Source organism: Molossus molossus, unplaced genomic scaffold (genome assembly GCF_014108415.1).
Source record: "Molossus molossus isolate mMolMol1 unplaced genomic scaffold, mMolMol1.p scaffold_m16_p_10, whole genome shotgun sequence".
NCBI lineage: Eukaryota > Metazoa > Chordata > Mammalia > Chiroptera > Molossidae > Molossus > Molossus molossus.
In genome coordinates this window covers 50711419-50841094 of record NW_023425345.1, presented here as the reverse complement: position 1 = coordinate 50841094, position 129676 = coordinate 50711419, and the positions used below count along the sequence as shown (strand labels likewise).

General features: G+C 46.3%; 4 protein-coding genes and 1 pseudogene across 9 annotated transcripts; 2 read left to right on the top strand and 3 right to left on the bottom strand.

Moving 5' to 3' along the window:
- Positions 1 to 9477: 9477 nt before the first annotated feature.
- Positions 9478 to 31623, bottom strand: TMBIM6 (transmembrane BAX inhibitor motif containing 6). Of its 3 annotated transcripts, XM_036250925.1 has the most exons (11): positions 31530 to 31607; positions 22540 to 22737; positions 20275 to 20362; positions 19768 to 19876; positions 16033 to 16153; positions 14774 to 14822; positions 14571 to 14668; positions 14278 to 14357; positions 13714 to 13814; positions 12975 to 13050; positions 9478 to 11487 (listed from the first exon to the last, which is right to left on the bottom strand). In XM_036250925.1, exons 3-11 carry the CDS (start codon positions 20328 to 20330, stop codon positions 11464 to 11466), a joined length of 714 nt encoding a protein of 237 aa, XP_036106818.1. In that variant the 5' UTR covers positions 20331 to 20362; positions 22540 to 22737; positions 31530 to 31607; the 3' UTR covers positions 9478 to 11463. The 3 variants fall into 3 exon arrangements, with proteins under 3 accessions (XP_036106818.1, XP_036106817.1, XP_036106819.1); XM_036250924.1 differs by lacking the exon at positions 22540 to 22737 and having other exon boundaries at positions 31530 to 31623; XM_036250926.1 differs by lacking the exons at positions 22540 to 22737; positions 31530 to 31607 and adding an exon at positions 30809 to 30831.
- LOC118623407 (ferritin heavy chain-like) lies at positions 25741 to 26447 on the top strand. Its single transcript, XM_036250927.1, has one exon. It carries the CDS (start codon positions 25741 to 25743, stop codon positions 26290 to 26292), a length of 552 nt encoding a protein of 183 aa, XP_036106820.1. The 3' UTR covers positions 26293 to 26447.
- A 17079-nt stretch (positions 31624 to 48702) lies between the features above and the next one.
- On the top strand, positions 48703 to 104296 carry FMNL3 (formin like 3). 3 transcript variants are annotated; one of them, XM_036252889.1, is made up of 27 exons: positions 48703 to 48930; positions 81949 to 82032; positions 83996 to 84076; positions 84333 to 84409; positions 87479 to 87562; positions 91045 to 91197; positions 92414 to 92522; positions 92944 to 93020; positions 93373 to 93466; positions 94540 to 94614; positions 95203 to 95313; positions 95625 to 95774; positions 96177 to 96278; positions 97185 to 97464; positions 98116 to 98184; positions 98274 to 98398; positions 98599 to 98801; positions 99550 to 99784; positions 99938 to 100006; positions 100127 to 100207; positions 100310 to 100439; positions 101093 to 101253; positions 101565 to 101666; positions 102006 to 102098; positions 102386 to 102509; positions 102639 to 102755; positions 103430 to 104296. In XM_036252889.1, the coding sequence occupies exons 1-26, from the start codon at positions 48805 to 48807 to the stop codon at positions 102728 to 102730; spliced, it is 3087 nt and encodes a 1028-aa protein (XP_036108782.1). In that variant the 5' UTR covers positions 48703 to 48804; the 3' UTR covers positions 102731 to 102755; positions 103430 to 104296. The 3 variants fall into 3 exon arrangements, with proteins under 3 accessions (XP_036108782.1, XP_036108783.1, XP_036108784.1); XM_036252890.1 differs by lacking the exon at positions 102639 to 102755; XM_036252891.1 differs by lacking the exons at positions 91045 to 91197; positions 102639 to 102755.
- A 280-nt stretch (positions 104297 to 104576) lies between these two features.
- PRPF40B (pre-mRNA processing factor 40 homolog B) lies at positions 104577 to 119589 on the bottom strand. 2 transcript variants are annotated; one of them, XM_036252410.1, is made up of 25 exons: positions 119514 to 119589; positions 118635 to 118778; positions 118254 to 118319; positions 117570 to 117597; positions 117315 to 117340; positions 117072 to 117182; positions 116661 to 116781; positions 116553 to 116577; positions 116112 to 116318; positions 115748 to 115877; positions 115600 to 115664; positions 114919 to 115083; positions 114709 to 114817; positions 114204 to 114354; positions 113244 to 113377; positions 112475 to 112589; positions 112237 to 112328; positions 107203 to 107319; positions 106842 to 106979; positions 106541 to 106636; positions 106207 to 106293; positions 105820 to 105997; positions 105500 to 105561; positions 105245 to 105388; positions 104577 to 105144 (listed from the first exon to the last, which is right to left on the bottom strand). In XM_036252410.1, the coding sequence occupies exons 1-25, from the start codon at positions 119529 to 119531 to the stop codon at positions 105052 to 105054; spliced, it is 2622 nt and encodes an 873-aa protein (XP_036108303.1). In that variant the 5' UTR covers positions 119532 to 119589; the 3' UTR covers positions 104577 to 105051. The 2 variants fall into 2 exon arrangements, with proteins under 2 accessions (XP_036108303.1, XP_036108302.1); XM_036252409.1 differs by having other exon boundaries at positions 105081 to 105388.
- Positions 107608 to 107726, bottom strand: LOC118624755 (annotated as a pseudogene).
- Positions 119590 to 129676: the final 10087 nt, after the last annotated feature.

Here is a 129676-nt window from a genome sequence, read left to right as displayed (position 1 = left end):
TGAGTGGCACCAATCCCCAGGAAAGTGGGATTTTTGAGGTTGCTGCTTCTTCTCTTAGGTGGGTGTCGAGGTCTGGTCTAGGATGAGAGGAGGAAGATTGTGAGATTAGTGCTAGGATGGGTTTTGCTGAGGAGGAAGTTGAGAGGCTGGTGAAGTTATCCACCATAGGCTACAGCTTGAATAATAATAATAATAATAATAATAATAATAATATAAGAGCAAACACATGTACAGCTTGAATAATAATAATAATAATAATAATAATAATATAAGAGCAAACACATGTACAGCATTTACAATGTGCCAAGCACTGTTCTAAGTGCTTATGTATATTAACTCAAGTTAATCCTCACCACAATCTTTTTAGGTAAGTATTGTTATCTTCATTTTAATATAAGAGAGAGAGGCTCAGAGAGCTAAAGTAAGTTGCCGAATATTAAAGCTTGTCTGAGGAAGAGCTGTAATGCAAACCCAGGCAGTTCAGCTCCAGGTTCTGTGGGGGTGACGCTAGGAGGGTACTGAAAGGAGCAGGATAAAGTGCATATGTGTGGGGTGGGGGTGGGGGATGTTAAAGGGCAGGGCTGGGGTTTCAATGAGACCAAAGTGCAGGTGAGAAGGGGAGAGAGGATTATGAGAGCTGAAAGGATGTGGGTTGCAATCTGAGAGTAGAAATCTAGGCTTTCATATCGGATACAGCTGGCTGAAATGAGGCAGAGATGAAAGTCACTGGAGGGGTGAAGATCAAGGAAGCTGGAAGCTGGGTGGTGGAGGGTCATCCACAGGGCCACTGAAATATCCGATGTGGACATGGAGGGAGAGTACAGCTGGACACAGGTCTCTGATAAATGCAGAGAATGATTCCTGCAGGAAAGTGAGAAGGCAGGATCCAGTCTGGGCAGAGGACAGCTGGGGCCCAAAATAGCAGAAGTCATCAAGAAATCGGGTGCCCAGCTAGTGTGGCTCAGTAGTTGAGCGTAGACCCATGCACGATTCCCAGTCACGGAATGCCCAGGTTGTGAGCCCAATCCCCAGTGGGGGGCATGCAGGAGACAGCTAATTGATTTTCTCTCATTGATGTTTCTCTCTCTCTCCCTCTCCCTCTCTCTCTAAAAAATAAATAAATAAATCGGGTTTCTGTCATTGACCCCTCTAGTAGCCAACAGAGTAACACTGGGAACCTTCTCTAAGGCAGGAGCACTCCAAGGAGTTATTTAAAAATTGCAAATTTAAGTTTGCCACATATGTTTTTTGTTTAGGATTCTTTGTAACAAAAAAATTCCTACAGAACACTTGGAAAATATATTGCCACCTGGTGGTGCAATAGCGGCAGCGCCCAGCCAGAAGTTTGCAGGCTTGAACTGCCACCCTGTGGCGAGAAGAGGAACTACAGGGTGCCCTCCCTCCCCTATTTCAGACCAAGATACAGAATTCTGGCTAAGATCTCTCCACACCCTCGTGTGTTGCACAAAGTACAGAAAATATGAATATGTGGATTTGGAAGGACATACACTCTTCCCTCTCCATATCTGTTTCCCCTGAAACCAACCCTGCCAGTCCGGCCTCCCAGCTCGGCATCACGATGAGCACTATCCTACTATAGCCAGTTCCAAGGTAGGCAGCACTTGCAAGGGAGCAGGGGACTCAGTCTAATTTGCCTCTCTCCACCTGACCCAAGTCAAGACATTCTGCTGAGAATCTTCCTCCCCACACTGAGCCTCTCCTTCATGTCCTCATCCACCCACGTTGTTGCTTATACCTAGTAGATGTGAAACACTGAGCTAGATAAACACCCAGTAGTGCAAATACTGGGTTTGTGGTTAATACATGTTTAATTTTTTTTTTTATCCTCATTCGAGGACATTTTTCCATTTTTTGTACAGACAGAGTGGGAGGGAGAGAGAGGAAGAGAGAGAGAGGGAAACATCGATGTGAAAGGGACACATCGAGTGGCTGCCACCCGCACGACCAACCAGGGCCGGGGACAAACTGCAACCGAGGTACGTGCCCTTAGCGGGAACTGAACCCGGGTCTCTCCGGACCGCAGGCGGACGCTCTAACCGCTGAGCCAAACCGGCCAGGGCAATACATGTTTAATTTTAAAAGAAACCACCAACTGGTTTTTTCAGGTTGTACCATTTTATTTTACCACTGGCAATGTATGAGGGATCCAGTTGTTCCACATTCTCATCAGTACTTGGTGTTCTTACTATTTAAAACAAGTTTTATGCATGTGTGCATGAACAATGGACATGGACAACAAAGCTGGAGACAGGGTGGGGAGGGAGTAGGAGGGGGAATCAGTGGGGGGGGGGAACATCTGTAACAAAAATAAATTAATTAATTAAAAAAATAAAATAAAATTGAGATTTAAAAACACAAATTTTAGCCATTTTAATGGGTATATAGTGATAATTCATCGTTGCTTTAATTTGCAGTTGCTTAATATCTAATGATGTTTAACATCTTTTCATGTGCTTATTTGCCATTTGTATATCCTCTTTGCTGAAATGTCTGTTTAAGGAGCTGACTCACTTTTATGGTCATCTACCTGGACATGCAAAACACACACACACGCACACACGCACACACACACCCAGCTTCAGATTTATATGCAAACACCTCCTGGCATCTACATGAAGTCCCCCACTACTGTATTCTCCACATGCCCAAAGCCAAAACTACCACCCCACTCCCAGTCCTGAGCCTCCCCAGTGGAAGAACTAACACAGGTTTTACTAAACCCTATTCTAAATGATTTATATATTTTTATTAACTTAATCATCACAATAATACTATGAGATAAGTACTGTTTTTACCTCCACTTTACACATGGGAAAATGAGGCAGAGAGGTTGAATAACCTGTTAAGGTAGCACACAGTTGGCAAGTGGCTGGTAGAAACCACCCAGACTCCTGAGCATCACCCACTCTTGAGTCTTTTGTCTTTCTCACTTCCCCACATCTGTTCTATCACTAAGGCCTGGACAATTTACCTCCTGAATATATTACTCCATTGTCTTTCCTCCTATCCTCATAACTACTGCTCTGTTTCAGATCATCTTTTCTCTTGCCTGGACCATTCTAAGTATCTTTTCTTTCTTTTAACTAAATTTCTTTCTTTTTTTAATTTTCTTTCTTTTTTTTTTTTTTTTTACAGCATTACATTAGTTTCAGGTGTACACCCCAGTGATTAGACATTATATAACTTACTAAGTAATCATCCCAATCATTCTCATACCCATTTGACACCATACCTAGTTATTATAATATTATTGACTGTATATCCCTTATGCTGTGCTTTACATTCTCAGGACTATTTTGTTAGTACCAATTTGCACTTCTTTTTTTGATTGATTTTTATTTTTTTTAGGGAGAGGACAGGAGAGGGACAGAGAGAGAGACAGAGAGAGAGAGAGAGAGAGAGAGAGAGAGAGATTCATCATTCCACTTATTTACGCATTTGTTAGTTTATTCTTGTATGTGCCCTGACCAAGGATCATACCCACAACCTTGGAGTATCAGTATGACGCTCTGACCAGTCCAGGGCCTAATTTGTACATATATAACATATATATATATATGTTTTTATTGATTTTTTTAGAGAGAGAGATAGAAACATTGATGTGAGAAACATCGATCAGCTGCCTCCTGCACACTCCCTACTGAGGATCAAGCCCGCGACCTGAGCATTTGCCCTGACCGGGAATCAAACCTCCTGCTGCATGGGATGACGCTCAACCAACTGAGCCACACCAGCCAGGCACTTTGTATATTTCTTTTGATGAATTATAACAGAAATATTTGGGTTAAATATCTCAAGTAAATGTCCCCCTTTAAACAATATTAGGCAAAGCTAAACTAGAAAATATACTGTGAGATGTCTCCTCCATGCTCCTGGCATGACATGCTTATCTGATCTTCCACATCACTTTGCATTAGAACTGTTTACCAGTCTGATAGCTTCTTTAGGGCAGTGACCTCCTTGTTTCAATGTTGCATCTCTAGCAACAAACATTATGTCTGGCCCAATAAATATTTGCTGAATGGCATAGATTTGGAAGGTCAGAGAAGAAAGAATGATAGGGAAAGGGATGGTAAAGAGACAGGAGAGTCAGCACAGGGTGAAATTTTGGAGGATAGCATCAACAGAGAAGATGGGAAATTTGGGGGGGCAGTACCTATTGTGACAAAAGGGCCTTTGGGGAGACAGATGAGGAAAGGGGATCTTAGAATGATGTACTTTGTGTTACACTATCCTATTCCCTTTTGAATACTTTTTAAATCAATGTATTTTAAATAAAGATTTTCAATATTTTTCAATGCTTATTATGAAGGAAGGGGATTATAATTTTTACATATATTTTTTTAATGATCCTCTATGCTGAGACTGGTGGTTTTAATCTTGTAATCAACATTGTCAATGTTGCTTAACTTTTTCCTCTAACCAAAAAATACTTTAAAACTATACTGATTTCATAGGTAAGTACATGGGATGAAAAGTTCAGTCTTCAGAGTTAGATAGATGTGCCCACTTTGTATATGTCTTGCCAACCCCTTCTGGTCTGTAAAGTTTCTAGAAATCATCTGACAGTCTTTTGGGAGCTCCCTTGTAGGTGACTAACTGCCTTTCTCTTGCTGCTTTTAAGATTCTCTCTTTGGCCCTGGCCTGTTTGTCTCAGTGGTTAGAGCGTTGGCCCATGGACCAAAGGGTTGCAGTTCGATTCCTGGTCACAGGCATGTACCTAGTTGCAGGTTCAATCCCTGGCCCTGGTAAGGGCACATGTGGAAGCAACCAATCAATTTGTCTCTCTCACATCAATGTCTCTCTCTCTCTCTCTCTCCCCCCCCCTCCCTTCCACTCTATCTAAAAATCAATGGGGGAAAAAAAAGATTTTTTCTTTGTCTTTAACCTTTTGCATTTTAATTATGATGTGTCTTAGTGTCAGCCTCTTTGGGTTCATCTTGTTTGGGACTCTGCACTTCCTGGACTTGAATGTCTATTCCTTCACCTGGTTAGTAAATTTTTCTGTCATTATTTTTTATAATATGTTCTTATTAGTTTTTAGAGAGGAAGGGAGAGGGAAAGAGAGAGAAAGAGAAACTTCGATGTGAGAGAGAAACATCAGTTGGTTGCCTCCTGCATGCACCCTGACTGAGGATCAACAGGCAACCTGTGTGCCCTGACTGGGAATGGGACTGGAGACCCTTCGGTGCACAGGATGAGGCTCAACCCACTGAGCCAAGGCTCTGTGATTTTTTTAAAAATAGGTTTTCAGTTCCTTGCTCTTTCTTCTCTTTCTGGTACCCCCATGATGTGAATGTTGATATGCTTGATGTCCCATAGGCTCCCATTGTGTAGCCCCAGCTCACCACAAAGGTTGGAAATTTTCTCTGTCCAATACATGGCCCAGGCCTTTTTCTGGTCCTCCCCTTTTCCAGCGTTTATTGTAGGTGGTTTGTAGTAACAACATGTGTAGTTGGTTCCAGTGTACAGTTAAGCTTTGGAATTTGGGGGTGTATAATGGAAAAAAGACATAAGCCCCTCATTCTGCGAGTACATCTGGTCACCATTGTGGCCAGATTCTAGTCTAGGTTAACATACTGAGCCAGTCTTATGTATGAAGCACTATTTTAAGCACTTTATTTGTATTATCTCACTTAATCCTACCCTATGAAGTAGGTAACTTATATATTACTCTCTTACAGGTGAGGAAACTGAAGCACAATGAGGTTAAGTGCCTGGAATTTGTTGCATGTCATACAGCTAAGGAAATAACAGCCAGGATTCAACTGTAGCTTTTAGCCACTATGCTAAAGACAAGGTTATACAGATTCTGAAAACTAGTCAATATGAAGAACCACTGAAATATTACAAACAGTCTCACCTCCTTTTTAAAAAATTTAACCACATGGGATATTTTTTTTTCTTTTAAGTACCAATTTGGTTTCTTCTAGATGTGTGGTAACAAAATTCAAGATGATCAAATTACTACAACAGTAATAGAGAACCATTATTTCACAAACTAAATGTTTAATTAAATGTGTGAACAGTGTTTCTTTGACTTGCTGGTTTCATGTTGTTAAATTGTATACACTGAGGCAGCTGCTGTTCTGGCTCCAGCAGTGAGCAGGCTTTTATTTTTCAAATGCAAGGACTATCTATCTATCTATCTATCTATCTATCTATCTATCTATCTATCTATCTATCTATCTATTATTTTTTAATCCTCACCCGAGGACATTTTTCTATTTATCTTCAGATAGAGTGGGAGGGAGAGAAAGGGAGAGAGAAACATCGATGTAAGAGGGTCACATCAACTGGTTGAAAGGCAAGGACTTTTTAAAAATGTGAGGCCCAGCCGGTATGACTCAGTGGTTGAGCATCAACAGATGCACTAAGAGGTCGCCAGTTCAATTCCCGGTCAGGGCACATGCCTGGGTTCTGGGCCCGATCCCCAGTGGGGGGCATGCAGAAGGCAGCCAATCTATGTTCTCTCTCATAGATATTTCTCTCTCCCCTTCTCCCTTCCTCTGTCTCTATGAATAAAGAAAAAAAAAAGTGCATGATTGTGCCCTGGCCGGCTTGGCTCAGCGGTTAGAGCATCGGCCTGCGGTCCTGAGAGACCCGAGTTTGGTTCCCACTAAGGGCATGTACTTCAGTTGTGTTTGCCCCTGGCCCTGGTTGGGTCGTGTGGGTGGCAACCACTCAATGTGCCCTTTCACGTCGATGTTTCTCTCTCTTCCTCTCTCTCCCTCCCACTCTATCTGAACAAAAATTGGAAAAAATAAATAAAAATGCGTAATTGTTTTGCATAGCTTTTCGCCATGTTTTTTTCATACGCACTGCATTTAATAGGTGTTGGAATCAGCCTTGGCGTATTGGGAACAATATTCTAACCAACTGAGCTATTCGTCCAGGGCTTTTCCTAGGTTATTATTCTCCAGTCATCTGAAACATGAAAATGCGAATCTGATCACTCACTTGCTCAGAGCCCTTCAATGCTTTCTGTTACCCTCAGGACAAACCAGCTCCTCCGCACGGAATTCAGGCTCACCTTGTTTTATTGAGCTTCACCAAAGTTGCCTTTTTATTTATTTTTTACAATTTGAAGGCAAGACCATTTGGCTAAAAGATTACAACTCACTTTTTTGTGATACTTTGTTGCAGTGGTCTGGAAAAAAACCCACAATATCTCCAAGGTATGCCTCTACCAGGTCCTCGGCAGACCCTTCCCTCCCATTTCCTATGTCTTCTCAAACTTTACAACCCAGCAAAACCTAACACTTTGCCACTCCCAGCACTCCCCATGCTTGATCATGCTCCTGCACCTTGACTTGGAAATAGCTATTCCCACCATTGCATTTTTTAAGATATCTTTGAGTTTTTTTAGGGAGAGGAATAGAAACATGTGAGAGAGAAACATCAATCAGCTGCCTACTGCATGCCCTTACTGGGGCTCAAGCCTAAAACTGTCCCCCTCCCCACGCCCCTGCTTGCCCTGGCATATGCCTTGACCCAGAATTGAACTGGTAACCTCTTGGTGCATGGGACAATGCTCAATCCACTGAGACAGCTGCTGGGCCCACCACAGTGTTTCTTAACCTGTTTCACTTCGACTCAGTTTCCAAGATTTAGCTTTACTTAGCTCAGGTATCAGCTCCAAAACACTTTACCCTGAGCAACCAGGTCAGGTTAAATGTCGTCCAGTGTCATCTCAGGGCCCACTGCGCTTCCCCATGGAGCACATAATGCCTGCCTATAGTTCTCCTGAGCTGTCTTCATCCCCAGCATAGAGATGCCCCCACCTGATAGCCTGTGCAGGCAGGACAGACAGGTCCTTCCACTTCTGCACTAGTGACTTCCTCACTCTAGTTCTGCCTGCAGGTTGGCTAGGCACGGAATGAACTGTGTTAACTTCTGTTTAATTTGTAATTGGTGGGATCACTGGGGAAAAGACCAAAAGGCTACAAAGATTGGGAATAGGGTGATTTTGCTCAAACCATCTCATATTTTCCTTTCCGCCCCCGCTGGAGCGGTAGCCAGAATGAAAGTCAGGATGGAAAGGATGACACCAGTCCAGGAAGTGCTAACCTCATTGTTGCCTACACAGGGCAACAGTGAAGAGCTGGGGCTCGAGACAGCTCGCTTGGGTTCTCTCTAGACATTGATGTGCTGCTGCCTGCTGGCATGACTTTGGAAGCTACTGAGCATACATAGTAAACAGACCACCTTCTTAGGTTCTTGTGAATATTAAAACCCGTAAAGCATTTTACACAGTGCCTGATATATTGTCAGCACTATGCTGTGCTTTGTGTTTACCTGCACCCCCCCCCCCCAAACACACCTAAAATAGAAGGCAGTGCAAGGATAAAATTGGGTTTTAAACATCTGAGACAGCACTGGCTGTTTTTGCTCAGCGGTTAGAGCATCGGCCCGTCGACCAGAGAGACCTGGGTTCGGTTCCCACTAAGAGAAGTACCTCAGTTGCAGTTTGTCCCCGGCCTCAGTTGGGGCCGTGTGGGTGGCAACCAGTCGATGTGAAAGAGACACATTGATGTTTCTCTCTTCCTCCCTCTCTCCCTCCTGCTCTATCTGAAAATAAATAAATAAATGAATGAATGAATGAATGAATGAATGAATATTTTTTAAAAAAGAATCTGAGATAGGCCCTGGCAGGGTTGCTCAGTTGGTTAGAGCATTGTCCGGATACACCAAGGTTACAGGTTCAATCCCTAGTCAGGGTACATACAAGAAACAATCAACAAATGCATAAATAAATGGAACAACCAATGTTCTCTCTCTAAAAAAAACTCAATTTAAAGAGACAGACAAACAGACATTTTTCAGTCAGCAAAAGAGAAAAGGTGCTTTAGGTACACTTTCTAAGCTGGGGAAAGAGGTGGCTATCCTCAGCTGGGATAGGGGTATGCAGAACCCCAAGAGGTCAACTGGAAGTAACCTGGATGAACCAGTAAGTTAGTTAACAATCAAATCCTAACCAGCTCTGTGGCTACAATGCACATGACAACCAGAGAGCAAACATGCCAAATGGAATAACTGGAGGGTAATGCAAACTTTGGTTTATAATCTTGTATATAAACTATGAGGACAAGAATGTTTTTCACCAATGATTCCTTGCACCCAGACTAGAGCCTGGCCACAATGGTGACCAGAAGTACTCGCAGAATGAGTGGCTTATGCCCTTTTTCCACAGTACATTCCCAAACTCCAAAGCTTGGCTGTACACTGGAACCAACTACACATGCTGTTACCACAAACCACCCACAATAAATGTTGGGAAGGGGGGAGGACCAGGAAAAGGCCTGGGTTATGTATTGGACAAAGAAAATTCCCAACCTCTGTGGTGAGCTGAGGCTACAGAATGGGTGCTCAAGTGGGGACCTTGTTTTCTACTCCCACTCGTAAGCCCTCCAAGCCCCATGTTTAGCTGTAGTCTTTAATTTAAAACACATTAACACCAGGAAAGGCTAAGGAATTTTATTATTATTTTTATTTTACAAATTAAGACTGTAGATTTCATATATTTCTGATCAAAAACACCTCTGTCTTCACAGTATGAGTTAGAGAATGCAGCCTGAGCTGAAAACCAAGGAACTAGAAAAGAAAGTGATAATTACAGTGATTACTGTTTTAAAAACCTGTTAGACATTTTCTTTAAAAGTAGTTTTTTTGTTTTTGTTTTTTTATATCTTGTCATTCTTGGCACTGTTTCTAAAGAAAAACTCCTTTATCCCAAGCAAAAAAGCACAAGAGGTGGAGTTTGGCTTCAAGAGATGTAACTCAGATTCTCAGACCTAGCAGAGAATCAACAATTTTATGGAGTTGCTATTGGAGTTTAATGGGAAGGAAGTCCCTTTAGTAAGTTCTCAAGCCAGAGGCTGGATGCAGCAGTTAAATCAGAGGGCAGCCTCCTCCATGGAAGTGAGTCATTCTGGGCAGCATGCCACCCTAGGAATACACACAGCCTGGGAACAAATCTTTTAATGGGATGGCACAAGGATACAGTGCACTGCAAATTAGTAGCCCCTGGGCCATACTGTGTACTGGCTGTGAACAGGCAGAGCCAAAAATGGTATCCTACTGGCAGGGAGCTTCCAAGGGCTCAGTCCCCTTACACTGAAAGCCTTGTGAGTAGCCAGAGCCACAATGCTCCCAGGTCCGCCCATCTGTGCCAGCTGACTGTGCAGCCCACAGGGAAGGAGATAGTGATGCCCATTAGCACTGCCCTCCCTCTACTTGCAACCACAAACCTGCAGATTTATGGAAATAGGTGCACAGCCAAAAACTAAATGCATGTGTAAAATAAACATTTATCTCCTGCCCCAAATTTCTGGCTTGACTCTACCTATTATCAGATGGGACGTTACCAGACAGGAGATAACAAACATGCACCAGAGGACTGCTATGAATGCTGCCTCCCAAGTCATCACAGCCCCATTCTGTTGATCTGAACAAAGAACCACTTGGTAGAGGGGATTTTGTTCCAAACAAGTCCTTATCTAGGTTTGTTGGGCGGGATTAGTTACAATTACCGCCCAGAGGCTCAACTATTATGCTTCCCTATTGTTCCCCTCCTGGGATCTTTAATCACAGCTATCTGGTAGAGGCCACTCAGTAAAAAAGGTGATAACCAATAAAAAAATAAAGACCAGAGGAAATTTGGGAATTCTAGGCTCTACCTTGCCATACATAATCAGCCATTTAATAAGTGCCTGACAAGAATTAGTCTCCCCTTTACTGAAGTCCTCCCACCCCAAGGATGGAAAGCAGGCGGATTTCCTGAGGGTCAGACAAGGGACAGGAAAGAAAACACACATAAATCCACATTCCTTTTATGATGGCAAGGCCGAAAGGTGTGTTTGCCAGACCAGCAGCGACTTGGGCAGCTCAGAAGAGGCAAAGCATCCACAAGAGGAGGCTCTTCATTTTCCTTGTACGGGTAGACAGAAGCTCAGGTATTATGAACCTGAGCAACAACGGAACCAGCAAACTTCCTTCCAAAGGAAAACACACTGCCCAGTCCCATAGGAACCGCGCACCAACCAAACAGTGCTGAGGAAGGAAGGGCTGAGTGGCTCTGTCCAACAGTTCAGATCCACTGGGTACAGCTCAGTCGGAAAGTAGACCCCTGGAGTTGTCTCCCTCTGCAGACCCCACTCCTCATCACAGTAAACCAGCTGCCTAAGCAGAGGAAGAAGCTAGGGATGGGGATGGCAGAAATGGAAGTGGGGAAGAACTCCAGGAATATGAAGCCAAACTCTAAACTATTATTCTGCTAATCAGTTTTTTGATCAAAAATTTCAAAATAGAGAAAACCATGAAGTACAAAAGCTTTTCTGATGCTTTTCATTATCACAGAACACGCCACCTGTAATGTGTGCAAAGAGAAAATGAGAGGGTGGAGGAAGAAGAAGCCAAAGTGGGAAAGGCTGGATGGTCACTTCACTTTTTCTCTTTCTTCTTGTCCTGGAAATGGAGAAAAATTATCCAATTAATTTTTGATATCAGACATTCAAACTAAAACTCCTGAGTGAGCTGCCTTTGGTTAGGGATCGAAAGGGAGTAGGACAATAAAAAGAAACAAGGAATGCTCCTTTAGTACACAGCAGGTGGTCCACTGGTGGTCTCCCAAGTTGCTGATAGACTTGACGAGAATAAACCTCAAGCAACTATTCCACTCCCACCCCGAGTACCTAGGTGGGCTGCCAGACCACTCTTGGCTACTTACAACCACCGCAGCTCAGTGAAGGCTGAGGTCTGGCAGGCTACCCTAAAAGAACTAACTAAACAAGAAGAGGTCAAGACCAAGGCCTAGGCTGCAGATTCAATCCCTGGTCGGGGCTCATACAGGAGGCAACTGATTGATGTTTCTCAAAATTAATAAAAAAAGCATATCCTTGGGTGAGGAAATAAAAATATATATATAGATTAAAAAAAAACAAAAAAACCCTAGCCAGTCTGACTTAGCGGTTAGAGTGTTGACCAGAGAGTCCTGGGTTCAGTTCCCACTAAGGGCATGTACTTCGGTTACAGTTTGTCCCTGGCCCTGGTTGGGGTCGTGTGGGTGGCAACCACTTGATGTCTCTCCCCCACATCAATATTTCTCTCTCTGGCTTCCTCCCTCTCTCCCTCCCGCTCTATCTGAAGATAAATGCAAAAATGTCCTCGGGTGAGGATGAAAAAAAAAAAGACTAAGGCCAAGGCCAGCAACTTTCCATTAGGCCTGAGAAGGAAGCACAAATCCTAGGCATACACCAACACTCAGAAATATTCTAGTCTACAGAACTCTTGTGTCAATCTTAGGTGGAAGCCCAGTGTGGTAAACAAATAAAAGAGGAGTTGCTTTGACTGAAACTAGGACACCTGTGTGGTACTCAGTCCAAAGGTGGCACAGACCAGAGAACCACCAAACCCATCAAGTCACCTGCGTCCACCACTACACTACTGTCTTGTTCCACAGTAAGGACTGTGAGAAAAAGCTTATGGTTTCACTGTTCCCCTGCTGCTGTAGTAGACTCTGTTTGACATTCACTAACCACACACAGAATGCTTCTCTGGAAAAAAATTAAGACCAATAAATGGATAAATTCGTCTACTTCTGAAATATATTTTCAAAAGCTGGTTGCCAGTATTATATAAATCCTCTTGAATATCCTTTTCTAGTCATAACTATCTTTATGGCCTTTAAATTCTTCGTATAGTGGACTGCTGCCATTGAAGCTCTTTTCCCTTTGATACTAATCTTAGGAATTCATTTTTTTTTTAAAAAGGACTGTTTTTACTTGTTCTTTTTTCTCCATTAGCTAAAGACTTCAGGTTTACTTCGTACTCAGTGGCCTGCCTTACATAACCCTGGGCCTACACAGTGTGCAAGCAAGTTTTCAAATCTGAAGTCTACAGAGATACCAAGCTCTGGAGCTCTTCCCCCATCTCCGGGTAGTGGGCTAACTAACCTTCTCATTCATAGCCAGGATCATCATGAGTTTTCTGAAGAGAGTAACGAAGTCTAAGAAGAGGTCAACGCAGTGCCTGAAAGAGAACCAAATCACAAACTGCACTTCCTACTTTCTTTTACACAAAGATGAAACACGCAAAACCCCTCACCCCATGAAACAGCTTCACCAACACTCCACCACCAACAGAGGAAGTAAAACTGTGCCTGAAATCCTTTCAACTCTATGAAACCATGTAGCATAGAGAAACTGGGCTTTTAACTCTGCAGAGGCCCAACTCTGAACCCTGAACCATCACTGCTAACTTTGAGAGGATTTCAACATGAAAATAAATATTTTAAAATTTATATGTATATCTTCTCATTGTTAAAGATTTAAAGAATATAAAAGTATAAAGAATAAAAAGTGAAAGGTCCCTTCTCCTCTGCCTAGAGGTAACCACTACTAAAATGTGGATACATAAATACATATTAGTAATTCAATTTTTAAAAATCTGATGTCCCTCAGGAATTGAGAGAAACTATGCTATTTGGTACATAATTCCAAAACCATGGGAATCCTCCCACATACATCCCAAAACTTGGCCACATAAGTTCATCCAGGTCTACTCTTATCCCTACTAATGTGGACAGAAAGGTGGCTCAGGCAAAGGACTGTCCCTAGGAATCAGAAAACAGTTGCAGAAGGGAGTAGCATGCCTAACACTTCATTCTTGTGAAAGACTAATTTTCACACTCACCAGATATAATCCTTATCTCCATTTTCAGCCTTTTCAATAATGAGTTGAGTATCAAAAAGGACAAAGCCACACATGACCATCAGCCCCAAATACAGGTTTGCCTAACAAAAGAATGAGATGAGGTTACCATCTGGTAGACACTGTAGAGAAAAAAGCCACACTTCTTTCTGGCTCTTGGCCACTTGAAAGTACATCAAATGTTAATCCCACTGACATTAGCATTCATGGGAACTGAAGCCTATGACGAAGACCACATTACTTCCCTCAGAACAATTCTGTACTAAATGTTTTGGTCACTGAAAGAGATTGAATCATTTTAACAAGGAGCTGCTGCTGGACTGGCCTTAGAAAAATTATCTCTGAGTGAACCATCGTCTCCTTAGCAATGTGCAACCCCTGTTTAATCTGAACCTTTACCCAGGAGGGTTAGTGGGGAGGTTTCAAGAGCACTACCCAACACAGGTGAGCATTCTGGAGGATTCTTGGTCTATCTTGCTTTAGGATTAAGTGAGAAAAAGAAGTGTGAGGCAAATGGCTACTGAAAAGTTATATGCATAGTCTCACCTGGAAAAGCCAAACGGAGCCAAAGAAAAGATTTCCCAGGGAAGACAAGAGCATCAGGCTCATAGCTGACATCAGGATACCTATAAGAAATGATAAAAAGCAGTCTTGAGAGAAGCCAAAGTAAAGTAAAGCAACCTTGCTAAAGCCATTCCTTACATTCCTCTCCATTGGGTTGGCTTTCTCCGTCAACCCAAAAGTCACAAGAAGTTGGGGGTGGGGATGGAAGTAGGGAAATAGATCTAGCAAGAATCCTAACTAACGCAGAGACCCTCTGTTTTCCATTCCATACTTACCTCCCAAAAAGAGGTAACTCCGGCGCCTGGCATAGAGTGCACTCAGGGTAAAGCAGGTGAAGATCATTGCTGTGCCCATGAAGGCAGTGGGAAGGATGCTGTTAAGAAAAAGACCATTAGATTGAGGGCTACAGGAATATAGTCTATATTTAGAGGTACATTCAAAAAGGTAGAAAGACCTAAGACACTACTAAAATAGTTACCTGGGGTTGATGGCAATGCACAACTCCAGAGTAGGGCCCAGGCCAACTCCTAGAAAACAAAAGGCCCCATAACACATTACTACCATCAATTCTTCAAGAAGACTCTCATCGAAAAGTTGATCATTACTAGCATAGGCATGCCCATGCTCCTAAAAAAGGACAAAACACATGGACTAAAGTAATTAAATCCCTCTACTTTCCTTGTTTTCAAGAAAACTTAAACTTGACTAAGTTATTTATACAGAGCTACAAAATTGTCATCTTAGCTGAAAATCATTGATGACCCCCAGGAGGAATAGAGATTAGGGAAAATGAAACAGGCACGTCAAACATTTTTTAACTAAATTGTTAAGGCTGCAAAACTCTGAAGGGGAGTGATGTGAACCTGTAATGTGGGCCAGATCAGGAATTAGATTAGTAAAAAGATTAAGAGTAAAGCAGAGCCTTGTGGCCAGCAACCTTGTAGTCATGCAGGACTGACTCCCTTTGTAGCAAAAAAGGCCAGACCAGTTCTGCGGGTGGACATGTGCCAATAGGAGGGCACAGCGGCAATCTGTTCCACTCCAACATTTCCTCTACTTTGGCCACTCTCCTTTCTTCTGATTCCACACCTCTTACTTAATACCTTCAAAAACTAACTTTCTCTGATCTAAAAATCTTAATCTCTAAATCCCGGCCTTTCTACAATTTCTTTAACATGGTATAGGTTAGACTCACTCAGAACAAGTTGTACTAATGCAAATACTGCTTTGCAAGTATTTTTATTGTGTAGCTTTAGTCTGGTTTCCCTTAATGATAATTCTAGAAATGCTGTGCTTTTCATTATTTTCTTGAGAATCAGCAAAGGGCCCTGTGTGATGGCTCTCAATGTATGGCTTTAATTAATTATCTGTAAGGTTCAGAATAGATGAGTGCTTCTGTGATAGTTGCAGTGTGAGTCCAACTAAGTCAGATTTTTGGGCCTTGTTCAGTCCTATGTCTACCATTTATAAGTTATGCTACCTAAGCTCTTAAACCTCATTCATTCAAGCACACAAATGCTTACTTTTGGATACAGAAGTAGACATCATGGTCACTAGTCACTTATCCTCTGGATGAGGATAAGAAAGCAGCACAAGGCAAAACACATTCAAATATAAGGTTGGATAGTAAATATACCAGTTGGGGTGAATCAGAATAAATACAAATCTCACACCCTAAAGAGACACTAAAAAATATAGTCTCCACCCCTCCAAAATTAGACTAATCCCTTAATATACCTGTAAGGAAAGCAAATCCAGCAAGAAGTCCCAGTCTTTTTTGCTCAGTTTCATGGCTATGAGGTGTTGTCATCAGCCAAATCATCAATCCCAGGGAGCCCAGGGCAGAGAGCAGGCCAGCCTGTGAGATCCAGAGTCACAACTGAATACTTGAAAGTATCAAATTTATTTTGCAGGAGACTTTATTAGATTCAAATATTCATCTGAACTTCCTAGTATTTGCTTCTAACCTGAAGGCAATGGAAAAGGCAGTGGGGCTGAAGGGTCTTCTGGCCTAAGTAGTCCATCAACCACAACTATCCTAGTCGAACTATGAGTCTTACCCAAGAAATAGAAAAAAATGAACCAAAGTGACAAGTGCTGGAATACATTCCAATCTGTAGAAAAAGTAGAAATGATCCCTTTTTGATCTCTTTAAAACACACATAAATACATATACACATACAGAAAAAAAAGACTGGGAGAGCCCAGCCTGTGTGGCTCAGTGGATGAGAGTCAACCCATGCACCAAGAAGTCGCCGGTTCGATTCCTGGTCAGGGCACATGCCCAGGTTGTGGGCCAAATTCCCAGTGGGGGGATATTCTGGAGGTGGCCAATTGATGTTCTTTCTCATCAATGTTCCTCTCGCTCCCTCTCCTTTCCTCTCTATAATCAATAAAAGTAAAAAAAAAAATTTTTAATTTATATATATATAAAAAAAAGACTGGGAGAGGGTGCTATAGACAGAATGTCTGTGCCCACCCCAAATTCATGTTTAAATCCTAACCCCCAATTATTATGGTATTCAGAGTCAAGGTCTAGATGATTAGGTCATAAGGGTGGAGCCTTCATGAAGGGGATTAGTGTCCTTATAAAAGGGAACCCTGCCCTAGCCAGTTGGGCTCAGCAGTTAGAGCATGGTCCCAAGGACCAAGAGTCACAGGTTCGATTCTGGTCAAGGGCACGTACCTCAGTTACAGTTGGAATCCCGGCCCTGGTCAGAGGCAGCCAATCAATGCGTCTCTCTCACATTGATGTTTCTCTCTCAATCTCTTTCTCCCTCCCTCCCACTCTATCTGAAAATCAATGGGAAAATATCCTCAGGTGAGGATAAAAAAAAAAGAAGGGAACCCTGAGAGCTCCCTTGTCCCTTCCGCCATGTGGGAACACATCAAGAAAATGGCCATTTACAAACCAGGAAGTGGGCCCTCACCACACAACAAATCTGCTAGTGCTTTGATGTTGGACTTGCCAGCTTCAAAAACTATAAGAACTGTTTGTTGTTTAAGGCACCCAGTCTATAGTATTCTTATAGCAGCCTGAAAGGACTGAGACAAAAGGTAAGTTAAGTATAAAAAAAAGTACCAGCCCTGTACCATAAACAGTACAGCATCGGCCTGAGGACCAATGAGTCGCAGGTTCAATTCCGGTCAAGGGGACGTAGCTTGGTTATGGTTTGTCCCTGGCCGGGCCATGTGGAAGGCATTCAGTTGATGTGTCTCTCTCACATAAATGTTTCTCTCTCCCTATCTCCTACTCTATCTGAAGATAAATAGAAAAATATCCACAGGTGAGGATTTAAAAAAAAAAAAAAAAAGAAGTACCAAAACTTAAAGAGCATGTATTTTTGGATGATGGGATTATAGTTATAGATTTACTTATTGTTAGTCTGTTATCTGAATTCTCTACAATGAACATGCCTCAGTTTTGCAAGAAAAAATAAATTCTTTTTTTTACAAAGCAAGTGAGAAAAAGCTATAGGCATTTAAAGAGAAAGAAATCAGCCCTGGCCGTTTTCGCTCAGTGGTTAGAGCGTCGGCTCACAGACCAAAGAGTTGCGGCAGGTTCGATTCCAGTTAAGGGCACGTACCTTGATTTCAGTTTGGTCCCTGGCCCTGGTTGGGTCATGTGGGAGGCAGCCAGTTGATGCGTCTCTCATATTGATATTGCTGCCCCGCGCCCCCCCACTCGAACTGAAGATAAATGGGGAAGTGTCCTCAGGTAAGGATTTTGAAAAAAGAGAAATCAGCCCAGCTGGTGTGGCTCATTGGTTGAGCATCGACCCATACACCAAAAGGTCGACGGTTTGATTCCTAGTCAGGGCACATGCCAAGGTTATGGGCCTGATCCCCAGTGGGGGGCATCCAGGAGGCAGCCAATCGATGTTTGCTCTCATCGATGTTTCTATCTCTCTCCCTCTCCCTTCCTTTCTCTAAAATCAATAAAGAAAAAAATAAAGAGAAATAATTAAGGACATATGTAGACATTGAAGTTCCTTCCTTCCTAAAGGTAGGTATACTCAATTGTTGTTTTCCACCGTAGCTATGTTCTATAAAGTCACTATGAACAATGAATTAGTGAATACTAACAATTGCTCCTGCAGGAAATAAAAGGTTGGGTTCTTGCAAGTCCCCAGTCACAATATTTTCATCAATCAATCTATATGAAACCTTGTTTTACATGTGTTTTCTGTTTAAAGGCACTTTGACATTCATTGTTGATTCATTAACATTGAGCTCACAGTCACAGCACTGTAACTCATGCTGGAACAAAGCTTATCTAACACATACATTTTCTCCATAAGGCACATTGCAGTCTTCTGCAATTAAGAACACAAAGAACACTTTAACACTATGCTTGGAACCATTTTAAACACCAAAATTATCAACAAAAAGCACAAAGAGGAAAAAAAAAGTCTCTCTAAACAGGCCGTAAAAAGGACTATTGCTTACAGTTTGAGAGCTTGAAATAAGGCAGTATGTTGCCTTGTTCAACCTCAGCTGGAACGTGGTGGGTGTGATGGGTAACTCAAAATTTTTGCTACTCTGGGTATGACCACAAATGTCTGTGAAAGTACTGATTTTAGGTTACAAATAAATTTTAGCAAGTAGGTATATTCACCAATAAGAAATCCACAAATAATGAGGATGGCTTTATTTTACATTACTTAAAAGCACCACTCTTGCCTAAAAGGTAGAATATGTTTTAGTCTAAACTCAAGGAAGGGATCAAAGTCCTATCCTTTGAGTATCTAGAATCATTTTTCACACCCCTGCAAGGAAATAACTGAGCATAGGGATAGTTCTCAGCAGTGCCAATGCCAACACAGGCATATCCTTGTACCTAAATTAAAAAGAACACTCTAAAAGGGAGAAATCTTGGCTAGTGAGAGCCTCAGATTTACTGATTAATCCCCAACTGTCCCCCTTCTATTCCTGCTGACCAAACCCAAACTCTCCCTCAACACAGGAAAATGAGTTATTGAAGGGTTTTTCCACTCAACCATGCAGATATAAGTGTATCAGAGAAGAATACGGGTCAAATCCTTAAAAGTCTCAACCCTGCCCCTCCTGATAATTAATCAAACAATCAGTGTTTTGTATCTAAGTACTCCATAGTCATTCAGGCAAAAAAAAAAAAGGAGGAAAAGATAAAAAGGCTACTGTGGAGAAGAATCCCAGCATGCATGTCATGCCTCTCCTCGGTGGGTCGAGATCTTATGTTTCAGCAACACATCATTCAGTGTCAGGGTTAAGACATTCAAAGCTAAACATTTCAGGATCTAGAGAGGACCGAGTTGCCAGAAAATTTAAATGGCTCTACATGCCTTGATTTACAGCCTGGCTTTGGCTGAGTTTAGATGCCAAACTACTGAAAAGGACTAAGGAGGGGCATAGACTTGTACCATCCTGCTGAGCTAGTTTCTTCCAATTACAATTTGTACAACAGCAACTAGGAGAGAAAATTGCTCCTACCTGAATGAAATGAGTGACCACATGGAAATAAGCTCCTGCAGCCGCCACAAACATACAGAGGGCAAAACTGGCATAGACCTTCTTCAGGTGCTGCTGCGTTGAAGGGGTTCTAGGAAAGAATGTTAATAACAGCCATCACTCTTGGACCAATCCAATCTCATCTCTAAGCTAACAATCATTTCTCTCTCTTCTCCTTCCCAGGAAATATTTGAAAGTTGTATTATAATTTTAAAAAGGATGTTTTGAAAATAGGTTAACTAATAGAGAATCTTAAATGATGGAGAAAAGCCAAAAGCCCAAAATTATGGTCACTACCAAAACTAGAATAACTAAATGACTTTCCAGTGACCACGCAGCAGTCCTTAGAATCTGAGTGCTTATCATATCCTCAAGATTCTAGTAAAGTATCATCTTATTTTATATATACAAAAACAATAAACTAGGAAAAAGAAAAACCTGATATGAAAGGAAAAGCAAAGAAACTGTAGTCAAGGTCAAAACACTTACATATGGGAAAATTTTAAAAGCGCATCAAAATTGATCTTCCGATCAAATATGTTCATGATGGCAGAGTCTGGGGGACACAGCCTCCACTCTGTAGAATAAACAATAGAAGGAAGAAAGGTTATTTTAAAGATACAAGTATAGACAAAATAACAACTTTCTTACAAAAAAATAGCAACATACAAATTTGGTAAAATGAAAAGTAATTTAAAAATCCTGCTGTTCTAACAACCATTTTAATTTTATGTATTTCCTTCTAGAATACATTTGTAATCATAATAAACCATTTTATTTACTTACTTTTTTTTTTAATTTCCCATCATTTAACCCTCCTCATAAGCAACCATCTAAAAGGGGACAAAGGAAACAAACTCATCTTCCTCTCCCCAAAGTATTTCATTATTAGAAACTGATTTATATTCTTTCAGAAGGCAATTTGCCCCTTTAAAAGACTGTTTCTTGCCCTGGCCAGTTTGGCTCAGCAGTTAAAGCATTGGTCCATGAGCCAAAGGGTCTCGGATTTGATCCCTGGTTGGGGTCATGGGGAAGTCAACCAATCAGTGTGTCTCTCTCACATAAATGTTTCTCTCTCCACCTCTCCCCCTCCCTTCCCTTCCCTTCTACGCTCTCTAAAAATCAATGGAAAAATATCCTCAGGTGAGGATTAACAAACAAAAAAAACATTTTAAAAATTAAAACACTGTGTCTTCGCCCTGGCCGGTTTGGCTCAGTGGTTAGAGCGTCGGCCTGTGGTCCAGAGAGACCCAGGTTTGGTTCCTGCTAAGGGCACGTACCTCGGTTGCAGTTTGTCCCCGGCGAACAAAAAATGGAAAAGTGTCCTCGGGTGAGAATAAAAAAAAAACTGTGTCTTTGAGAAATTCTCAATTAGCAATCTAGTTAAAGCAACCCAGTCACTGGAACATAAGGTAATTTTGTCACTGCTTCAAGATGCTACAGAATTCCCTCAGCAAAGGTATAGAACCTCAAAGATTAAAAACAAAACTATAAAGGTCTGTACTAAGACTTGAAATTTTTAAAATATACATGTAGAAGCTTTCTACCTAATGCATTTTAGAACCGAACTAAAAAAGGGATTCACAATTCTAAAAAGAGGAAAGTTTCTACCTCCATGAAGAGGAAATTTGTACGGGGATTAAAAAAAAAAAAAAAAAGTTTTTATTGATTTTTTTGAGAGAGAGAGAGATAGAAACATCAATTGGTTGCTTCCAGCACGCCCCCTACTGGGGATCAAGTCCACAACCCAAGTATGTGCCCTGACTGGGAATTGAACCAGGACCTCCTCTCAGTCCACCAGTTGGGCAAGTAGGACTTTTTTTTAAAAACATAATTTCAGAACCATTCCTACAAAAGAGTTGGTATAGTACAAAGAATTCCTGTATAACCATCCAAAGTAAATGTTACAATTTCACTGTATTTGCTGTATCTTCTCTCTCTATATAGCAATATACAACCTTTAAAGTATTTTTTTTTTTTTTTGCCATGCAGACACAATGCCCCTTTACCTCTAGATACTTCAGTGTGTATATCCTAAACACAATGATCAAAATCAGGAAATTTGCCCTGGCCGGTTTTGCTCAGTGGTTAGAGCATCTGCCTACAGTCCAGAGAGACCCGGGTTTGATTCCAGCTGAGGGCATGTACCTCGGTTGCAGTTTGTCCCTGGCCCTGGTTGGGTTGTGCGGATAGCAGCCACTCGATGTGTCCCTTTCACATCGATGTTTCTCTCTCTCTCCCTCCGGCTCTATCTGAATAAAAAATGGAAAAATGTCCTCGAGTGAGGATTAAAAAAAAACAAACAGGAAATTAACACTTATACAATTCTATTTTCTGATTTACAGACCTTATTCAGTCCTTACCAGTTGTCCCGAAGGGCATTTTTATTGATTGATTATAAATCTTCGAGATTCTTCTTAGACCCATAATGCCCCAACCCTTGCAAATTTACAACATAAAAGGGGAGAAGGGGACTAAAACACAAAAGGTAAGTTGTTTGAAAGACAGGCCAACTACTCACACCCATTCAATACAGCACTTAACCCCATACTCAGCAAAATTCATCTGGGCAATAAAAGTTCCAATCCAAAAACCAATTTCCTAAGGAAACCTGGGCCAGTGGAGAGATGCCATTCTTAAGAGTTCAAAAGCACCATTACCATTTGTTTCCTGAGACTCCCTCACAAATGAAACAATTAAAATGGCTAGCTTGCTTTCTGATTTCCTCTTCCCTTTCTCACCATCCCTACTCACCTCAATTCGTTAGTTCTGAGAAGCTGCAGAACCTACTAAAGCTGTTACTCTCATCTCTAAGTCTCAGGGCTCCCGGTCCTCTTGATCTAGATGGTGCAATTATTGCAGGCGGTTGCACTGCCAACCACAGCCTTCCATAACCATGATGAATAATACATCCTCCAGAGAGCACACTTACAGGATGGCAGAATCCAGCACCTGGAAAGTGTCTTTGTTTAACGTTTCCATTAACACCCCTAATGACATCCCTAGACAAAACTTGCAACAGGACTGAAGCAACCTTCAGAGCCAAGTTTCTCAGTGGTATTCTCAACAACGCTAAAGTACCTATTGTTCCCAATTTCAAGAGTTAAAAACGGAGGGGGTTGTAAATACTCAAATACCCAGGGATTGTTAGCCAGAAAGGGGCAACACTCTGTAACCAGACCCTAAGGAGTGGAAACTTAGGAGGGGAGAATGGCAGAAAGTCCTCTGTCCCAATTTACTCTCTGATATTTCCAAGGAGGTACTGACTGCCTCTTTTACAACTGCTGATGGAAAAACCAAAACCATCAAAGGTTGTGAGGGTCGGAAGGGAGGTGTCAAATAGGAATTTCGCCATGATTAAGTGGCTTGTGGTTTAAAACCATAAAAAAATAAATAAAATGAAAAAATAAAACCAGTTTTCCAGCATTACTACCTATTCTAACATTTAAGAGAAACCTGCAACTACCAAATTTCCTAGACGCAAAGATACACAGCAACTTCAATAACAACTCTATTGGGGGTGGGGGTAAGGGGAAGAAACCCAATACAGCACACAAATTTAAGATAACATGACATGCCCTGGCCAGTGTGGCTCAGTTGGTTGGAGCACTGTCCTGTACACTGAAAGGTTGTGGGTTCGATTCCCAGTCAGGGCACATGCCTAGGCTGCAGGTTCATTCCCAGTTGGGGTGTGTAAGGAGAGGCAGCTAATCGATGTTTCTCTCTCCCCTCCCCTTCCTTTCTCTGAAATCAATGAGAGGTGTATACATATTACATATTTTCTGAAATGTTGAAATAAAAGGGGAAAGAGTTGGTCTTGGAATCAAGTAAATATGATAAATTTGCTCTATGTCTGTACCAAACAGACAAGAACTAAGGTGCAGATAAGTAACGACTTAGAAAAACTGTTCTTACAAGTTTTGCCAGATAGACCAATCTTACCAGGTTTCTATCTTAGCCTCAACTAGTTGTGCTCAGAAGCTGTACAGAAAATATATCAACATTTCAATGGTCAATAAACAAACTCAGCTAAACAAGATTACATTGCATTCATAACTCAAAAATAAGCTCCCATACCAAAAGTATTCTCAGTCCCAGGAAGAGTCAGCTCTTAACAGTTTGAGTATTCAAAACTATTAACCAAGTAACAACTCAGCTAACATCCAAAGGGGCCCCCACAGTTAAATGAAAATCATTGTTTTTTTAAAAAAGTATATTAAAATGGTAAATTTTGTTACATATACTTTACCACAATAAAGAAAAAAGTACACTATATGTTGCTTAAAAATTCTTTAATACGCCCGGCCAGTGTGGCTCAGTGGTTGAGCGTTGACCCATGCACCAAGAGGTCGCAGGTTCAATTCAGGTCAGGGCACATGCCCAAGGCTGTGGGCCCAATCCCCAGTGGGGGGCATGCAGGAGGTGGCCAATCGATGTTCTCTCTCATGGATGTGTCTATCTATCTATCTCTCTCCCTCTCCCTTTCTCTCTCTCTAAAATCAATAAAGAAAAAAAAAATTATTTAATTCTGCAGTCCCAACACACATCTAAGCCCATTATAAAACGAATAGTGTTCCAGCATTGGTCTGCCTCACTCTGAATTCCAACTTATATAGAAATCTACAAATCGGATCCTCTCTTCCACTACTCAGTTTTATATTCAACTAATTATAAAATAAGGAGGTGGGATTATTTACACAGAATACAATGAAGACAGTGCCTCTTGGACTCATAAGTAATTTGCCTGTAATTGCATTTGTACATAAGTAAATGTTTAGCTGTTAATCATAACCAAACTCCTTTAATTTGATCCAGAGCCTCAGTTTAAGCCTTTATCCTTAGGAGAGCAGAAATCCCCAAACTTGTCAGAATCTGTCAAAATGTGTCATGCATATACTGCTAAAGCTGTTGGAAGTGTCACCATTCTGTGCCTCCTCTGCCAGAGGCACCCAAAAAACAAAACAAAAAACTCAGTGCATAGCTTTCCCAAGAAAGAAAAACTTAAGTAAAAACACTGTTTTAAGTTAGGTATTCTGTGATCTGGTTTTGTTGTTGTTGTTAATCCTCACCCAACGATATTTTTTCCATTGATTTTTTTTTTAAGAGAAGGGAAAGACGAAGGGGGTGGGGAGAGACTTTGATGTGAGAGAGACACTTCAATTGGTTGTTTCCCACACGAGTCCGGTGGGCATGGGTTGGAACTGCAACCCAGGTACATGCCTATAACTGAAATTCAAACCCGTGGACCAAACACTAACCACTGAGCAAAACTGGCCAGGAGTTGTGATCTGTTTTTGCTGGGGGAGGGAAGAGCAGCAGGGGCATGCAGGAGAAGACAGAGTTTTGTTTATCCCACACACAAAGAATATTCTGCTCACTAAAAAAAAGTAAGGGAAACAAAGGGCTTTTCTCCCTTCAATATCTCTCCTATTTAACACAGCTTTAATCAAGGAATGAAATACAAATGCAAGAAATATGTACAGGTAGCAAAAGTGTGTATTTACCAACCCATCTAACTTGGTCTATTAAACCCTAAAGGAAGGGTATTTTTCAGATATAAAATATAGGTCTTTAACTAATAACTACCCTATTGTGAATCTGAGCATTAACAACTATGAGGAGATATTCTTATCAGTGAACATCAATGTCCAGTATCTTGTTAAATCCATTGTTTTGTCCTACGTATCTTCCTTACCTTTGTCCTAAAACAAAAAAATTATTACGTGCCAGACCTTATATTAAAAAACTTTTCTGGACAGTCTTCACGAAGAGTCCCCGTGGTTTCCTGCTGATTCAACAGTGCTGGGACAGAACCCAGTGCTTGACCCATCCCCCCCAGCCACCTGATCCAGCCACCTGATCCAGCCTTCCGCCACCTCCTCACAGCGCCTCGGATATACCCAAAGACCCCGTTCCAGCGCAGCGCAGCGCAGCCCCTCTCTTTCACCACCCACCATGATGTCCACTGCATCCACCTCGCAGGTGCGCCAGAACTATCATCAGGACTCAGAGGCCGCCATCAACCTCCAGATCAACCTGGAGCTCTACGCTTCCTATGCCTATCTGCCCATGTCTTACTATGTTGACCGTGATGATGTGGCTTTGAAGAACTTTGCCAAATATTTTCTTCACCAATCTCATGAAGAGAGGGAACATGCTGAGAAACTGATGAAGCTGCAGAACCAACGAGGTGGCCGAATCTTCCTCCAGGATATCAAGAAACCAGACCGTGACGACTGGGAGAATGGGCTGAATGCGATGGAGTGTGCATTACACTTGGAAAAAAGTGTGAATCAGTCATTGCTGGATTTGCCCAAACTGGCCACTGACAAAAATGACCCTCACTTGTGTGACTTCCTTGAAACTCACTACCTGAATGAGCAGGTGAAATCCATCAAAGAACTGGGTGACCATGTAACCAACTTGCACAGATTGGGGGCCCCTGAAACTGGCATGGCAGAGTATCTCTTTGACAAGCACACCCTGGGAGACAATGTCGAGAGCTAAGCCTTAGGCTGGCTTCCCATAGCCACGGGGATGACTTCCCTGGTCACCAAAGCAGTACGTGCCTGTTGGAGTTACCTCTACCTTTTCTATAACTTGTACCAAATCATCTACTTACATCTTTTCATTTGTACCATTCCTTCAAATAAAGTAATTTGGTACCCCCCCCAAAAATAAAAAACTATTCTGGCCCTGGCCGGTTTAGATCAAAGGTTTGAGCATTGGCCTAAGGACTGAAGGGTCAGAGATTCAATTCCCGATCAAAGGCCCGTACACACCTGGGTTGCAGATTCAATTCCCAACCCCCATCAGGGTCATGTGGGAGGCAACCAGTCGATGTGTCTCTCTCTTTCCCCTTTTCCCCTTCCACTCTGTCTAAAAATCAAGGGGAAAACATCCTCAGGTGATTAACAACAATTTTTTTTAATGTCTTGGTTGGGTAGCTCAGTTGGTTAGAGAGCCGTCCCTATAGGCCAAGGTGTGGGGTTTGATCCCCAGTCAGGGCACATACTAGGATCAACCAACGAACGCATAAACAAGGAGAATAAGTTCTCCTTCTCGTAAATCAATAAATAAAAATAATTTTTAAAGTATCTGCAATCTATTCTGACACCTATTTAGCACAGTGCATATGAATAAAACATGGCAAAAAGCTATGCAAAACAAAAACAATTATGCATTTAGTGTGCATTTAAAAAGAAATTCTTGCCTTTGAAAATTAAAAGCCTGCTGACTGCTGGAGCCAGAACAGCAGCTGCCTCAGTGTATACTATTTAACAACATGAAACCAGAAAGTCAAAGAAACATTGTTCACACATTTAATTAAACATTTAGTTTGTGAAATTATGGTTATTCATTACTGTTGTAGTAATTTGATCATCTTGAATTCTGTCCCCACACATCTAGAAGGGACCAAATTGATATTTGAGAGAGGGGAGGGAAAAAACCCACCTGGTTAAATTTTTTAAAAAGGAGACGGGACTGTTTGTGATTTTTCAACAGTTCTTTCTATTGAATAGTCTTCAGAATCTGTATAACATTGTCCTTAGCATAGTGGTTAAAAGCATGACCTGCTGCACTTAAATCCTGGCTGTTATTTCCTTAGCTGTATGACATGCAACCAATTTCAGGCACTTAACCTCATTGTGCTTCAGTTTCCTCTTGTAAGAGAGTAATATATAATATTACCTACTTCATAGGGTTGAGGACTAAGTGAGAGAATACTAATAAAGTGCTTAGAATAGTGCTTTATACTCAGTATGTTAACCATTATTGTTACTAGTGTAAATACTCATTACTCTCAAGTAAGTCCTCAGTGTATGTTTATCCCTTTTAAAAGTCTAGTTTTAGAAGACATTTGTCACAGGTCTAATTTACATATGCCCTGTATATTACTTTTTAAAAATATTATTCAATCATTAACTCACAGCTAGCTATATCCTGAAAGCTTAATATTCACCCAAATGAGAAATTAAATGGTATTATGTGTGTGTGTGTGTGGGGGGGGGTCTAAGAAAATGATAAACTGGAATTTAAAGAAACTTGACAAATCTTATTACTGGTTAAAATGACTTTTCTTTAACTGCCATGCCCCTCTTCCGGCACATGTACACTGTACCTCTTGTCCCACTGGTCACAGGCATTATGAGACAGCTTAATAACCACTAAATGATCATCTGATGTGGTAGAAATTTTAATGAAGTAAATGGTCATTAGTTTGATGCTTTCTCGGACACCCCTAGGAGGTTGGTCTATCGGTTTAAGAAATTCCACTTCAACTAGGACTGGGCTTTGACTGTGATCTGAACCCTAAATGTTTCAGCCCCCACCCCACTTGATGTGGGCCAAAATCCCTGGATTAGCTAACACTGAATCCTGTCTCTCTAGGGGACTGCCTTAGAACCAAACCAGTACCTGGAGATGGAATGCCCATTGCCTTCAATAAAATTTTTTGTACCAAATTTTGACACGACTAAATCACTCTCTCTATAACCACAACTGTTTGACAGACACTGAATCATAAGAAGGTCCCAATGTCCTAAATATATCATCATCTTCCAGGCCTGGCTGGTGTGGCTCAGCAGTTGAGCATTGACCTATGCACCAAGAGGTCGCCGGTTCAATTCCCAGTCAGGGCACATGCCCAGGTTGTGGGCCTAGTCCCCAGTGGGGCGCATGCAGGAGGCGGCCAGTTGATGTTCTCTCTCATTGATGTTTCTGTCTTTCCCTCTCCCTTCCTCTCTCTCTAAAATAATTAAACTAAAAAAAAATTTTTTTAAATAAAAAAATAATCATCTTCCAGTATAAATCAGCAATCTCTCCCCAGTTAACACCATGTTTAGCCCAATGAAAGCAGGCAGCCCTGGCCAGTTTGGCTCAGTGGTTAGAGCATCAGCCGCAGTCCAGAGAGACCCGGGTTCGGTTCCTGCTAAGGGCACATACCCCGGTTGCAGTTTGTCCCCTGCCCTGATTGGTCGTGCGGGTGGTAGCCACTCAATGTGTCGCTTTCACATCTATGTTTCTCTCTCTCTCTCTCCTTCTCCCACTCTATCTGAACAAAAACATGGAAAAATGTCCTCGGGTGAGAATTAAAAAAAAAGAAAGCAGGCATAAATTAGGACAAACAGCACATCTACTCCATCCTCATCCTTGAAGCTCTTTTTTCAACTGTTTTGAATTCCAGTTAATTGTGCCAAGACTCTTCTCACACATTAGGTTTTAAGTACCTTCAGAGCAGAGCTTGCATATGAATCAACTTGCTAGCCCTTACATTTAAGCACAACCAGGAGTCTCCAGAGCAAACCTAGATCCTATTATCTATCTAATCAAGAACGTTATAATCTCAAATTGACATTCCCCAGCTGGCTCAGAGGGAGACCTACCTTGAATGGTCATTCAAGTGGTCTTTAGTATAAACAGTCTTTGGAAAACAAAAATGTGCAAAAAAACTACTCCATGAAATTTGATTAGAAACTCTGGGGGAACAAAACAGTTGAGTGGGAGACACTTCTACCAGCTTCTACAGCTAAGTCAAAGTAGCAAAGGATAATTTAGAAGACTGAGCACCAAGAGAATATTCTGTGTTTTCCCAGAGGAGAGCAATACTCTTGGGGTAGTTTATGAAATAAAGTGAAACTCTTCAGGTCAGCAGTAGTACGTTCTATAATACCACTGACTACATTTGTATAAAATTTACAACTTTCAAAGTGTTTTTCTATACATTATCCTTACACCAATACATGAGGGAAGGGCAAGAATGATTAATCCCACTTTAAAGATTAAAAAGAATGCCCAAAAAGGCAGTGTAATAGTGGCACAGTAATAGTGGCACAAGCTCTGGATTTGGAGTCACAAGTCCTATCATTTTCTACCACACAATTTTGGGAAAATCATTTTACCTATGGTCCTCTAGGCTTTCTCATCTGTAAAATAAGGATAATTAATACCTGCTCTAATAAAACAAGAAAACCTATGTGAAGTAATTGTAAAGTGCTAAACAGACATTAGTATTGACTTGACCAACATCAAAAAGTTAAAATACTATTTGCAGAGTCAGATCCAAGTTAGGGGTCTTCTGACCTCTAAAGTCTAGTACATACTAAAGTAGAAAAGCAAGTGTTCATTAAGGCAGTTCCAGGAATAGATCAAGAGAAATCTTTTTTTAAAAAAATTAACATATGCTGTTTCTTATGACACTTTTCTGTATTTTTAGCATTTATACAATAAGCATGAACTATATCCATAGCAAAAATATATATAAAAATGCTGATTATGTAAACCAATTTTATCCTTCCTATTCTTTAGGACAGTAAGACTTTAGTCAGATCGGTAGTAGAGAAGGGAAGAAAGTGGGTACTAAGCCATGTTTCCACAAGATGAATAATTTAAGAAGGAAACTTTGACTCTAAATTACAGATTGCATTTCTCAAGAATTCAACCATTCTGTCTCCACTGAAGGAAAATGGCAGAGAATCTAAATATCAACCTAGTACTTAGGCCAAAACAAAAAATATCCGACAAAGAGGAATAAGAAAACATCAAAGACAGTAAACCTAATAATTACAGAAATAAGTGTGTTCGCAGAAGCCATAAGAAATGTGGTTATGCAAATGGAAAAAAAATCTGTCTTGAACTGAATTCTTAAACTACACAAAAGATAAAATAGAAATAAATACTAATAAGTAACTAGAAAAGCCCGTTCTCCGTTAACGTTTAATCTTACAATCTTTGTGTCTCAGGCAGTCAGCTCTTCTACTGGGTCACAAGTTAACTATTGCTGGAACACAGTCTCAAGTTCAGAGGTTTCTGTCCTTGTTTGGGGTGGGCAGTGCAACCCGGGCTGGCACAGGATAGCAATTCCACACTTAATAAACACACAAAAATACCACAGCCTACTTATTACCACAGCTCCTGCAAGCAGGTCCCAGAAAAAAAGCAACGCCCAACGCCGACTTGCCTAACCGGACTTTGAGAAAGACGCCCACAAGGTTCTGGACTAAAGAAAGCCAAGCCAACTCACCTGTCCAAAGGTAACCAATTAGACCAGAGCGGGGTGCCCTGTGGGGCTGGAAAGCTAAGCCCCGATCTCTCCACGCCTCCCACTTCTGCTGTTGTTTTGCACGTAACTAAGAGGCCTCGAGTGTCACAGAGGAGTGTGACATCACCCGCCCCGCCGTGACAGGGCAGCCTGCCTGACCAGGCCCTTCTCGGACCAGGCCCCTGCCGCTCACGCAGCGGCGCCCGGTCAGAGAAGGTCCTCTGGCCCGTGGAAGAGCAGTGATCGGTCGGGTAGGGCAGGGGTGACCATAAACCCGTGCGGTTTCGCTTTCATTCCCCTCGGAAGGAAGGGGTGGGGGACGTGTCCTAAATTCCAGACGGGCCTGGGCCAAGGGGCCCTTGCGCCTACTCTAGGCGGAGGGAGGAACGCAAACCAGGAGGAAGGAGGCAAGGGAGGCTAAAAAACAACTTTCGCTAGTGCTCCCAAGCAGAGTGGGCGCCTGGACGCTCCCCAAAATCTGACTTGCCCCTGCCCCTCCCCCACTCCTGTAGTTGCGCACGCGCGGGACCAGTTCCTCGCTTCCCCTCCCGGCCCAGCCTTCCGGAGTCCGGTCACAGAGCAGCGGCCTTTTCCCACAATCTGTCAGAAAACGGAGACTACTCCCATTCTCGTTCAGACAATAACTGCTAATCCCGCTTGGGTTCTCCACTACCGGCTTGCGCAATTCTCGTTTCAGACGTACCTTCTTAACCGCCTCTCCGGAGCCCACCAAGCTCTTTCAACACCGGATATGCTTCTGACTCTCCCAGGCTCCGCTTGGGACTCTTTACCCTGAGTCCGCCCCTCCAAGGAAGCCCCGCCCCCAAATTCCTTTTAGGACCAGTCCTTATTGGCCGTTGGCTGCTTCTGCCATGTCTTTAGCCGTACATGCATGAACTTCGGCCGCTTATTTCAGACCCATTCGCTATCACCCTTGTCAATCAAATCCTTGACCACCAACCGGTGTCGTGGAAAAGGTCTCCGCCTTCTTCCCCTATAGTAAGAAAGGATTGCTGTCTAAAGCCGCCTCTAGTGGAGAAAGTGAAGAAGGGCAGATCTCACCGAAGACACCGACCTGGCAAATAATAGAGCCCACACGTCGCGTGATGGGATAGCGCTGTAAAGTCTCGGCTTTCTAGCTTTAGGCTTGTAATGGAACGTTAAAGAGGGAAAGGGATTCAGAAAACACATAGAAAAGCGCTCTCGCCCTGCCCAGTGCGGTTCAGTTGGTTGAGCATCATCATCTGCACTGAGAGATGGCTGGTTTGATCCCCCCTCGGCACAAGCCAGGGTTGCGGACTCCATTCCCAGTAGGGGGCGTGCAAAAAGCAGCCGATGGATGTTTCTTTCTCCCGCTTCCTCCCTCTGTCTCTAAAATCAGTAAAGACATTTTTAAAAAGAAAAAGAAAGAAAAGCGCTCTCACAGGGCGTAATTTGCCGAGAATCTAGTGGAGCTTAAGTTTCAGAGCATCCTTGACTCCATGGGCTTAATAAAATAGCTGTTCTATGCCACCAACTTTGGAGTCTCATAGATAACTGAAACAGTGTTCTTTCTACAAATCAATAAACAATAAAAGACCAAAATAAACATAAAAATCGGCAAAAGTAAGCTCTGGCCGGTTTGGTTCAGTGGTTAAAGCGTCGGCCTGCGGTCCAGAGTAACCCGGGTTCGGTTCCCGCTAAAGGCACATATCTTGGTTGCAGTTTGTCCCCGGCCCTGGTTGGCCCTGCGGGTGGCAGCCACTCGATGAGTACCTTTTCACATCGATGTTTATCTCTCTCTCTTCCTCTCTCTCCCTCCTACTATCTGAACAAAAGATGAAAAAATGTCCTTGGGTGAGGATAAAAAAAAAAATTTTTTTTTAATGGGCAAAGGGTATAAACAGGCAATTCACTAAGAGAAAAACCCAAAGGGCCAATAAACATATGAAAAAATTCTCACTAGTAATTAGAAAAATGCAAATTGAAACATTGGTATACCATTTCACACAAGATTGGCGAAAGCAAAAGGTCTGACTACTCCAGTATTGGTGAGGAAGTGGAAAAACAAGAAATAATGCACTATTGGTGTGATGGAAAATTAGCATGAACACTTTGGATAGCAATTTCAACTAGCAAAGTTGAAATGAATATACCCTCATAACTTACAGTCATATATTTTAATGCATATGTATGAAGATATATGCCTAAGGCTGTTCGTTGCAGCATTTTAAAAAATAAATAATTAGAAACATGGTATATTTATGCCATGCATTCTCAAAAGGGGCAATATTACCCCTAAAGGGGTAAAAATTTACTCTTAGAGGTGCCAAAAATCTTAGATGAGGTTTGTGATAGTGACCCTCCAAAACTCAATCCTATCCAACAAAAATCTTATTTCTTTGCACTTAATTTCTCTTGTTGGAATAAATTAAAATTGTAATTCGTTTAAGAACTTGTAATTATATTTGCTCCTTTAGGGAGATAATAAAAGAAGGGTTGAGACACAGATTTATGCAGTAAAAACGATATAGCTGCTACAACAAAATTAACGGATTTATCAACATGGACACATCTTGAACACAATGTGAATGAAAACAAATTACATATCATTACATGCAATATGGTGCAATTTATATAAATACAAAATAACACCCAGAAGAATAATATATACTATTAATAAAAATAGCAAAGATTTTTTTTATCCTTACCCGAGGACATTTTTCCATTTTTTGTTCAGATAGAGTGTGAGGGAGAGGGAGAGAGAAAAAAAAACACATCGATGTGAAAGGGATACATCGAGTGGTTGCCACCCGCACGACCCAACCAGGGCTGGGGACAAACTGCAACGGAGGTATGTGCCCTTAGTGAGAACCAAACCCGGGTCTCTCTGGACCGCAGGCCGACGCTCTAATCACTGAGCCAAACCGGCCAGGGCAACAGCAAAGGTTTTTGGTTTAATCCTCACCTGAGGACATTTTTTTATTTTTTGTTCAGATAGAGTGGGAGGGAGAGAGAGGAAAAAAGAGAGAGAGAAACATCAATGTGAAAGGGACACATCGAGTGGCTGCCACCCGCATGACCCAACCAGGGCCAGGGACAAACTGCAACCGAGGCACATGCCCTTAGTGGGAACTGAACCCGGGTCTCTCTGGACCGCAGGTGGATTCTCTAACCATTGAGCCAAACCAGCCAGGGCAACAGCAAAGGTTTTTAAAAACTAGGACTGTATAAATATTAAATTCATGACAACTGATACCTCTGAGGAGGATGGGAGGGGAAATGAGATTAGGAAGTGTCAACAAATTTATAATGTCCTATTTTTATGAGAAATTATTTAAAGCAAAAATTATGAAATCTTAAAATTTGTTAATTCTAAGCAATGGGCACTTGGGGCATTTATTATTATTCTCTGTGTTTTTATATTTTTCCCCCAAAACTTTTCAAATTGAAACAAAATAAAAATTTTAATATTACAAAACTTTCTATTTGTTTTAGGTATGTGTTAAGTGCTTCTGTTTTGAGTGGGTCTGTGTTCATTAAATCCAATTTAGAAAGATAGAATATGAATGGGTGAAGTAGGCAGGGTTTGCTTGTAAAAGAGATTAAAAACAAACAAAAAAAACAAAACCCTGCCTGCCTCCTGGTCCTAAACATAACTGAGTTTACCTGGCCCAGAAACCCTCTGTTCTCAGGACCCTACAGACCTTCTCCCTTTCTCCTCTCCTGCCCCAATACAGAAGAGGGAAATTCGTAGTGTGGTAAAGGTCCTTCTCCTTTCTTATCTAGCCAAGACACTATGCTCATGCCCTTGAATACTTTGCCAAGGAAGCAAAATGCTTGGCAGGCGTTATTTGTTCACCAACTCTAACTTACTTGCCACATTTTCAATAAGCATAAAGCCAATTAACTGCTTGATGGGGGGGGGGGGGTGGATAGAAGAAAAACAAAGGAAAATGTCTTAATTGTGACTTAAGGCAACCAATCGTAGCTGCCACATTTGGAGTGCCTGCTGTGTGACAGGCACTGTACCCTAGATCCTTTTACAATGTTGTGATATTTAAACTCACGAGATACCTAAATTGCACCTTGTCTCTCCATGCCCCTTTATTTTTCCACATCACTGCCTACCCTTAAGTTCCTATTCTACCCACTAATACCTAGCTTAATTATATATAAGCTGCCTCTCAGGAGAGCCTGGCACTTGATTTTCAGAAAGCAGAGGAATATTCTTAGGAAGTGGCTCAAAGAAATTGTTCCTATAAGGACAATAGCTATCACCCAGTCAACTCTGAAAATCTTCAGTGGGTATATGTCTAACCTAAAGTTAGGGGACCACATGTAGGGTGACCAACCATCCATTTTCCTGGACTGAGGGGTTTCTCAGGAGGTGGGACTTTCAGTGCTAAACCTGGACAGTCGCCCTGGCCAGTTTGGCTCAGCGGTTAGAGCGTCGGCCTGCAGTCTGGAGAGACCTGGGTTCGGTTCCCGCTAAGGGCACATACCTCGGTTGCAATTTGTTCCCGGCCCTGGTTGGGTCGTGTGGGTGGCAACCACTCAATGTGTCCCTTTCACATTGATGTTTCTCTCTCCCTCTCTACCCCTCCCACTCTATCTGAACAAAAAATATCGAAAAATGTCCTCCAGTAAGGATAAAAAAAATAAAAAAATAAAACCTGGACAGTCAAACCAGGATGATTGCTATCCCTAAACCTGGGACAGAGAAAAGGTTGTAGGGTGGAGACTTAGGTAGGGAAGATGGCAGGAGAAGAGAAAGCTAAGTAACTTCCATCCACAGAAATGAATTTGAAGGAAAATTCTGTTGGGTTTCCAAATTCAAAGAATGTGGATGCAGCTAATGACCAAAAAGCAAAACTAAAAGACCTTAGCAAGATCTCTTAAGCTTTGTGCTCAGTTGGTATGGCTCAGTGAATTGAGCATCCTCCCATGCACCAAGAGGTCACCAGTTCGATTCCTGTCAGGACACATGCCCCAAGTTGCAAGATTAACCCCTATTAGGGGGTGCGCAGGAGGCAGCTGTTCTCTCATGAATTTTTTTTTTTAATCCTCACCTGAGGATATTTTTACATTTATCTTCAGACAGAGTGGGAGGAAGAGAGAGAGAGAGAGAGACATCGATGTGAGAGAGACACATCGATTGCCATCCACACGACCCCTACTGGGGCCAGGGACAAACTGCAATGGAGGTACATGCCCTTGGCCAGAATCAAACACAGGCCTCTTTGATCTGCAGGCCGACACTCTAACTGCTGAGCCAAATCAGCCAGGGCTTATTTATTTTTTCTTTATTGATTTGAGAGAGAGAGGAAGGGGGAGAGAGAGAGAGATAGAAACATCAATGAGAGAGAACATCTATTAGCTACCTTTGCATGCCCCCCACTGGGGATTTGGCCCACAACCTGGGCATGTGCCCTGACCAGGAATTGAACCAGTGACCTCTTGGTGCATGGATTGACGCTCAACCACTGAGCCACTGGCCAGGCTCTCATGGATGTCTCTATCTCTCCCTTTCCGTTCCTTTTTATTTATTTATTCATTTATTCATTCATTCATTCATTTTTTATCCTCACCTGAGGACTTTTTTTTCATTTTTGTTCAGGTAGAGTGGGAGGGAGAGAGAGGATGAGAGAGAGAGAAAGAGAAACATCCATGTGAAAGAGAAACATCCATGAGAGAGAGAGAAAGAGAAACATCCATGAAAGGGACACATTGAGTGTCTGCCTCACACGACCCCAACCAGGGCCAGGGACGAATCGCAACCGAGGTACCTGCCCTTCGCTAGAATTGAATCCATGATTCATTGGTCCATGGGCCGACGCTCTAACCGCTGAGCCAAACCGGCAAGGGCTGATTTTTTTTTTTTTTAAAGAGGAAGGAAGGGCCCTGGCCGGTTTGGCTCAGTGGTTAGAGCGTCGGCCTGTGGTCCAGAGAGACCTAGGATCGGTTCCCACTAAGGGCACGTACCACAGTTGCAGTTTGTCCCCGGCCCTGGTTGGTGGTGTGGGTGACAGCCACTCGATGTGCCTCTTTTACGTTGATGTTTCTCTCTCTCTCTTCCTCCCACTCTACCTGAACAAAAAATGAAAAAATATCCTCAGGTGGGGATAAAAAAAAAAATCAATAAAAATATATTAAGAAAAAAATTCTTTTAAGCTTTGTAAGTTCTTCATATATGTAATTTGTTATCCTTTGTTTCTTATTAGTGAGAAGTAAAATCCTTGTGATTATAGGTTATTTTAAACTTATTTTTACTGCCCAGCCAGTATGTCTCAGTGGTTGAGCATCGACCCATGCACCAAGAGGTCATCGGTTCGATTCCTGGTCGGGGCACATGCCCAGGTTGTGGGCCCAATCCCCAGGGGGGGCATGCAGGAGGCGGCCAATCGATGTTTCTATCTCTCTCTCCCTCTCCCTTTCTCTCTCTCTAAAATCAATAAAGAAAAAAATAACTAATTTAATTTTTTCAGTTACTTTGGGAGTCAGGAACTAAGGCTCAAACTGTTTGCCCGATGTCACAGGGCTTGAATTTGAGCTCTGGGTACCTGAATCTGAGGCCAACACTTTTCTTTTTTTTGGTTTTTGTTGTTGATGATCCTCACCCAAAAATATTTTTTCCCATTGATTTGTAGAGAGAGTGGAAGGAGGGGGTTGAGAGAGAGAAACATCAGTGTAAGAGAGACACAGCAATCAGTTGCCTCTGGCATGCGCCCTGACCATGGCAGGCGATTGAACGTGCAACCTATGTATGTGTCCTTGATGGGAATGGAACACTCAACTCTTTGGTGCTTAGGCCAACACTCTAACCACTGAGCCAAATTAGCCAGGGTTGAAGCCCACACACTTAGTTGTTAAGCTATACCGCTTCTTGAAACAGGATTTTTATGTCTGGTTAAAATTAGCTTTAAATCCTAGTTCTAGAAATCATATCTTTCTATATATACATGCATACCCCTCAGAGATCTAGCCTTTCCCCTGGAAAATCAGCAATCCCCCAGGCAGCAGAAGATAGTAGCCCTAGTCATATGGTTGGGATCTTGGGCAGTCTTAAGATAGCATCTTGACTTAAGTCATGTTTCAGTTCCAGAGCCCAAAGGTGGAACCCCCTGGCTACTTTCCTTTAAGACTGGACAGAGGGAGCTGGAAAATACCTCAGAGCTGTCCTCAAGACCTAAAGAAATGATTCATTACCTTTATCTCCTACTAGTGAGCTCCTAGCATGACCCCAACCCCTAACCATCATGTCCTGTGATTTTGCCCTATATAATCTGTAACTACACACCATTGAGGAGTTCGGGCTTTTGAGCATCAGCTTCCTGTTCTCCTGGATGGTGCCATTCATAATAAAATAGTTAATATTCTGTCTGTAATAGGGTAAATTTGTTAAGAAAAACTTTAAAATATCTGTTCACATTTCTCCCCCACACCTCCTAAGGAAAGAGGAGGTGTGTGTTTCTAAAGACCTTAGGGGAGGGGGCTGGGATAAGGTAGAAGGTTCCTGGCTGAGGAGGGTGATGATGCATGCAGGAGTTTAAAAGTGTTTTGAAGAAGGAGGTGGAAGCAGTTGACCTAAGAGAGATTCTGGGCTTCCCTAAAGACTAAGGGTAAGGCATCCTCGAGCTGGCCTCAACTTTTCAGTCTTCTTTATTCCCTCACCTCTCATAAGAGAATCAGAATGGCAGGGAATTCCAAAGCCACAGCCAGGTTTAGTGGCAGGGTCATCACTTCCTGGCATATAGCCTTGGACATATTATTTAACTTCTTTTAGTCTGTTTATTCTCTACATAATGAGGATAATGATAGTATCGTCCTCCTACATTGTAAAGGTCAAATCTGATAATGGCTATAAAAAAGTTGTAAACTATAAAGCACTGTAAAAATATTAATCACTTCTATGTAATCATTCTTCTTGATTCTATCTCAGGGATATATTTCTGTCACAGACTGAATTATGTCCTCCCTAAATTCATATGTTGAAGCCCTAACACCCAATGCGACTATTTGGTAATAGGGCACTTAAGGAGGTAATTAAGGATAAAGGAACTCATAAAGTGGGGGCATAATCTGATAGGACTGGTGTCCTTAAAAGAAGAGGAAGAGACACTAGAGCCCTCTCTCTCTGAGTTTGCAGAAAGGAAAGGCCACATGAGGGTACAGAGACTAGGTGGCTATCTACAAGCCAGGAAGAGAGGTCTCACTAGAAACCAACTCTCATGGCACTTTGATCTTGGACTTCTAGCCTTCAGGATGGTGAGAAAATAAATTTCTGTTGTTTAGGACACCCAATCTGTGGTATTTTATTATGACAGCTCTAGCAGACTAATGTAATCATTCCCCCCAACTTTATTTCTCTTTTTCTCCCCTGCCCTGATTTGGTTCAGGCGCTTATCCTCTCTGTGTCTCTCTGCAGACTTCTCTGTAGTCTCAAATGCTGCTAAAGGAAGCTTTCCAAAGAGCTTAGTTGAAAACTTTGTAGGACACAGAGCTATTTACAACATAAAAGGCAACTTCTCAGCTGAGCATGAGACTCCTCTTGAACTTGATTTGACCTGCCTTTCTAGCATTGGCCATCTTTCCACTATACATTCTGTGCTTCTTACTGAGATTCTTACCATTGCTCAGACATTCCGTGCCCTTTCACAGTTTTCCATTTTGGTCTGTGCTGTTCCTCCTACCCAAAATGCCTTTTCCCCTTCCTGATCATCCTCCTTCCATCGCCTTTTCATCTCACTGTCTCACTTTTTCCTCTGACACATCTATTCATCTTTTAACACTGGCTCAAGTGTCACCTACCTCCTGAAGACTTTCTTTACAACTCCATCCTCGGTTCTCTCAGCAGCACTTTGTACACCCCTCTGTTACAACACTTATCACACTGTTTGGCAAATATTATTTTGAGTCTTTCCTACTAGATTGTGAGCACCTGAGAAAAAGACACCTATTCATTATTGAATCTTCCTTTATGCTTGAAACAAAGGAGGTACTGGATACATATGTCTTCCTTTTCTTTTCTTTTTTTTGGTATGTGCCCTTAGCGGGAACCAAACCTGGGACTCTGTGGTCCGCAGGCCGACGCTCCAACCACTGAGCCAAACCGGCCAGGGCTGGATACATATGTCTTAAACAAAAATCCCACAGTCTAGACATGACATGCACAAAAAAATTAAACAATAAAAGGCAATAGAGAAACCATGAGTTAGGTATCTAGGTGGCACTACAGTGTGTTGCATGTAGTAGAGTCTCAGTAAATGTTGAATTAAGTTCTAAATAAAAAGTAGAGAAAATAGCCCTGGCCGGTTTGGCTCAGCGGTTAGAGCATCTGCCTGCGGTCCAGAGAGACCCGGGTTCGGTTCCCGCTAAGGGCATTTACCTCGGTTGCAGTTTGTCCCCGGTCCTGGTTGGGTTGTGTGGTCGGCAGACACTCGATGTGTCCCTTTCACATCGATGTTTCTCTCTCTCTCGTCCTCCCACTCTATTTGAACAACAACAAAAAAATGGAAAAAATGTCCTCGGGTGAGGAGAAAAAAAAAGAAAGTCACCACAAATTTGGTGGTTTAAAACAATGCAGAGTTATCTTACAGTTCTATAGGCTAGAGGTCTGAAAATAAGTCTTACAGGGCTAAAATTAAAGTGTCGGCAGAGCTGTGCTCCTTGAGGCTATAGGGGAGACTATTTTCTTGCCTTTTCTAGTTTCTAGAAAATGCTGCATTCCTTGGCTTGTGGCCCTGCATCCCTCTAACTTCTGCATCTGTAGTCATATCTTCTCTCATTCGACCCATCTGCCTCTCTCCTATAAGAACTCTTGTGGCCCTGGCCAGTATGGCTCAGCGGTTGGAGTGTCAGCCTGCAGTCCAGAGAGACCCGGATTCAGTTCCCGCTAGGGGCATGTGCCTCGGTTGCAGTTTGTCCCCAGCCCTGGTTGGTCGTGCAGGTGGCAGCCACTCGATGGGTCCCTTTCATGTTGATGTTTCTCTCTCTCTCTCTCTTCCTCTCTCTCCCTCCCACTCTATCTGAAAAAAAAGTGAAAAAAAATGTCCTCGGGTGAGGATAAAAAAAAACAACAAAAACTCTTGTGGCCAGGCTAGTGTGGCTCAGTGGTTTGAGCATCATCCCATGGACTGAGAGGTCCCAGTTTGATTCCCAGTCCAAACACATGCCTGGGTTGTGGGCTCGATCCTCAGTAGGGGGCATGCAGGAGGCAGCCAATCGATGTTTCTCTCTCACATCTCACATCGATGTTTCTATCTCTCTCTCCCTTCCTCTCTCTCTAAAAAAAAATAAATAAAAACATATTATATATATAAAAAAAACTCTTGTGGTTACATTGAGCCCACCCAGATGACCCAGGATGATCTTCTCATCACAACTCCAAAGTTCCTTTTGCCATGTAAAATAACATATTCACAGGTTCTGGGGATTAGGACAAAGGCAATTTGGAAAGCCATTCTTCTGTCTACCCCAAGGAGCAAAGCTGAAGACATAAGAATGCATAGCTAATGTTTGGAGATGGACTTTTTCAGCTGAAGCAAAATGTTCATAAAATATTAGAGCCAGGTAAGATAGGAAAAGTAGATTAAAGAGGTACTGGGGCCCTGGCCAGTTTGGCTCAGTGGTAGAGTGTCAGCCCACAGACCAATGTGTTGCAGGTTCGATTCTGGCCAAGGGCACGTACCTTGGTTGCAGTTTGTCCCCGGCCCTGGTTGGGGTTGTGCGGGAGGCCCCAATCCATGTGTCCCTCTCACATCGATGTTTCTCTCTCTCTCCCTTTCTCCCTCTATCTCCCTCCCACTCTATCTGTAGATAAATAGAAAAATATCCTCAGGTGAGGATTAAAAAAAAAAAGTTAAAAAGTGGTACTGGGGTTTGGAGATGATACAGACCATTGAATACCAGATTGAGTTTGGGCTTTATCCTGTATAAAGCAAGAAAGCTTTGAAGCTGGGTGAGCAGAGATTTAACAATGAAAGCAGTAATCTAGCAGACTCCAGAAGACCCTAGAGTATGTAAATCTGGTGGCCAAACAAAATGAAAAACAAGAAGTTTGAGACCAGGTGACCACATAAGGGTGAATAAATACACTGCTGTTTACTGTCTTACTGAAGCTCTTCTCTCTGATAAATGTTCCTTGAACATCCATAGTAAGTGACTGATGAATCATTTCCCCTCATGAGTTTCCATTTTTTTTTTGCCTAGTTGAAGTCTTTGGTTGTGTTACAAGTCCTCTGCCCTAGAAGAATCTGCTACAGCATTTAGGAAAGTGTGTGTTTGGGTGGAGTGGTAGAAAAAGAGGGGTTAAGATGTGGGTTGGTTGGTTTGTCCAACTAATTGGAAGAGGCTGAGCTTCTTAGGAGAGAGTTTCAAAAGGTCTGGAAAGACAAGATTCCACTTTTTGTTATAAGCAATAGAAACCCAACTCAGACTGACTTATGAAAAAGTAGAATTTATCAGTTTTAAAAAGCATCAATATATTAATGATTTCCAAATTGATATCGCCAGCCAGGATTTCAAGTCTCATATATGTCCAATTACCTAGTGGCTACCTCTACTTGGATATCCAATCAGCAAATCAAACACAACATGGCCAAAACCCTGTTCCTGACTTTCTCTTTCCATCTCTCCTTCACCAAATCTACTCTTCCCACAATCTTTCTTCATTTTATTTTATTAAAACTCTACCCTCCCAGTTGCTCAGGTCAAATGCTTTGGGTTTTTTTCATTCACCTTCCACATTCAAATTGTCAAGCAATTCTATCGGCTGTACTTTCAAATCCATCAAGAATCTGACCATGTCAGGGTTTCTGGTCCAAGACAGTTTACATAGGAAGACCCTAAACACATTAAATTTATACCTACAGACAGAGCAATTCCCCTTCAAGAACCGAGGGCTGACCAAACAGCTTCTGTGCAACAAACAAGAAACCACACAGAAATGGTAGGAGAGCCAGAGAAATGGTACTGTGGGCACTCCAACCCAATGTACAGCCTTGCAGTTGGGAGGAATCACTGAAGGGCCTGCGCAGACTCATCCACCTTGGCGCAAAGGAAAAAACAGTGGTTTAAAGGACACCTGGTCTATATGGGAAGGAAATTCGTTTACTAACTGTAGAGCATCTGCCAAGAAGTAGAGCTGTGGGAACTCTGTCCCAGCTGGGAGGCACCTCCCACACTCCATGATCGCAAGGGTAGGAGCTTAATCCAGGCACTTTAACCACACGCCAAGGCCATCCCAGTGCTCCCCACACCCCAAGCCCACAACAACTCTGCTGCTTGTCCCTGGAGTCTCTGAGGCCCTCACCTGTTCCATTCATGACTCTGGCCAGTGTGGTTTGTTCCTGGGTCTCCCTGTGGCCTGCTCCAGCTCTAGTTTCCAGCCAGCATGCTAAGGCAGCATAGGCGTGACTTGCCTCTGAGACTCCCCTTGGCTGGCACCCACCCTAGTTATAGCTCCTGCCCAGGAGTGGCTTGTCCTGGGACTCCCTGCAGCCCCAAGGACTTACCCCTGGGAATCCCTGAAGCTTGGAACTGCTCCGGTTTCAGGCCCAGTGTGGCTTGCTCCTGGGGCAACCCAAGGTCTAAGCCTGCTCCAGCTACAACTCCAATTGGCCTTCCAAGGCAATCCTGGTGCAGCTTGCCCCCTGGGACTTCCCTCGGCCTGTGCTCACTCCAGCTTTAGCTCCAACCCACCTGCCAAAGACACCTAGCACATTCAGTCTACAAAGGAGAAGCTCCTACACAAGACCACCTCTTCTAGACTGGGAGGGGTTGTTTTGTCTAATTCATGGAAACAAACACAGAGAGACAGCCAAAATGAGGAGACAGAGAAAACCAGGACAAAACTCCAGAAAAAGGACTTAATGAAAAGATAAAGAGTTCAAAACACACCCTGGCCGGTTTGGCTCAGCAGTTAGAGTGTTGGCCCAGGGACCAAAGAGTCGCAGGTTCAATTCCGGTCAAGGGCACAAACCTCGATTGGGGTTCAGTACCTGGCTCTGGTTGGGGTCGTGCGGGAGGCAGCCAATTGATGTGTGTGTGTGTGTGTGTGTGTGTGTGTGTGTGTGTATCTCCCCCACTCTGTCTGAAAATAAATGGAGAAATATATACTCGGGTGAGGATTTAAAAAAAAGAGTTCAAAATACTGGTTATAAGGTTGCTCAATGAGCTTAGGGGAAGGATAAATGAGCTCAATGAGAATTCAACAGAGATAGAAAATTTAAAAAAGAACCTATTAGCCCTGGCTGATGTGGCTCAGTTGGTTACAGTGTCATCTGGGACACAGAGGGGTAGCAAGTTTGATTCCCTGTTGGAGCACATATCTAGGTTTCAGGTTTGGTCTCCTGTTGGGGATTGTATGAGGGTAAACCGATGGACATTTCTCTCACATTGATGTTTCTCTCTCTCTCTCTCTCCTTCTCCCCCTTTTCCTCTTTCTCTAACATCAGTAAACATATCCTTGGGTGAAGATAAAAAAATTAAAAGAACCTATCAGAACTGAATAATACAGTAACTGAAACAAACAAAAATACACTAGAGGGAATCAACAGCAGAATAGTTGATGCAGAAGTCAGCAAGTGGGAAGATAAGGAAGTGGAAATCACCCAATCAGAACAGCAAAAAGAGAAAAGGAATTTTAAAAAATGAGGATAGTTTAAGGGACTTCTGGAACAACATCAAGTGTACCAACATTCAAATCATAGGGGTCCCAGAGGCAAAGAGAGATAAAGGGACAGAAAACCTGCTTAAAGAAATGATGACTGAACACTTCCCCAAAGTGGCAAAGAAAACAGATTTCCAGGTGTAGAAAGCACAGAAAGTCCCAAATAAGGTGAACCCGAAGAGGCCCACACCAAGACACATCATCATTAAAATGCCAAAAGTTAAATCAACAAGGGTGTGGTTTTTTAAATATGTTTTTTTGTTAATTTTATTAGAAAGAGAGGAAGGGAGAGAGAGAGAGAGAAATATCAATGTGTCTCACATTGATCAGCTGCTCCTTGCATACCCCCTACTGTAACCCAGGCATGTGCCTTGACCGGGAATCAAACTGGGACCTCTCAGTCCATGGAATGACACTCGATCCACTGAGCCACACTGGCTGGGCTATTGTTTTAACTTCAAATTTGGAAACAAACAAACAAAACCAAATCAACTTAATTATGTATCAAGTGAATAACAACCATATTTTTTTAATGAAAAAGAAAGAACTCGAGTAACTTTTAGCTATAGTACTTTCACAATCCTCAGCCTGAAGATAAAAAGGCCAAAAGAAGTGCAAAAAAACACTTAAATTTGACTTAATAGGTTAATAGGTTTATTGTTAATAGTGGTGTGGGTGTAGTGATTTTGAAATAAATTTATGTGTATCGTAGAACTGAGCCAAGGAATAAATATATTGATCTTCTTGGAGCCAGGCTTCTCATGGTATGAGAAAGGAGTTACAAATATAAAATGGTGAAAGGCAAGAACAATATAAAATGGCTATTTTTCCTAGTCTGTGTACTGAAAGGACATGAACAATGGCACCTCAGTGGCAATGAGCACAGATAGTTTCTAGATCTTGAGTTCTATTATCACACCCCATTAAAAAGAACCAGGAGTCCTTAGCAAAATGGCTGAGTCCAGGCCTGGGCTGGGAAAATAAGCCTAGACCATGTTGCACCAGAAGTAAGAATATGCTCAAAGAATGACAAGCACAGCCCTGGCTGGTTTGGCTCAGTGGTTAGAGAGTCGGCCTGCGGTCCAGAGAGACCCGGGTTCGGTCCCCGCTAGGGGCATGTGCCTCGGTTGCGGTTTGTCCCTGGCCCTGGTTGGGTCGTGCAGGTGGCAGCCACTTGATGTGTCCCTTTCACGTCAATGTTTCTCTCTCTGTGTGTCTTCCCCTCTTTCCCTCCCACTCTATCTGAACAACAACAACAACAACAACAAAAAGAATGACAAGCACAGAAGCCAGCTTGAAGGAGCTCCCCCTGACCAAATCTGGAACAATCTGATCATCAAAATAAGTAATGATAGTAATGGATTATAGTCCATTGAGTAAAATCAGAATCATGGATCCATTTGAACAGAAGTAAATAAATATGGAAGAAGAGAATACCCTTATAGTAAAATGTTAATAAATGCAGAAGGAATTATAAAGTTTAAAAACCACTATTTGAGCCCTGGCCTTTGTGGCTTAGTTAGTTGGGGCAATGTCCCGTACACCAGAAGGTGGTGATTTGATTCCCTGTGAGGGCACATACTCAAGTTGCAGGTTCGATCCTCAGTCCGGGTATCTGCGGGAGGCAACTGATCAATGTGTCTCTCTTACATCGATGTTTCTCTCTCTCTTCCTTCCTCCCTCCCACTCTATCTGAAAATCAATGGGAAAATATCCTTAGTTGAGGATTAAAAAAAAAAAAATTAAAGTTAACATAATATGGGAACAAGTCACAATGGCCTGTCATTGATAGGATCAATTAGAAGAACATGGCATCACTTCTGGAGTGTTCCTGCCACCTATGCATAATCTGAATCTAATGAAGTATCAGATGAATTCAAATCGAGGAACATTCTACAAAATAATTGGCTTCATCTCTTCTCTTCAAAATGTCGAAGTTAAGACGAACAAAGAAAGAAGGATTAAGACTGATACAGATGAAAGAAGGCTGAAGAGACATTACCACTGAAATGCAACATGTGATCCTGGATTGGATCTTGGACCTAAAAAATTCTCACTACAGAAGACAAGTAGGATAATGGGTGAAATCTGAATAAAGTCTGTGTTTTGGGTAACAGTGTTTTATCAATGTTAATTTACTGATTTTGAAACATTTGCATTGTGGTTACATAGAGAATGTTCTTGATTTTAAGAAATACACACAGAAGTATTTAGAGGTTAAAAAAAAACTGAGCATTTTTCTCTGCCTGTACAGTTACTATCCTGCTCCAAACCATCATCATCTTTTACCTGTATTATTTTAATCGTCTCCTAACTGGTATCCCTGCCCATGCCTCTATTCAGTTTGCTTTCAATGCAAGAGCCAGAATGATTGTTTAAAACATAAGTTAGATCATGTCACTTCTCTGCTCAAAATCCTCCAATGGCTACCTACTTAGAGAAAAGCCAAAGTTCTTACAATATCCTACAATGCCCTGTACAATATGGCTTCTGGTTACCTTTCTGACCTCATCTGTTACTACTCTTTGCCTTGCTCATTACACTCCAGCCACTCTGGCCTTCTTGCTGTTCCTCAACACATCAGGCATTGTATACTTGGCCATTCCCTCTGTCTGGATGATTCTTCCCAAGGTATTCACATGGCTTAATCCTTCATTTCAGATTTTTATTCAAATGTTATCTTATTAGTGAGGCCTTCTCTGATTGTCCTATTAAAATTTCAACTCCCCTCCTACCTTTATTCTCTTTCAGTTTTATTTTTATTAACACTGGTCACTGACATCTGTACATTTTACTTATTTATTGTCCACCTCACCTCCTAACCACAATGTAAATTCCAAGAGGGCAAGATGTATTTTTTGTTCAGATGTATCTTCAATGTCTAAAACAGTATTTGACATATAATTTTCCAGTAAATATTTGTTGAATGAGTGAAAAGTCAAGGTGATAATTTTAAGCATGTGAAGTTCAATTTATATTCTCAGCATGTTACTAGAACTCTGTCTTTATCTCTTAGTTTTGCTTTTCTCTGCATTGGCTTCATTCTCAAGCAGGCTTGAGGTGTGATGGATGATGGCATGATGGCCACCAGCAGCTTCAGATTTATATTCTAACATTTCAGCAGCCCTAATGGAAAGAGAGTTCCTCTTTCCTAATTGCTCCATTGAAAGCCTCAGAAATGAGTCATATACTGGGTTTGGGTCAAATGTCAATCCCTAAAACAATCTCTGAAGGTGGAGAAAGAAAATCCTGTGACTGACCAGGCCTGGGTCATGGGGCCCCCGGAACAGAAGTTTTGCTCTACATGGACTGAGAATAGGGGAGAGGTGGTTTCCTAAAAGGAAATGGAGTGCTATCACTTGAGGAAGAGGGATGGCAGTTAGACTGGCAGAATCAACAGATGTTCACTGCATCATCAGTGATGTCCCACCAGCAGACCTAGTCCAGAACAGCATTCTTCTCTTGCTCCTCCATTTTCACATCCAGCCAGATCAGTCTCTGAACTTTGGTAAGGTTCTCTTCTCCTAAATGCCTTTTCACCTATTTCTGTTAGAGTCTTCCTCATTCCTCAAAGCCAGGTTCAAATCTGATGACTCCTGACAGATGTAGTCTCTCTTCTCTCTTCTGAGCAACCTAGTTATTTCTATTTCTCTTGTGGTTATCTTTTCACACTTTGTCTTATATTTTTCATATTTGTATACATTGTGAGCTCCCTGTGGAAAAGGGCCGGGGTCCATTTCCCAACTGTCCAAACCGACACCTCACACCCTCCGCAACTGCAGTGATTAGATGCGCACCAGGGCCGCCAGGGTGCGCTAGGCGCCAGGCGCGAGGCCGTCCGGAGGGCGGGGGCGCTGTGATTGGCAGGAGCGGGGCGGAGGAGGGGGCCTGCATGAATGAGGCGCGCGGCGAGCGGGCTCCAGTCGGCGCTCGCGGGGGAAGCCGGAGTCCCTGCAGGGAGTGGGTGGGAGGAAGCGAAGGGGCGGGGGACGGGGGGCGGGCGGGCGGGCCGGGGAGGAAGGGAAAGAGCGTGGGGGGCGGGGAGGGGCAGCGCCGGGTTGGTGCGCGGAGAGAGGCGAGGCGCGGGTGTGAGGTAGAGCCGCGGCCGCCGGGCCGGTAGCTTCTGTGCCGCTGTCCGCTGTGCGGCCTCGCCCTCGCTGCGGGCCGTCGCCTGCGGAGCCCCGAGGAGCCACCGGCGCCCCCGACCGGGCCGAGGAGTCAGGACTGGGAATCCGCGCCGAGAGAGGAGCCGGGACCAAGCAGCCCAGCCCAAGGCCCCCGGGAGTGGAGGTGGGGGGGCTGAGGCCCCCAAGGGGGCCCCGCCGCGATGGGCAACCTGGAGAGCGCCGAGGGGGGTCCGGGCGAACCACCCTCTGTCTCACTGCTGCCGCCGCCCGGCAAGATGCCGATGCCTGAGCCCTGTGAGCTGGAAGAGAGGTTCGCCCTGGTGCTGGTGAGAGCAGAGCCCGGTCCCTTCCCCCTCCTATTGCCCCCAGGTTCCAGCGCCCGGGGTGGGATTTGGCCGCAGTTCCCTCTGCGGCCCTCCCCAGTTCCTCCTCTGGCCCGGAACTCCTTCTGTCAGGGCCTCCGACAGACCCCGTTCTCCAGTGCCTTTCTGGGAACCTCGGAGCAGCCGCCGGCCGGTCCCGACAGCCCCGTCGGGTCCTCCCGATCGAGGTCTCAACCGCTGAACTCTTAGGAGGAGGGGTCCCCAGCCCGGGATCCCCCCAGGATCCAGACTTCTTCCTCCTCCCACCCTTCTCACTTCTCCCCACTTCCCCGGCAGTCTCCCCAGGTACCTAGAATTCTCATTCCTAAGCCTCTGGCTGGTGCGGGGGAATTCAGAAGCTTGGGCCGGCCCACTCTTCAGCCTAAGTCAGGGCTCTCTGACTGGGGAGACCGCCTCTCGTGTTAACATGGAGGCTTTCCAGGGAGTGGGTCCCACTCCCAGCCCGGACCAGATGTTTGGGGGAGGTTACGGGGAATGGGGAGGGGGCTGGCAGCTCTTGAAGGAGGTGGAATAAAGAGTGATGCCATTCTACTTATTTTCAGAACGGCCTGCAGGCATCCTGTAAAGTTCTAGTGGATTTGCCTAAAAGGGCTGAACATGTGGATAAGCCATTTCACTAGGGTATTTTTCCAATTGAAACAATACACAAACCATCCCGCCTCGCCTCCCCTTCAACTCCCCCCCACACACACACACAATTTTTATGTTAAGCCCTAGTGGCTGATTTGTGTTCTTTGCCTGTGTTTCTTTTTAGTCTTTCAGTAGGGTCCCAAATGATCTGTATAGATGAGTTTTTAGAGCTGACCTTGGGATTCTGTTTTGGTATGGGAATTGGACATTGATGCTGATGGCTCAGTGGATAGAGAGGATCTGAGCTGGTATCACTGAAATGGAACCAGAAGTATATTGGAGTTAAAAATGAAATTTTGGAGAAAGAAAGTGAACTAGGTGATGGAATATTTGCTAACAGAAGTAAAATAAAAGTCTTGGGGAAATAGTTCCCAGTGCCTCAAAGAACTCTTTGAGAGGCAGTGTTAATGCTGCTGTTATTGTTGGTATGGCCTAAAGGGCTGACTTTGCCTTTGCCCATGAGGAGGGATAAATTGTGGACTTAGCAGCCTTATTGGATTTCATCTGCCTTGGAATAGGGAGATTAGATCTGTTGGCATCAGTGGAGCTGTCTGGAGATTCTGGTCTCTCCGATGGTGGAGAGCCTGACATCAGCCCACTGGCACCACAGCCAGATCAGAGAGCATCTATGGGGTTCTAAGGGGAAGCAGTGTTACTGGCACTTCTCTGTACCTCTCTGTCCACCAGCTTTGCAGAGGGCCAAAGGGATCTGGGCCATACATCCTGTGGCCCTCTGCATTTCCCCTAGCCTCCTCAGGGGGATGGGGTGAGTCAGTGATTACTAATGTGCTGTAGCCATCTCAGAGGCTGAGGAGGAGAGCCTGGGACTTGGTGCCCTTGAGAACAAGAGCTCATCTGTTGGGAAAAACAGTGGGAGGGAATCTGCAGTGGGGGTGTGAAAACCCCCAGTGAGCTGGCATGAGGTAGCCTCAGAAATAGGAGAGAGAGGAAGAGAAAGAGGTGAACTGGGTGGGGGACTGCCTTAGGTAGGGGCTGCCAGGATGTTTGTTGTGAGAGCTCAGAACTAGAGTCAATTATTTCTTCATTGGAGCTTGGCTGATAAATTTGTTTAGTTGGCAAATTGATGGCTTAATATTCACAAAATGTACGTGATAACTAGCCAGAGCACCCAGAAAACCCAGGTTAAGCAGGGGACTGGACCACCCACTTACAAGCCTTCCTTTCTGTATAAAGTTTTGATTTGTTTCCTTGTGGCTTTTGTTTTGGTCTTGTTTCTGTGTGCCTGAGCTGCTGCTGATGGGGGGTTGGAACAGGGCAGGCCAGGGCTAGTTAGCTGTCTTAAGAGAGAAGGGGATTTTACCTCACTTTTCCAACACAGGGAAATCGTGCTTTCTTGCGGACTTGAGTTCTCTGGGGGCTCTTGAAGATCTCTTTTCTTCTGCTACTGAAACATGCCCTATATACTGTCCTTCAGGAACAATATTGACTGTTGGATATTTGACCCTGGAATAGTCTCAGGTGTATTTCTTGAACAGTCAGGAGAAACAGTGTGTAGTAGAAAAAGCCAGGACTCTGTCTTAGCAATGGTCTTAACCAGTCTGAGCCTCAGCTATTAATTTTATAGATTTACTTATCTGCAAATTGGAACTAATAATACCCATACTGATGGTATTGTGAGAAATAGATGAGCTGTATGTAAGGAGCTTGGTACCCAGTAGGTACTCGATATAGATTAGCTGCTTTCTTTCTTTGTTTAAACATTTAAAAAATATTTTAAAATTGATTTTAGAAAGGAAGAGAGAGGGAGGGGGGAGAGAGAGAGAGAGAGAGAGAGAGAAACATTGATTGGTTGTCTCTTGCATGCTCTCTACTGGGGATCCAGCCACAACCCCGGCATGTGCCCTGACTGGGAATCTAACTGGTGCATGGGACTGAGTTCAACCAACTGAGCCACACTCACTAGGGCAGCTGCTTTTATTGGTTGTGTCATATAATCAAGACAAGAGTGAGACAAGCTGTTCCTTTTTCACCCTTTCTTTTCCCAGATTGTCAGTTTCAATATGATTAATTTACTTTCAGAAAAAGTCAAATAGTATTTGAGGAGTTTGTTGAGGTGACATACTGGTGTCCTGGTTAAGCATCTGGATTTTCAAGTCAGAGTGGGCTCAAATACTGGCTCTCCAGTTTCTAGTTAGAAAAGTGTTTGACCTCAAGCAAGTTACTTAACCTCCTTGAGTCTAATTTTCATCTTATAAATAGGGATAATAATAGTATTTGCCCCATGAGATTGTTATGTGGATTTAATGAAACTGTAAGTCAAGTACTTAGCAGAGTCTGCATCTACTATATGCCAATAAATAGATTTATTTATTTATTTATTTAATCCTCACTCGAGGACATTTTTTGCATTTATCTTCAGATAGAGTGGGAGGGAGGGAGAATGGAAGAGAGAGAGAGAGAAACATCAATGTGAGAGAGACACATCGACTTGTTGCCACCCGCACAACCCCAACTGGGGCCAGGGACAAATTGCAACCAAGGTACATGCCCTTAGTGGGAACCGAACTCGGGACTCTCTGGTCCTTGGACCAATGCTCTAACTTCTGAGCCAAACTGGCCAGGGCAATAGTAGATTTAAATATGTAGTTCATAGCAGTGACTTAGATCTGAGACCACTTATATTCCCAATATGGGATTTTAAGTTTAGAAATCTGATGAAGCCAGTCCCGGGGTATGTCTGCTGCTGTCAAATGGAGGGCTCCCCCAGTCCCAGTGTATCTATGGAAACCCCCCTGAAAAGCACCCTGGTTGGGGAAGTTATATCATTGCTGAGTCAAGACCACAGGCTCCCAGCTTTTTGATGCAGACACATGATCTGACCCACAGCCTGTCAGCCGAGGTTGGAGAACATGAGGTCTGAGGCCATGAGGTGGTGATTTGTTCAGAACATTCATCCCAGCCCAGTGCCCTAATCCTGGGCTTCCCTACTGATGTGCTGGGATACTGATCCCCTCATCCCTGGGGGTAGCTGAGGTCCCCGATTGGTCCCATTTAGCTTCTACCATACCCCATGTACTGTATAAATAGTATTATTTTCTAGGTGTGCCCTAATATGGAAAAGGTTGCATGGCTGCTGTTATGCTGTTTCCTTGTTTGCTTATTCTCCTGAGTAGCAGCTTCCATTCTGTTGAGTATTGAGAAGTTTAGGGATAGGTAGTTACTGGGACTCCTCTTTATTAATACCAGGATAAGAGCTGATCTCTGGTCTGATACAGTCCCAGTCTGTGTTTGGTACCAACTAGATTGCAGTCCACCCTCAGTTACTCAGAAGCTAGCCTTCTGGCCAATACTAGCCTTTTCTTAGATAGGGATGGGAGGCAGAGGGCTATAAGGACATTGAAAGGATGGATAACAGTCTGCACCCTGATTTTTCTCTTTGCTGACTTACTAAAGACTTGAAATGGAGTGTAAAGGTTCTGAAGCCAGAAAAAGCCCTGAATATCCCTCAGGAGGAGGCTCTCAGGGCAAGAGGGTGGGGTTGTCTGACAGGCTGTCCGTACTGTGGCTCCTTCTCTCACATTTCCCTGGTGATGACTGATGACTTGGGGTTTTGCTGTTAAGTGTAGCATTGATGTGGGAGCTAAGCTGGTCTGGGTGCTGGTTGTCTAAGAGGCTTTGACAGGCCTTCTTTGACACAGAAGGGGGCTGGGAAAAAGTTGGACTAAATATCAAGTTCCAAATTGTCATGGTGGAAATTTTTTTCCCAGCCCTGGGGATTTTGGTGAATTAGTTCAGGCTGGAATAAGACTTAAGGGAGGGAAAGGGCCCTTGACAGCAGCTGGTCAGAGGACCCCTCTTGTACAGAGACCCCAGTGAGAAGACCCTAGGCCACAGAGAGGAGCTTCATTCCCTTGACCTTTCCATACGACCCTGCCTTAGACTGGGGAAAGTGTTTGTATGTATGCGTAGGGATGGTCTGGTGGAACGGACTCCTTGTCATTTGGGAATTTTTTCATTGCTCAGAAGGAGATTTGGGTTTTTTTTCTTTCTCCTTTTTCTTTTAAAGTAATACTCAGTCTCTTAAAAAAAAAATGTATGGGCAATTAGAAAGAAGAAAAACATTGAAGATTTAGATTGAAGAAAAACATTCATATTTTCTTTAGTTCCTTTACCAAATGGAACCAACATGTTTTATAACCTTTAATACTTTTTTCTCTGCATGGGGTTTTATACAATATAATATATCTCCAGTTTGGGGTGTTTTTGTTGTTATTTTACTAGTTTTCCCAGGCTAATCATTGTAAACATTTATTTTTTATTTTTTTAAATTAATTTATTTTTGTTACAGATGTTTCTCCCTTTTCCCCCACTGTTTCTCCCTCTCCCTCCCCGCCCTGTCCCCAGCTTAGTTGTCCATGTCCATTGTTCATGCACACATGCATATAAGTTCTGTGGTTTGTTTCCCCCCCACCCCCTCTTCTGGGGATTGTCAGTCTGTACCCCACTTCCATGTCTCTGGACTGCCCCATTCCTCAGACTGTTATGTTCATTATATTCCACAAATAAGTGAGATCATATGATACTTGTCTTTCTCTGTTTGGCTTGTTTCGCTTAGGATAACACTTTCCAGGTCCCTCCATGTCGTCTCAAAGGATAAGAGATCTTTCTTTCTTACAGCTGCATAGTACTCCATTGTGTATATGTACCACAGCTTTTTTATCCATTTGTCTATTGATGGACATTTGAGCTGTTTCCAGATCTTAGCTATTGTAAATAGTGGTACTATGAACATGGGGGTACATATATTCTTTCTGATCGGTGTTTCAGGATTCTTAGGGTATATTCCTAGATGTGGGATCACTGGGTCAAATGGCAGTTCAATTTTTAATTTTTTGAGGTAACACCATATTGTTTTCCACATTGTAAACATTTTAAAATGCTTGTACAGTGGTCCATCAAATGAATGGACCATTGTTTACTTAACTATTCCCATATTGTTGGACATTTAGGTCATTTACTTCTGTTTGCTATCATAAACAATGCTGTGATGAATATTTTGGTGTACAAAACCTTTTCTTATTTAGAGTTTTCCTTAGGATAGACACCCAAAATTGAACCCGTCAGGTTATAGGATATGTTTTTTAAGTTCCTAAATATACATTTCCACATGGTTTTCTAAAAAGTGACTAATGCATGTGAGTGTCCTCATAGAGAAGGAGAATGATTGAGAATCACTCTTTTCTCAGTCACTGTGATGAATATCCTGTACACAGGTATTTGTGTGTATCTCTGATTATTTCCTTAGGATAAATGATTACAAGTCAAGTTATTAGGTCAAAGGGTATATGCTTTTTTATGCCTTTGAGAAATGTGCCTTGTAAAAAAGTTGTACCAGTTGGCTTTTCCACTCATAGTGTTAGTATTTTCCTTTCTCTATAAGCTAACAATTACTGGATGATTTAACTTTTTAAAAACCTTTGCCAGTTTTATTAATGAGAAATGATATCTTGTTTTGCTTTATATTTCTATCAACATTTCATCATAGGGTTTTTTTTGTTTTTTTTTTATCCTCACCTGAGGACATTTTTCAATTTTTTGTTCAGACAGAGTGGGAGGGAGAGAGAGAGAGAGAGAGAGAGAGAAACACTGACATGAAAGGGACACGTTGAGTGGCTGCCATCCGCACAACCAACCAGGGCCGGGGACAAACTGCAACCGAGGTACACACCCTTTGCAGGAACTGAACCCCGGGTCTCTCTGGACCGTGGGCCGATGCTCTAACCACTGAGCAAAACCGGCTAGGGCCATCATAGGTGTTTTGGCCATCTTTTGTTTGGGTCCTTTGCTCTCTGTTGGGAATTTATATACATATTTCTATGTAATAAATGTATACATTTCCTATACTTTTTCATTATAAAATATTTCTCACATATAACTATTATGTAAGATTAAAATAATAAAATGGCCACCAGTATATCCACTGTGTGTTCTTGCAACTGCTCCTGTCCCTTAACTTTTCTTCTCCCTGCTGTCTTATCTGGGATGAAAAAGCCCTTTTAACTCAGGACTTGTTGGGTCTGTTTCTGTAGCTGGGACAGTCCAGGTGGCAGCCACACCAGTGCTTCATAGCTCTGTGGGGAAACAACTGCTACAGCTGTTGAGAACAGGAACTGGTTGTGGTGGAAATAGAGCTAATCTTCATTGAAGTGAAAAAAGAAGCCAAGGTGGAGAGGAAATGAGGCCACAGATTCTCCCCTACCCCTGAGTGTGCCTGGGAAGGCTAGCTGGAGCCAGGGCCTTGTTCTGTGGTCAAGACCGAAGTGCCCGCCCCAGAACTGACTGTAGTGGCCCAGGGGACAGCAGTGCTGCTGCCTGAAATTTGTGTGTTATCTGTCAGCCAGGCTGGTCACCTCCATTCTAGGGAAACATTTCTCCCAAGTCTGAGCTAAACCAAAGCAGTGCCAGGGAAAGGCCAGGGGTTCATTCCAGTTCGGAAGTGCACTTTAGAGAAGAGGAAGGTCCTTTGGCTTTGAAGATAAGAGAGGGAGCTGTCTCTATACAGCTGTCCCCTCCCCACTTCTCTCTGGGTACTTTAGGGGCTCCTCTTAGAAAAGCACCATATGGGAACTTAAGGGTTTTTATATTATCATCCATGATGAAGAAAAGTGGATTCCAGAAAAGAGGTGAACTGGGTGGCTAGAATTCCTGAGTTCCCATTTCCAGTTTCTCTTATGCCTCCCTCAGCAGAGCCACATATTTGTGTCTTGTTTTCCGTTCACATGGAAGACCCCCCCCCCCCCCAAGAAAGATGTGGAGCTATCAGGCTGCCTCTTTGTCCTTGAAATACTCTGGTTGTCTTTACCTCCCACCCTTCTTTCTATTTCTCTTTTCATCTTTCAGAATCCTCATTCTAGATTTTCTTACCCTTTCTGTCTTTAATCACCTCACAAACTTTACTAATATGCATACTCTTTTCAGTTTATGAAGTACTTTGAGTTCATTGAAAGGTGTTCTAAGTAATGTTCAGAACCACAAGGTGCTAACAGAATTATTTACAGGACAAATTTTGCCAGTAGAGGAATGGTTTAGGCTTTTGTATACCCATGATGGTTCAGTTCTTGTCCTCATCTCTTCTCTTTGTCCCCTCCCCATCTCCTTTACCACCTTCCCACCTTCACTCAGCATTATCACCAGGACTGGAGTTGGGTTGGTGGTCTTGCCTCTGGCTCCCTAAAAAATATTAACAGGGAAGGTATATATTTATTCTCTTTCCCTGCTTGCTCATTTCTACTCAGATCTAGACTAGAGCTTGTCATAGTCTTCCTCCAATTGCTCAGCCCCTCTCTAAGTAAGCTGGGAATGAGCCTGGTGTTTGGTTACTTTAGGGGATGGTTATCCTGTTTTAAGAATAACCTGTTGCTTAGAGCAGAGTTAGTTTCTGCTCAGTTTTTACCAGCTTCTGTGCAGGGAGCTGGGAAGCCAATCCCTAGATCTTCCCAGTGTTTCCCATGAACCTGAAAAAGAAAAATCTGTTCTGAGTGGAAGTAGTTGGTTTGAGACTTGCTAGCTCAGGATTGTTTGAAAGAAAGAATATCAGTTTAGAGTCAGAAGACTTGGGTTCTGATCCAGCTTTATAGCCTCCCCTGCCCCAGCTGAATGACCTTGGGCAAAACCTAAAACTTTTTTTTTAATCCTCACCTGAGGATTTTTTCCATTTATCTTCAGATAGAGTGGGAGGGGGAGAGACAGAGAGAGACAGAGAGAGAAACATCGGTGTGAGGGACACATTGATTGGTTGCCTCCCACACGACTGATCAGGGCTGGGACCGAACTGCAACTGAGGTACATGCCCTTGACCAGAATCGAACCTGCAACTCTTTGGTCCTTGGTCCAACGCTGTAACCACTGAGCAAAACTTGCCAGGGTAAAACCTAGAACTTTTAGGAGCCTATTTCATCCTTTATGAAATGGGTGATGGTAATACCTGTCTTACAGTGTTTGGAGGATGCTTAAAAGTAGAAAACATAATGAAAATACTTTTTAATCTATAAGGTTCTACAAATAAATGTTTGTGGCATATATAGTATCTACTATATCACCTCTGTTCCTTTAAGTTAAAGTAGTTTTCAACTGGGGGAGGTTTTTGTCCCAGCAGAAGTAACAAGTGAGGATGTTTTATTTATCATACTGACTGGGGGGTAGGGTGGGGTGGGGGTCCTGGCACTTAGTGTATGGACACCAGGATATTAACTACCCTAAGGTGTTTGGGTCATCCTCACACAATAAAGGATGATCCTTCCTGTCCATAATGCTTATAGCACCCCTGCTGAGAATCCTCTTTTACTAATCTGTACGTCCATTGTCCTGTGTCCCAGGTGGAGATGAAACTTCAAGAGCAGTAAAAGTGAAAGTAGAGCCATAGTTTTTGGTGCTTTCTTTTAGAAACACTGATGAGAGAGAACATTGATTGGCCGCCTCCTGCATGCCCCCCACTGGGAGTTCGGCTCACCACCTGGGCATGTGCCCTGACCAGGAATTGAATCTGTGACCTCTTGGTGCATGGGTTGACGCTCAACCACTGAGCCACACTGGCCAGGCTCTTGGTACTTTCTTGATTTTCATATTTCCTATTACTAGAGGTAGACCTCTTTTTATTACCTCTATCTGTAGGTTTAGTGCCTGATTCCCTGATCCCCTCTGTTCTGTGGGCTCTACCCTCAACCTTATCAAGATGCAGCTTGGACCCTGGTCAGTGTGGCTCAGTTGGGTAGAGCATCCTCCTGTTTACTGAAAGGTTATGGGTTCGATTCCCGGTCATGGCACATAACCAGGTTGCATGCTTGATCCCCAGGGTGCATGCGGGAGGCAACCAATCGATTTTCTCTCTCATATCAATGTTTCTCTCTCTCCCTCTCCCTTACTCTCTCTCTAAAGAAAGAAGCAGCCTGGGGTATATATATTTCAGTGCTGACCTTTGCCTACCCCCTGGTTAGTTTGTGAAACCAGGGTTAAAGTTCTTTTAGTTTGAGAATATATTTGAGAGATCTTTCAAACATGCCTCTGAATCTTTTGAGTAACAGACCCTTTTTAAAATCTGATTAAACCTGCAACCCCTGCCCTGGCTGGTTAGAGCATCAGCCCAGGGACTAAAGAGTAGTGGGTTCGATTCCAGTTAAGGGCACATACCTCGGTTGCAGTTTGGTCCCTGGCCCTGGCCTTGGTCGTAAGGGAGGCATCCAATCTCTCTCTCTCTCTCTCTCTCTCTCTCTCTCGCTCGCTCTCGCTCGCTCTCGCTCGCTCGCTCTCGCTCTCTCGCTCGCTCGCTCTCCCTCTCCCCTTCTCCTTCGCCTCCTCCTCCTCCCCCCTTTCCTCTCACTCTGAAGATAAATGGAAAAATATCCTTGGGTAAGAATTGAAAAACAAAAATAAAAAACTGTTGACTCCTAATTCTCTCTCCTCCATTCATGCATAGCATATGTGCACACAGACACAGTATTTGGTGGGGGAGGGTTTAAAGCTCATTCTTGGATCTGCTAGGGAATCCCTGGCCTTGAGCCTAGAGGAATGGGAAGGTAGTGCTGGGTGAGGAGAAGCCACTGTAGGAGCTCCTTGGTACAAACAGTACTCTTGATATTTTGTAAGGAGAAGGAGCCCTGGTTATCAGTTCAAATAAAATGATCATTCTGTTGATGGTTCCAAAAAGAGCTTTTTGAAACTTGGCTTACTCCCATTCAGGAAGAGAGAGTCTGGACCCTGGACATTATGATTTAAACTTGCATTTACAGACACTTTGTGGTGGGATCTGCCCCTTCAAGCTAGACCCTCAACCTCCGGGAATATCCAGGTAGGGATGACAGGATGTACTTTGACAAACCAGGGAAACCAGTGGCATTCTTGTAGTGTGGCCCAAGGTTAGGTTATATCCTCTGTTTAGAGGTACTGTTTGCCTAAAGCTACAGTTCCCTCTAGACACTTGGCTTCCCGTGGTGTGCCTGAGAGGGGACTGCGAACATTCAGTCTCCAGGTGTTACTTCTATGCGAAGTCCTCTTGCTTTCTGCCTTACAAAAGCAAAACAAAAAACAAAAACAAAAAACCCTATACTTCTTTTGACTGTTCAGAATATTTCATACTAAAATTTTTTTTCCTTTTTTTTTTTTGTTCAGATAGAGTGGGAGGGAGAGAGAGAGAGAGAGAGTGAGAGAGAAACATCGACGCGAAAGGGACATACCGAGTGGCTGCCACCCACACAACCAACCAGGGCCAGGGACAAACTGCAACTGAGGTACGCGCCCTTAGCGGGAACTGAACTCGGGTCTCTCTGGACCACAGGCCGACACTGAACCAAACCGGCCAGGGCCATACTAAAATTTTTGAGAAAAAAATTCAGATATTTCAGGGTCCTTATTTATTATGAATAAAAGTTTTTACTTATTTATTTTTTTTTGTTAATCCTCACCTGAGTATATTTTTTCCATTGATTTTTAGATAGAGTGGAAGGGAGGAAGGGAAAGAGAGAGAAACATCAATGTGAGAAAGACACATTGGTTGATTACCTCCCACACAGCCCCAACCAGGTCTGGGGATCAAACTTGCAACCCAGATACGTGCCCTTGACTGGGAATCCAATCCTCGACACTTTGGTCCTCAGGTCAAAGCTTTAACCACTGAGCCAAATCGGCCAGGGCAAAAATTTTGTTAGGACAGTGTTGAGTATTTTGTTTGTTTCCTGGGTGGAGTCTCCCATTCCCATTCTTTTAGGAATGGCTTAGTTTCTTGTCTCCACCAAATGCCTGGATTTAACTTGTATACGTTAAGGAAAGAGAATTGACATTTGTTGGTTATATGCTGCATACTTTTACATTTAATTTGACCATAACTCTGTGACGCAGTTATTTCTGTTTTATAGGTAATGAAACCAGGGCTCAGAGGGGTTAACTAACGTGGAGAAGGTCTCAGCTAAATGTCACTTACTTAGTCTTTAAGCAAAAATTTTTGGTTACATATTTCATTCATGATAAAAGGACTGCTAGAAATACAACTTCTGAAACATCCTTAATCCTTGATTATATATATATAAAAATTCTTTACCTCACTAGAAATCAAGTCAGTGAACATTTAAATGATATACTTTTTATACTAATTATCTGGGTGAAATTTTAAAGATCAACAATGTCCGTGGTTGTCATTATGGTACATTAATACTCCATTAATGTTAGGGTAATTTGGTTCAGACATTTTAGAAGGCATTTTATAGGGTCTATCAATTTCAAATGTCCATACCCTTTAACTCAGCCATCTCACTTCCAGGAAACTGCCCTATAGAACTGTTTACACATGTGCATGAAGGTGCATGGAAAGGATCCTCGGAGCTGCACTGTTTAACAGTAAAAAATTGGAAATAACTTGATTGTACATTTACTGCCCAAATTTATTTCTCTTCCATTCATCTAGTAACTCAGTGCAAATACTGGGAGTTCTCCTTATTGTTTCCTTCTCCCTTCCCCCTACCCAATCTGTCAGCAAGCCCTACCAATTCTATTTTCAAAAATATATCTCAGATTTTCCCATTGTCTCTATTTCTACTGCCACCCACCTCAATTGAAGCCAATATTGGCTTTTACTTGCATTATATCCAACCAACTGGTCAGTTTCCTCTACTGCCCCTTTCTCCATCCTCCCATTCATTCTCCACGAAACAGCCAAATTCTTAAAATTTATTGATTTGAGAGAGAGAAACATTGATTGTTGTTCCACTTATTTATGCATTCATTGGTTGCTTTTTGTATGTGCCCTGACCTGGGGGAAGGGAATCAAATGCACAACCTTGATGTATCAGGATGATGCTTCAACCAACTAAGTTACCTGGCCAGGGCAACAGCCACGTTAAAACTATAAATCAACTAGTGCTATTCCCCTGCTTTGTACTAAAAAAAAGAAAAAAAAGGCAAAGTCCTCGCCTTGGCCCGCATTAGGGACCGCATTATTTGGCTCCTGCTGACCTCTTTAACCTTACTTGCCTTCCTGTTTACCAAGCTCCATGTTATTTTCTTTCGGTTCAGGACAAACTCCTTTCTGTCTCAGGGCCTTTGCACAAGCTGTTTCTTTTCCTGGAATACCTTTTCCCTGGATCTTCAAATGGCTCAATCCAGCTTATATGTCATTTCTCAGTTTTAAAAATGGCACCTCTCAGAGAGGCCTCCCTCCCTTATTATTCTCTATCTTGGTATCCTATTTATTTCTTTTGTATTATTTTCCATTTAGAACTTATTTGTTAGATTACTTGTTTATTGTCTGTCTCTCCAGACTGTTGACTCCCTGAGGGTGGAGACTTTATGTGTGCTTATCACCATATAGCCAAATACTTGGCACTGGGTAGGCACGCAGTAAATGTCTGTGGCTGATGGGAATCTCCAAGATATATATGTATAATAATCTAAAAAGGCAATTGAAAGAAGACTATATATAATGCTTTATAAAGACACATATGTTTGTCTGATAATGTATAGAAATAAGACCCAGAGGAATCATTACCAAACTGTTAACCGTGGTGACTAAGGAGGGGGATGGATAGGGTTGGGGGCTGAACATTGACTCCTTTTTTATTTTATAAGCTTTTGAGTTGATTGATTAAAAAAATGTACTCCTGTATTTATTCCTCTTTTAAGGGAAAAGGAGGAATAAAAAGAGAGGAGGAAGACTCAGCTTTTATTGCAAAAAAAGAAAGCTCCTCTCTCTTATTCTTTGCACTGAGCCAAAAGAAGAGAAAAGGAAGACAAGCCACTAGTGGGGTCAGCAGCTGGCCACAGCCCTTTCCCTGCCCTGTGATGATCTTGGTACTAGTTCTCAGAGTAAAAAGAATCCTGAGAGATGCTCTTCTGCCCTGAGGATAGATGGATGGATGGAGATATATCTATATCTATATATCTATATCTATATATGTATTTGTTTATCCTCACCTGAGGACATTTTTGCATTTATCTTCAGATAGAACGGGAGGGAGAGAGGGACGAAGAGAGAGAGAGACATTAATGTGAGAGAGACAACACATCAAGTTGTTGCTACCCACATGACCCCACCAGGGCGGGGGACAAACTGCAACCGAGGTACGTGCCTTTAGTGGGAACCAAATCCGGACTCTGGTCCGCTGGCCAGTGCTCCAGTCGCTGAGCCAAACCGGCCAGGGCCCTGAGGCTATATTTTAAATTCTTAAATGTAGGCGTGATCTTGGTACCTCAGACACAGTCAGTCTGTATATTTTTAGCCTCTTTCATTTCTAGGCCAGTGGAAGCTGCACCTCCAACCTTAGCAGGACTGTAGCAGGTGAAGTCAGCAAAGAGAACATACATGAGCTCTGGGCTTCACTGCAGCTGAGCTTCTCCAAGTCAGGTCAGTTCAGCAACCCTGACCCCCATGGAAGCCACATTCTCTAGATTCTTGACTCCCAGGAATAGCTAAAATGGATAGCTAATCATTTTAATAGCTAATATTTATTGAGTGCTAATCTCATGCCAGGCACCATGCAAAGCTCTTTACATACATTATTTCATTTAATCATTACAATTCTATGAAGTAGTTATTATTATTATCTTCATTTCATAGGTGAGGACAGTGAGGTCCAGGGAGGTTAAATAACTCATTTAGGATCTCACAGGTGTTGAAGTCTGGATTTGAATCTAAGCAGTCTGACTCCAAACTACAGTCTCCTCCTCTTTCCAGGGTCAGCCCCCTTTGCCTTCAGTGCTGCTTTGCAGGGGATTGTGTAGATTATGGCAAACTATAGGGAAAATTCCAGAACAAGTTTTCCTTTGCTAAGAGGTATGGTAGAAAGATTTAGGCTTTAGAGTCAGCCATACTTGGATTTGAATTCCTGCTCTCCCACTAGGACATTCATTATTCAACAAGTTTTTGTTGCTATTGTTTTTTTATTTACTTTGTGCCAGTGATACCACTGGGTATATGGTGGTGAAAAAACAAATATCACCCTGGCCGGTTTTCTCAGTGGTTAGAGCGTTGGCCTGCAGACCAGAGTCTCGGGTTTGATTCTGGTCAAGGGCATGTGCCAAGGGTTGTGGTTCGTCCCCAGCCCTGGTCAGGGTCGTGCCAGTCGATGTGACTCTCTCACATCGATGTTTCTCTCTCCTTCTTCCCCTCCCTCCTACTCTCTCTGAAGAAAAATGGAAAAATATCCTCAGGTGAGGATTAAAAAACAAACAAAGAAATGTAGGCTTTAAAAAAAAGAAAAAAGCCCTGGCCGGTTTGGCTCAGTGGTTAGAGCGTCGGCCTGCGGTACAGAGAGACCCGGGTTCGGTTCCCGCTAAGGGCACGTACCTCGGTTGCAGTTTGTCCCCAGCCCTGGTTGGTCGTGCGGGTGGCAGCCACTCGATGTGTCCCTTCACGTCGATGTTTCTCTCTCTCTCCCTTCCTCTCTCTCCCTCCCACTCTATCTGTACAAAAAATGGAAAAATAGCCTCGGGTGAGGATAAAAAAAAAAAAGAAAGAAAGAAAAAAAACAAATGTCACCTCCACCCTTATGGGGAAAGACATTAAACAAATAAATATTTAATTATAAACTATGATATTTCCTTGGTAGACAAAGAACAGATTATTAAGAGAGAGCATAACCAAGGCTGTCCTTTAATTGAAGGCCAGAAACAGAGCCTTGGAAGTCTATGAGAAATTTTCTACTATCATTTCAATTTTCTTCCTTTCTTGATTTATTAAGGAAATATGTTTTAGGTGTCTACTGTATACACAGCCCTTTCCTGAGTGCTTTGGAGAATGCCAAAGAAATAGAAGACAATGTTCGCAAGTTGGAGAGACAGAGTATTTTGAACTGTACTTAGAACAACTAGAGAATTAAAACAAGTACGTGTCCTTAGGTTGTCTATGAGGCTCTCTGTGTGCCTCAGTTATTTTATCCATACTGTTTGTTTTGCCCAATCATGTGTATTTTGAAGACCAAATGAGATCATAAGGTGATGAGATCTGAAGGACTGGAGAGCTAAGGAAGAGTCAGCAATGCACAGGATCGCTAGTCAGGCATTGCTCTAAGGAGGGCATTGGCTTTAAGTCAAGTCTTCAAGGTGACAGGTGTGGATCAGGAGAGGCGGTTATTGTAGGCCAGAGCATATGGGAGGGGATTAAAGAGGAGGAATGAGCCAGCTGTATAAGGGGCAGCCCAGAACCCTGCCTGCTGGGATAGGGGAGTCCCATTACAAACAGAGAGGTGAGCTTGAATCAGAACAGATGGTCAGTTCACAGAGAGTTTTGTCTGAAGAGCCCCTGATAGTTAGAAAAGGCTATGGAGGCCTTCTTGCCCACCTTTCAGTGAGAAATAGAGATTAGATGGTAAGTGGTTTCTGGCCATTCATGGGTTGGTTTGTTATGTTAAATCATTGTAATATATGAGGAATAAATGACTAATCCTTACAGATTAGAGAATCAGAATAATTTGCTTTAAGTAAAACTGGATGGAAGATAATCCCACAGGTTACCTCTGAACTGCAGAAGTCCACAAATGTAGAAGCTTCTATTTCTAGTTACCAAGTTTTGGGCTAATTCTTTCCTTTGCCAAATCTATCTCGCCTTTCTTTAGAGTGAAATGTCTTGTACTAAATAATTTGTATAATTAATAATGCCTTGTTCATGGTAGCTGCTCAGCACATCTCATTGCATAGTAACAGTGTCCAATGTTTGTGAGCTACTTTGAACCTGCTAGTGTTTTCATGTGCACTGTATTAGGGTAGGGGGATGGCACCTGGTTAGTCATCCAGTCCAGACACCTGGAAGTCACTCTAGGCTACTTCTCTCCCTTCTCCATATGTACTGCCACTGCTTTAGTTGGCCCTCATCACTTGCCTAGTCTGTTGTAATAGACACTTTAGTGGTCTCTGTATTTAGCCTTGCAGACCCACCCACCCCGATCTATTGTCATAGCTGTATGTGAAGATCTGGGGGAAGTGTTTTCTAGGAAGAGAGAACAATCTATGCAAACCTTGGGGTGGAGAAGAACTTTGCACATTTGAGGAACTGAAGGAATGCCAGATAGGTGACAAGGATGCTGCAGAGATACTCAAGAAGGCAGAAAAGAGGTGAGCAGGGCCCAGGTCATAGGGACCTTCTTGGCCTTGGTAAGGAGTTTGGATATTAATTGTAGGGGAAGTGACCTGATCTGCTTTATGGTTTTGAGAGTTTACTGAGGCTGTGGTTGGAAAGCCCTGGAATCTGGTTCCCCTCTGGGCAGCATGTTGGCCTGAGTGAGACTGGGCTTCTCACTCAGCTCTGCCTGGCATAGCTATCATATCCTCTGCCCTTTCAGGTTTGACTGGTGCTCAGCCCTATACCCCAACTCAGGCCAGAAAGGGCAGTGCCTCTGCTAGGCTGGCCCCAGTGTTTGGCATGCCTCCCGGTGGCCTGAGCTATAATTTGGTGGATTGGCTGGTTACAAAAATAAAAAGCGCGACCTATAACTAAAGTTGAGTGGATTCAGTAAAGAGGTCCTGGGCTGTATTTAACTGGAGGAGAAATGTGTCTCCTCCCTAGGCTGTGCTCCATTTTCTTCCTTTAGTGCCTGCTCTGGGGTGGGTTAAGGTTTGTGGGCCTGGGAGTTGAGCCGGGGGTGGGGGGTGGGGCTTTAGGGAGATATTTGGATGGGACTTCCTGGGAAGTCGGGATTATTCAGTCTTTCTTCATATGTAGCCCACTAGGATGGAATTAGAGATTTTAAATGTTGGATTGTATGATCACTCTTTTATTCATTCAACAAAAATGTATTGAGTGTTTACTTGGTATTTTAGACATTAGGGGTACCATGGTGAACAAAAGAGACAAAGAGACCTGCCCCATAGAGTTCATATTGTTGGAGAGAACAATAAACAGATATACATTTATGTAATATAATGTTAAGTAGCAGTAAGTGCCATGAAGAAAAAGAAGGTAAGGAGGTAGAGAGTAATGGGGCCATATTTTAGATAAGGTGACAAGGCAAATTTTGGGATTGAGGTACAAGAGAAAGCAAAATAGTGAAGGGCTGTTATCTGTGGACTCTGGCTCCTGGCTCCCGAGTATTTCTCTGAGGAAGGGGTTCCCCATGGCAGCGTAGCCAACCTGGGCAGGGCTCAAATCATTGCTCATTTGGGGGCCAGCTGGATCCTAGCCCCAGGTGAGCCCCTGTCAGAACCTGTGGTTGCCTCTTCCCTGCTCCACTTGTCAGAACTATCTGTGGGGCTGGGCAGGGTGCTGATTAACTGTAAATAGATACTTATCTTTCCAGGGATCCTCAAGCCTGATTCTCGAGATTTCCTCAAGTCACTCTGTGTGTTCTTGGCTAGAGGAGGAATAAGAAGTCTGGCCTGGGAAACTGCAAGGAGCTCAGGGATTCCTTCTGCCTATGACCGGGTACTCAGCCAGGCTTTTTGCAATAGCGTTGAGGCTCAATGGGTTTGGATTGGAATCCTGACTTTGCCATTTATTAGCACTGTGACCTTGGGCCAGTGCCTTAACTTCCTTGAGCTTCAGTTTCTTTATCTGTGTAGTCAGGATAATACTACATAGCTTCTAGGGATTTTGTGAGGATTAAATAACATGTAAAGGATCTAGGGCAGTGTCTGGCAGAGTGGGTGCTCAATAAATTTTAAGTAGAAATATTCTAAGACCACTAACCTCTTGAAGTCAGAGATCTGGTATTAAGGGGTTCAATGAGAATATTCAAGATATGTAAGTTATTGTTGATGGGTAGAGACTGGTTTGGTGTACCTCAGAGTTGTAAAATCATGAAATTGCACACCACACATTAGTCACTACTTGATGTGTAGTCATCTCTCCACAGGCCTTAGGACCTCCAGGAACCAGCATAGCCCTTGGCCTGCCCTTTAGCACATTTCATCTCTGGTACAGACATGGAAGGATCAGACTTTGAGAGCCTTCTAGACTGGGGTATTTATCAAGGCTAGCACAGCCAGCATAGGCCTGTTGAGGCTGAAATCCTGTGTTCCTGGGACTGTATTAAACTTATGGTGGGAGCCTCTGTTATGTGGGCTCATTTGCAGATTGAGGATCACACACTCCCTTCCCCTCAATGCCAGCCTTAGAGTGAGGCCCAGATAATGTTCTTGAATGGATGAATGAGAGATAGCTAACTGGGAAAGAGCATCTTTGTATGAACCTTCTGTGTCCAGAGTATGCTTGGGCTTCTTACTTTGGACAGACTTCTTGTTTGTGGTTGTGGTATTTTGTTTTTACTTGCCACTCAGCAGAATCAGCATCACACAAGCACTCATTATCCTCGGGCCCTGGCAGTCAGGGCACTTGGTGGACCCTTGTAAAGTGCTCACGTCTGCACATTGTTTTCTGATGCATGAGTTCCAGATTGATGGCCCAATAGTAGCTATTAGTTGCTCCCTTTGGGCTGGGCTAATTACTGCTGGCATCGTGAGTGACTAAGGAATTAAGAATCTTGTGTGTTTATGGGGCAACAGATCCTGGTGAGCTCCCAAAGCATTTATCTGTCATTTCCCCAAAATTTCCTTGTTAAAAGTTATGAACATAAACTCAGGAGTTGAGGGGAAGCCAGCTACAGAGTGTCTGGTGGCATCTGGCTTCTCAGTTGATTCCCTCCAAAAACTCGTAAAGAAACCACTTAGTACTTGTTGCCTACAAATGCCCAGGAAAATGTCAGGATGGTATCATAACAGTGTAAAAGCAGTGCCAGCTGCCTCTGATTGTCTTAGAGGCAAGAGGGCAGTGAGCTTACCCCAGCCTTATTCTGTGGCAGGGCAGGTGAAGATTCACATCAGTAGTGTGGAGGGCCTCTGAGGCGGCAAACTGAGAATGGCTAAGGTGTCGTCTTCCCTGCCTGGAGACAGACAGGGACACAATACCAGCCCTCAGAGACTCACCGAGTGCAGCCTGGTTATCATTCACTCAACAAGCATTTATTGAATACTTAAAGAATTGTGTTAAATGCCAGAGAAGTAAAGATGACTAAGAGAGTGTCTGCCCCAGGGGTTAAGTCTAGAGGGGAAGACAAACACCTTAAACATATAATTGCAATATACAGCTTCGGGAGTGCAATGGTACAGATATGCAGGAGCATCCGGGGAACAGGGGAGAGGTGGAGCCACAGGGATACTGCCTGTAATGAGGAAATCTCTACTGGCTACAGGGTTAATTAGGAGTTGGAGAAGTGTGGGAGAGAAAGCATTCTAGGTAGAGGGGCCAGCATGGGCAGGGGAGACAGCATGATATATTCAGAGACTCCTGCAGCTGCTCAGGGCTGTTGGAATGTGAGGTGTAAGGAAGAGAGTGGTGGGAGTGGAGGCTGAAGTGATAAGGAGGTCTTTGAATGCCATGTGGAAGGGACTGTACTTCATGCTCTCTGTAGGAGAATGGCATGGTCAGATTTTGAGTTGTGGGCAAATTGGTCTGGCAGGCATGGGAGAGAACCAGAAATGGAGATGGGCAGCCGAGCGAGGCCTGGTAGTATGGTGACAATGATGGGAGCCTAAACCAGGGCTGGTTTGCATAGTGGAGATGATGGGACAGAGTCAATAAATACTTTCAAAGGTTAAATTTTGAGAACTTGATGATGGATTACATTTAACATTCAGAAGGTAGAGATGAGGGAAAAGGGAGGAATTATGGATGACATCTAGATATCTAGCTTGCTAGATTAGTTAGATGGAGGTGCCATTGGTTAAGAGAATACAGGAGAAAAAATAATGTAGAAGGGAAAGTGATGAGGCCAGTTGGGGACATGTGAGGATGCAGAGCCTGTGGAAGTCTGGGTGAAAGGTCTAATGGGCAGTTGGATATTTAAGGCTAAAGCTCAAAGTGGAAGTATGAGATAGAAACATATATTCGAGAGTCATCAATGTCTACTGGTCAATTAAAATTGGGGGCTGAAACATTTTCATGCCTTTCTCTATATTCCCACAGATAGTATAGTCCTTCAGTGACTGGGAGGGACAGCTCCTAGGAATTATGCAACATCACAAGGAGCAAAGCAGAGTTGTTGAGAAGAGAAATTAGTTGAGGGAGCCAAAAACAGAGATTTGTGGCAGAATCAGACCTCAGGTTTGCAGACCACAGGAAGTCAGGAGACAATGGGGAAGTGAGGGATTTGAGATAAGGCTGAACATGAATGGCAATTTAGCAAAATATCCTCCAAAAGGTCAGAGGAGTTTTCCTAGATCACTCAGCAGGGCACCTTAGTCAGTGGCTCAATTCTGTCTCCCTGAATTCTGCTCCCAGCTTTTTTGTGAATCCCCTGGGTGACTGTCCTCTCAGTCTTATCTTTCAAAGGGGCATGTGTGCAATTGCTGTAACCTAGAGAAATCCTAAATATAAATATATGTACCTATATTGTTCAGCTATATCTATGTACTCTCTTTTTTATGTATTTTAAAGAACTGTGAAATTGTATTTTGCCTATGTGTTTAGAAGCTAACTTGAGTCAGCTGCAACTCCTGGAGCAGCTCCTTCCAGTTACCATTCATAGAGCCCTTCTGTGCCAGGCACCATGCACAGTCCTTCCATTTATTAATCCCTTCACTTCGTCCTTTCAAGAAGTAGATATTATAATCCGCATTTTATAGATAAAGAAACAGTTTCAGAGTAGTTTAATAGCTTTCCCACTATCTCATAAGAAGTACTAGGATTCAAATCTTGATCATCCCTGATTCCAAAGACCATGTTTTTTTTTTGTTTTTTGTTTTTATTATGTTTTTATTGATTTTTTAGAGAGAGAGGAAGGGAGAGAGAGATAGAAACATCGATGTGAGAGAGACATCAATTGGCTGCTTCCTGCTGCCCCCAACTGGGGATCGAGCCCGCATCCTGGGCATGTGCCCTGACGAGAAATTGAACCGAGACCGCTCAGTCCATGGGCTGCTGCTCAATCCACTGAGCCACACCATCCGAGCTAATGCCCATACTTTTATCTATAGCATTCTGAGTGTTTGAAATGCCATTCAGATATTGAGGGCATTGTCACCATGTGGTGTCAAAGAGGGCAGTTCCCTTGTCCCTTTGCTCTGCATCACCCTCTTAACTCTGAGACAGAAGCCTTAAACTTCAGGTCTCCAGCCCACGTATTTCATTTAGCTGGTTCCACCCCACTTGAGCGGAACAGGAAAGCGCTGTTTAATGATCAACAAAGCCAGTCAGACAAATCCAGGTGGACCTTCCCAAGTTAGAAATGGAGATTTGTTTTCTTTGTAAGGAGATGCCAGGACCTGGTAGAAAAAGCCATATCCTGGCAAAAGTTATGTTAGAGGCCACATATCTGGGTATGAATCTGGGTTCTGCTACTTTCTGTGTGACCTCCAGCCACTTGGTCCAAGATTCTTAATTCTCTCCCCAGTTAAACAGGCATAATTCTGTTTATCTCCAGTGGTTATTGAGAGCAGAGAGATCATGTGAGAAAAGTGCCAGTAATGATTTTCTCCTCCTCTATGGCCCTGAGTGAATATGGCATTTAGGACTCCAGATGTGAGAAGCAGAGAAGATTTGGGGTGTCTTTGGGTCATGAGGGGGGGATTCTCAGAAGGCTAACTCCAAAGAGGTGGTTTTTGCTAGCTGAATAATTAGATGAAATGTAAAAAAGCTGGGGCACTCAAAGATCGAGTTGGGGTGTGGGCAGCAATAACCTCTATTGTCAAGCCCTGGCCTTAAAGGTGGGGGGGGGGGCAATGTTGGGAGGATGGCTCATGGATGAAGAGCAGAATGGGGTCATTTTGAGTCCTCCCCAAAGAGGACAGGAGAGCTGAGGCTGAGGATGGACCCCCATTTGAGAACAATTGAAAAGGCAAAGGGAGACAGGACTTGTAGTGCCTCTCCCCAGCTGATATGAATTGTGATAGATGTGTGCCCATGCTGGGCCTCAGTTTACCCTTCCATAAAGCAGGAGTCATGCCCCTCCCACATGTAGTATGGAAGTAGGAAGGGAGTCATTAAATTTTATGGTTTGATAATAAGCTCCTTGACTTATGAGACTCCTGGAACACCAGACTGGGTGTGTAGCTGGTGCACTGGGTGAGATGGAGTGCTGCCCCCAGCCGGCCTCTGCTGTCTCTGTGAATAGCCACAGTATCTATTAGCTTCTGCTGTGTGCCAGACATCCTTGTCTAGGAACAGATGTGCTCAAGGCAAAGTGCATGCCTTCACAGAGTTTACAGTCTAGTTCAGGAAATAAGACAGACCGTGAAATGTGAATAGCTATGTGAGAGAGGAGTGCATCTTCCATGCAGTCTTGTACCTAAAGGATCTAGCACGATGCCTGACCCAGAGCAGATGTGTATAAGCTGTAGTTTTCCCTTTTCTTTGTAAATATACAAGTTACAACATGCCAAAACAGGTCTTCTAGGTGGCACAGCATGTGATAAATCAAAGACGCTAGTGTTGGAGGAATGATTGAATACAATTGTTAACAGAAGGGAAGGGCAGTAAACCTCACTGAAGTTCAGAGGAAGGAGTGTGCGAGGTCTGGGTTATTTGGGAGAGGTTTCATGAGGAAAGTTGATTGTACTGGTCCGAAAGGAAGTGTACAATTTGAAAAGGTGCAGAGGGGGGCTAATATAATTTATTGTCTCACAGGAGGCATTGTGTGGGGATATAAGGTCAGGCTTGGGGGTCAGACCTGGGTTCAAATCCAGCTCCACCACATACTGGCTCTGTGACCCTTGATAAGTTCCATGGCCTTTTCTCACCTGTAAAATGGGAATAATCATAACCCAACTTCCTAGGGTTACTGTGAGAATTAAATGATATAATAATTCATATAAAGTTCTTATCACAATTCTGTCAATAAATGCCAGCTATTGTCAGTATTACTATTTTGGTTTTGATAGTAGCATCATTATTGTACTACTTACGCTCCCTACTTACCTTAGCTCCTAAGACCCTTTGTCATCTGGTTATTCCCTGCCTGCTGTAATTTCCTCATAATACTCTTTCATTCTATTGTCATGAATCACTTAGAGACTCCTGGACTTTTTGTGGTGGTCAGTGCTTTCACGTATTTGCAAGTGCTGTCTCCTTACCTAGAATATCACCATCCCCCTCTCCTTCATTGCCTTTGCCTAACTCCCTCTTGCTTGATGTTTAAGATTAAATTCTGTAGTGTTTCTTCCAGGAAGCCTTACTTGACTCTTCTGTCCAATTAGATGTTCCTCCTCGGGATCCCACAGTGCTGTGTGCACCTCTGTCACAGAAGTGCTGTCTACACTTGGTTTGCTTGTCTACCTTGCCCTCTGGATATAAACTTCCTGAATGTAGGGATTCTGCCCTATTTATTTTTATATCCCTAACTCCTAGCTTAGTGCTTGGCATATAGTTGTTTTCCAGCTAAATGTTGAATTAAAAAACAAAACAAAACACACATATGGCCCTGGCCGGGTGGCTTGGTTGGTTGGAGCGTCATCCCTTACACCAAGGGGTTGTAGGTTCAATCCCTGGTTGGGCGATGTATGGGAAAAACATCAGTGTTTCTCTCTCCCTTCCTCTGTCTCTAGAAATCAATGAAAACATATCCTTGGGTAAGGATTTAAAAAAAACATAGCTAGCATTATGTGTTACATTTACTACCTAGGTTCTGATTTAAATGCTTTACATGTTATTTAATCATCATAGCAACCCTATGAAGTAAGTACTATTTCTACCTCCATTTTATAGATGAGGAAACTGAGGCTCGTAGAGATTAAATAACTCTCCGAGGGCCACACAGCTGGTAAGTGGTAGCTCCTCATTCAGTGCTTTAACCACACTGTGAGATTTGTGATAGGAGATTTATTAAACATCCAAGTAAAGGTAAAGAAACATTAGTCATAAATCACAACTCCATGAACACATTTTAAAGGCGTTAGTCAAAGTGGGGAAACACTATTAGGAGACAAAGGGGAGGTTAGGTCTTACCGCTCTACCTTATGAAAGATTTGCTGGAGAAGGTGGGATTTCACCTGTTTTGAATTGAAGGCGGAGTATGGCTGGCAATTGGGAAGGAGATAATTTCTCTGGGGTGTAATGGAGTAGAAAATGTAGGGACAGGAGGAAAAGGAGTATATTATGGGGAAATTCAACTTGCCCAATTTCTGTTGAGCACCTACTATAGTGGTATTCAAGCTGGTGGTGATCTCTGTGCCCAGGAGCCTGTAGTCTAGTGGGCTATAGGAAAATGAATTTGGTTAAAGAGTAGGGAGGTGAGTGGCTTAGATTTATGGCATGAACTGAAGGGCAGAGTTGAAACTCAGAATGAGAACTCTAGGAGTTTGTTGAGGGAGAAGTAGCATATAAAGAGAGTGATTTGGGCTGTAGGACATAAAGTAGATTAAAGAAGAGGGAGCCCAGAACTAGCAGGACAATGATGAAAAGCTGGATAATCCCCTGTAAAAATAACCAGAGATTGAACAAAGGACTTGGTGGTGGGAGAAGTAGTAGCAGGATCAATCAGTTATTTAGTAAGCACTTGCACATGCTTCAAAGAAGAATAAGACATTACCCCTATCCTCAAGGAGTTCATGTTCTAATTGTAAACAGAGGAAACAACACACGTGAAAATACACTATATGGAACACATTTGACTTGTATCAGTGACCAGTGATTTTCTTTCTTGTTTCTTCACTCCTCTGGAATTCCATTTTTTCAATTCCAATTTTCAGGGTTATCTCTTAGTCCAGAATAGCTGCTGAAGTTTCCAGCTATTTACCTCTGCATTCCAACCAGCTGGAAGCAGAAAGGAGAAAAGAAGGGTATACCCCCTCTCTTTAATGACATTTCTGAGAAGTACACACTACTTCTGTTTGCATCCTACATGATCACATAGCCACACTGGAATGTCAGGCAAGATGGGAAATATATTCATTCCGGGCTACCAAGTACCTAAGTGAATATTGGTGGTTCATTACTAAGGAAGATGAGGAGAAGATGTTGGGGGATAACAAGCAGGTCTCTGCCATGTTCTTCACATATTATTATGCTTTGAAGCTCAGAAGAAGGGCTGATTATTTTAGGTTGGTAGTCACCGAGCTGTTGGATTTTAAGTCAGGAGAAATAGGTAGGGATTCAGAAGATTGAGGAAACATCAGTTACAAGCAAATCCTATGACAAGAGTGGTTGTTCCAGGAGAGGATAAGGCTGGTCAGAGATGGTGGGGCCAGCCTGGGGAGAATCTTACCTCTCTGAAGCTCTTTCTCATTTTAAGATGCTAAGAACAGCAGACCAAGGTTTTCTTATATAAATGATAAAGAGTCAGAGATTGTTGTGCTGAGAAGAAACAATTTATCTTATATGCTGGGAAGTTCAGAAATTTCATCCATGTGCAGATAGGGTGGGGTGGAGCTGCTAGAAACAGGGATGGCAGCTAGAAGTTTATCTCAGGGGTCAGGAGTGAATAGTATGGGTCCCTTTAGTGGTGACAGTGGGAATGGAAGGGAAAGTATGGGTGAGAGACCCTGGGAGGGAGATGTACTGGGTCTCAGTGAGAAATGGGGAGAGAGAGGAAAATGCCCTTTGTAGGATGTAACTCCAGAAATGTGTGCTCTGGGAGGTAGTGCTGCCTATTAGGGCTCCCTAGGCGGGAGGGCAGAATATCATGAAAAGGAAGGGCCTTGGTTGGCTGCAGGGAGAATGTGAGGCTCTGCCCCAAGACTCCTTGGCTTTGCAAAGCCAGCTGCCCCCAGCAGAATAGTTTCCATCCTGCGTAACTGGGGAGTGTGTGGGTCTGGCTAACCGCGAGGAGGGGCTGGGGAGCCAGCAGACAGATCAAGTTGCTGTGGCAGTGGCTTTTTAGCTGGGCCCTGGGGTCTCAGTTGGGAAGAGCTAACAAGTTCTCTTGAGATAGTGTGCTTCTTGACTAAGTAAGCCAGAAGGGGGTGTCCTCAGCCAGGGATAGGGAGGGGCTAGGTTACTTGCTGAGGTTACCTGATGTCAGGTGTGAGGCTGACAGTGTGGCAGAAGGTAGATCTAGGGCTTTGCTGGCATTGGGACATGGCCAACTTCCTTTGTCCCCTGAGAATCCAATGGATTAGTCCTTTGAAGTGAAGAAGGGGCCTCAGGGGCACAGTTGTATTTGGAAAAAGTCACCTCTGTGTTTAATTGATTCTGGCCTTCTAGGACCTCTCCTTCATCTGACTGCACTGGTGTGAGTTGCAGAGCTCAGCCTGAGACATCTGGTGAATCCATCTCTTTCTTTCAGGCTGCTCAGGGACTTGGCTCGTAACTGCTCAGCAAGTCATTTCTGGTTATAGAGTCATCAGTGACCACAGAAGCACGTTCTCCAGACAGGGCTCCAAGCCTGTGAAAGCTGGCTTTCCCTGGCAGCTTGTCCCCAAAGTGATAGCTTCAATTAAACAAAAACAGAAAGCCAGATGTAAGCCACTACAGACACTTAAGTCATGGAGCACCCACTTTTTTATGTCTTTTATCATGAGGTACCCCAGCAACTTTCCCATAAATCTAATAGGACAGCTCAGGCCTAGAGCAAAATGTGTGTGGCTAGAGTTGTGTTGCACCCGTGAGCTCCTGTGAATAGCGTGGTAAATGGAGAGAGATGAAGAGCAGAGGAGGGGGAACTTGGGGCCTAGTGTCCAGGGAGGTGACTGCTCCTGTCCACCCCTTTCATAGAACTCTCCAATGTGCGAGGGGCTGGCTGAAGTGTCCACCTCACTCCATCATGGGGTGTGGTACCTCTCCCTCCAGCCAAGTGTCATGAACTGTTCCTGTGATTTCCTTTCAGCCACAGGATATAGTTCTTCTCCCAGAATCTTTCACAGTTGTCTCAGGCTCATTCCAGGCTGTCTGCCTCTAGTTATCTTCTCCAAACCTGAGCTCTGAAAAGAAGAATGGGAGAGAGGCAGGCCGGGAGAGCAGTCTTGAGCTTCATCCTCTGGTTTGGCAGCAAAGCTAGTCTCGGCCTTGGTCCATGGAGGCTGCAGTGAGATCTGGCCACCGATCCATTCCACTTCCTCCCCTGTGCTACGCTCGCCAGTCATGGGGCTGGGGAAAAGTGTGGGTGTTTGGAGGGACTGCTGTGCTTCCCATGTCTGGACCTTTTAATTTTAGCTTTTGGACCTTTGATCAGATTTTCTGGTTTCCTTTTGAAAGGATTGTAGTTTTGGGGGGCGGAGGAGGTTAGGAGGAGTTGTGCTGAAACGAGATAAACAGTGACGCAGAGTCAGCAGCAGTGTAGGCGATGGGCTGGGCCTGCCTGCCATCTGGGCGGGCTGGGTGGAGGAGGACTCCCACCCTGCACACCGGCCAGCTGGCTTGTGTTAAAGCACTGGCTGAAAATAACTCTCATTGTCTGGGAGCTGCTACTGCGGCAGGGCTGGCTGTGGCCGCCAAGGGGGCTGAGGCAGTAGGAGTTGGTAGTTCCCACCTCCTTGGGCTCACCCTGTAGGGAGTAGTGCCCAGCTGGCCACAGTTGTGCCTACTACCCACCAGTAGAGACACGTGGAGGGCAGGCTGGGCTGCTCCTAACACTCTGTCCTTTTGGCAGCCGGGGATGGGCCTTTGTGCCCAGTGTTGCCCTGGATTCCCAAATGTTGTGCCTGCTCGCCACATAACCTCTGCCCCTCTGCACAATGGGCTGGTCTGCAGAAGCACAAGAAGACTTGGTGGCAGCTGTGGCCCAGGGCTCAGCAGCATGTGGGGCCTAGGAGAGTGCCTCACATCGTCTCTGGGGAAGTTGTAGATTTAGCTTCCCAGGGCTCCTACCCCTGTGGGTTGAGCATGGTGACTGGGGCTACCACACTTGGGGGAAGTGTCCAGCCACAGAGGATTTGGTGAAAGGTGGTTCTGAGAAGGAAAATATTAAGAAACCACCAGCTCACATTCTATATTTGCTCAAAATAAACACCCCCTGCCTGCCTCCCTTAAAGCCTCCAGAATCCCCTTTGCAGAAGTTTCAGCCATCTTGCTCCCTGCCTCTCAGAGGAGCCATGCCATTTTTGCCCTTATTCCTAAGATTTATCATGATTGACTGAGACCAACAGAAACAGCTAGGAATTTTTGGTGGTTTCTATTTCTGTGTATTGGGTTTTCCCCAGGCCCAGCCCAAGGAGACGGACAAGGCAGGGGTGAGTCCCGAAGGACCTGCAGCTGAAGGAAACCCCAACCCCACTGGCATTTCCCTCCCTGCAGTGGGAAGGAAACAAGGAGGGGCTAACTGGTGGTGGTGGTGGGGGAGCATGCAGAGAAGGAAAGTACAGGGAAACTGCCACTAGAGCTGCCTCCCTCCTCCTTGGCCTCTCTTCGGTGACAGGGTCAGGTGGGGAGTAAAGAAACCTTGCTCCCACAGAGCTCAGGAGGGGGTTGGCCACCGAGCAGGGCACTCTGCCTGGCCTCAGACTGGCAGCAAACCAGAGTAGCCTTATAGAAGAAGCATCAGAACCACCTCTTTCTGCTTCTTCCCATTATAAGTTTTTATTATTAGACTTCTTGCTGATTCCCTCTGCTTTAGGACTCAGTCCCAGAATTGCTTTCAGTTTGAGTTCGTCTTACCCTTTTCTCAACTCCCTGGGGTCTCACCATCCATCCTCAAGGATGGTGGTATTTCATTGCATCCTGGTCGTAGAGGAAAGAGGGAGGGATCAAAAGGTGGGTAAAGGATTGCTCTGTCTTCACAGTGTTGAGAAGCTGTTGCTGAAGGAGGGACAGAGAGAGAGAGAGAGAGAGAGAGAGAGAGAGAGAGAGACAATGCAGAAACAAGAGGATAGGTCCTTGGGATGTCACCACATTACACAGGAGGAAGGGGAAGGGCACTATTTTGGACACCCACAGTGTTCCAGACAAATACAGACATAAAATGTTTATCACTTAATCCTCATAAAACCTGGGAAGCAGCAAGATTATCTCCGTTTTATGGATGAGCTCACTGAGGTTCAGCAGCTCTGAAGAGCCCAAAGTTGCTTTGTGCTGACTCCATATACAGTGCCCTCCACTCCAAACAGTGAACCTCCTTCCTGTTCAGCAAGGGTCTCCATGAGGAGGTAGCAAAGATTTAGCCTGGCCTCTGACTTCCGAGAGCCTACGGTCCCTGTGGAATTGCTGAATGTCAAGGAAACAAACCTTTGACTGAGACCGGAACCTCGTCAGGCTTACTCCCTGGCTATCCCCAGAATTCAGGAAGTTGCCCTTCCTCAGGGCAGAGTAACCTCCTCAGGTCATTGGAGCCCTGCTAGAGTCACGCACACTGTCAGGTGGATGCAGAAGCCCGATGCCCTTGTCTGGCAGGGGAGAATTGCTCTGGCTGGGCCCTTGGCGAGTGGCTCCCACCCCACAGCCAGTAACCAATTTCTTGTGAGAGTGCTGGTGGCTTTCTTCCCCATCACGCTTCTGCCCAGAGAAGCAGAGAAGGCTGGCAGCAGGGTCTGGAGAGCCCACACAAAGCTCTGGAGTGCAGGGTGTGGCCTATGGTCAGAGCTGATTCATGCTTCTGCCACCTGTTTCCATACTCCAAGGGTTCATCTCTTCTGAGCATCTAAAGTTAGCCAGGTGCCTGATCTGCCTCTTCTGTGTCCTCAGGCTAGGGTTCCCAAAGGGGATGACTTTGCTCTGTATTTGAAGCTCCAGGGATACCAGTTCACCTGGTGGGGAAGTGCAAAGTCGCAGCAGCTAGCAGTGTTGGCTGAGGGGCGAAGTTGGTGTAGACAGGATATGATGTCTGGCAGAGTAGTGCCAGGCTCCCTCACTCCCTCCCCAGTGACTTTCTTCTAGGGAAGACAGTGGAAAACTATATTCATGACACACACTTGGGATAAAAGGGTAGGTGACAATGATGTGTATAGGATATATACAGAGCCAGAACCAGGCCCGAGGACAGTTTCTGCTCCGATCTCACTTGAGTTCAGCTGCAGCAGCCTGGCCCTGGTTAGGCAGGAGACTTGCTTTGGGCCCACCTTGACCTTTGGGTCCTTGTTGTGGACTTCTGTCCTTGTCCTGCTATCCACATAGACATGCCGAGATCGGCCTTTAGCAAAGTAGTTCTGGAGAGAACATTCAGGGTTGTGTTTGTACCCCCACACCAGCCATTCATACTACATCGGCAGTGGGGGGGATTCTGTTGGCCCCTCTCTCCCGGTTGGGGGGGTGGGGGGCTCAGGCAGATTCCTGGGGCAGCAGAAACCATGGGAGAGAAGTGTGATGTGGTGATGTCTTCCCATTCTTTTTTTCCCTCACCTGCCCCACTTCTATAGCCCTAAATTCTACCATTTCTAAATGCTGACCAGAGAACCCAATACTACTTCCTTTTTTGAGCCATAGTGACCCTGTTTCCAGCCAGGATCTGGGTCCATAGCTCAGGCTGGGATGTCTTAACCATATGTTTACCATCAACTCACTCTGCACCAGTTGCCTAACACAATATTAGATATTAATGGGTTTTGGAGCCATATGGACAGACAGTCCTTTGGGGGATAGATGAGCATATAGCTGGTTTAATAGTATGTGTGTAGATAAGTACATATTAGATATGTGTGGTAGAAATAAATGTTTAAGGATTTTCTTTCAGTTTCCTAGGAAATGGAGGGCCCACTTTCGGGATACTCCTGCTTCTTCTGGAGTAATGCAGGGCCTGTGTGACTCCTTGGTGCACACAATTCATGTCTCTAGGGATGAGGATGTCAAGGAGAGGGCAGAGATGAACTAGGTGGTAATGCTTGGATTACCAGAAAGTGAGAGCTGAACTTGAAGCAGTTGGTAAAGGAGAAAAAGACGAGAGGAAGGGCCTGCAGTGTGCTGGGGAAGAGGCTGGATTTGTAGGAAGTTATGCGGGTTATCAGACAGCTATGATGCTTCAGATAGGGTATTGTATTTTTGTTTTGTTTATCCTCACCCGGGGACATTTTTCCATTTTCTGTTCAGGTAGAGTGGGAGGGAGAGAGAGGAACAGAGAGAGAGAGAGAAACATCGATGTGAAAGTAACACATCGAGTGGCTGCCACCCGCACAACCGACCAGGGCCGGGGACAAACTGCAACCAAGGTACGTGCCCTTAGTGGGAACCGAACCCGGGTCTCTCGGGACCGCAGGCCGACGCTCTAACCGCTGAGCCAAACCGGCCAGGGCAGGATATTGTATTTGATTCGAGAGTAGGGGGTGGGCAGTTGCAGTGATCTGCCTTAGAGGCAAGGGCTATGACCTAGAACAAAGGCAGCCAGACTGGTTAACAGAAAGGCTTGGCTGGACAGGGATAAAGGCTGCTTGGCCTGCATGCGGCCAGGTCATGCATGGATGCCTTGGGCTTCACTCACTCACTTTTATGTGTTTACTCATTCAGCAAATAGTGAACAAAATAAATGCCGCTTGGTCTATATCGTCTATATTCTAGATTAGAGTGTCTCAAGAAGGGGTCAGGCCCTGGCCGGTTTGGCTCAGCAGTTAGAGCGTCAACCCGCGGTCCAGAGAGACCTGGGTTCGGTTCCCGCTAAGGGCACCTGCCTTGGTTGCAGTTTTTCCCCAGCCCTGGCTGGATCGTGTGGGTGGCAACCACTTGATGTATCCCTTTCACGTCGATGTTTCTCTCTCTCTCTCTCTCTCTCTCTCTCTCTCTCTCTCTCTCTCTTTCCCTCCCTCCCTCCCACTCTATCTGAACAAAAAATGGAAAAATGTCCTCAGGTGAGGATAAAAAAAAAAGGGGGTCAGGACATTTTAGTGTGTCTTAATTAATTGGGAGATGTGTGTGTGTCATAAGTAATTTGCTACTAATTAAGTACTAAAGTTTTGTAAGTTATTTCTTAAAAATATTGTGAGCAGTTATCTTTATGCGAATATCCTTCATTCAATTGTATCCTGATATGGGGCAACGGGGTAGAGTTGTAGCATCTACACGGGCTGTGGTTGGCTGAGGATTAGCCCATGGGTATACGTGGTGCAGGAAGACCACCCATCTCTCAGGCCATGGGGAAAAGCTGATTGAAAGTTTCTGCTTTAAACTGGTGACTTTTCAATGTTTTTTACCTGTCCCATATAAAGAAACACATTTTACGGCATGACCTATGTGTATGTGTGTGCATGTATATATGTAAACTGTAAAAAAAAAAGGTTTATGAAAGCCTCATTATTTATACTTTCTACTTGTAATGGATTATGGTAGCTATCCTATTCTATTTTAATCTGTTCATTTTCATTTAAAATAAAGATAGTCTTGACACACTAAATTGATTCCATGACCTATGGTTTAGAAAACATTGTTTAACTAAACAACTAAATATGAAGGTGAGTCAGAAGGTCTGTCCCACCTCCCTGAGCCTTCCTAATAAGCAATCGCATGTCAGGGTGAACTGAGGGTCCAGGAGGTAAAGGTACTTGTAGTCTAGCTTGTCTCTCCTCCAGCTGGGGGGAGTGTTCAGCCCCATTGACTTAGGTTCTCTTCCTCAGAGCTCCATGAACCTGCCCCCTGACAAGGCCCGGCTCCTGCGGCAGTATGACAATGAGAAGAAGTGGGATCTGATCTGTGACCAGGTACAGGGTTCTGGGCAGGGCCAGGAGGTGGGGGTGTGTCTTGGGCGGGACAAGGCAGCAGGATGAAGGCATGGACTGCAGCCCTGGAGTACCTTGAGGAAGCCTGGCCTGTACTCCACCTCAGTCCATGCTCACTTCTTGTTCTAAGAGGACTGACCTAACAGAGACTGGGCTAGAGGCTGAGTTCCCCTCTAGCTCCCATAAAGAGCTGTCTTGATTTCTTCCCAGTGAGCAGTAGCCTGAATGAGGTTTGTATAGGTCTGGGGTGTAGGGTCAGCTGTGGAGGAATTTGGTTGTTTCCCAGCAGAACCTGTTTCTGCCTCTCCCCTGGTAAGTGCTGTGCCTAGCAGAGTAATAATCCAAAGGACCATTTCTCTCTCCCTCTGCCCCAGACCTGGCAAAGAGCAGGGGTTTTCTCATTATTCATAGGCTTCTATGAATGAGAAGCCCCAGTCCCCTAGTCTCTTGTTCCTAAATCTCAGAACATGAGGATTGGAAGCTCTCGCTACATGAATAGTGTTTAGAGCTGGAAGAGAATGTGGAGCTTATTACTTAGCTCAGAACCAAGAACTAACACCTATGGCCTGGCTCTTTACCCTGCAGACATTTGAAGATCAAAGTCACGAGTCTGTGAACTCAGAAATGCCTCTCTTCAGGGCCAGCAGCACTGGCTTCTTCCTTACTTCTTGGGAGGTGTGGAAGCACCTGGCACAGCTTAGGCAGTGTGTTTGCTCAGCGCTTTGCCATGGAGACTTACATGAACAAATTTATTGTTTCCTTTCAAGCATTGAACAAAATCATAATAGCTAACATTTATTGAGTGCTTATTTGGACCAAGCACTTTATATGTACTGAAATATCTCAATCCTCACAAAGTCCTGTGAGGAAGGGACTGTTACATTTTATAGATGAAGAACCCTGGTAGGTGATGGAGCCAGGGCTCAGGCAGCTAAATGTTTGCTGACCATTAGGGTCCTCTGCTTGACCTGAGGTGGGATTAGGCCTCAGACAGCCTAGTCTATGTCCTCCCCTCTCTAGTGAAGGCCCATTGCCTTGTGTTCTGCATTGAGAGGAGTTGGTGAGCATGGTAGGCACTTGTTGGAGGTTTGAACAGCAGCCCTTTGGTACTGAGTTTCTTTCACTGATAATCTCTCAGTCTTTTCTAGGTCACATAATTTCAGCTAATTCTCAAATCTTTCTTTTTTTCTTTCTTATTTATAGGTCCTGGACTCTTTTTGCCCCACCTTATCCCCAATTCTTCAGAGATCTCAGTTGTAAAGGCTCTTATAGGACCAGACTACCTAAGAGTTTTTCCCGAATTTCCCCTTGGATCAGATGAGGGGGTTGGGCCAAAATGGGAAGGACATGGTCCCATGCCCTGTGTGGAAGGAGATTGAGGGCTGACCTTGCTGAAAACAGGCTTCAGCATTGAGGTTGCTTTGGATTGTTGGGGCCTGGAGCCTGGCAAGCAGTAGAAAGTGTGTTTGTAGCCCTGAACTTTGTTAATGCTGCAAAACCAGTCCAGTCCCAACTTCCAGCTTCAGCACTGAGAAAGTTGGACTCAGCAAGGCCAGTTCCCCTCCCCTTGGCCTTCCTACCCCCATCCGTCAGTTGGCCAGGCAGTGAACAACATTTCCCAATTGTATCTTCATTTTGGGTACTGTTCAGAGCTCTACAATCTCCGCATCTTTTCAACAAGCAGCAGGCTCTTAGAATAATTTTGACATAGAAAAATCTAGGCTCAGGAGCACTCATTGGAGTTGGGGGAAGATGACAACAGAGGGGAAGCGCCGGAGGATAAGCCATGGGAGGAAACTTACGGTTTGGGGTTTGGGTGACGTTAAGAGTCAGGTGACAGCTTTAGGAGGCTGGGTCCCCTCACATCGCACACGATGGGTACTCTCCTTCCTCACATCTCCTCAGGACTCCAAACTCTGTACACACACACATGTTTCCCTTACAGGAACGATTCCAGGTGAAGAACCCTCCCCACACTTATATCCAGAAACTCCAGAGCTTCTTGGACCCCAGTGTAACTCGGAAGGTGAAGTTCAAGGCAGGGAGGCCCCATCTTGCTGCCCTTTATAGTCCTGTGGGGTTTGGGGGGTCAAACCCTTTGACTTAGGGTGGGTCATGTGCTTCTAAGCAATGGGAGTTAGGTTTCCGGGTTCTGAGGCCATGGGCCTGGAGTGGCTGGCTAATGATGTAGGGAATGCCTTTAACTGCCCTTTGCTTTTCTACCCCTTTTGTTTGTACTGTGAAGGTGTATTGATCAGTGACAGAAAATTTCATGTTTACAGAAGTTCAGGAGGAGAGTACAGGAGTCAACCAAAGTGCTGAGGGAGCTGGAGATCTCGCTTCGTACCAACCACATTGGGTGAGTCATATTTGGTCATTAGAGCCTCTTTACCTAGTCACTCAGGACCTGGTGTCCTCTGAGGGTAGTTTGCCTGTTTATCCCTCTGCCAAGAGGCAGAGTTGCCCCTTGAATGGCTCTGGTTCCCTAGAGCTTCAGATTGTTCCTTTCTGGCTTTTCTCCTCAGTTCTGCCAGCTGCTGACTAGATGCTGCTGGCAAGCTTGGGGCCTGTCCTTGGGTCTTCAGCCTGTGACTTTGTGTGGAAGATATTCCCTTAGCAGCTGAGGCTGGAGTCTGCCTGTGGCCTGGAGCTGGGCCAAGGAATGCCCTGAGAAGGCTGGGAGTGGGGGAGTATTGCATTGGGTAGCTGAGACTGCGTTCCTGGACTATTGTGCCCAGACTATTTGCTTAATTTTAAGACAATTTTGAAATGAGCAGAAGTTTCTGAAGTACCAGGAAAGAAGATCTAAGTTAGTTGGGGTCCAGGAGCTGAATGTCTTCTGTATTAACAGACCCTGGTCCTACCAACCCATTGACAGGGCCCCTGGGAACTGTGTGAGGCTCTGATGGGGAACCAGGACTTGCTGAACAGGCGGAGAGCTAATTCGTGAGGTACAGTGAAAGATGGTAGTGGTCTCAGTTTTATAAAACCATAACCAGCCAGAGTATAGATAGTGAAAGTGAGAGAGAGGGAGAGCACAAAGGACAAAGAGGGACACCTAATAGACAACAGCAGGCAGGGCTACAATCCTGACCAAGGGGCCTGGCATGAGTGTTGAGAACTTACGTGAGTGAGAAATCTAGCTGAGGGTGGGGGTGAGGGTCATTGGGTAGGTGCCAGCCCCAGGGTCCTGGGCTTCCTGAGAAAAGAGCCAAATGACATCATCTGCCTTCCCCTCCTGTTCACAGCAGCCGCCTACTAGTCTACCCCCAGGCTGAGCCTGCCAGGGCTCGTGTAGAGGCGACCTGTGTGTAGCCAGCTGCTGCAGCAGTCACCGAGGAAGTGGCCCAGGAGAGAGCAGGAAAGGGACCGGTCGTTCCTGGCCTCAGCAGCTGTGCTCAGTGGCCAAAGCTGGCTTCCATCTTATCTTTGAACCAGACATTTAAAGCCCACCCACTAGGAAACATATAATGAAGCTTCCACCTTTATTTAGTGACTCCTCAGAGAAGGAAAAACTGGCAGAGCCTCCTCAGCTGTCCTGTATGTGACAGCAAGAGAAAGACCGATGGCAGCTCGGACCACCTACCACCCTGCACTCCCCCACAGGGCTTTCCCTCCCTCCTTCCTTCTCTCCCTCTCAGGCCCTTATCAAATCTTGCTGCATGATGATAGGGTCTCTTTTTCCACAGAGCAGTATGTAACAGTTCCTTCTGCCCTCCCCTTCTACCTGGTGCCTGCCCCTCTGGCTACTGGCCAGGAAGTGGTGCAAGAGCAGTATGGTTCCCAAGCCTGGGGCCTGTTGGCAATTGCACACAAGTAAGAGGTCTGGACCTGGTCTTTGGTTCCCAGGGAACGCTTAGTGTCTGGCATTTCAGGAGCTCCTTTGATCTGAACTGTGGCTTCTACTCTTATGGGAGGACCAGGATCCTTCTGAGATTTCTGGGCAGGAAAACTGTCAGGCTGTCTGGCTACGGTCTGGGTGCTCCTGAGTGGTAGGAGCCCAGGGAAAGGTAAGGAGAGGAGAATCGTGCTTTGGCCACAGCCTGATTGGCCCAGGGCCTGTGGAAGCTGGGTGTGCAGGGGCAGCCCAATGGGACCCAGATCCTGGAGCCAGTGAGCTGGGAAGTGGATTCCAGAGCCTCTGCAGCTCCTCCTCTCCCTGCTTTGTATTGGTTTCTCAGCCTTGCCTAAGTACCCTTTAACCTCTCCTCAAAGTGTCAAGATCCCTAAAATAGCAGTGTAGACTCAGACAGGAAATGAGAAGGGGGTGGGGAGCTGGAGCGCAGACAGACAGGAAACGGGAGGCCTGTCGGCCCCCAGAGAGGAAGCTAACTTCAGGCAGCTCCGGTGTCAGTCAGTCTCAGCTGGAGCCTGCTGCCAGCTCTCAGCCAGGCTTGGTGCTCCAGCCCAGCTTCTCTATAGCTCGGGGTGTGGCTGGCAAACATGGTACTGGTTTCCAGCTGTGGGGGAGGTGTCCCTGCAGGGCTGTTGGGCACAGCTGGCCTTTAAAGACCCTAAGACATTTCACAGGAACAGAGCACTCAGGACAGTAAGGGTTTCGTCTTGAGAGCTTTATGTCCTTCTGCTCTGGAACAAACCTGTTCTATAACAGTCTTCCTAGGGTTCCCGCTTCACTTCCCTTTCAGGGATCTCTCAGCCCCAAAGGCTGGAAGACAGAATGGTGGAGCTGCCCTGGTCTGCTGTTGTCTTTAGGGAGCCTCCTGTCTACCCTCCTGCCTCCCTAGCTGAAGGGCCCTAGCTCCTCAGTCTGGCTCCGAGTGGTCACAGCCATTCTGGAGTTACTTGAGTTCCTGACCTCCCCCATCCTTCTCCTGTTCTGCCAAACACAAAACTCCCACATATCCCTCTTTGCTCACTACTTCCTAAAACGCATTTCCTTGAACTTGATGGAGAGCCCCTAGGCTCAATATGCTTCTGTTCCAGAGCTCTCTTTGACCCTTCCTGCTGGTCTTTTGACTGAGACTTTGGTCAATTTGGGGGGACCTGTTGATCTCTTGTCAGGTACAGCTCTGCACAAGAGCTGCAGTAAATGCTTTTGATAATCCCCCAGTTCTTCTAACCAACATTGCACATAGACAGTGTGCCCAGCTTTGTGCTAGACACCAGGGACACAGGACATGACTGAGCTGGGGCCCTGGCCTTTGAGGAGGGGCCTCCTGAAAGCTTGTATGGCTGGTGTGGTATCGGAAAGCCTATACATTTCCCATTCCTGGCTTCCTGGCCTTGAGGGTCTTGGCCCGTGACATGGCCATGGGTGGGTCTGCCATGGGTTTTGCTCTTCAGAATATTCCCGGCCTGGAGCTGTTTCAGGGGATCCTGGAGGGTGTTGTTGGGTCAGAGGTCCCTCTCCCTCCTCCCCCTCACTCCACTTACGCAGACCCCTCTACTATGTTTTCCTTATCTGCAGGTGGGTGCGGGAGTTTCTGAATGATGAAAACAAAGGCCTGGATGTGCTGGTGGATTACCTGTCCTTTGCCCAATGTTCTGTCATGTGAGTACCACCCTGGGACTGCGGTTGGGGACCTGTGAGGGAGGACAGAGGACATAGTCCCATTCTGATTTAATGAGGAAGGTGAGGTTGCAATAGTAAAGATGGTAATAAGAATCCCAGGCCAGAAGGGAGGAGGTGAGAGAGCAGCGGGGAAATGGGCAGCCAAGTAAAGACTGCTAGGTGACTGGAGGAGAGGGTGCATTTGGGGGTGCAGGAGGGGAGGAGAGAGATGTGGAAAGGGAGCTCAGCCTCAGAACCCAAAGGAGCCAGACTCCAGGCTGGGAGCATGTCTTGGCTTCTGGGAGAGATGCCCTGTTGGGGGTCATTTGCTTTTATAAAGTAGAGTCTTTAATAAGCTTCTTTGGGTCTCCAGTTATGAGAGGGTTACTCCAGGTCACCTCAGGAACAGTGAGCATGACCTTTGATCCAGACAGAAAATGAGGCATTTAGGAGCCTTTTTCAAGCAAGTTGGGAACTTACAGGCAGCCAGAAGAGAATTAGTGCGGATGCAAAGATAGTGTGGGGCAGAGGAAGGACCAAGGGGTTTTCAAGTAAGACAGAGCTGGGTGTTGGTCTCTGTTGTTTACCATCCATCTGACCTCAGGCCAGTGTGTGTCTCATATCAGAAGGGATCCATGGTCCAGGGTTCTAGGACTAGATGATGATGTGTGTAAAGCACTTTGCAGTATTTGGAACATAAGTCTATACTGTGGCAGCTACTTTACTAATTGTAAATATTCAAGGTGGTGTACCCTACCATAATTACCTGAATACAGTATATGGAAAGAGGGATTATAGTGATCATTTATTAGAGGACTAACACATTCAAACGTATACTCAAGTCTCAAGTCAGCCCCAGGGTAACCAACTGGCCCAGTTTACCTATGACTTTCCCTAGTTTTAGCCCTGGAAGTCCCACGACCTGGGGAATTCCCTGGTCCCGGGATTCAGCCCTAGCCTCCACTTTTACTTTTCTTCCTACTGTTCTTGCCCCTCTGGCTGTTCTCCTTTGGCCAGCAGGTCTTCAGTCTCATCTCCATAGGGTTTTTAAATAATGCCTCTCCTAGGTTTGGCCTCTGTCCCCTTTTCCAGGTCATCCCCCGTTAAAGCCAGGGGCAGCCCACTTCCATTTTCATCCCTGCAGACGCTGTGCCTCAAGAGTCTCCTATCTTTTTTTTTTATCCTCACCCGAGGACATTTTTTTTTTTCATTTTTTGTTCACAGAGTGGGAGGGAGAGAGAGGAAGAGAGAGAAAGAGAGAAACATTGACATGAAAGGTACACTTCGAGTGGCTGTCACCCACACGACCCAACCAGGGCCGGGAACAAACTGCAACTGAGATACGTGCCCTTAGCGGGAACCGAACCTGGGTCTCTCTGGACCACAGGCCGTCGCTCTAACCGTTGAGCCAAACCGGCCAGGGCAAGAGTCTCCTATCTTTTAAAAAATCACTCTTTAGCCCTGGCCAGTTTGGCTCAGCGGTTAGAGCGTTGCCCTGCGGTCCAGAGAGACCCGGGTTCGGTTCCTGCTAGGGGCATGTACCTCAGTTGCAGTTTGTCCTCAGCCCTGGTTGGGTCGTGCGGGTGGCAACTAATGGATGTGCCCCTTTCACATCGATGTTTCTCTCTCTCTCCCCCACCCCCCCCCACTATCTGGACAAAATATCGAAAAATGTCCTCGGGTAAGGATAAAAAAATAAGAAAAATAAATAAATACATACATACATACATACTACTCTTTATAAAAAGAAATGAAAAACATTTGCTGAAGTGTTTTTTTTAAAAGTTCAGAACTTTTAAAGTAAAAAGATGTAGATCATTTTTCCTAATAAGCCTATCTGGTTTGAAAAGTAAACAAATCCCAGCTAAACCAAAATATACTGGGACCTCAGGATTGTAGTGTACATGGCTGCCTTGGACTCTGTTTTTAAAATTTTTTTTCTTTATCGATTTTTAGAGAGAAAGGAAGGGAGAGGGAAAGAGAGAGATAGAAACATCGATGAGAGAGAACATCGATTGGCTACCTCCTGCATGCCCCTACTGGAAATCGGGCCCACAACCTGGCATGTGTCCTGACCTGGAATCGAACCAGTGATCTCTTGGTGCATGGGTCAACGCTCACCCACTGAGCCACACCAGCCGGGCTGGGCTCTGTTTTAAAAGGAAGACTTGGGGCAGGCTTGGGTGTGGGGTGAAGGGGAGGGAGTGTGTGTTTGGGAAGGGCTGAGAGGAAAAGGTAAAGCCAAACAGAGTTTGCATGAAGGCATTTTTTGTAAACTTCATGTACCAGTGTAGGCAATACACTGATAGAGAGAAGCCACTGGCAAGCTGTTTCCCTGTCAGTGAGACTCTTCTACTCTATCCCCATTAAACATCCTCTGATTGGCAGGACTCTGAGCCCACTCCTTCCTTTGGAACATTCAGGCATGTGCAGATGTTGCTTCCTGCTTCTGAAAGCCTTGGTCTCTGTGCCTTTGACCCCTGGGGTTGTGAATGTCTAAGCAGAAGCTTCTTTGGGGAAAGAACCTGTGGAAATGCTCACTCAGTCCTTAGTGACCTGCAGGGGGAAAAGATAGGAAAGAGGAGTGGGCTTGCTTCTCAGAGGGCGTTTATCCAGACATGGGGATATGTAAGGGATAGGGCTCTATGGCTTTACGATCTTTAATTGTCCTTCTTGCCCTGGTCACACTCCACAGCTGCTGAAAATCTGGTCCCAGAAGCAGGAAGTGACAGAGAAACCCTCCCAACTCCTGTAGGGACAGACTAAGGATGCCAGTCCACACCTTGGACCTTGTGATTCCTTTTCCCAGGGAAGCTGAGGGTCAAGGAGCCTCTGTACCAGAAAAATCTAGAGGCCTTACATAGAATCATAGAAAACTCAGTCTTTCAAACCCAGTGATACTATGGAACCGTGATCTCCTCCTGGACATAGAAGGCTGTCCCCCTCTGGGCTTGCTAGGACCCCTACTTTCTCCTATTCTGACCTGCCCTCGTGATCCCAACCCAGAACCAGCGGGGCTCCCTCAGGGCACTCAGGCTCCTTTGGCTGCTGCCATTTGCCAACTAGCAAGACCTGTAGTTGGCATGTTCCCCATCACTTCTCCAAGGGGCAGATTCCACATGGAAAGCCACAGCTTCTCTGAGATGTCCCATCTGAGGCTGAGAGTGCAGAAAGACTCCAGCTCCACATTCCTTTGGGCCCATGGGGAGGTCACTCCTTGACTCTCCTGACCAGTGGGGGCCTCCGTCAGCATTCCTGTCTCCTCAGACCCCTCCTGATTGCTTCCTGTGCCCGTGCTGCCCTTGTCCTGTGTTGCTGGCTCTCCCAACCAGGGTTGGGTCTCTGTTCCCCAATTCCACTTTCTCTTCTGACTGCCCTTGCTTATTGTTGCCCTAGAAGTCTACAGGGCAGGGGCGGGCTTGCCAGGGTCTTGGCACTGAATTTCTCTTGTGTGTGTGCATGTGTGTCCTTTCCTGCTCCAGGTTTGACTTTGAGGGTCTGGAGAGTGGTGACGATGGTGCATTTGAAAAGCTCCGGTCCTGGAGCAGGTCCATCGAGGACTTGCAGCCACCCAGCGCCCTGTCAGCCCCCTTCACCAACAGCCTCGCTCGCTCTGCGCGCCAGTCTGTGCTCCGGTATGTGTGCTCTCGCTCTGCCCGCCTGCCTCCCCAAGTCCCAGTCCAGGTCCTGGGTAACAGCGGTGAGTGCTCACGCTCCTCCCTCCACTCTTGCTTCCAGGCTCAGCTCTCTTGCCCTCTGCCTGCCAGTCTGTCTCTGGTCTGTCCTCTCTGTCTCCTTGACTCTGCCCAGCGATCTGTCCTGGGTAAGTACATTGCCCTCAGCTGTGCCCACCCCATTTGGGGTTCCAGCTTTCCCCCTGTTCATCCCCTCTCTGGGGGCACCTCCATTCCTCATTCTCACTCTGGCATTCCTCCAAGTCTCTCAGGCAGGGCTTGTACTCACCCAGTTCCCTCAACTTCACCGGGTGATCCAGCTCTGGTCCGTCTGTCTGTTTCCCTCTGGCTCTGCACTCTGCCCCGTCAACTGTTCGGAGACCAGCTCCCACCCAGCCTGCCCACTGCTCGCCTTCCTTTACGTCTTCCTTTAGGCCTGTTCTCTCCAAGACTCCAAGATGTTCATGTGTCTGCGGTATCTTAAGAGCTGTCCTGCCCGGAGGCAGGTGGATGGACCTGATGACTTGTCTGAGCCCCTCCTGCCTAGGGAGGCTTTTCCTCTGTGTCCTGTGGCCCTTTCCGTGGCTTCTCTTTCATGTCATGCTTTTCTCCTGGGCTCCTTTGGGTTTTGCCCTCTGACACTGCTCATCATTCCCATCATGCATAAGCAGATACCATTTGTGCTTCCTTTCTTCCATGAAACATCATTGGGGGTGTGTGTGCAAAGTCATATGTAACCCCAGGTGCTCCTAATGCCTTTGGGGTCTGTGCTGTCTTTTCTGGGACATAGAAGTGGGATGGGAGCCAAGTGCGCCTGCCCCAGGGAATGTGTGGAAGATGCAGTGGCTGGAAGGAGGAGGAGGAAAGGCTCAGATGAACATCTCCCTGGCCCATCTTAAGGACTAGGAAGGCCTACACACCTACTGTTGTATTTTGAAGGACCTCTGGGCTTAGGAGGTTTGGGCACTGATTATACAGATGAGATCCTGGGTAGTTGCTGACGAAGGCCTGCTACAGGGAGGTGAAGCAGCTGAGGGTCCTACCCCTGCACCCTCTCTCTCTGGGCTGGTGGTGCAAGGTCCTCTTTGTCCTTTTCTGCTGCTGCTGAGTGGCAGCCCATTGTCTAGATGATGGTGAGCACTCCTAAACCCTTCACCAACAGCCACCTCTCCCCCAGGTATAGCACTCTTCCTGGGCGCAGGGCCCTGAAGAACTCACGCCTAGTGAGCCAGAAGGATGATGTCCACGTCTGCATCCTCTGTCTCAGAGCCATTATGAACTATCAGGTAAGGGGACAGCACCAGCCACGGGTGCTCGGCCTCTTCTGCCAAACCAGGAGAACCAGGAGGGTACCAGCTTTATTTTTATTTATTTATTTATTGCATTTATCTTCAGGTAGAGCGAGACAGGGAGAGGGAGGGAGAGAGAGAGAGAGAGAGAAACATCGATGTGAGAGAGACACATCGACTGGTTGCCACCCACATGACCCCAACCAGGGCCAGGGACAAACTACAACCAAGGTACGTGCCCTTAGCAGGAACTCTGTGGTCCGTGAGCTGATGCTTTAACTACTGAACCAAACCGGCCAAGGCAAGGGTACCAGTTTTAAAAGACAGGTTTGCTGGTGGGCCTGCAGTCAAGGAGTCAAGGATCAGCCTTCCTCACCATCAAGGTCTCCTCTCCTTCTGTCTTTTTCTCTTGCTACAGTATGGATTCAACCTAGTCATGTCCCACCCCCATGCTGTCAATGAGATTGCGCTCAGTCTCAACAACAAGAATCCAAGGTGAGCTCCTTCCCTCTCCTTTTCTCCCTACTCTGCTCAGGGCTCTGGAGATCTGGGCTCCACCACCCCTGGGCACCCCCACCCCTGGTCATGGGGTCCTTGGCCTGGGGCAGTGCCCTGGTTCAGCTCCCTCACCTCTGCTGGAACAGAAGCAGGGTCCTGGCTTCCCTCTGGTCTGCACAGCTTAGTGAGGGAGCAAGCCTGCCTTCTGCCTTCTTTTCCACACCCAGCCTCTCCCCTCACCACTAAGGCTGTCTCCTCTTTCTGAAAGGACTCACTCAGTTGTTCAGGTGAGCTGTGCAGTGGCCATGGTGGGGAGCTAGGGTGTTGAGCTTCCTTCTTGGCCCTTTAGGACCAAAGCCCTCGTCTTGGAGCTCCTAGCAGCTGTGTGTTTGGTGCGGGGAGGTCACGAAATCATTCTTGCTGCCTTTGACAATTTCAAAGAGGTCAGTTTTCTGCATTTTTGTGTGTGTGTGTGTTGTGTTGTGTTTGGAGGTGGGAGAGAGGTAAACAGCCTTTCCTGCAGTCTTACATATTCCAATGATTTTAACATCCCAGTGCTTACCTAAGTAGCCTGTCGCCTCCTCCCCCCAGCTCTTTGTTTTCAACAAAACCAGAACTTCAGTCTTACCAGATTGTGTGCCAGGGAAGTTCTTGATTGGCCAGTTAAGGATGCCTTCAGATAGAGGACAAGGTGGTCCTAATCTGGCCATGCATCAGGATGCTTGAAGAGCTTGCTCAGTGAACAGACTCCAGGGAGGCCTGGATGTCTGTACTTTAACAGGCTTCCAAGTGTTCTGAGGCAGTGGACCCACTGGTATAGCCCAAGGCAGATGTCTTTGCAGTGAGAGGAGAAGGCAAGCAAGGATCCTTCTGGGTTGGTGGCTGATATTGGTGAGCAGAAAGAGAGGTTCTGCTCTGGAATTTCCCCAGCTCTGGGCCTGGTTCTAAAACTCCTGTCTGCTTGAACATAATATTCCTCGACATCCAGCTGCGGCTGCTGGCCCCACCCCTTCCCTCTCCTCTGTGCACTGCTTCCCTAGCATCCATTGTTCATGCCAGGAAACGGCTCTTCCTCCTTGAAGCCAGAGCTCAGAGGAGTCTCGGGCCCCCACTCAGCACAGGGGCTTTCCTGCATCCTGGCCTCTCTCCTGTATCCCCACTAGGACCTCAGCCCCCTGCCTCAGCCAGGGCATACAGCCTTCCTCCTTGCTCTCTCCTTCCTTCAGTAACTTGGCTACAGCAGACCCTGTTTCTTGTTGGCCTACTCCCAGAGGCACCTAAAGGCCTGGGCTTTATTGAGCTCCCTCAGCAAGTTTGTGAGGGACCAGGGAACCAGGCCAGATGCCAGGTCCCAGGCTTTCTTCTCTCATGTACCAAATGGCTCATTGCATAGAGAGAGTTGTGGTTAAACTTGGTCTGAACCAGTCCTTTGGCCATGATATACCTGGGAGCCAGAGTTCAGGGGCATGGGCTCTGCCCAGGGCAGGTTCTTTCACTGAGAAGTTCCATTGTTCAGGTGTGCAAGGAGCTGCACCGCTTTGAGAAGCTGATGGAATATTTCCGGAATGAGGACAGCAACATCGACTTCATGGTGAGGAACTGGGCCTGGGCCCAGCAGTGGTGTGCTTCCTGAGAACAGGGGCCAGGCTGACAGTAGATTCTGATATTCTGTATAGAACCTAGAATGATTATCTCTGCCCAGTAAATGCTCCTTGTCTACTTGCCCACCCCAGAAAGCTTTTGGAAACTATAAGACAGTTTCATTTGGGCATCCCAGATATGCCTCCTTCCCTTTTTTGGTGGCCTTACTGCCAGAGGGTTTGGACCTTCTCTGAGCTGCTTTTCGTTTCCTAAGCTCTGCCTCCAGCTTCTCTGCCCTTCAGTCCAGGGTCTCCAGCTAAGTAGGGATGTCTCAAGAAGTGCCTGCTGGTACACAGAGGAAATCAGAGCAGGAGCTTCATTCACATCTATTTCTCATATAATTTACTTAACACACTGAATACTAAGTTTCATATTTTTTAAGTTAAAATGCTCTTTTGCTCCCAGAAAGATGTAACTTTTTTATTCACTGTTTTTGATTATCCATCTGACGATGCTGGTTCTAACAGTCACCCACCCTCCCTGTGTCTTGGTGTCTCCTGCCCTTCCTCTCTGCCCATTGGGGCTGCTTCTTCCCCAGGTGGCCTGCATGCAGTTTATCAACATTGTGGTGCACTCGGTGGAGGATATGAATTTCCGAGTCCACCTGCAGTATGAGTTTACTAAGCTGGGGCTGGAGGAGTTCCTGCAGGTGAGCCGGGCGCAAGTCATCACGGGGTGAGCTTTGGGGCAAAGGATCAGCTGAGTCGTATCACAAAGGGTTTTTCTTTAACAAGAGCGTAGTCATGGATGCTCCTGGAACCCTACCTGTCTTCTATGGCATGGGACTCAGACCTTCCCGCAGAGGGTGCCCCAATCAGGCAGCTCCATGGGGCGAGAATCTGGCATGGCTACAGTAGAAACTCCCTGGGTCTTATGCTCTATGCAGCAGTGTGGAGGGTGATGAGGACTAAGTCTTTCTTAGGAGGCTCCTCCAGCTATGGCTCCCTCTGCTCTCCCTAGAAGTCAAGGCACACGGAGAGTGAGAAGCTGCAGGTGCAGATCCAGGCATACCTGGAGAATGTGTTTGACGTGGGGGGTTTGTTGGAGGACGCCGAGACCAAGAATGTGGCCCTGGAGAAGGTGGAGGAGCTGGAGGAGCACGTGTCCCACGTAGGTGGTTGGTCTTCCCCTGCTGCCAGAACCACTGTTGAGGGTGGGGAAAGGAGGAGAACATCTGAGTTTTAGGTATCCTGAGCTGATCCACTTGCCTCCACATTGAGCCCAGGGAAGCCTCAGGTACCACTGGGCTCTGGCTCTCTAGAGCACACTTTGGCCGAGGTGCTGGACCATCTAGAGATCTGAACATTTATTGACCTCCAAGACCAGGCATGAGGTGGCCTCCGGCTTGAGAGAGTCAGATATGATTATTTGCCCTGTACTGTTTCATGTGGTCTCAGACCCTGGGCCTTACCAGGCCAAACTGCCTTTGGGGCCCAGGTCCTGGTGAGTTCAGGCCATGCTGAGTGCCCAGGCTTTAGGGCCAGCCCCAAACCTGTCCTTCCCATCCTGCAGCTCACAGAGAAGCTTCTGGACTTAGAGAATGAGAACATGATGCGGGTGGCGGAGCTTGAGAAGCAGCTGCTGCAGCGGGAGAAGGAACTAGAGAGCATCAAGGTACCCAGTAACCAGGGGAAGGGAGTCCCTGACTGCTGCTGGGCACCGGGGCCTGGGGATCTTTGCTTTTCTTTCCTTGAGAATCCAGATCTTGATTCATGACCCTGAGGCACTCAGATGAGGGTTAGGGTTAGGGTTATGGGCTGATGATTTCACCCCATTTTTTGGTTGGGGAGGGAAGCTGAAGCCAGAGTGAGCCAGGGATACACCGAAGATGGGAGTATATGGGGTACCCATGGACACGTCTGGGGTCCAGCCCTTCTCTTACCAGCGCATCCTGCTGCTTTTCCCGCCCCACACCCTCAGTGTTTCCCCCAGCCCTATGTCTGAGGAGGTTCAGAGTAGTCCAGGTCCTCAGGGCTGTTATTAGGAGATCCACTAGCAGGGACTCCTCATATTTCAGTGTCTTCTCTGTCCCCTAAGCTAACTTTCTGTTAGTTATAAAGTCATGCCCCAACCTACCTTTTCTTCCATAGGAATACAGTTATACTGACTCTGTTGAGCTCAGTATCTATCTGCTGAGCCCCTACTAGGAGTCTGACATGCTGCATCGGGAATGTGGAGGATGCAGAGATGGCTAAGGCAGGGTCTTGTCCGTAGGGGGCTCCCAGTTTCTCGAGTACACAAGGCCAAATGAAGTGAGAGCAGTGATGGGCACAGGAGCACCTTCTACCTGGGCCTTGAGGGACCAGTGAGACTAAGGCTGGAGGGGAGGGGAGTGATATGGCAGGACTCTTGTGTTCCTCAGTTCAGCTTCCCCGGTCTCCACCTGGGTTTCTTGTGTTGCTTCTGGACACCCTCCAGAGATCCTAGCTGGGAGAGCCTCGGGTAGGAAGTCTGTCTCCTGGGGCAGTGCCTGCTGTGTCTTCAGCCCTCTCTTTTCTGCATGGCACATGTGCCCAACAGGAGACTTATGAGAACACAAGCCACCAGGTGCACACCCTGCGGCGGCTCATTAAAGAGAAGGAGGAGGCCTTCCAGCGCCGATGCCACTTAGAGCCCAGTGCCCGGGACTTGGAGTCGGTGGGCAGCGAGGCCCTGGCCCGGGTGGGCCCTGTGGAGATGAGCTCGGGCATGACACCCTCTGACCTGGACCTTCTGGCTCCAGCTCCACCCTCCGAGGAGGCCCTCCCTCTGCCTCCCCCGCCTGCTCCTCCCTTGCCCCCTCCCCCTCCCCCTTTACCAGGTAAGGTGGACTCTGGGAGCTGGGAGGGTCAGCCTCACTGTGGGGCCGGACTGAAACCCCCATCAGCAGTGCCTTCTTCAGGGAGAAGGGGCTTGGCTGGAAGGATGTGAAGGCAGTTGGGAGAGGGCTGAGGAAGTGGTCTAGGATCTGAGGGAGGCTCAGGTTACCAGGGAAGGGAGTCTAAGGGCCAAATGGATCTGTTTTAAGGATCACAAAGCTGCTGTTCCCAATTCCTCTGAAGTCAGCCAAGGAGGCTTAGATCAAAGCGAAAGAGAGTAGGTCAGAGACTATCAAGGCCTGCCCTGTCCAAGTTAGGACCCCTGGGAGCCACTTGGGCCAGGAGTTCATGCAGCCTCCTTCCCTGAGTCTCTCTTTTTTTAAAAATCCTCACCCAAGAATATGTTTAGAGAGAGGAAGGGAGAGAGAGAAACATCAGTGTGAGAGAGAAATGTGGATTGGTTGCCTCCCATATGCACCCTGACCAGGAATCAAACCTGCAACCTTTCAGTGTACAAAACAATGCTCCAACCACCTGAGCCACCTGGCCAGGGCTCCTGAGTGTCTTTAAGGCCAGGTGGGGCAGGCAGAGGGGCGGGGACCTCTGAAGAGCCTTTTGGCCTCTGGGCCACTGTGCTGTTCTTCTTCCCCCAGACAAGTGTCCCCCAGCCCCACCTCTCCCTGGTGCTGCTCCCTCTGTGGTGTTGACAGTAGGCTTGTCGGGTGAGTGTCCACAGGGCTCTCGGCAGGGCTAGTGGGTCCAAGGGAGTGTGTCCTTGGCCCCAGTCTCACTGATCCTCCTTCCAAATTAGCCATTCGCATCAAGAAGCCCATCAAGACCAAGTTCCGGCTACCTGTCTTCAACTGGACAGCACTGAAACCCAACCAGATCAGTGGCACTGTCTTCAGTGAACTTGATGATGAAAAGATCTTGGAGGTAGCAGGGCCTGGAGCCCTGGGGGCATAGTTGGAAGCTGGGGTCCAGGTTGCCCTTGTTGCTAGATCTCCTGGCCTTGGAAAGGCCCTCAGATTCAGCCCTCCGTGATCCAGAGCTGAGCCGATGCTGCTGGAAGGGCTGCCGGGGCTCCTTGAATAGTAAGAGGCCATAGCATTTTCCTTCTTGTCAACTTCTGCCAGGATCTGGACCTGGACAAGTTTGAAGAACTATTTAAGACGAAAGCCCAGGGCCCTGCCCTTGACCTCATTTGCTCTAAGAACAAAACAGCACAAAAGGCCGCCAGTAAAGTGACCCTGTTGGAAGCCAATCGTGCCAAGAACCTGGCCATCACCCTACGCAAGGCTGGCCGCTCAGCTGAGGAGATCTGCAGAGCCATCCACACGTGAGGCTCCCACTGACCTGGCCCTAGTCCCCAGCCACTTGGAAATCCAGTTCTCCACCTTGGATCCTGGGCTTCTCTGGATTCCAGGGCATTGGCAGAATTGCCTCATACCCCTCAGTCATCCACTGGCTTGGCCAGAACTTACTATATCCATGTCATGTGCCAGGCATTATGTGAGATATTGGAGATTCAGCTCAGACCTTCACTCACGGAACTCCCAGTCTAGCAGAAACCGTCCAGTAATGCTGAGTGATAACCACCAAGGTGATGGAGGTATAGGCAGCCTTGGGAGAACAGGGAGGGCCAGGTAGCTGAGCTGGGTAAGCAGGAAAGAATCCGCAGAGGAGGTGATGTCTTATCTGCGACCTGAAGGAAGTGTATGAAATCCAGTTCAGGTCCTGGAGGGAGAAACATGGTGCCCTGGGTACTGAAAATTGGCTATGGCCTTAGTGTAAGGAGGGGAGTAGGAGACACAGGGTAGAAAGGTGGGCAGAAGTCGTGTGGACTGGGCCTACTCAGCCATGCTCAGGTGTTAAGACTTCTCCCTAGGAGCAGAGGGAGGATATCGAAGGGTTTTTAAGCAGGGCACAGAATGTTTCCCAAGGATGGTCCTCTCTCTCTGGCTGTTCACAGACCTGTCTCCTGCTCACAGACCTCACCTTCAGTCCTTCTAGGAACTGGAGAATAAAGGGATGACGGATAATGTGGGCAAATGCGAGACCTGAGGGGGTTCCTCCCTCCTACATAGGTATGACCTACAGACACTACCTGTGGACTTCGTGGAGTGCTTGATGCGCTTCCTGCCCACAGAGGCCGAAGTGAAGCTGCTGCGGCAATATGAGCGGGAGCGGCAGCCCTTGGAGGAACTAGCGGCTGAGGACCGCTTCATGCTGCTCTTCAGCAAGGTGGAACGGCTGACCCAGCGAATGGCTGGCATGGCATTCTTGGGCAACTTCCAAGACAACCTGCAGATGCTCACGCCGGTAGGGCCCCCACCCAAATCACACTCATCTGCAGTTCCCTCTCCACTGTCCGCCTACTAGTCACATTCCCTGGCCCTGCCAGTCCTCCCAGCTCCTCACTGACTTTGCCCCATCCTAGCCTGGGGTTATTCAGCTCTTCCTCTTGCCTTCTAGCAACTCAATGCCATCATTGCAGCCTCTGCCTCTGTCAAGTCCTCACAGAAGCTGAAGCAGATGTTAGAGGTGGGGAGAGGTTGTGGATGGGGTGTGGTGGGTCCCAGATTAGAGTGGGGACCTAGGGCTATAAAGAGAAGGAAGGGGCTCGCAGAGCTTGGCCTGACCTCCCATGCACCTTTTGGACAGATCATACTTGCACTAGGGAACTACATGAACAGCAGCAAGCGAGGAGCTGTGTATGGCTTCAAGCTCCAGAGCCTGGATCTGGTAAGATTGTGGGGGCAACACGAAGCCTAGAAGCCTGAGGGCCAGTGGCTGTGGGGCCAGGGTATTCAGTCCTCTCGTATTGCCCCTTCCCCCATCCCCCAGCTGCTGGACACCAAGTCTACCGACAGGAAAATGACATTGCTACATTTCATTGCCTTGACGGTGAAGGAGAAATACCCAGACTTGGCCAACTTCTGGCACGAGCTACACTTTGTGGAGAAGGCTGCAGCAGGTGAGGGAAGCCTATTCTCATGTTCAGCTCATGACAATCTCAGGAATCTATGACAGGGAACACTCAGGTCCCTTCGTTTCTGGCTTTTGTTGTCTTCTTTCTGACCACTTCAAAGCTTTCTGCTGGTGCCATGGGCAGGGGCTACCCCAGAGGGAGCCTTCCTGCAGGCACCAGCCCCAGCCCAGCCCTTCTCACGGGGTGCGGTGGGAGCAGGCAGAGGAAGGCAGCAGTGGTTCTTCACTCCAGCTCCTTCAGGCTGGCCCCAGACTGCATTTCTCTGACGTGTGGGAAGTGCTTAGAAAAACCATAAAGCCCCTCAGACATAGGTAGCTATTATTTCTGCCCCACTCATGAAAACGGGGGAGGCCTGAGGCAGCTCTGTTTTGAAGACCAGTAGTCTCTCTGTCTTGCCTTCCTTGCTACTTTGCCCATTAGGGTCCTAAGTTCCCAGCCTCCATTCATTTTCCTTGCCCCTGTGAGAGCCTGGCTAGCTTGGTATACCCTCTCTGTGTCCACCCGGGGGGCTCAAGAAGCAGGAGCGTGAGACCCTGAGTGAGCTTATGCTGAGAAGGGCCAGAGTTCACTGTAGCCCGGGGCTGGGAGGTGAGTATGTCAGGCCCTGGGCAGGCCTCAGCCTGGATTCTGGTAATCAGTGTCCCTGGAGAACGTGCTGCTAGATGTGAAGGAGCTGGGCCGGGGCATGGAGCTGATTCGGCGTGAGTGCAGCATACATGACAACAGTGTCCTTCGGAACTTCCTCAGCACCAATGAAGGCAAACTAGACAAGCTCCAGCGTGATGCCAAGACAGCCGAGGTGAGCACAGGGTGGGGGCTGGTGGCAGCAACGAGGATTAAGGCCCTCTATGTGGGCTTAGTTTTGGTTCTTGGATCAAAGAACTTTTATCAAGCACTGGCAGGCTGGGTTAATGGGGCTTGGGTGGGAGGCCTGTTGGGGATGGCAGGCAGCTGCCTCTGGTGACATGCACTCTAGGGAACTTTGGGAATGTGGGTTCATTTCCAGCCCATAGGGGCTGGGTGCTGCTTTCTGTGGGCCTCCTGTCCCTGGTGGGGAGCCAGGCTTCTCCTTCCCTGCCAGGCTGACCCCTTCTGCCCACCCTTCCCCAGGAGGCCTACAATGCAGTTGTGCGCTACTTCGGTGAGAGTCCCAAGACCACACCTCCTTCTGTATTCTTCCCAGTATTTGTCCGATTCATTCGTTCTTACAAGGTGAGCAGGAGAGAGGCTTTTAAAGAAAAAAGGCTAAGAGAAAACTGGTCAGGGGAGAGAGGGTTGGGCTTCAAGTCTGGGCCTTTTCCGTCTTCCTCTGAGTCCTGGGAGGGAGTGATGGAAGCTGGCCATAGGCCTTAGCTGTGAACTAGTGGGCAGGGTGGGGGCCCAGGCCCTTCCTGTCATTGTTTGGGGCAGGAAGTGCCCCTCCAGAGGGTGGCCACCTGGGGTTGCTGGTCCCACTGCCACCCACTCTCCACCCTTAGAGTCAGTCCCTCCCCTGACAGTCTATGTGAGCCTCACAACCCAGCCCCCTCACACACACACCATGGTTCTTAGGAAGCAGAACAAGAGAATGAAACCCGCAAGAAGCAGGAGGAGGTAATGCGGGAGAAGCAGCTGGCTCAGGAAGCCAAGAAACTGGATGCCAAGGTGGGTGGGACCAAGAGCCCTGGCCTGGAGGAAACCAGGCAAAGGATTAGGAGAGGGTGGAGCAAATGAAAAAGAGATGGAAAGCTGGAGCCCATAGACCACCCAGAGGGCCTGAGGCTGACATCCAAAGGGATGGAGAGAGGGGATTTGGGAGGGGATTCCCAGGCAAGGACTGGGGCTGGGCTGCTGTTCACAATCAAGGGCGTCCTTAGACTGCATCTTGGGGCAGGAACTATCTCCGTTGTAGGTTAGTGATCACTCCCTTCCCTTCAAATGTTTGGCCCTAGACCCCATCCCAGCGGAATAAGTGGCAACAGCAGGAGCTAATTGCCGAGTTGAGGCGGCGCCAGGCCAAGGAGCATCGACCTGTGTACGAAGGGAAAGATGGTACCATTGAGGACATCATCACAGGTGGGGCCTTTGTCTTTCCTGGGGCCTGGGTGCTGGGCTCAGCTCCCCAAACCCAATCATACTCCCTGGGTTCTCCTCCAACCCCACCCCCTTGGGTCCTGACCACGGTGTCTCTCTCCTGGGCCACAGTGCTGAAGAGTGTCCCTTTCACGGCCCGTACTGCCAAGCGGGGCTCACGCTTCTTCTGCGATGCAGCCCACCATGATGAATCAAACTGTTAACCCCTAAGGCTGGGGCCCTTGACAGGTACTGGGCACTACAGCTGCCCCTTGCATGCCCACCTCCCAGGACTCCTGCTGGGGTCCACAGGCACTTTCTCCTCTGCATGACCTGGCACCATCCTCTGGCTGCCTCTTGATGATGAGGACACACACTTACCTCCTCGCATGTCCCATGCTCTGAGAAGCATGGTTTATGCCCTGCATGTGCCTTCAGGGAGGTGGTATCTCTCCCACTAATGCTGTTCTAGCTTCTACTAAGACCAAGGGGTAGGGACCAGGCCACTGCCTCTGATGGCTGAGCCTGAGGCTCTGTTACTGGGTTTGGGTGTACTTTGTCCTTGCTCCCTTCTTGGGACCCCTCCTAAGAGCACTAGCAGTAGTGTCTGCCCAGGGGTGTTGGATGTCCCATGACCTGTTTCCAGGTATCCAATCTGCCAGCAGTCTCTTTCCAGCTTCTAACTCTTGCTAAGTCTACCTTGTTTCTGCCACTGCCCAGTACCCACTTGTTTTTCTGAAAATGTAGAGCCCCAGCCATCTTCCTGACCATCCCTTCAGCATCTTTAAGCTTCTCCCTCATCTGACTCGTGGCTGGCTTTTCTCTGGCCCTGTCTGTGAGCTGCTCCTGAAGGGGCTGTTCCTACAGAGGGTCGGCCTGGCCTAGCTGCCCTGCCTGTTCACAGGCCTTTGTCTCTCCCACAGGTCTCCACCACTGGCCCATTGTGGTCTGCCACCAAGCCAGGAGTGTGGCCCCACCCACTGGCCCCCCCCGGGCTCCAGGCCCCCACTGAAACCCTCTAGGAGGCAGAAGCACTTCAACTCTCAAGAGTCCTGCAAGTCCAACCAGTGGACCTGGATTGGAGCCCTGGAATTGGCCAAGGGCCCAGCAGAAGGCTATGCTGCTCCTGACCCAGTGCCCACCCCAGCTCTCAAAGCTGCATCTTGCCTGCCACCACTGTGGGCAGTAGGTCTTTTGGGGCCTGGCACGGGCCCTGGTGCCTCCAATACTGCACTTTGCCTCCAAGGTCTTCAATTTAATTTCCTGAAGGGTCACGAAGGGTCAGCTCAAGGCTGGAAAAAACCATTTCCAGCCTTAGTACCTTGGCCACTTGGTCAGTAGAGCCAGAGGGACAAGTGGAGGTGTCCAGGCTTGGTGAGCCCTGGGAACCCAATCTCAGATCATATTTCACCCCTGGCAAGGCCCTCCTGGGCCCCACTCAGCTGTGTCCTAGTGATAAGGATAGAGGACAGATACCATACTGTCCTTGGCCTGGCTCTTTCCAGTCCAGGCTCCATCCTTGCTGAGGTGGGCAGAGGGGTTTTTCTCTGTCCTAGCCCCAAGACAGCTAGAGAAAGGGTGTGCCAACATCTTCATCTCCTTTCTTTAGCTAGGTTTTTTTTTGAGGGAGCAGGGGGCATGGTGGTCTTAACTGGCTATATTCTCAGTCCCCTGCCAGTTTCTTAGTCCCTGGAAGGGAATACAGGGGCCCACTCCTTTTTGTACATGTATCATCTCCCTTCTCTCTTGTACATAAACCCTAGCCCTTCTCTTTCTCAACAAAAGCTTGAAGCACCAGGCCTGACTCTGTCTCCTCTTTGAGTGTGGAGGGTTAGGGTGCCATTTAGCTTGACCTGAGCCATGTGGATAGAGAGAAGGCTGGGCAAGGCTGCCATCTACTTGGAGGTGAGCACAGAAACCTGGGGAGGGGAACCAGGCTGCGTGGGCTCCAGCCACACAAAGGGAAGCAGGCTTGCCATGAGACACTAGCACCCTCTGCTGGCCATGGGTGCACCTGCCCAGTCCCCAGCCCACCCCAGTAGCATATGAAGACAAAAGAGTTCCTGGCTGTGTTATAAATATTATTATTTATAAAACAAAACCAAAACAAAACACACATACACTGGGTCCCAGGGCTGGAGGAAGGAGTGGTAGAGCCCCAGGGCCCCGGGCAGGCAGGAACAGGCACTGATGCTAGAGGGTAAGGACCCCACCCTCTGTCACCCAGGCTGTGTCCACCAGCCTGTCACTCTTCCCTGGAGGCCCCTTCTCACATTCTAGCTACTGGCACCACCCAACCCCACATGGCATATACCACCAATCTCATGTGGGTCTAAGGGCAAGGACTGCACTAGTTGTTCGGGAAGTGGGGGACCCTTGAACACCATGAGCAACCTCAGGAGGTGCTGGCAATAGTGCGTTGGGGGTGGGGTTACTTGAAGAAAAATGGGAACAGACCAGACTAAGGAAGGAGTCTGGGGCAGATGGTGAGGGTGACCTAGCAGCCACAGCCTCACACAGACCCAAGACAGAGCTGCTGGTCAGGTCACTGGTGGTCATCCAGCTGCTGCAGGAGTGTCCGCCGCCGCCTTTCCAGCTCACCCTCACTCAGCTCACTTTCTGATGTGTCCCAGCCCGTCTGGTGGAGCAAAGGCACAGCTCACCCACAGCCTCCCCTGAGGGCCATGGAGGCCTGGACAGAGCGCTGCCTGGGCTGGGACCAGGCACCTGCCTCTCACCTTCTCCTTTTTGATTCCAAAACCTGGGGAGCGATTAGGGAGCTCTGTCAGCCGGAGCTCCCTGTCCTTGTCCTGTTCTGTTTTTTTCTCATCACTCTCCTTGCCAGCTTTCTCCTCAGGGTCTGTCACACTCTCAGGACTGTTCTGTAAGAGTCCAGAGCCCGCCTCCTCAGTTCCTGTGAAGGACAGCCCGGAGGCGGGTGGAAGAGATCTCACACAATAGCAGGCTTGGGCAGAAGTTCCTTCTCTACGCACCGACTTGTGTCTTCTCTTTTTAGTTTTCTTTTTTGGTTTCTTGGCTCTTCGAAGGCCATGATCTAGAGATAGAAACCCTCCCACTAAGTTCCATGCAAGAAGCGAGGGATCACCCTTTCCTCTGCCACAGTCCATCTATCTGCTCACTCTTCACATACAGGGACCTTCCTGAGGAAGTCTCAGTTGTTTTCCTCCCTTCCAGGGATGAGAAGTTCCTACTTCAACTGGTGCAGCCCTCCCAATCCCTCTACCCTCAGGGACTGGGGCTCCCCAGGGCCTCCTCTCAGTTTGGGCTAACTTCTCCAGCTCCCACTGCTTACCTGATCCAAGGAGAAGGCGGGAGGATGGGGAGCCTCGTCCTCCAAGGGCAGCACCCCCACTTTCAACTGAATCAAGTGAGGAAGAGGGGTCAGAGCCAGATTCGGAGGGGTTCCGCCGTCTCCGTTTGGGAGGCCGGAGAGATGGTGGGGGCAGCTCCTCCTCTTCCGACTCGGAGCCCTGGGCAAATCAGCAGATACATGTCAGCACAGACATTCCCTGGCCTCCAAAAGCCCTCAAGTCTTGAAATTGGGAGGATCCAGGGCCAAAGGAATGCTCCGATCTCCCTCCAGGGGAGATGATATAGGGAAAAAAATAAGAAAAGTTGTTCTTATTTCCCCAAGACAGTACAGCCTTACCCACATCCCTCAACCCACCCACCAACTTACTGAGGGTGAGTGAGAACGCTTGTGATGGTGCTTCTTGCCTTTTCTGCTGTGCTTTCGGCCTTTCGTGTGGAGGTGCTGGCATTCAGTCTGGAAGAGGCAGAGGGAGGGTAAGGAAGGTAACTGGGTTAGCCTCAGGAAGGATCCTGCAACCTAAAATCTGGTTTGCGTCCTCTGAGGCTTGAGCCTTGGGCCTATCCAGGGCACCTAAGACCTTCCCCTCCTTAGTTGTCCAGGGAAAGGAGAGCTGGAGGGGGCAGGGTGAAGTCTCTGTGGAGTTGGCCTCAGGTGTTCAAGCACCTGGGACAGATGCAGAGGACCAGAAGCTCTGCCTCACCTCCAGTACCTGCAGGAACTCCCGGAAGAGCCGGATCCGCTCCGACTCCAGGGTGATCTGCTCAAAGGCTGAGTCACACACAAAGCGCTCACGGACCTTGAACGGGAGAGCACTGCTGATCAGACCAGCCCCGGCACAGCATGGGTGCCGCCATGAGCACAGGGCAGGGCTGGGGCGGAGGAAGGAAGGGAGCCGGAGCTGGCCCCAGCTGTGTTATGACTGGGGTGGGCCCCCAGTGGTAGAGAAGCACCGCTGCCCTCAGGACTGAGGGGGTGGCGTGGCACCAGGCTGCAGTCCTGACCTCTTCCCAGGCAGTGGCCAGCTCCAGAGCAGGCACGGCCTGCCTCAGCATGCTTCGAAAGGCAGCTTCCCTGCGCCGCAGTCTTCGTGCCTCCTCCTTCTCCCGCTCTCTCTCCCGTGCTTCTGCTTTCTCCAGTAGCTGAGGGCAGAAAGCACACAGAAAAGGGTCACCCAGGAGGGTGGGTGCCTGGGCCCCACTCAGGCATATCTTAGGAGGTGGGAAGTTGGGGTCTGGGCTCCTACCATCATCCCCTGAACTGGGGTAGTTATACTGGGGCAGTGATCAAGAAAGAATGAAACAAGACACAGGGTGAGTTTGAGCAGGAGCCCTGGCTACAGCCCCGCCCCTCCCAACCCCTCACACTATTGAAGGTCAGCTTGATGTTGCCTGCGTCCAGCGCAGCAGCCCTCTTGTCAAAGCTTATGACGTGGGCGAAGTCCTCAAAGGCTGTGTTCACCTCCACACAGAAGCCCCGGTCCTGTGGGCACAGCAGCGCATGAAGCAAGGGGCACCTCCAGGGCAAGATGGAGGGGTCCAACTATAGGATGCTCAAGAAGTCCCCCACCCCAAGAGATCCATACGAGAGATGCACTCAGAAACCAAACTGTCCCAAGTCCTCACCATCTAATGATTAATGCCTATCCTTGCTGTGGTCACAGGGAGCTGGAGGGTTGGATCACATGGGGAAGAGGGGAGGCAGAGTGTATGTGTGTGTCTGCCATGTCTGCTGATTAATGTCTGAGTTGCTCACAATTAGTTTTTTAAAAGCCTACGGCACCTGATATTCCCAGGTGGACTCCCATCCAAGTACTAACCAGGCCTGACCCTGCTTAGCTTCTGAGATCAGACGAGATGGGGCATGTTCTGGGGAGTATGGGCATAGAAACACAATTAAGTTCTTTGTTCCTTTGGCTTAAAGCTTGGGCCCCTTCTGGGCTTTCCTGCTGCTCAGTAACTTCCTTGCATTCTCAGTCAACCTCTGCTGGTCCCACTCTGTGGCTCTATTTATTGAGTGCTTACTAAGTACCATCTACCAAGCTGAGTGCTTCACACACATCTCATTTAATCCTCACTTATTTAAATTTAAGCATAAATCCTAATCTAATTTTACGCAGGAGGAGAAACCAAGGTTTAGAGAAACTAGAGCACTAGCCCAAAGCCAAATAGGTAATAAATGCATGGCTAAGTGAGAACTCTATCCCAGATCTCTCTAACACCAAAGCCCATATTTGTAGGCACTACACCCACACAGATTACTTGGGAGAAACAGAGGCCATCAGGTGTGCAACTCCCAAACAGTACTACAAACACCTCACATTCTCAAAGCAGCATGGGCCGAGCTCTGTGATTCTCATCTAAGCCTCCTAACACCCCAATAAAACACAGGCTTAGAAATGTTATCTCACTTAGCCCAAGCCAACTTAGTAGAGAGTGGAGCCACTACAGTTTGAAATCTGGATCTCCAGTTAGCTGGGACACAGGCCCAACTTCCTTCCTCTCCCTCCACACAGCTCTAACTTGCTCCAGCCTTCCTGCCGATGGCAAAGGCATACTCTTCTTGCTTCTTCCAAGAGGACTTTCTCAGCTCACACTCTCTAGCCTTTCTCAAATGTATCATTTTCTCTCTTAGGGAACTGAACGCTTCAATCTCTTCACTGGATCCTTTCATGAAGCACACACCTCACTTAACCTGGAACTTCCCACCTTGCGCTTACCTTCCTCAGGCTTAATTAACAACCTGCTTCTTTTCCTTTGTTTCAAAATCTTTAAATGTAGCACAAAGGAAAATGAATAAACATGTACTGAGCCTACCATAAGCAAAACATTACAAATGTTATTAGATTCTCACAACCCTGCATATAAAATTATCCCCATTTTTCAGATGAGGAAACTGAGGCTCAGAGCCATTATATAACTTGCAGAGGTCTCAACCAATAAACAACTTAGGAGTTATCTAAGGCCATGCTGTACCCACTCTACCCTCTTCATGGACACTGCTCTCCTAATAAGGTCCCTTCCTGGTCCTTGCTCATCTGGTCCTTAGCATCTCTGCTGTTCACTTCCTCAAAGCTCCCCTCTCCAAGGTCCCCTGCTGTCTCTCTGACCTCTTTTACTACCTCTCTTGCATGCACTTATTCACCTGAGAACAGCACTTAGTATTTTCAATTGACACTGTCCCTAGCAATCTCATTCTCCACCTCTCTCAATTTCAGACCCATACTAGATTGGATATTTCATAGACACTTCAAATTCAGCAGATCCTAAGAAAATTCATTTCTCATGAGCACCTGCCCACCCCTCCCCACACATCTCCCAGCCCCAGATCTTCTGTCTTCCAGTTGTTCCAGGTGTGGGGCTCTTGGCATCATCCTCTGGGACAAGGCACCATCACAGACTGCCTGACTGGTAGATGGCCACAGGGGGTCCTGGGTTTGTCCGGCCTTCTGGAGGCAGGATCCCAAAAGGGGGGACAGGAAGTGGAACTGCCTAAAGAAGCTTCTTTCTCCAGAGGTGTGGAGAAAACAGGACTCAGCGAGGACAGGCCTGCAGGCCTATCAGTAGTACCAACACTCTGTGGCTAAAAGTTAAACGTCCAATAAAATTTAGCTCTCCTGGCCCTGGCCGGTTTGGCTCAGCGGTTAGAGCGTCGCCCTGTGGTCCGGAGAGACCCGGGTTCGGTTCCCGCTAAGGGCACATACCTTGGTTGCAGTTTGTCCCCAGCCCTGGTTGGGTTGTGTGGGTGGCAACCACTCGATGTGTCGCTTTCACGTCGATGTTTCTCTCACTCTATCTGAACAAAATATCGAAAAATGTCCTCGGGTGAGGATTAAAAAAAAAAAAAAATTTAGCTCTCCTGGGGACTAGATATTTCTACTTTATATGATTATTCTATTTAATTAATATATGGTATTTACTTTATTCCTCCCTGCTCCCAGGTTGTTTTTAGAAATAATTTCCCAAATGGAATTCCTATTTTCTCCAGCACTGTTCATCCTGCTTAATCCTTACCAATGGTGCCATCACCCCCTCCTACCTCATTCCTTCCTTTCCCTCAATTCCACACACACAAAAATCTGTGAATTTTACTTCTGAGTGATTATCCTACTCATTTAAAACTTTTTTTTTAACAGCAGAAACATTTTTTCAATAAAAATTGTATGCAGAACCTCAATGTATAGGAGAAACAAGCTGCTGTAGGTGTAAACTGAGGAAGGACCATAACCTCCCCCATATGCTTGTCCCAAGGCACCTCTGAAGAAACCTAGGGAGTCTCAGAAATAGTGGGAGCAGGGAGCTCTCTCATCTGCCATCCCCAGTGCTCTGCCTGAACTCAATTCCCACCTAGTTCACTGTAGTAGCCTCCAGACTGGTTTCCCTGCTCACCTCCCACATCTCTGACTCAGCCTTGAGAATCCAGGGCTGCTCGCACTTTTCTACCACAGCAGGGCAGTGGTCTTTGGGGGAGTCAGAAGAGGATGACTCAAGCTCAGAATTTATTTGAATTACTTGCCACTATCACCTTTAGTATCTGGAGACTTCAGGTACTATTCTATTCCTAAGGATACAACAGTCAGTCTGAGAAATACTACTCGACACTCACCAGGGCTTTTCCAAGACATCATTTGATCAGATCATTCCCTGGTACCCCGTTACTTACAAGATAAAAATCCAAACTTCTTATTTTAGCATTCAAGGAATTTACAGGCAGGGCTCTATTTCCAAACTGGGACAAGTGGTTCCAGAGAAATTTAGGAAGCCATAGGACAATATGATATGTCTTACTTAAGGTCAGTAATTTTAAAATATTAAGTTTACATTAAACAGAGAAGTAACATGGTACTAAAATGCAATACCTGCATGAACTTGTAAGGCAGAGCACATGAAATGTGTGCAGTGGTACATCTTTAGCTTTATTCTCAGATCTTTCTCACCTACAGTAAGTACTAAGTTACTCCCCTTCGTAATTGGGTATACTTTGGTGGAAAACTCCCGTTTTTCAGATGAGGAAACTGAGGCTCGGGAAGGTTAAATAATCTGCCCAGTCACACAACTAGTAAGTTGAAATAATTTCCCAAATGGAATTCCTATTTTCTCCAGCACTGTTCGTCCTGCTTAATCCTTACCAATGTGCCATCACCCCCTCCTACCTCATTCCTTCCTTTCCCTCAATTCCATACACACAAAAATCTGTAAATTTTACTTCTGAGTGATTATCCTACTCATTTAAAACTTTTTTTTTTTTAACAGCAGAAACATTTTTTCAATAAAAATTGTATGCAGAACCTCAATGTATAGGACCTTTACCCCAGGCAGTCTGCCTCCAGTCATGCTCCTAACAACTATGCCTCCTGCCTCCTCAAGTGCCTTAGAATGTTCTTCACTTCCACAAAGGAGTGTGCTTTCTGTTTTCTTCCTCTGAAACACACGGCTCTCTTAGTCCACCGTTCACTTTTCCACCTTCAATAGATGGGTATTCAGAACTACTTCTCCAGTGTAAGAAAAGTATGATGGTAAATACTGGTCTGAACTTGCTGCCTTCTAAGAGGCAGTGGCATCTCAGCTGGAGTCTAATGAGTGCCTTGCAAAACCGGCCCAGTATTACTAGATAATCCAAATTTCCAAAAGAACGTGAAGATGTGTAACCTCTTGATCTTAAAATGTTAGCAGAAATTCTAAACTTTTCTAAAACATAGCCCTGGCCGGTTTGGCTCAGCAGTTAGAGTATTGGCCTGAGGACCAGGGGAATCACAGGCTGGATTCCCAGTCAAGGGCACATACCTAGGTTGCAGGTTTGATCCCCAGCTCCAGTCAGGGTTGTGCTGGAGAGAACTGATCAATGTGTCTCTCTCACATCGATGTCTTTCTGTCTCTCTGTCTCCCTCCCTCCCTGCCTTTCACTCTATCTAAAAATCAATGAAAGAATATCCTCGGGTGCGAATTAACAAAAAATAAAACACTGGTCAGACCAAAAGAAATATATCTGTGAGTTTTATGATTAACTATGCTTCTTGCTCCTCAAACCCACCATGCCGTCCCGCCTCACCTTTGCACCTGTGGTTCTCTATGCCCAGGACCTCTACCCTCCTCCACCTACTCATTCTTAAAGGTGCAGTTAAAATGTCAATTCTTCTGATTCTCGGCTCTGCAATGACACTTGCCCCTCTGTATAAAGTTGTCACGTCTATCTTCCTATCAGGCCGTGAGCTCCTTATGGGCAGAAATGGTTTATCTTATTCATTTCTGTGTCCCCAGTGCACAGTAAAGGGTCACACAGTAGATATCTGCTGAACTGAGCTGCAATGCTCCTGCAAAACAGGACTTATCAGGGAGTCCGGTTTGGAGAACGTGCCCTGTACCCAGCCTGTGTCCACCCACAACCCCAGGCCTCCCTCACCTTAAGGATGTCCTTAATGATCTTCTTTTCATCATGGAATCGTGCCTTCAACTCCTCCACATAGAACTTGAACAAGTCCAGAGGGGTGGAGCCTGCGGGGGAGGGAGGGAGGGGGGCCTGGCGGTGGCAGCTTCCCAAGGCCTGGGGGTAGGGTCAAGGACAGGACCCAGGAGTGGGGATGCAGAGAGGCCGGCAGGGCAGGAAGCCAGGCCAGAGAAGGGGAGCCCGGCTGCCTTACCCGGCTGGCCCAGCATGTTGGCAAAGCGGACATCAGTGCTGACCGCTGGGTATAGTTCCATCCAGGTGGACATAGAGTGCAGCTGCCCTGTCTCGTGCAGCTCGTCCAGGAAGGTCTGAGCAGGGAAAGGCCAGTTATAGGGAGAGTGAGACAAGGAGGAAGGTGGAGCCAAAGACTGAGGAGGAAGAGAGGGAATGGCAGGAGAGGCAGGGACTATCCAAATTGAGGAAATGCAGGCCTAGGAGGCAGAGATGAAGAAATACAGATGGGGAGGCAGAGAGAAATGTGAAAGGAGAGAATGTAAATACAAAGAGGGCCAGACTAAAACATGAGTGAGCCAGGCTAGAAGGAAAAGAAACAGAAACTTGCCTGCAGCACAATCTTCCTATGACTTGGTTTCAACTTTCCTGTGTGTTATAGCTAAGTAACCCCCACTACTACCACCACCACTGACCTCCAACCTGGGGGATAAGTTATGCCTGCCTGGCTCCTCATCAAAGGGAAATAAAACAGCCTAGCTGCTAAGCTGTGCCTTTAGGGTGCTCTCTGTTAACAGTTTCTGGGTGGTGCATACACCTCATCATCCTAGAGGGGCAAGGCCAAGTTGGGACACAGCATGGCAGACCTGCAGGCATAAAGAGGCCTTGCGGAGGTGGGACAGGGCTGGGCACTGATGAAACAGTGGGCCTGACTGAGAAGGTAGAGCAAGGGTGAAGAGGCTATGGTCCAGGGCAGAGTTGAGCTCTGATCCAGGGAGTGGCAAAGATACCTGGAAGGCCTCCCGGTTCTTTCTTTGCTGGCGCCGCTCCCGAAGCCGGGCCCGCTCCCGCTCCTCCTCCTCTTCCCTCTCCAAAGCTCGGATGTGCTCCTCAAAGCAGATCAGCGCATCTTCCTTATCCATGTCTAACCGAAGAGAAGAGGTTCAGCGGGCACTGTACCAATGGGACACTCAGTACCCCCCAGCCCCACCACTTTGAGGATACCGTCCCCGTAGGTGCTGGGCACAGCCAGGATGGTGTGCAGGCAAGGTAAAGAGAGAGCTCTGTGGGAGGGGGTACTTGAACGGTTGTTCTTTAGGAGGGATCACTAATTGAAGGAGAAAAAAATCAGCAAGAATTCAGCTCTTGTAATTTTAATTACCAAACTCATGTTTATGAAATCAGTTCTCTTGGGATCGAAGGTTTCAGTTTATGGAACTGGGAATCAATCAGGCTATGATGCAACTTCAGGTGAATTTCTGATATTACCAGTGATTACAGGCCAACGGCAGCTTATTGTAACATGTATGGCCAGTTAATGCCCACAGTGCCACAACAATTTAAGACAATTTACATCAGTTATAAAAGTCATCATCTCCAGGTCTTCTTCTTTTTTTTTTTTGGTACGTGCCCTTAGTGGGAACCGAACCCGAGACTCTCTGGTCCGCAGGCCAGGGCTCCAACCGCTGAGCCAAACCAGCCAGGGCCACCTCCAGGTCTTCTGATTCCTAGCCCAAGCTCTTCCTCCAAGGATACACATCTCGGGTCCATGTCAACAGTGGACCCCAGAGGGAGGTAATGTGAGCATTCTGGGATCTCCAGAGTGCAGCGAGCTACTGGGACTGAGTACTGGGGATTCCTGGATGTCCAGGAGGGCAGGAGGCACAGGGGAGATGTGTGAAATAGGCTATGGGGACCCTGGTCAGTGAAGAAAGGGGAAGGGACAGCTGGGAGTGGAGTCCCAGGCTTACTCTGAAGCTGATGGTCCTGAGCAAAGCTGGGGTTATCCATGAGGTACTGCTGGGCCTGTGACCATGTGGTTTGGAAGTTGACACTACTCATCCCATCCAGGATGCTCTTCAGGGCCTGGATATTGCGGCGCCGGAGTTGCTTGGCCTGTTCCTGAGGAGGCAGGGCAGGCCGAAAGTACTTAAGCAGGCCTGGGCTGAGGAGAACTTTGGGAAAAGGAAGATAGCTAGGGAACCCTAGGAGAGCCAGATGTAAGGCTTTCATGTCCCCAAAAAGGGGAAGGAGCACACGTTACAGACTAACCCCTCAGAGAGTCCTTCCTGTCTCCCATGCCCAGGGTTATGGGCCCAGAGCAGAAATGAAGGGATGTGCAGTGCCACACCAGCTTGAGTAAGGAGCTGGGACCCTGGGGCATTGGAGAAATCAATGACGAGGGTCCAGAAGGAACAAAGACATGAAGAGTCTAAGATGAGACTGGGGATGACAAACCTGCCCAGTAACTGTTACCTTCTCCTTCTTGGCCAGGAAGAAGAGGACATCATCATAAACCTCTTTTCGATCCCTCTCAGGGACCACAGCCCAGACCTCCAGCTCCCCAAAGGTCTGTTCTGCTCGCCTGTGGAACACATGGGCTGTGGGTATGCAGGCAGAGAGCAGAGACCCTGTGCACACGTGTTCTTGGGATTCCCCAGCCCCACCCCAGCCCAGGCCCCTGACCGGTAGCGGGTGGTGGAGGTCATGCGTTCATGCTGCTCCAGGAAGTGCTGCAAGGTCTGTTTAGCCTCCTTGGCCCTTAGCCGGGCCTCTTCCTTCTCCTCCTTCTCCCGCTGCGCCTTGTAGGCATTGAATGCCTGCTTTTTCTCACTCAATTTGGGCAAGGCACTGGGGTGGGAATAGAGGAGTCAGCCTGAGCCACCCCGTGGTTCATGGCACATTTGGGACAGGTCTCCACAGAACTGAGTGAGGGGTCCATGCTTGGGCACAGAAGGCTGCAGGGACTCCAGGGCACAGGAAGGCAAGAAAGATCTCGGATGTGGGGAGAGGAGAGAGGTAGTAATGGGAAGAGACAGGCTCCAGGACACTGATGAAACTCAGCTCTTATGTTTTGGGTGCTCAAACTGCAGTCAGTAAGTAGTCTGCCCTATCCTGCCCCCTTTTCCCAATTAATTCAATCAATTCAATTCAACACGCATTTATTGAATGTCTCACGTCAGATACCTTTCCCTCCTCCTGGAGGCCCTCTATAGTTTCTCTTCCCATCGAACTTCATCCATTTCTACTCTCCTAACTCTGGACCCTTGGAGCCCAAGTATTGAGCTAGGGTTTCTCAAGGAGTCCATGACCCAGCTGCCCTCATGAACAGCATCTGGAGGCCTGGCTCCCTCTGCCCAGGCCTACCTGTAACGGGGGTCGGTGACTACCATCTTCATGGCCTGTTCCCATGAGGCATTGGAGGGGACAGCCTGGAATGGAGCAGGTAGGTGTCACAGAGCCTGGCCACCTCCAGCCCCCTCCAGTCCTACCCTGGGAGCCCCACCCTCCACACCTTGTCCCTCAGCAGCTCCTTAAAGGCCTGTTTTGCCTTCTCACGGTTGCTCCAACTGAGGCCAGACCTCTCTGGTTCTGACTTTGACTCCTCTTCCTCCTGTTGTGGTGGCTGATGCTGTCCAGCAGAACTGGGGGGCAAAGGAGACTTAGCCACAGAATCCCCCAGTCCCCATTGGTTTCAGTGCCCTGGATGATCAATAACAAACCATTCCCTTCTTGCTCCCTAGAGCAGCCCTTTTCTGCTTTTCAGAGGTCATGCCCAGATCTCCACACCCTTCCCAAGAGGCCTAGCAGAGGTAAAAGATTGAACCAGGCTGGGAGCCTGAGGCCAGCACCCAGAATATTGTGGGGACAGCCCTCACCTGCTGGGGCCCTCTTCTGGCTGCTGCAGGAACCCCTGCTCCAGGGACTGGGCAGCATCTGATACATCACAATCTTCACTCCCACCTGGCTCAGGTTCCAGGAGGCCCATAGGCACTGGGGTGGGGCCAGGAGGTGCAGGTGGTGGGTCAGGCTGTGGCTGAGGAGGCTGCGGCTGTAGTGTCTGTGGCTGCTGCTGCTGCTGTTTCCTGCAGGCGAGCCAGAAGGGCAGAGTCCAGGAGTGGAGCAGGGATATATGTAGTCAGGGGCTGGCAGGACCCTCTGTATTGAAAAGGACTGAGGACAGTGGACCACTCCACAAGGAAACTAAGAGCTGGCTCTTCATTCCATAGAGCAGGGATTATGAGGAGAGAGTCCACTCCCATACCTCAGGTAGCCCCAAATATGTCTGGATAGGTGGGCAAGGTGGGCAAGTTACTCACCCTACTGCCTCTTGTTTGACTAGAGCTGCAAAGGGAAAAGGTAACATGGTTACAGGATAGCAAGGACCATCCCCAAAGAGCCCCTGCCCGGGCCCACCCCATCCTCACCCTCCAGGTCATCCAGGTCCTTTGGCCGGGTCCAGCGGGACTCCTTACTCTGGTTGTTATAGTAGTAAAGTTTGCCTGTGTCTGACTTATACTCTTTCCAAGGACACTGGGACAGCAGCAGCTGTAAGAAGATGGGTCAGAAGACATCAGTGGGCTGGGTATGCCCTCCAGCCACAGCTGAAAAAGCTAAGGAGACCCAGTGAGTAGAGGGGACACAGGAGTTTTTTAGCTATCACCTGGCCTGGCTAAACATGAGGGAAGGTGGACTTCCTGAGATCCTAGGGAGGTTGGAGTGTCAGGGATCTTGGGATCAGAGGAACCATGATGTATATGGTTATAGACTCAGGGGAGAACAAGACTTGGAAGGATCAGTGCAGCTGAAAGGAAGGGCCAGAAAGCCCCGCTCAGGACCTCAGCCTTAGATTTGAGCACGCTGGGCTTCTCCCACACGGAATGCTTGTCGTCAGCATTGTAGTAGTAGACACGCCCATCAGGGGCCACGTGCTCACTCCATAGGGCCCTCTGGAGGAAGGGGGGCACAGAATGGTGGTCAAAGCTACTTTCTCAAAGCTTCTTCTCACCCCAAAGACTGAACCATTAACCCCCCCATTTTCAGCCTTCCTACCCAAAGATCCCTGAGCTGAAAGAACTCACCAGAGGGCCTGTCCCAGCCACAGCAGCTAGAAAAGCCAAAGGAAAGATACTAAGTTCCTGCTCCAGCCCCAATTTTATTCCCACCTATTCCTCCCTTATTCCATCCCCAATATATATATATATATCCCTTGGTCCCATCAACATCCCAGGCTCCCTGATATCCCAACAGGCATGATCCAGGGTGGACTCTAGTTCCCTCTCCCCTGTACCCCCCAACCTCCGAGCCTGGGGGGAGCAGGCCCCCAGAAGACTCACAGCTGGCGGTGTCCACACCTGGAGCCGTCTGCCGAAGAAAGAGGAGGGGGAAGGGTTGGGGCCAAGCCCAGTGGCCCCCAGGACCCAGGCCATGGGGATGGAGAAGCAGGCCAGGCCAACATCCACGTGTCCTGCTCTCAGGGATCTCTGCTACCTAACATGCTTCCCCCACCCTCTTGGGTAGTGGCTCTAGGATCCCCGGGGGAAATCACACAGTAACTTCTTTCTTCATTTTCCTCAATTGTGAGTATTTTCTTGAGGCCCATCCCTTCCACAGTGGATGCCAAATTCTATATCCTGCCCAGATTCTACTACACTAAGCAACGGCACAAGAAGGTACAGCAAGATCCTCAGGTGCTGCTGTTTCCTCCAGAGACAAAAATATATGAAGAAGGGACTATATTTAAGTGTCCACAGTGTTAGCTCTGTGAGGTCAAGCAGTGTCTGGCATGAGTGTGTTCCTTAAGGGAGATGGGCACAGTGAACGTATAGGCCACTGGGGATGAGTGAGGAACGAGAAGAGCTGAATACATGGCTGGAGAGGACTCGAGTGTGGGAAGTGCTGATAGGAACCAGGATGGATCCGATGAGAAAAGAGAAAGAATGGAGGCCATATCCCTGAATTCCAAATCAGACCCACAGTGCTGTAGCACAGAGCTGCTTCCTGCTGGCCCCAGTGCTTACCGCTGCGGTGACAGGCACCGCGGGCACCAGCATTCCTGGCATCATGGGAGGTACCATTCCTGGTATCTGTGAATACAAAGACAAAAAGCAGCTACTGAGGTGGGGGCAGGCACAGGCTGGGCAGGGTCCTAAGAGATTCTGTTGGGGTCATGATCCTCAAAGGGTCATCTCCTCAGGCAATCCCTGAGGGATTCTGGGCTTCCGGCCTAGCATGAGAGTTTTCTCTAGTCACTCTAGTCATTCAGCAGACAAATCCACATGGGCCTGTCCCAAAGCACCCTACCTTCCCACCCATTTCTGACATCCAGATCCCCACTCTCATCTCCATCTCCAGAAAAACAGACAGGTTTTCTGAGGCCCTGGTGCAGAGGAGAGGATTACCTGTGTGAGTGGTGGTGGTGACCCCATTGGTGGTAACATTGGGGGCATGATGCCAGGTGGCATGGGGGGGATAGCTGGTGGTCTCTGACTCATGGGCGGTAGCCCCATCGGGGGAAAGGGTGGAGGGATTCCTGGAGGGGGCATCTGGAAATGAGGAAAAGAAGACATACTGAGCAGAGAAGACACTGCCTTGGACCTGGCAGAAAACATCCACTTGTCTCCCACCCAAACCTTCCACCCTGGCTCCGAGGCATTTCCAAGGCTTTAGTTTGAGAAGCACAAAGTATGAAATTGCCTCCCTCCTCACCACTGAGAAACACTGGTAATTAGGGGCTCCTATGGGTCTAATAGGCCAGCACACAGCTTCTTAAGAGGTAGGGAAGGGAGAAGGAACAGAAAAGTATAACAACCACCAGAGTGCAGCTGGAAGGCTCCATTTCTTCAGCAACTCTCCCCAAAGAGGCTTCTCAGATGCAGGGCCAATTCCCTAGTCCCCTGCCCCCCATCCCTTTTTCTCCTACTCAATGACCACCAGTTGCTAGTCTAGCCTGACTTCTGTGGCATATTTAAAGAATACAGATAAGGAGTAGTGAAAGAGAAAGACAACCTACCCTGCCCTCATACTACCGGGGTCTTTTTACTTCCACTTCTACTTCTACTATAGCCCCAGTGTGTCCCAAGGATAAAAAGACAAAGGGGGAACTGTCAACTTTATGAACAGAGAGCTGAACACCCACCCAATACCCCAGCAAAACCATCCCTCTTCCAAGGGTAGCAGAAAGGGTTTTGTACACAAAAACCGTGCAGCAGTGCTAGGGACTGAGGAATTAGGGAGTGCAGGCTGGAAAAGCCAAGCCCAGGGAAAGACATAGAACTTACGAAGGGTGGTGGCATCATGGGGGGCCCCGGTGGGAAGGGGGCAGGCGCTGCTGGGGGCCGGGGACCAGAATCGGGAACCGACTGTTGAGGGAGAGAAAAGTCATAGGACCCAGGATGGGTAAAGAGATGGGCTTTTGCAAAAGGGAAGCAGAGGGTGAGGATAAAAAAGGAGCACAAAGTTCAGAGGAAGGGTCTTCAAGACCAATTTCCTGCCCACTCTCAGCTCTGGACCCTCAGTAGGTCTGCTCTCTTTTCTACCAGCCCAGAGCCAGCTGGCTGAGCCCCTTCAATATCACCTTTATTTTAGAAGTTTCTATTTTGCTAAAGCCAAAGAAGAGATGAAGGAGGCTGTACTACAGGCAGACTGGCTCTGCCCAAAGCATTCCATCCACTCTCCTGCCTGTGGGAAAGGCTGTGCCTCCTTCAAACCAGTTAAACTGTGGCCTCTCATTCACAAAGTATCCAGTTAGGAAGTGGTCTCTTTTCCTGTTTCCCCACCTGAATTCATCCAAGTTCAGAGATTCAATTCCAAAGCCCTCTAAACACAAATAATAACTAGTCCTTCATAAGTACTAGTCTCCCTAACTCTTCTCTCTTCACTACCAGCCCCCTCCCTAATCTGGCCTTATCTTTAGTCACTCACTCTCTTTGACATCTTCCACATCCAGTCACCTCCGTCATCTCTTTAGCTCTACTCCTCCTCCCCTACAGATCCTGAACTCCTCTCCCTGTGGGTGAGGCTTTGAACAGCCTAGATCTCCCCATCCTATACCTAACGGCTGGCCACATCTCATCTTTTACTTCACTTGCTCCAAGAAGTGTTCCTGACTCATTTAAAACAGATCCTTCCAATTTATTCTCTATCTGGTCCCCTTTTATGTTTCCCCTTAATAGAGGGAAATAACATTCCACGAGGGTAGGGATCATACCTGACTTGTTGAAAGCTGGATTCCTGGCACCTGCCAGAGTATCTGGCACATGATGGGCACTCAATAAATACTGAATGGATGAATGATTAAGTGAAAGAACAAATACTTTCTATACAGAACCTTCCAATTCTAAATATTCACCCTACAGATAAAGTCCACATGGCCAAAATGATGTCTATACAAGATTTCTGTTTCAGCATTATTTGTTAAAACAAAGGATTAGAATCAGCCTAAATATCCATCAGTAAGGAACTACAAAATTACATACAGGCTGGCTAGTGTGGCTCAGTGGATTGAGCATTGTTCCATGGACTGAGAGGTTCCAGCTCTATCCCCAGTAGGGGGTGTGCAGGAGACAGCCGATTGATGTTTCTCTCTCTAAAAATATCAATAAAAACATATTTTTAAAAATATGCTTTAAAAAAAATTAGCCCTGGCCGATTTGACTCAGCGGTTAGAACATTGGTCCATGGAGCAATAAGTCTCAGGTTTGATTTCAGTCAAGGGCATGTACCTTAGTTGTGGTTTGTCCCTGGCCCTGGTCAGGGTCATGTGGGAGGTAACCAGTCAATGTGTCTCTTTCACATCAATGTTTCTCTCTCTCTCCCCCTCCTATTCTATCTGAAGATAAATGAAAAAGTATCCGTGGATGCTTTAAAAAAAAAAAATCATGCAAACATAAAATGAAATACTATGCAGTCATTAAAGAAGAATGAAGCTCATTATCTTGATGTGAAACAACCTCTAAGATATATTAACAAGTTCGGCCCTGGCCGGTTTGGCTCAGCAGTTAGAGCGTCGGCCTGCGGTCCAGAGAGACCCGGGTTCAGTTCCCGCTAAGGGCATGTACTTCGGTTGCAGTTTGTCCCCAGCCCTGGTTGGGTCACGCGGGTGCAGCCACTCAATGTGTCCCTTTCACGTCGATGTTTCTCTCTCTCCCTCCCGCTCTGTCTGAATAAAAAATGGAAAAATGTCCGTGAGTGAGGATAAAAAAATAAATAAAACAAGTGGGGAAAAAGCAAGTGTTGCAAATTTTTATCACCTGTATAAAAACTGGACACTAAAGATGACACAAGAAATCAGTGGAAGAGGGACTGAGGTGGAAAGGAGATTTATCACTATCTGCCCTTTTATAACTTTTGGGTATGTATCCATTGACTATGTCACTCATTCAAAAAACTTTTTAGGTAAACTGAGGTGTGGAGATGCAGTTAAAAGGCCCTGCCCTTCCTCCTATTTGCTTGAAAGGAGGGGGGTGGTAGGGAAGAGACCCAGGGAAAGGTGATCCAGGAGCCAACTCAGTGCTGCCCAATTTTCCTACTTCCCCAATTATCTCTATGTTGAGAAATCTAGGCTTTTAAAAATACTTTCTAATCTCTGCCTTTTACCAATATTTGTGTTTCCTCTCTCTTTTTTTAATCCTCACCCGAGGACATGTTTGCATTTACTTTCAGATAGAGCAGGAGGGAGAGAGGGGGGAAGAGAGAGAGAGAGAAACATTGATGTGTCTCTCTCACATCAACTGGCTGCCATGCACACGACCCCAACTGGGGCCGGGGACAAACTGCAACCGAGGTACGTGCACTTAGTGAGAACCGAACCTGGGACTCTCTGGTCCGTGGGCCAACGTTTTAACTGCTGAGCCAAACCAGCCAGGGCTATGCTTCCTTTCTTCTTATCCATCTTGTCCTAAGGAAAGAAGGGGATAAGCCAAACTACTCTAACTTGAATCACCTTTACTCAGTGTTCAACTCCTCTAGTCCTGTATCAGAGCTGCTCCTGCTCCCTGAAACTTTCTTCAGCAACAGGAAGTCAGAAACTAATCAATATGGGAAGAAATCCAATTCTTTGTGCCACACTTTCCCACCTCAAGCTGCCTTAGGATCCTCTCTACCCTCCCAGATGCTATGTAACCATCTTTGTGGGTCCTACCAGGCTCCAGCTGTTTCTTGCCTATGTCAGAGATGGGTGCCACCAGTTGTTCAAGATAGAAACATGTGTCACTCTCCACACCTTTCTCTTTCTTCTCAATACATCATGGAGTCCTGTTAATTTTGTCTCCTAAAGAGTTCTTGAATTCATCTATTCCTCTCCATTTCCTGCTCCACCCCTGTACCACCTCTTTCGTCTGGTCTCCCACATTCACTCCAATCTGCAACCACAATGAAATCAAAATGCACCTCAGACTATCCTGGCCAGTTTAGCCCAGTGGTTAGAAAATCAGCCTGTGAACAAGAGTCTTGGGTTCAACTCTGGTCAAGGGCATGTACCTCAGTTGCAGTTCAGTCCCTGGGGCTGGTTAGGGTCATTCGGGAGGCAATCAATGTGTCTCTCTCACATCAATGTTTTTCTCTCTCCCTCCCTCCCTCCCACTCTATCTGAAAATAAATGGAAAAATATCCTCAGGTGAGAATTAAAAAAAAGAAAAAAAATGCACCTCAAACACCTCAAACCATGTTACTTACTTTCCTGCTTAGAACTCTTCAATGGCTACCCACTGTTCTTAGGGTAAAGACCAAACCCCTGCCCAGGGCCTGGGAGGCTATGATAGATTTACTCCCAAACCGCCTACCAGCCTCACCCATGCTGAGCTCCAGAGTCTTTGCTCCAGCCACACTCACCTTCTCTCAGTTCTCTACATCAGGTACCCACCTTTGCATGGGGTAATCGTCCCACCAATCCCATGTATCTCAACTACATATCCTTCACATCTATTAGCCTTCATTTCCTCAGAAAAGCCTCCCTCCCAATTCAGTGGACCAGTCAGTACTCTCCATATCAGCTCATTCACCATGTATCTTTCCCTTCAGCAATTAGCAACTGGAATTTTACAGTTATTTGTACAATTCTGTGGCACTACTTTGTGGCACTAATAACAAATGCTGCCAATTAAATCATGCTACTCATTGCTTTTAAGTTGCATTTTGATTTCAGAAATGTTAGAGTGTGAGTTTTATAATCAATGAAATATCTGCTGCCTCCAGTAGGCTGAAACTCTAAGGGGAAGAGACTATATGTTTTTGTTCACCACGATATCCTATCCTCATTGAATTTTCCTCACTACCTGCTATTGACACACAGTAGGTGCTAACAAATGTTTGTTGACTTAATGACTGAAGGGTCTTGACAAGTCCCACAAAACGGTAAGGCCAAGTAGTTATTTAGGGAACACAGGGCGTCAGAGATGGGGAGGGGACTTTGGCAACCACCCAAGGTAACCACTTTCTCAGATGAGAAAACTAAGGGGGAACACAGTTCAAGGTCCTACTGCTGGTTAGGGACAGAACCGGGATTGGATCTAATCTGCCTTCTAGCCCTACTACTTTAAAAGCACTGTCCTTGCCATAGGAAGCAAGTCTGTTTTTTCACTCCAGCAATCCCCTGAAACCCATGTTAATTAAATCAGCAAGGATTCAACATTTTCTTGCTTAATAATCAGTAGTGGGCCTCTATTGTCCATCCTACAAAGTCTCTCATCTAACACTCAAAGTCTTTCAACAATGGGGTTGGGCAGAGGCGGGATCAGGAGGGGAGGGTGTCAATGGGGGAAAAAGGAGAAACATCTGTAACAAAAATAAATTAATTAATTTAAAAAAACATAAAAAACAAAGTCTTTCAACAAGGCCCCTGCCTGAACTCTTCTTGGCCCCTCCTGACTCAATGGCTTTCTTCCTCCTCTTTGCACACAAATTATTCTGTGTGTTTCTTATATTACACTTTGTCTCTCACTTTGTTCAAGACGATCCAATATTCACCTCCTTCAGGTCACCTTTATGACTATCCTTCACACATACACACACTCCTATCTACTCGTGTCCCCTCAGGATAAATCCTGCACTACTTTGCACCAAGTGAGATGCTGCTCTGTCGCTGTTCGTTGGGTGTTTCATGTGGGACTGCCTGTCTCCCTACTTGGGTGGTAAGATCCCTACATTCAAGGACTGAGTTTTCTTTTTCTAAGCCTCCTCTGCGTGTCTAGTCAGGGCCCTGTACACAAAGTGCTATGATAAAATGCAGACTCATCCTTAACCTTATTAGATTTTTGCACACTGGAATATACTAAAATAAGCAAGTGTGTGTGTGTGTTCGCACACACATGCATGCACGCACCCAGTTACCTTTGCATAAATTCTCTGGGTAAAGGCTGATTATGATGAAACAGAGAGGCAGCTTGGCAGAGATTTGTGTGGCTGTGGAAAGGGAACTGTAATCAAATACTGGCTTGGGAAAACCTAAATAATGAAAAACTAAGTGTATATGACCATCTTGAACTTGAAATGGAGACCCCCGGCAAGGACACTGGCCTGTTTTTGGACAGAGGACAGAGCAATGGAACAAATATAAATGTCTATGGAACTGCCAAGGCCCTTCTTTTCCTAAGCCTCCCCTGCACGATGTCTATACCTTCTTTTTTTACTGAAATACCCCTTACCCTATCTCATTTGCTGCAGTGCCTGTACAACTTTACATCTTATACTTCTGGGTGAGAATCTGAAGAAGTAACTCCTGTGAGAAAGAGATATAGGAAAGGGAGCTGAAAGAGAAACAGATCCTGTGTCTTCCTTGGAATAGAAACATATTTGCAGGCTGGGGAGAGATGATGAAGAGACAACTGATCATCTGATCATGTGTTCCCCTTGACCAGTGGAAAGACCCCCTCCCCCTACAAGATGCAATAAATTCTTCTCAGCCTCCACATCTAAGGGGCATCTCAGATCGAAGAGTCAAGAACAAAAGGAAAAAAGGACAAGAATGGAGAAAGAAGAAAATGGAAAGAGGGAATGAAAACAGCTAACAGCTAATATTTATTGAGTGCTTATTATGAGCCAGATACTATGACAAACACTTAATCCTCACAACCATCTCAAAGGTAATTATACTCATTTTATAGAAAGAAACTGAGGGTCACCAAGAGATTAAATAACGGAATGGAATCCAAGCAGATTGATCCCAAAGCCTGTGCTTTCAAATACTTCAAAAAGCTTCCTCCCAGCAAGGATGATGGTGCCACAGGTATTTCTTACACTCAAATCCATTCTGTTTTCTTTCTTTCTTTCTTTCTTTCTTTCTTTCTTTCTTTCTTTCTTTTTTTTTTTATCATATTCATTTCTTTTTTTAAATTGAACTTATTGGGGTGACACTGGTTAATAAAATTATACAGGTTTCAGGTATTATTCTGTTTTCTTTCCCAATCCTCACACAATCCTGAAATCCTCAGATAGCTAGCTAGGTGATCCCAAGGTTGAGCTGGTCTGACACTCCCTGAAGAGATTTGTGTTGATAAATGAAGTCTGAAAGAGGTAGTCATCACCAAAAAGAAAAGTATCATGGAGGCTGAGACCAGTTGATTATCCTGTGGTCTATCCACATGCTGCCTTTCTTTAACTGACTCAAACAGCATGAGCCCTCCCTCCCCGTTTTCAAGATGGTCCTAGTCCTCACTCTCCTGTACCAGCCTTATTATTCCTCCTGCTTGCAAAGATACTGTTTTACTAGAATATATCTTCCATTACTTCTCTCTGATCCTGCCATCTTATCATTCTCCTTCTGAAGAACAGAATGCTACTTCTGGTCTTCATCTTTATTGGGTTAGGTCTCAGCCTCCTCCTCCTGTAGAGTTCTTCCATCCCTCCAACAGGATTCCAGAGGCCCTATCTAGTCTGCCCCAGCCTTGCAGGCTTTGTGCCTACCATCCCCCCAAATCCCTGGGGATTTTCTGCAGCCCCGCTGAAGGCCCGCCTCCATCTTCATCCTTTCTTTTGCTTTCCCACATCCTAAAACCCATTCTCCTGAAATCTCTCAAGAACCTCTCCCTTTTGGAGCCGGAAGAGCTCTGGGCTATCATTCTTATGCATTTCCTTTTTTTTTTTTTTTTTTTAATCGATAGAAAATCTGAGGCCCAAAGAAAGGTAGTGACTTGCCCAAGGTCACACAGAACTGTTACAGTTTGTTGATGGCAGAGTCAGGGTTGGGACCAAGGAGCATCTGCTCTCCTATTTCTTGGACTATCCAGCACAGGGCGGGGGCCGGAAGCCTCTCTTTCCTCAGGAGACGACAGTGCCCCCTCCTCACCTCAGGAGACAAGGCGAGGAAATGAACGAGAGGGTCTCCAAGAGGAGTAAGGGCATACACGGCTTCCAAAGGGAATAAGCACTGAGTCTGGCGGAGGGGCATGTCGCACGCCAAATATTCCAAGAGGAGAAACTGTGGCCCCAGCTCTCCCCCTGTCTCGCTGTTTCCACATCTCCTGTTCCCTCTCTTCTTTCCCGACCATTCTCCACAAACCAACCCTTCACTTCTTCCCTTTCTCCTCCTCATCCAGTAACGCAACTCTCGTTTCCCTCAACACCCCCTTCTGCCATCCTCCATCATGGCCTTTCCCACCCCTTCTCTCCAAATCCCCAACCCCATCACCCCCCTGGGCCCCTCGCCCTCTCCGGGGGTCCCCTGTACCCCCGGCGGCCTCCGCGCCCCCAGGGCCTGGGCCCAGGCCGCCGGGGACGCTGTGGGACCGTCCCGGGCCCCTCCACCCCCGCGCGAGGACGTTACCATGCCAGAGCCTCGGAGCAGCTGAGCCGGCTGGGCCCACCCGCCAGTAAAAGCCTCTGTGATTGGCCAGGCCACAGCCGGGAAGGCGGGGCCAGTAGGGGGTCGCACCCCTTGGTGGCCGGGGCTCCGGTAGCTCCGGTCGACCAGCCGGGCCCTGCACCGGCTCGGAGCGCCCAAGCTTGGCCCCGCCCCCCGGCGCGGAGGTCAGGCCCCGCCCCCGAGCCGGGTCTAGGGCCCGCCCACTGGAAGGCGGGGCGCACCTGCTCTGCTCTCTGACTGACCGCCCGAGCGCCGATGTCTGGCTACACAAAGTGGTCGGAGTTCTGGGTCCCGGGCCTTCTCTGCGCGCGCCAGCAGCTCTTCTGCCTTCCCGCCCTTCCCACCAGCCACCTCCACACCTCCGCCGGCCGCTTCTTTGCCTTCGCGGCTCCGCTGGCGCGTTCGCCCCGCACTGCGCTCGGAGCGGCTGGATCCCATGCGCTCGCTCTCAGGACCAGAGCCTGAACCGAAGTATCATTTTCCGAATATAAGGGTATCTTTGCATTTCACAAAGCGTCTTGTTTTCTATGCGTATTTTTAATACTTTTTAATTTATTCATTCATCCAATAGCTATTTACTGAGCACCTTATGTGTCAAGAACTGTTCCAGGCACTGGGCATACAGCACTTAAAAAAAGCAAACAGACCCCCCCTCCCCAGCCTCAAAAAATCCCTACAGTCATGGGGCGTACACGTGCTTCTCACGTGACCCTGAAGTTACTTCTTTTGAGGTTTGGACCAGAGACCCAATCCTTTATAGGAATTAAAGATGTGAGATAATATGAGATTATAACCCAAAACTACTTAATGAATATGCTGAAGGTGTCAGGGCTAGTAACTGACAGGGCTCCAGGCGTACATGTGCAGAAAGGGATCAAACACTTTCCCTCCAAAGCCTGGGTAAAGAAACTTCCTTTTCCCTTTATCCATCAACACTTAGCTAAGCCTGTACTCTCTGATTGGCACTGTGCTAGGTGCTGGATATATGAAGAACTGTAAGCTGGGACTCTGCTTGCAAGGAGCTCAGAGTCCAGCAGAGAAAAGGTAGGAAAACAACCAATATGAAGTAGATGTCCTCAGTTAAAGGTGACAGATGGGAAGAAAGGAAGAGAGATTCATTCTTGGAGGCCACTGTTGAGAGAAACTTCATTGTGTTTTTCATCAAAATACCTAGATAGCCTCACATGAGGGCCTAGTCCTATGGTTTTCAAACTTTATTATTGAGACCTCTAGGCATAGCAGAAGTGGTTCAGAGGTTCTACAAACTTAACAGATTTTATTTTTAAAGCTTTTTTTTTTCTGTGAAGTATTTATTAGAATACACAGACACCTATTTTCGAGAGTCAAATAACTGTATAAGCTTTGTTAAAAGCAGAGCCCTTCCTACATTTTCAGCTATTTTTTAAATATGTTTTTATTGTTTTATTAATTTTTTTATTTTTATTTTATTTTATTTTTAGAGGGAGGAAGGGAGAGAGACACATCTATCGGCAGCCTCCTGCAAGCCCCCTACTGGGGATCCAGCTCAGAACCTGGGCATATGCCCTGAAGGGAATCAAACCAGGAATTGTCAGTCCATGGGAGGATGCTCAATTCACAGAGCCACAGGGGCTGGGCTCAGCTATTTTAAGCTGGTTCTTTTTGGCACTTACCTTCATATCTCTGGCCTTCCTCCAGCTGCATCCTTCTCCACAGGGTGAAGAGTCCAAGGGAATGTGCTCATCCAAAGACAATTTACCCCCTAAATGCCATATCCTGAATACGGTGCCCCTGGAATTCCCTGCCCAGCTTGCTTTTTGGGCTTGTACCAGCTTATTTCTTCCTAGGGAGATCTTGGTGATTGTGTGGGCATCCCTAGGCCTGAAGGATAGCCAAGGACAGCTCTTTATAGCAAAAAGATGTGAGCACAAGCTGGGGTGTCCACAGGACCCTGTCTGAGGTTTTCTCAGTGCAAGACAGAGGCAAAAATAGAAGGGACGAGGGTCAGGCAGGAGCAAGGCGCTGGGGACTGCTATTTTCTGTATAAGACTCTAAGGATTCCAAAAATTCTAATTTAGAACCTGGCCTTCCAGGTCCTTATGAAGGTATATTTGTAAATGCGTTTAGAAGGTTTTATTTATAACATTAAAATATTTAGTATGTGAGCCCTGGCCGGTTTGGTTCAGCGGTTGGAGCGCCGGCCTGCGGTACAGAGAGACCCGGGTTCGGTTCCGCTAAGGGCACGTGCCTCTGTTGCAGTTTGTCCCCGGCCCTGGTTGGTCGTGCGGGTGGCAGCCACTCGATGTGTCCCTTCACATCGATGTTTCTCTCTCTCTCTCTCCCTCCCGCTCTATCTGCACAAAAAATGGAAGGATGTCCTCGGGTGAGGATAAAAAAAAAAAAATTAAAAATATATATATATATTTAGTATGTGAGTCTCCATTGTAGTTTTGCCCTGGCCCCCACAAATAATAGGAGCGGATTTGAGAATTTTCCCCCCTTTCTCTCTCCCCACCACTTATTATACCTCATTACCATCTCCCTTCTGCCAAATTTAGTTTGATAAGTTTTGCTAGTTCAATTTTTAGTCCTTACAATGCTGTGTCTATATATTCCATTCAGAGTGGAGCCATGTAGAAAACTTTGATTACTCTTCCTTTCCTGCAC

What these genes read in the sequence shown, in the direction of transcription:
- TMBIM6 (XM_036250924.1), bottom strand. Translation starts at nt 20,330, where the DNA reads ATGAACATATTTGATCGGAAGATCAATTTTGATGCGCTTTTAAAATTT. An exon ending in GCTCCGTTTGGCTTTTCCAG is followed by an intron (nt 13,815 to 14,277) that starts GTGAGACTATGC and finishes TTCTTTTGTTAG; the next exon opens with GCAAACCTGTATTTGGGGCT. An exon ending in GGAGATAAGGATTATATCTG is followed by an intron (nt 13,051 to 13,713) that starts GTGAGTGTGAAA and finishes GTTCTCTTTCAG; the next exon opens with GCACTGCGTTGACCTCTTCT.
- LOC118623407 (XM_036250927.1), top strand. Translation starts at nt 25,741, where the DNA reads ATGATGTCCACTGCATCCACCTCGCAGGTGCGCCAGAACTATCATCAG.
- FMNL3 (XM_036252889.1), top strand. Translation starts at nt 48,805, where the DNA reads ATGGGCAACCTGGAGAGCGCCGAGGGGGGTCCGGGCGAACCACCCTCT. An exon ending in CTTCGTACCAACCACATTGG is followed by an intron (nt 84,410 to 87,478) that starts GTGAGTCATATT and finishes CCTTATCTGCAG; the next exon opens with GTGGGTGCGGGAGTTTCTGA. An exon ending in ATCTGCAGAGCCATCCACAC is followed by an intron (nt 98,802 to 99,549) that starts GTGAGGCTCCCA and finishes CCTCCTACATAG; the next exon opens with GTATGACCTACAGACACTAC.
- PRPF40B (XM_036252409.1), bottom strand. An exon ending in GTCACCGACCCCCGTTACAG is followed by an intron (nt 115,084 to 115,599) that starts GTAGGCCTGGGC and finishes TTCCCACCCCAG; the next exon opens with TGCCTTGCCCAAATTGAGTG. An exon ending in TCATTAAGGACATCCTTAAG is followed by an intron (nt 107,320 to 112,236) that starts GTGAGGGAGGCC and finishes CTGTGCCCACAG; the next exon opens with GACCGGGGCTTCTGTGTGGA.